Here is a 143,968-nt window from a genome sequence, read left to right as displayed (position 1 = left end):
AGACGACAGAAAAGAACATAAGATCCTGGACGTACAATCTCATAATGTGAAACTAAAAAACCCCCAGTAATTTAGGCACAGTGGATGTATACGGAGCTTCTCAACTGAGCTGAGAGTATTAGATATGTTGGCTGCCTTATTTTTAAAAATAATAAAGGTGGCATATAAATAAAAATAAATAAGAGGGATGTATAAGAGAAATGAAAGATGGCTGAACTTGCCAAACAAATACGCCATTTTGTAGCAAATGTTTGTAGAAAGAAATATCAAAGTACGAAAAGAAATTAAGTTCAAAACCAACTTAAAACTGCATTACATTATTAGTGAGAGAAGGCAAAAAAGGGAGCTTTGGGGAAGGATGGTATTAGGTGGCAGGGAGATGGGGATGCTTCTCAGTTTCAACTTCATTTCTATCTTCTATGATTAATTGGATGTAAACAGAACAAGAGATATAAAGAACAATAAAAAAAAAACAGCCAGTAAAATTAGGGAGCATCTGGTTACTACAGTATGAGTGAGTTTAAGCTTTCAGGACCACACCAGTTATACACCTGGCTAGGTGGCTCAGTGGCGAAGACACTGAGCTTGTCGATCAGAAAGGTCGGCAGTTTGGCGGTTTGAATCCCTAGTATAGGTCTCCTTCGTGAGCAGGGGGTTGGACTAGATAACCTCCAAGGTCCCTTCCAACTCAGTTACTGTTACTATACCTGAGTGTTTTGAAGAAGGTTACAGCTGAAATCCTGGAGCCCTTTTATTTATGTGATTTTTTTTTTTAATTGTGGGAGATGAGCATAATGTTAAAGGAATAGAAAAAGGCAACTTGTTTGGAACTTAAAGGAAAAAAGAGTGTCGTGCTTAAGAGCATTGGACCAGAAAGCAAGAGACCATGAGTTCTAGTCCCACCTTAGGCACAATGCCAGATAGTTAATTTGGGGCCAGTCATTCTCTTAGCCATAGGAAAGAGACAAGGGAAAACCACTTTAAAAACCTTACCAAGATAACTGCAGGGACAAGTTCAGGCAGCCACCAGGAACTGACTCAAAGGCACCAAAACAAAGCCAAAAAAAAAAAAAAGGTAATTATAGACCAATCAACTTGAAACTGATACCGGGCAATACTCTGGAACAGATTATTCAGCAATGGCTTATGAGGGTTTTGGGAGAAGAAAAATTATTGCTTGGCAGGAGCCAGCATGGCATTTCAAGATCATATCAAATCCACCTAATAATCTCTTGTTTTGTTTTTCGTTAGAATTATCAATTTAGCTCATCATGGGAAGTGGTGGAGAGGGAATAATTTTGACTTTGGCAAAAGTCTGACGAAGTCTCTCATGAGATTCTAGTATAGAAGCTGAAAAAATGTGGACTGGACTAAGCCATCAGGATCAGAAGAAACCATTGATTCTGGGCACTGATTGGGTCATGCCTAGAATACTGTGTTCAATTCTAGCCAATGCGTTTTAGGAGATTTAAAAAAAATAGCACGATCAATGGTGAGTGACCAAGCAAAGCCTGGAAAGAAATATTTATGAGGAACAGTAGGAAGCAGAAGTACATTTAGCTTAGAAAAGAGAGCAGGAAGACATGATGGCTGTCTTCAAGTATCAGAAGGACTATCATATAGAAAGAAGGTAAACTTGTAGCCCAAAGACAAACGAGTTAAATAACAAGGAAGCAGATTTTGATCAGAGATCAGAATTTCCTAATTATAAGAGCTACAGGTAGTCCTTGACTTGTGATCAGTCGCTTAGTGACCATTCAAAGTTATGACAGACCTCCCCAAGGCTACTAATGACCCAAATTCAAAGTTCTGACATCATCCCACATGACCGCAGTTTGTTTCTCACCAGAAACTGGCATTCAGTTCGTTTCTGGCAAAAAAAAAAAAAAAAGCCTATTGTGATACGATAGGTTTGCTTAATTACCTTAATTCATTTAATGACTGCGGTCTTCACTTATTGACCATGGTGCTCGCTTTGTAAAATGATGGTAAAATTGGGTGTCAGTCATGTGTAGTCTGGCACAATTTACAACCATAATTCCAGGCTCAATTATGGTGATAAGTCAAAGTGTCAGCCTCATGATGCTTGCTTGCTTTCGGCTGCCATTGTAATGGGAGGGGGGAGGTATTGTAGGTATTTGGGAGTGGGGGAAGTGAGCTGGTGGAGATGTCTTGGAAAAGGGAGGAAAATTCTCACCATCTTCTTAGCAGCTGCGGAGAGAGCTGATAACTGTCAAGGTCCCGGCATACCAGAAGGATGGGGCCACCTGAAGAAGTACCCCACATGACACCTTGGGGAGATGTGGATTCAACCTGGGCCCTTCGGGGGAGGGATTTGGGGATGCTTTTAATATGTAATTTTCGCACCTATTGCCTCAGACTTTTCTTTTCTTTTGCTGCATTCAGTTCATACTCAGTAAAAATACCCTTCTCTACAAACATGGAGTTGGGGTTTTCCTTTCTTGTGTTTTGAATGGAGGCGCACCTGACACAAGGACTACTTGTATTCAAGAATGCAATACTGAAGATTGTTTCCAGAGAGTGGATTTTCCTTTGGTGCAGGTGGATGTCTCTATCTTGGGCATGCTGCAATGATACATCTCAAAGGGATTTCTAAATCTCAAGGGATTTGACCAGATGACCCCCAAATTGCTTTTCATCTTTTATATTTTATGATTCTATGACTGTTAAACTGCTGAGACTTTGATTCTTCTTGCTTGCAAGGGATTTTTTTTTTTAAAAAAAAAGCATGCAACCTAACTACGAGACAGACATTGATAGTTTTGTGTTATTCAGACTTGGATCTATATGGAGTGATGCAACCACCTTCCTAAATTTCATCCCTTCCCTTTGTTCCTCTTTTTTCTCATCATGTTGAATCCCTTCTATTCAGAATGAGATGAAAATACACACAATTTTTTCTCTCCTGTATCTGCTCGGAAAGCACACTTGACAAAAATGTGACCTGTTCCTTCACAAATGACCTGAACATAGACATCACAGTATGTTAGATGACCGCTTAGCTGACTTTCTGCATTCTGGAGAACAAAGCCTGCCTTGATCTTTAGCCCTGGCTCATAAAAAGCTGAAGTAAGACTGCAAGAGTGGATTTTTTTTTTGTTAGATTCTATAAGGATATTGCATAGGCCTCCCCCACAGCAGCTGGTCTTTTGCAATCTACTAGACTTGTGGGAAATACCCAATGTTTTAGGGACAAGTTCCTATCTTCCCTCTAGAAAGCTGTACTTGGTCCTCTTGAAGTAGCTCTTGAACCAATAATAATACTATTGAGTAGCCCTATGACAAGACGGCAAATAAACTACAAATAAATAAATGCTTTACAGAGATAGCCTTTATTAAAACATTGATACTTCTTTACAATGAGTGATCGTTCAGAATTGTTCCCTTGGGTAAAAGAGCTATGTACGATTGGCTGTTCATCTGTAGCTGAGGTAGGACTCAGAAGGACTCCTTTGGGAAACTTTGAAGAACTGTCAGTGTTAAGGTAGATTAGCCAATGGTCTTATTGCATAGAAAAGATGGTTCCATATCAACCCTCCCTGTAGACGGCCTTTTGACTGCTAGATCAGCAAGTGGAGACAAAGCAACAGTTCCTAGTGTAGTTAGAGCTACTGTGCTGCATTTGCTCCATCAAGGTATTCTTCTAAACTCAAAAATATTGACCATGGTGGCTATGACAGCAGTTGGGCACCTTTCAAGAACAGGATCACACTGAATACCAAGTCAAAAACTATGATTTACAAACAAGAATGGCTGAGTTCACAGCTCTCTAAGTCAATGCCAAACTGTGTTAAGAGTTTAGAACAATATGCAAATCACTAACAATGATAACATTAGAAGTCTGGTCCAGTGGTTAAGGCACCAAGCTAGAAACCAGGAGACTGTGGAGTTATTAGTTATGTTTGTTGCCTTGAGTTATTTAGAAAAATAATAAAACATTAAGACTGTCCCTTATTCATCTCTTAGAGATATGTCTGTATAATTTTTTTTTTAATCTCAATGCTTTTTCATGTTTAAGATTCAGGGTATAGAGAAAAATTGAATGTTGGGTTTTTTTACTAGCAAGTCTGGGCTGGTAACTTTCCATAGCTTAGATCAACTAGATAATCAAAAGATGCATGTCCCAACTAAACCACAGTGTGGTGCTCCTGTAAATCCTTGTTTGAAGAAGGAACGTGGTAAACAATGTAATAAACTGAGCAGCCTAAAATGGGATAGTTATGAGTTAGCTTTATTGGAAAATTCTGGCAGATTATACTTCTTTGTGTGTGCAGGGCTGGGGGAGGGGTTACTTCCCTACTGCTTCCTCCTTGTTGCATTTATAGTTTATTTAGGCTAGCATTAGGGGGTTTAGTGACACTCTGTTGTTATACTATTAAATTACCATCTTTTTCACCTTGAATTCCTCAGATCCTATCTTGGAACAGTACACATTTGGATGATGGGCTGGGAATGTGTAGAGGATAGCAATAGCACTTAAGACTTATCTACCACTTCATACGAGGAGATCAACCCTGACTGCTCTTTAGAATGCCAATCCTGAAGATGAAACTCAAATACTTTGGTCACCTAATGAGAAGGAAGGACTCACTGGAGAAGAGCCTAATGCTGGGAAAGATTGAGGGCAAAAGAAGAAGGGGTCAACAGAGAATGCGGTGGCTGGATGGAATCACTGAGCTTAAATGGACTCCAGAGCATGGTAGAGGACAGGAAGCCCTGGAGGAACATTGTCCATGGGGTTGCGATGGGTTGGATACGACTTTGCAACTAACAACAACAAACCACTTCATAGTGTTTTACAGCCCTCTCTAAGCGGTTTAGAGACCACCCCCCAACAATCTGGGTTCTCATTTTACCAACTTCAGAAGGATGGAAGGCTGAGTCAACCTTGAGCCAGTTAGGATCGAGCTGCTGGGAGTGAGCAGTGAGTTAGCCTGCAATAGATATGCTAGATAGGTCATCCATTTGTACCACACAATGGGTGGCCCTTACTGGTAATAGAACATGAAGGAAGTGAAACTGAGTCATCTTATCCAGCTGACATCCCACCCACCCAGATGTTGCTTTCATCTTCCAGTTCATTTAGAAAATGCAGGAATATAGCAACGCTTAAGACTTATATACTACTTCATAGTGTTTTGGAGCATATTGCCCCCAATAATCTGGGTCCTCGTTTTACCATCTTATTATTTATTTATTTATTTATTTATTTATTTATTTATTTATTTATTATTTATTTATTATAAATTATATTATAATATAATATTTATAATATTTATAAATTAATATTTATAATATTATAAATATTATAAGGGCGGCTTACAAGGCGTTAAGCAATAGCCTTCATACTTTTGTATATTTTATACAAAGTCAGTTTATTGCCCCCACAAACCGGGTCCTAATTTTACCTATCTTAGAAAGGATGGAAGGCTGAGTCAACCTTGAGCCTGGTGAGAATTGAACTCGCAGTAATTGCAGGCAGCTGGAAGCTAAATACTACCTTTTAACAGTAGCATTAGTCTGCTGCACCACTCAGGCTCTTATCTGGAGGCAACACAACTGGAAGGGACCTGAATTGTCTGTGTAGAAGTGTTTACTTACATGAATAATAGAGATAGATTGCAGAACATCTGTTCTTCTTTATAATTGAAATAAAAGTACATCAGTTAAATTCCTCCAGATATTGTTTACCACAACTTATATCACCTCTTGGCCCTAATAGTTGTTGAGCCAATAATTTCTGGCAGAATGGCCTTCCCTCATGACAATTAAAATGACTGATAGCTCAAGTGATTGCTCAAGATCTCTTAAATGTTATCTTAATGGGTGAAAATACCCTAGATCAAAATAGGAGGTCTGTGCAAAAATAATACAAAATTATTTTTGTATTATGACTATTACTATTTTAAACTTTTAGTACTGTTTATATTTCACTTTAATTATTTATCTTGTGTATTTTATGGATTGTAACCTGCCCGGAGAATGTTAGGATAGTGTGTGTTATTAATATTTTAGTTATGTTTTGAAATAAAGTGCTCTGTCTCTCGCCCTTTCTTTCCTTCCCCCCCCCCCCCCCCGTGATACTTCCAACCTTAATAAATGAGAGATTATACTATAAACTGAAAAACAATTACCAAAGATCTTTTTAGTTGCTGTTGATTGATCAAGACTGCAGGCGAGTTAAGCAAAAGTAAGTCTGAAAATTATGACTAAATTTAAAAAGTTTTTTAAACTTTAAGGATTTCTTCACAAAGTGCACAGACATACAAATATTAATTTATAAAACACCATCTTCTCCCTTGTTTGAGCAAATTAAACTGATCTATAACATTAAAATTATGCCTGTTTCTCCATCAAAAATCACGATCAGTCTTTGCAAACCAGATCTTAGACTAAGGCCAGTGGTGGGATTCAAGTAATTTAACAACCGGTTCTCTGCCTTAATTATTTTTTCCAACAACCAGTTTGCCAAACTGCTCGGAAAGTTAACAACTGGTTCTCCAGAAGTGGTGCGAACTGGCTGAATCCCACCACTGACTAAGGCTACCCTATCCCCAGGGTAATAATGTCTCTGTATAACTTATCTTTCTGAGCTCCTACTTTCAGAAATACAATTAAACAAATGTTTTATGGAATGTTCTCTTTCAGGGATTGTCCTAATCATCCCCTGCCATGCCCCACTCCCTCTTCCTTTCAGGAAGGGAGTCAAACCTTCCTCTTCAGTTAGATCTTGTGAGTTGGTTTAATAATGACTTCAGTAGCTTTTCTGGGTTTAACTGTTTTACAGATAGGTGATTATAAATGTTGGCTGCCTTTCTATTATCGTCACTGCCATTGAGTTCATTCATTTTGCTGGGGTCATTTCTTGAGCAACAAAGATAACTAGGGGACTGGACTGGAGGCTAAAACATCTGAATAGTTGTACGAATTGCATATCTCTAGTTTAATGAAAAGAAGGAATAGGAGGTGACATGGTAGCAGTCTTCCAATATCTAAGGGGTTCCAATAAAGAAGAAGTGGGGGGGGGTTTCAACCTATTCTCCAAAGCACCTGAAGGCAGGACAAGAAGCAATGGATGGAAACAAATCAAGGAGAGAACCAACCCAGAATTAAGGAGAAATTTCTTGAGTGAAAACACCAAGAAATTTCACCAGTGGAAGAGCTTGCCTCCAGAAGTTGTGGGTGCTCCATTACTGGAGGATTTTAAGAAGAGATTAAACAGTTGTTTGTCCGACATAGTATTATAGTCTCCTGCTTGAGCAGGGGGTTGGGCTAGAAGACCTCTAAGGTCCCTTCCAACTCTGTTATTCCACCTTTTTCAAGGAAATTGGGTCTTCACATAATGTGTGTGAAGTAGGATAATTTGAGCCAGCTTGCTTTAAAAATACAGATTGTAGCAAACAATTCCCTTCCAAAGTGAACTCAACAGTCTTATGCAATACAAGGAGTCTGGTAGTCATTTTTACTTTGGAAGAAGATGCCTTCTTTGGTCCTTTCTATACAGCAATTCTAGGAGTAACAGGAAATAGAAATTATTTTAAAGGCACAGTAAAGTGACTTGCCAAACTAAGATTGAGCAATCATCCCTATCATTGCTGAGTCCTGATAAAATAATGGTGGATATAGCAAAAAGAGAATTATGTAAGCTTATTTGCCAGAGCTGTGAATTCTTCCCGAGTCTTTTCTGTTACCAGCAAAAAGATTAAGCCTGTCAATGAATCATCAACAATTCCTTGTAACCTCAAATTCAAAAAAAAGTCTGAAAAAATGTTCAAGGTTATCAACCTTTTGTTCAACCAGCAGGTAAACATTAACTGAACCCAGTCACCTGTCCCAACCTCCCCAATTTTTTTTGTTTTTATTTTGACAACCTCTTAGTCCCTCCTTTTTTTCAGGTGGGCCTAGGGGGACTATCTGGAATAGAAATAATTTTCCCTCAGGAAACTGCAGAGAAAGACAGTGAGCCTTCAGTTCCCCCACCCCATTTGCCAATGTTTTATTTATCTCAAATGCAATCTGGAATGGTCTTCCTGGATCCATGAACCAGGTTGGAAAATCCATCTGGCTTCACTTGATCAGCTGGATCCAGAATAAAACAAAGGCCCAATATACCGATGGTTTTCCTCCAAGAAGCCAAGTAGTTTCATTGAGCAGGCCAGACCAATAAGGACTGGCAATCAGCTCCTAACTAACTTCCTCTCCAATTGTTTGTTGGAAGATCTTTCTAACACAAGGTGGGCAACTAACTTGTGTTTATGACCTGTGGACTTCAACTTCCAGAATTCCTGAGCCAGCCAATTCTGGGAATTGAAGTCTACAGGTCGTAAAGGAGCTATAGTTCTAACATTAGCCTTTGAAGTCAGGAATTGTATACCGTACACTGAAGTTGGGAACTGTATACTGACACAACTCAACGCTGCAAAACAAAGGTGATCCTTTCCTCTTCTCCCTGCCTCTTTCCAATCCAGAAGCTATGTTCTCCGTTCCCAACCAAAGCAGTGCCAGTGCAAAAGATGCTCATTTTTCATAGAAGTGTTTGTAGGGAGGGCAATATAAATGTCTCTACTCTACTGTTCAAGAAGTTTTTAAAATGCTGGCTTTATTTGTAATGCCAGTTTCACTGTCTACCTTCTCTATCTATAGCTGACCGTATAATGTGATTCTTATTTAAAAAAAGGTTAACAAAATTTAAATATCCCCTACTTCCCCTGCTACTCTAAACGTCAACTTCACTTGCTCTCAATGAATTGAGTGTGTTAGTCTTTGCCTTCAGTATCTCTCATTTAATTGCATATTGAGCTAAATTTCCAAAATTGTTAACAGTTAGCCTCAAATACTCTTGATGTTAAATTGGGCATAGATTGTCAACTGCTTATTATTTGGTTGCTCTGCCTACATAGGTTTCAAATAGTATTTAAAGCCAGTTTGGTGTATTGATAAAGTGCTGGCCTAGAAATCAGGAGATAGGGAGGTCCAGTCCAGCCTTAGGCATGAAAACAGCTGGATGATTTTGGAACAGGCATTCACTCTCAGCCCAACTCACCTCACAGAGTTGTTGCTATGGGCAAACTAGAAGGAAGAAGGATTATTTAGCATATTTGCTGCTTTGAGTTACTTACAAAGGGATAAAGGTGAGACAAAAATTTCTAATAAAAATAAAATAGTGATTTATTAAGTATAAAACTGGACTTATTCACACCTTAGCAGCTAAAGTTTAATCTTTATCTTAAGGTGCTGACAGAACTAGCTCTTCAGGAGGCCCCAGTCTGTAAGCACTGGGGGTGGGGGTGGGGATTAAATTGTAGATCAAGCTTGAGCATTTTAATAAAAATGTATTTCCTTGTATCAAGGCACCTATTGTCCATAGCCAATCAAAAGCTTAAAGCAAGGCAGGCAATGTTCTGAATCATTTACTGAACTGTTGGCCATGTGTTTGTTTTAGTTTATTTTTTGTTTCTGCAGTTAAATTTATAGTTTTGAGATGGAACATTGCTTTCACTCTGAATCATGATTTCTCTTTAAATGCCTTCTACGTAACTAGAAGAAAAGGCCAATACTTTGCAATATGGAACCCAGAGAAACTTATTTTCAGTATATAAACATACTAGTGTAAAATAATCATATTGTATACATACATACATGGGTGTCGGTGTGTGGTATGGCCCTTTTATGATCTGGAGTTGAAGTCCAGAAGTCATTAAGGGGTCATAGTTCTATATACCATAAGCCATGTATGGATATTTCCCTGCATATATATAGAATTAAAAGGCTGTTTGCCTGCTTATAATTCTAGTGCAGATCTTTCTATTAAATTATTAATTTGTACTTACATCCACCAATATTCACTATTCCTTAAATAGAAAAATGACTGTAATTTATATCTATTTCATATAACTTTAATTTTTCTAATATCTTTAAAAAAAGTATTGAACTTAGCAAAAATGTTCAACTATTCTCAGTTAAGATTACAAAATAGGTTTGCAGTGAAATGTTCATTCTCTTTCCATTGCTGTTATGCAATACCTGCAGTCTATAGGGGGATGGTGCTGTTGTTGTCTACAGCAGGTTTCAACAAGTTGGCATTCCTCAAAAATTGCAGACATTCTTTTATGGTCTATCCTGTCAGAGATCTCATAGGGCACTTTACAGATATCTAAGCTGCAGACAAAAGGACAGTGTGGAACCAGTGGTGGCATTCACCACTTGTAACAACCAATTCACTTCGTGCGCCTTCCAGAGGCAGGAAATGGGCTTGTTTCCAGACTTCCGGTAGGCTCATTTTTTGCCCTCCCCAGGCTCCAGAGGCTTTTCTTGAGCCTCCAGAAGGGAGAAAACGGCTTCCCCTGGGCACTGGAGGTCTTCTGGAGGCCAGATACAGGCCTGTTTCCGGACTTATGGTAGGCCCATTTTTTACCCTCCCAGAGCCTCTGCGTGCGCTCTGCACTTACCTGGCATCCAAAACAGGCCGCTTGGAGACTCCTGGGAGGGGCGGGGCCAGCCAGTCCTTGGAACAACCAGTTTGGCGAACCAGATTGAAATTAACATTGCCCGAACCGGTGCAAACTGGCTGAATCCCACCCCTGTGTGGAACTGATCTTCTTCATCGTTTTAACATTTCTCTACTATTGATTCTTCATTTCTTCTCCTTAGTTTCTTTACACTAGTCTATCAAGTGCGAATTTACAAGATAAATTTAGGGGGAGAATTCATGATTCCGCAACAAAATTGGTATGCGGACCCTGAATGCTGGTAGCATTTCTACAGTCCTACAATAAAGTACTTAATTCTTTTCTATGTCGGAACATCTCACTATTCCAAGGTAAGAGATTTATACATCTGATTTTTTTATATAGCCTCAAGGCAACTCCTCTCTAAAATGTTTATGGAGAAACAACAAAAAGAGATGCACTTATTCCAATTACCTATATACAAAAGAATATGGATCTGTGGCTGGTTCAAAAACAGATTAGCTTTAAACTGAAATAGATTTTGAAATTTAGCCTGTGCTTCTTCTGTTAATGTTAGCCACAGGATTTTTTAATGGGAAATGGCAGCTGACCATAACTATTTAATTTATCACTGAACTTTGGGAAAATGGTTGTGAAGCAAAACATCACGTGGCTATGACAGGCTTATGACCTGCTACAGCCATCGCTGAGCAAGCTATCATGTGACTTGAAATTTTACTGTCTATTTCTCCAGGGAGTCTTTTTGTTGAAAGCTGATTCTGAAGCGCACAAATGGCAATTATGTCACACAGGATGCTGCAACAGCGAAAATGCCTGCCAGTTGTGAAGTGCCAGAATATCAATTGCATGAGTGTGGGGATGCTGTGGCAGTCACATATATGAGCACTAGTCATAAAGTTACTTTTTTGGAACTGTTGTAACTTCAAACAGTCGCTAAAAGGGGCATTTTATTTATCAAATTTAGGTACCACTCATCTCTCTCTCAGAGATCCACATAGTGGATAGTGAGGATCTCAGTAGAGGATATAAAGAATGAGCTTCATGCTGCCATAAAGTAATATACAAGTATCCTCGACTTACAACCATTTGTTTAGTGACTATTCAAAGTTACACCACCACTGAAAAAAGTGACTTATGATCATTGCAGCATCCTCACGGCCACATGTTCAAAATTTGGACATTTGGAAACTATCATTTATTTATGAGGGATGCAGTGTCCCAGGATTATGTGGTCACCTTTTGTGACGTTCTGACAAGCAAAGTCAACAGGGAAGCCAGATTCACTTAACAGCCGTGTCTTACTATCTTAAGAACTGCAGTGATTCACTTAACAACTGTGTCAAGAAAAGTCATAAAATGGGGCAAAACTCATTTAACAACTGTCTTGCGTAGCAACAGAAATTTTAGGCTTAATTGTGGTCATAAGTCAACAACTACCTGCAGTTAGTCTCCGTTGTTTGGGGATGCTTTGGCAACATTTATCTTACATAGTTTAAGGGAATAAAAATCACACCAAATCTTTTTTTAAGCCAGGAAGTAGTCTATTCACTTATCAAAATCACATCCATTAATGTCTGCAAAAAACCCCATCTGGTTTTAAGTGGAATTTCAAGGAAGACAAATAAACCTCACATACAGACATGGCATGGATACAGCAGATTGCTTCTCTGTAAGAGAGGATTAGCTAGGGAAGAGTTTACTACCTCTTAGCACTAAGGCTAGTCCCAATGGTATTTTTTTCCCAAAAGGCAACTGAGTTTTTCTTGGTTTTTGGAAAAAGCACCTTTGGCCCAACCATTACTGGGATGATTGAGAATCTCCATAGACACTAAAGCTTGTGGTTAAAACTCTTTTTCAGATATATTCTTGATTTGCTAAACCAATCAAGATGGAACATCCTGATTATTATCTAAGCCAGGGGTGTCAAACTCAAGGCCAGATCCGGCCCGTCGGGTGCTTAGATCTGACCCAGAGCCACCCTGGAAACAGCAAAGGACTGGCCCACGATGCCTCTGCCAGCAAAAATGGCGCTTGCGAGGGTTGTCCGTGGCCCTCCCGAGTTGTTTTTGCGAACAGAGGGTTGCAGGATGCCATCGCCACTGAAAACCGAGCTCAAGAGCCTGTTTTCGCTGGCAGAGTACTCGGGCCACCACAGGCGCCCTCCCCCATGAATGTCATGCTGGCCACGGCCCCTGCCTCCCCCCAAGTCAAACACAACCCTGATGTGGCCCTCAATGAAATTGAGTTTGACACCCCTGATCTAAGCCATTTCCTTACTTTCTACCAAAACTGTCCCATTAACTGCCCACTTTAGAGTAATAGTGTAGTTGCAAAGAAGAGTCAAGGCCTCTTTTCACTTCCCAATCCTGACTTATTTATGCTTCTTTGGGCTGTGGTATAAACATGTGGTAGAGTCAACTGTGGTGCTGACTCTTTCATTCTCTTTTTCTCCTCCCCAATCCTCCAATGATACCACACAAAGAACAACTTGAGTATCCAAACAATGGCAAAGAGCCACAGCAATAGGAAAGGCTCTGACCCAGAGATAGAAATGGAATCCGTAGCTTTCCAGATTCCAACTCTCATCTATTGAAAAACTTCAGGACTCCCTGGAGCTGGAGTGCAAAAAATATGTGCAAGACTATAGCAGATGGAAGCACTTGGCGGATTGTCTGGATTTAGAAACTAAGCAAAGTTAGGGCCAATTAATAGTTGAACAGAAAACAAGAAAACTACAGCACTCAGAGCTGATTTCCATTAGAGGAGACTTGACTTTGTTTTATGGGTGCTCCCTTCTAGGAGTTACTTCCAAAATGCTATTTCAAAATAATGGTGGCAAAGGTTTTAAAAAAGGCTTGGACTGCACAGCTTGAAAGGCAGTGGTTAGACTGGGGTTGCTTTAAAGCAGATAAAAGGGAAGTACAGATGTTGAATCCTTCCTCTGCCCCCCATTTTTACTCCTGAAACAGCTTCAACATTGCCAATTCCGAGCCATTTCTAGTTTTACCTCCATTAGGAGAAACAAGAATAGGGAGAGGGGGCAAATGAGACAGACGTAGAAAAGAATTTATTTGATGCCTATTTTGAGTTGCTGTTCCCTAGTTGAAATTCTTCCAACTCTTTAATAGCCTCTGTGTTTTAAACAGGATTGGTATTTGTATGTGGCTGAAAAAGGGCAAGGAAGAAGAGAGCAAGTGAACAAAGCTTTCTCACAATTTTTTTGGACTGCACACAAGGGAGTCACTTCCTGCGTCTGCTTAGGACATTAGGCCTTTCCTTACAGACTCCTCCCTTTCTGTCAGAACTGACTGATCAACTTTTTCCATTCTTGTTTCGTGTTCCACAAACCGCAGGAGAGGCCCCATAGCCAGCCAGTTTCCCTACCTCTGCCTCAAAGAAGCCATCAGGAGGGGAGGATTTCTCACCCCTCCCTCAAGTCTGCAGCATGAACTTGACATATCTTGAGTCACAGGCTGTGTTGCCTTTTATTACCTGACCACAATGACTGCCAAAGTTAATCAGGAAGCAAGTGTTCTGAACTTGAGTATTGCCAAAAAGAGATTTCTTCCTTGGAAGATTGCATAGCAACTGAAAAACAAATATTGTAAAAAAAAAAAAAAAAACAATAAAACCTGGGAGGAAAATCTTCTTGGGATCTTTTTTTGGTATATCACTGATTTTGAAGTCCCCAGAGGCCTCTCTAAAGTTTTGAGGAGCAACTGAGGTGGATCAGGGCCTTAAGGGTTCACATAGCGTGCTAAGCCAAGCTCTCATTTGACAGATAAGCTACAAATGGTTTTGTTCACAGAGCATGCTAAATTCAAATCACTCCCGCTTGCGTCATTTAGCACATTATCTGAAACTCCTCCTCATGAGGAAGGGGCAGTCTTGTAAACCAGCAAGTACTGAGTGGGCTTCCAGAATGGAGTCCAACTGCTGAGCTGGACTCCTGCCAGACCCAAGAGTAATGCAAACATCTCTTAAAGTGGGGAGCCCAAATTAATGAGAGTTAAGATGACACCTTTAAGCAAATCACTACAATAGTTGATTCAACTATGTGTGATTCAACAGCTGGCAACTGCTGTTGAACAAGCTAAGGAAACTCAAATTTTACTGAGAACAACAGTGAAAGATAAGATGTTGCAACCATGGAAAATGAGGAACAAGTGAGCAAACTTGGCATTTTTATACTCAGCATGCTTGTTAGACTAACTGGGTAGTAGGCCATTGCTAAAATGCTGACATAAAGTGAGTGAAAATTACATTTGCTTTCAACTACATATTTAGGTCTTTTGGGGAGCATACAATTTTTTACAGACAATGTACTATTGTGAAATTGTTGAGATTATAATATTTTTCTCATTAATTTATATTGAAAGAAGCAAACAACCTTACCTATACAGGTAATGGGAGAAAAGAGTATTTCTGTAGTATCAGCAAGCTGTAGTATTGTTTCAGTTGGTGCAAAACAGTGTTATATCTATACCTATTAGTTTTGAGGCTTGGACTGAAATCTAGACCCAAGTCTAATTCACTTCAAAGATCAAGGGGGTCTCAAGAAAATGGTGAATTGTTGAAGCAGCAACACTGCTTGTAACAGCATAAATGCTCTCTCCTAGTCTTTTAATAGTATTGATGTTTTTTTAGATTATGGAATATTTTTAATAGTTTATTTTATGGCTTTTTAAAATTGTAAGCTGCCCAGATTCACATTTGTGAGATGGCAGCTATATACATTTGATGGATAAAATAAACTCAATGAAAGTTACCTCAGTTTTAACTAAATCTGTTTTGGTGCTTTTATCACAAATTCACTCATCCGGCTTAAAACTTTTATTTCAAAATGGAAACTTCAGAATTTAAATTCAATCACGAGAACATCTATAGTACTTTCCACTAGGAAAATCTGTTTTTGTGTCTATATACATGTTGCATGCCTCTTTCTTTTAAGACTTGAAAAAAATACTCTAAGAAATAAAGTTTTTAAACATATGGCTAGGATCTCACATGATCCCATCAAGGCCATGGCAAACTATCAGTCCAGAAGAATTACTCCTCCCATAAATGTAAACTAGCTTACTTATCAAGCTATTAGCATTTTAAATGCTAAGATTTTTAAAGAAGACCTTTGTTACCTTTATTTTTTAAAATCTTAATAGAATTACATTAAGATTCAGCCTGCTCCTGAGAGTAATCAAGATGTTTTACTACTATTTTAACTATTTTTTTAATCCCTTCTACAATTTATTTATTCGGGAGGATGCTGGCCTGCATACAGGACATGCCCTATTGATCTGGGCTGCAAACTCCAGATAATCACTAGGAGACAGCAAAGTTTTAGAGATTTTTTAAAAATTTCTCTTGCATTCTCATCTAATGTTTGTATTTTTGCAGCTGGGGTTGAGGAAGAATTATATTTCCTTTTCTCAGAGTGATAAGAGAGAAAAGAATCCTTACTTTTATCTGGACAACAGTGCACTTAATTAAATAACTTAGACAAAGGAGTAAAAAGCCCCAAGGTCATTTAAGAGAGAAAGATTATCACTCAACTGTAGAGTACAAGTTTTACATAACAGAAGGTCCCACCTGAATCTTACTATCTCAAGATAAAATACCAAAAACCTCTGCAATTTGAAAAGCTGTTGTGCACACTTTTTCTTCTCTCCCCCCAGGCTTTCACAACATTTCAATTAAATCTAATTCTGAGTAGCTCAAAATTGTACTAGAAATATTCTTCTAGTAGTCTCTCATCCGCTTTGGCCCTCAACATTTGGGGGGAATCATGCAAACTCACCTAGGGTGCTACAATAACAACACGGGGTATATAAATGAACTAACTGGGAGAGCCTGGTAATACTTGGATTCAGAAATACATTAAAACAAAACTGAACAAACTGTTTTATGACCTAGGACTGTATGTTAAGTTATGGATAGTTTAACTATAATTTACTGAATAAAGCACAATTAGTTCTGATTATGAACTGAAATGGCTTAGGTCATAAAACCTGAAGCTATAAACCATAGCAATAACAATAGTACAAATCTACCAACTGTGATTTAAGAAACCATTTACCAGTTAAGCAAATAAACACATTTTTTTTTTACTTATTCAAATAAAACATCTGGCTAAGTAGCTGAACGATGGCAGCCAACAATCCCACTTAAATACTTTTTAGATTTTACTTCATACTTCTGCAACTTTTCCTACTAAAAATGGCTCTAGCCACTCTTGTAGAATTTAAAAGCACAGTTGACCCATAGCAAAAAGGAAAGTTTAAGGATCCGGTATTTCATTGGCTTTGAAATGAAATACAATTTGTACTTAGCATATGTGTCATAAAGCAATTTGCAAGTGAATGTGTCTTGAAGCCCACATTGAGATTCTTCAATTAACCTGCAGTTGCAAGAATTAAAAGAAAAAGAGTTTTTTTGAATGGGGGAAAAGGATTCCTATTGTAGCAACTGTAATGCATGGAAAACAGCAATATTCTGCAAATGACGCATTAATGTTTGGTATGTTTAGTTATTATTGCTTTCAAAGTCCACAGAAATCCACTAAGAAATACATTTCTGTTTAGTTGGGCTTTGCAGTTAATACTCAGCAGGATTGTGGTCTTAAGTAAGGCTGGGTTTTGCATTGTGCTGTTATTTTAGATTTAATATGTTGCCCAGCCCTTGTGAGCTACAGACTATGCTTTATGCATTGCGATGTATAAACTCAGCCAATTGGTTTACAAATAAATCCTTTTAAACCATGGATTACTACATGTGAAATCAAAATTAGAATCAGAGTGCACAGGTGCTTAAAATTAGATTGAGAAGAGGAATTAACTTTAGCAAATGAGCAACTTTCATTTAAAAAAATGTCCAACAATTAACTCGGTAAGGGCATGTAACTTTCAGGTATTCAATTATTCTCAGGGAGAATGAGCTTTGACTTGTTATTGTTACTTGCGGTTTTTAGGAGAACAGAATTCCTTCACAGTGGAACTCACATGTATAGAAATAAGAGTAAAATTCTATTATCCACCAACAAAGCTTACAGAAATAGGAGCAATCTATTTGATGATCTATTAATATTCAATATCTAACAGCATATGACATGTATAGACTGTGACACGTAAAACATTTTTTCTACATTCACATTGTGGTCTGTCTTATATTATTTTAAAGATAAAAGAAATAATTAAAACCTGCTCAGTACAGATGTTTACAACTGCTGTAACTCCTAAACTTAACTTTGAGCTTTGGGATTTTACCCACGGGTGTCAAACCCGATCGCATCACGTGACGTATCACAACTTTTTTGCCTTTGCGGAGCCAGGGTGGGCATGGGATGCACGTGAAGCATCCAGGCCACGGGCTGCCAGTTTGACACCCCTGATTTTACCCATGCATGTTTTAGGTAAGGTTTCTAAATTTTGTGGAATGTTCCATATGTGGACTAAGGAAAATGATCCATTATGCATCAATATACTTCTGTAATTTGGTTAAAAAAGAATCAAAAGAGCAAGCTCTACATTTTCCCAGCTTATTGTAATATGCTTTAGCTTGAAATTTTTACGTGGAGATGGATAATAGTTAGAATTCATACTTCTGCCAACAAAAATATATTTTAAATATTTATTTGCAAAGGGAGGAAAGGAGAAATAGAAGAGTAATACGTCAAAATAAATTTGATTTATAAGAGATATTGCATTTTTGCAAAATTTAGGCAGGGAGGGTAGCATACCTGTACAACACGGAACTCAAGTGTTATTTGCTCATCAGGGATCATAATAGGAAGGCTTTGCACATGTAATGCACAATTCCCTTTTCAGTTTCTCTGTGATTTTTCTGGCATGTCATTCTTTGAGTAAGGTAACTAAAACAATTAGATCTGAAAGCACATGAGCTTACAAGATGTCTATACAGTATTTCAGTGTCCTTGGTTTAAGACAGACTGATCATGGATGGGGCAGTACAGAACTTTTTCTAAGCCCACAAGGAACAAGAGAGTGACACACCCTGAATTCTATCTGAGTGTTCCTGGGCTTAAGAGGTTCAGCCAACCCTCCACTCTGTGGCTGTTTTGTCACTCCTAGCAGTTTTTTTTAATTTGATTTATATGCCGCCCTTCTCCGGAGACTCAGGGAGGCTTACAATGCGTTAAGCAATAGCCTTCATACTTTTGTCTATTTATACCGTCAACTTATTGCCCCCACAAACTGGGTCCTCAATTTACCTACCTTAGAAAGGATGGAAGGCTGAGTCAACCTTGAGCCTGGTGAGATTCAAACTTACAGTAATTGCAGACAGCTGGGTGTTAATCACAATGCTATCAGTCTGCTGAGCCACCAGGCCCTCCATACTTTTTCTGCCCACCAGTTACTTGAGAAGGCCCTCCATACTTTTTCCATATTCCATCCAGAGGATTCCATTTTCAATTCAGCATCTAACAACCCTCTCCTCTCCACCAATGCTTCTTTCCACAGAAAGGTTGAACACATCTGAGGAATCTGAATAAACCTCTCTGCAAATTTCTAAGGGAGGAGTGACCATTAAGGAACCAGTGATTGATTTAACAACCACAGATTCGGTTTTGGACTTTAAAGTCCAAAGACTTTAAAGACTCAGGAGCCTGAGTGGCGTAGGAGGCTAATGTCTCCTAAGGCAGCATTTAACATCCAGCTGCCTGCAATTACTGCGAGTTCAAATTTCACCAGGCTCAAGGTCGACTCAGCCTTCCATCCTTTCTAAGGTAGGTAAATTGAGGACCCAGTTTGTGGGGGCAATAAGCTGACTTGGTATAAATAGACAAAAGTATGAAGGCTATTGCTTAACGCATTGTAAGCCGCCCTGAGTCTCCGGAGAAGGGCGGCATTTAAATCAAATTTAAAAAAAAAAAGGGTTTGGATCTTTGTCACGCAATCGCAAGTCCGTTTCTGAAAATATTTGCATTGACTGCAGAATGGAAATGGTATTGATGTGTTCCTAAGTCCTCTTGCTTTCGAAAAGAATCCACGGTCTGACCGGTTCGTTATATCAGATCCTTTAACTAGCCTGCAGGTTTGGTTGTTTGCTCTTTCGGTTACTTTGCTCCTCTGCTAATGCGGCAGAGGTCCTAAGGAGTCGTCGTATCTATACTAGCTCAACCAGTCTTTCCGAACAAGGAACGCCATGAGCTGGAGAGGAGATCATGAGCTGCGTTCGGGATTACTACAGCTCCTGAAATCGACAGGGGAGTAAACTATCCGGCCTCTCTGCGGTGCAACTTTCTCTTGCACATCTATGGAGATTCTCAATCATCCAAGGTTAGAGTTGTCCCAAAGCGGCTTTTCCAAAAGGCAAAGTTTTTCCTCCCCCCCCCCAAAAGAAATTCCAATAGCCTTTTTGGAAAAGCACCTTCGGGATTTTCTCTTGCACGTGCTTTTCCCCCAGAGTTGTTGCTCATTTCCACAATCCTTGGGAGCGCGATCACTTTTATTCCCTCGTGGTTGCTACTGCCGTCCGCACCGTCATCCTTAACTGCTTTGCCCGACGGCACGCGTGACTCACTAAGGTTTTACCCCCCTCCAGTTCTGCAATGCCGCCTAACTGGTTGCAAGTATTGCAGAGTATTGAAGGAAAAGCGACTATTTTTCTCCTCCCTCCCCCCCCCAACCTTCTTCCCCACCGCCAAGAAAACCAGAGCGAGCCTCAGCTTTCGCTCCGCAGAGAACCGTCTCCTTCCCTTAAAGAGGAAAGTTTTGCTTTCTTCTCCTGCGCCGCTAGATCGCTAAAGAAAGGCGGGCCGCACTTTACTGGGGTGGGGAATATCTGTCGACGTGTATAACACACCCTTGGAGGCACGCGGGCTTTTTGCCCGCTCACCTCCAACTTCCCATCAGTTCGCCTTCGGATACTCTGGCGGAGGGAGGGAGGAGGGAGGAGGAGGAAAAAGGGGCGGGGGTCGTCCTGGAGGCGGAGCTGAAGAGGCGGGGGGCGGTGACCGTCTGTAAGCCCCTTTGTTCGGGCGGGCGGGAGAAGAGGAATTGCACAAGGGCGCGCGTCTTTGTGAGGTTCGCCGGGCGGATAGCCAGTAAGTGGGCTTCCAGGGTGCCGGGGGTGGGGTGGGGTGGGGGAACCCTGTCGGGATGGATTGGGTTGAGGGTAGTGGGGTGTCTTGTCTTCCCGAGCCACGCGGCTCCTCTGCAGGGAGCCCAGTCCCGATACTCGCGGAGTGAGGCTCTGATGCCAATACGGGATTCCCGGGGAGGGAAATAGAAGGGTGGGGGTCGCGTTTAGGTATTGCTTAGCAGTTAGAGCAAGCCCCCTTTCCCCAGTATTGGATTCCTGGCCTTTCCCTCCTTTTCGGTTTCTGGGTGGTTGCCCTTTCAGGAAAGGATTCTCCCGTTATGCATGGAAGGCTTTGGTTCCTTTGTGCGATACAGTAATGCTTGTTCTTTGAAAATGCATTGTTTCGGAGCCGTGAATCGTAGTGCCGTTCCTCTGCCCGGATCCTGATTTTGGACTGCCGATTAAGCGACTCTCCCCCCCTCCCCACCTTATTTTGTTCAGGATCCTGGTACCCTTCTCCCCTTGCCCCTAATTTCCTAAAAAGCACTAAGCTAGGCTTATTTTTAATCAATCCGAGTTTCCACTGGAAACAAAATCACTTTGGAGCGAGGTTTTTTTTTTTAAAGGCTTAATGAGAGAGGGGGGGCAGGATGATATATATACCTGGGGCTTCGGAGCAGTTAAGTGTTTAATGTATTGTGAAGTATTTATTTACCCCATTTTGATAGAAAGTGCCCTGTTAGCAGTCAATACTTTAAATTATGTATAAAGAATTGGGTATAATGACCAACCCTTTAGATGATACCCATGTGGATTTTGGTACCTCTGATGGAAGTATATTGCCTAAGAAAGTCCACTTCTCACTTACTTGGCAAGCTGTGTCTATTCTTTTGGGCAGCAGTCTAAGCCAGCTGGTTCTCTGATGTTGTTTCTTGGCTCCAGGCACATGGCGGATATTGACCATTTTTCATCCTGGGCAGTTTCCCCCCACCTCCCCATCCCTGCCTCTTGAACTTTAATACTACAGTATTATTATTTAGAATTCTTGTGTTCTGACAAAAGTGCCCTTCAATGCTGGCTAAGAACTGTAAATATTGGAGAAAGTTCATGGAGATCACCTGATTCTGGAAAGTTGCACAAATTAGTATTTCTAGAGGCGCTAAACTGACTGTGTAATTGGTATTTGTCAATGCTATTATCTGATCAAGTAAACAAGGTTTATCAGAATGATCTAAATTACTTTTGTCCAGGTAGCAAAACTGTGGTTTGGTGGATAAAGAAATTTCCTGGGGATCTTGTTGATGTTGCATCATTTTTTTTTAACCCAACACACTTGCTTCCTGAAAGAATGAAGGGAAGAGGAGACAAATTTTTCCACTCTGGTGATACGGAGTTGTAAATTGTTAAAGCAGCTACAAGAAAAATTCTTTATCTTCCACATTCCTCACCTTTTCTTTAGGGCCATCCTTATGTCATTTCCTTACATGCCTGAAAGATTGAGACTAGCAGGGAAATGTGACAATAATTTTTTGTGGACTTAAAAGATTTATTTGAATGGGTAGAGTTATGAACTTATTCCAGATTGTAAACTGCAATTATTCCTGTGCCTCGTAATTGTAGGCAATAAATGAAGCCTTGTGTTCATTTTAAGGTAGAAAACTTATGGGTTGACTCTGGACTCCATTTCACTTTGTATGATAGGTTTTTTAAAAGACTTTCCTTGGATCTTCAGATCCTGCATACTAGTCATTCTTCTTAGCCACAAGGAGCACGAACTAATTGCAAAACTGCCTAAGCCCAGAGTTCACTTGGAAGCTAAGTAGCTCCTGAGTGCTTTCATTGTGTGTTTAAAGAAAATAATGCTGGGACCATACAAAGTGCATTTGTTAAACTTGAAGTAATTGAGTTTTGAATGCTCTGGAACAGCTATTCACAGTGAGGGTACCTTCTCATATTACATTATTTTCTTTTTTGGACATAGTTGAGCACAAAATATTCCTTGCATAGAAATGTTTTAAGTGGAGTTTTGCTGTAGCATGGGGGTGGATCTCCTTTAATTTGTTTTATTTACTACAAGTTTTACCAGCCAGAGATGGAAGTGAGGTATTTAATCAGATGTACAATCTTGTGTCTTGGAAATAAAACAAAGCTCACAGCCATTCATACACACAAAATTCACTGTTTGCTGCCTGCAAACTTTCTCCATTTCAGATGTGTCACTTAAGGAAAGAGGGTGCTTGATGGTAAAGTTATTTTTGCTGGTGTTTAGCAATAGATTCAAATCAATCTTCTGCTATCTCTGGAATTAAATAGGAAAACAGTAAATGCCTACTAGCATGCTTTTGAGTGTTTTGTAGCTACACATACCTTGATAACCAGTGTATTTTGAATGTTTTTATTATCAGTAAATGCTATATAAAGGATGAGTTATGAAGTGAGGGAGGATATCCTTTCTCTTTAAAAGAGATATTTAAAATCTGAGTGTATAATACTGCTCACCTGCCTCAGTTAGTCCTTCTCAACTTCCACTCCCTTCCCACCTGACTCAGACACTCTGCTCTCTGTCCCACACATTTGAATTACCTTGTGTGTGCTTTAATTTATTTTCGTTCCGCTATACTTGTTTTCTGGCAGACATCCAAATTTCTGTTTCTTTTGGTCTTTAATGCTGATTAGGTAAATAAATGATAATATTCCTGTTGGATTAGTCAGATGGATTTAATTATATAGTAATGGTGATAAACTGATTGATTCAGGGTAGAACACTCATCTTAGTTTGGAAATAGGAAAGGCTGATGTTTCATGTCTTACTCATCATGTGTTATTCATTTATTATTTTAAAAAATCAAGTATTGGGGGAATCCAAATCCTGTAATATAGTGAATTTCTGTGAATTCAGAGGCTTGTTTTCCGAACAATTGATAACAATGTATTCTACAGGCATTGGTACCTCCAAATATATGACATTGATTAAACAAGTCCTGTCTGTGTGTGCCATCCCTAACCCCACTGAATTAAGTTAATTGGCCACATTCTGAGGAGTGTCACTTTAACGTTAGCAAAATGTTTCACTGTTTCTCCACTATATTGTTAGTTAACATGAACATTTTAGAAATAGTCCCCTTTCTTTTACCACTGAGGATCTTTTCTCATTTCAAGGATAAGAAAAAATGCAAATACAAAAATCAAAGCAAAAGACTATTTTAAGTCTTGCACTGATTGTGTCCTTGAGCATAATCTGGAGAGGGTGGGTAGACCTAAACCAGAAGTCTTCAAATTTGGCAGCGTGAAGACTTGTGGACTTCAACTTCCAGAATTCTCTGGAATTGAATTCTTGAAGACTTGAAGTCCACAAGTCTTCAAGTTGCCAAGTTTGGGGACCCCTGACCTAAGCAAATTTTTCTGTTATTAAGGAGAGTGCAGAATGAAAGCATTTGGTATTGCTTCTGCTTCATTACTTCCAGATGATCCTTTTTATCACCCAAGTTTCCTGATTGCAAATTAAATTTAAAGGGATTAAATTATTACATTTGACTGTTTCTAGCAGGGTGGATAAAAATCAATGATTTTTTTAAAAAAATCAAAAAAATCAGATTTTTTTATTTAAATCAGATTTTTTTGATTTTTATCAAATTTATTTTAATAAAAAACTTTTGGGGTAAAAATCTATGGTAAGGTAGTTTTCTATTTAAGACACATAAATAATTTAGTTTATTCAGCATGAAATGGAGCTTAGTTATGTAGCATGACGCTGTATATTCTGCAACACTGGGACTATCGGTGAGTCAACAGTGGGTCAAAGGAGTAGCAGAGATGACAGTTGCTCTTTAAAAATTATGATTTAAATTGAGTTGATTTAAATCAAGCCTTTTTACTAGTGATTTAAATCATGATTTAAATTGTGATTTAAATCAACTCGATTTAAATCAAATCTACCCTGGTTTCTAGATCTATAGAGTAGATCATACCTACAGAACTGACAGCCTATGAGCTCTCCTCCTTTAGTAAGATAAAATAAATTACATAGTTGGAGTTTTCATGCTTAATGCAGTGGAAAGCCTTGCTTTCTCAGACCCTTAAGCTACTCTGATAGCTACACTGTGGTCATCAAATCATTATGTCCAGTCACCAATATTGGGAGGTAGATGATTCGGATGTCTCTTGCAGTGACTGCACACATCAGTTGATTGAAAAGAGATTTCTTTGGGGAAGGGAAGGGTGGAAGTTGCAAGTGGAACTGAGATGATCTATTCTAGACCTTCTTGTGATTGGCAAAGTCAAGGGTTTTTATTTGCTTCTTGATCAGGTCTCTAGTCCCATCTGGAAACTTGGTTTCACTGCTTTGTGTTTGATTCTCAATTATATTAAGGTAGATTAAGGTGGTGAAAGCAATAAACAGAGCATTGGGAGCCTGCTACCTTTGACTTGGGCAAGCAAGCATCAATGAAGAACAGAACTATGCCCTAGGATTACAGTTTCTACTATATGGCATCCTTTTATGGGTACCTCCCTTACTTCAGGACACATTCATTGTGCATGAGCACTGGAGCGTCATGCCCATCCCAGTTTGCCAGGATGTGGCATCCATCCAACAACTAAGACATACTGACTCACAGAAAGAGCTTTCGCCAAACCTCTTTCATGGATTTTAGGGCTAAATGGACAGTGAAGGAACAGGAAAAAGAAAAGTCTATTAAAATTCACCCTTACAATTCATTGCTTCTATCCAGCTTGGTTGACATGCTTCACATCTCTTCAGCCTTGTGTATGAAGTGTTGTGATGACTACATATGAGTTTTTAGGGAGATGGTGTCCATGTGCTGGAATTGCACTTTGTCTTTGTTGCAAAAAAGCATTGATGGGGAGAAGGATTACAATTATCTAGAGAAGGAAGGGTTGAAATTTACAGTAAATTCAGCTTCAAGGAAACTTACAGACACCTGAATTGTGCATTTGTTTTTTCCTCTAGAGCAGGGGTGTCAAGCTCGTGTCATCACAGCGTCATCAGGTGACGTATCATAATGTTTCCCCCTTCGCTAAAATGGGCATGGGCGTGGCCAGCGCTTGATGCATTCGGCTCATGGGCTGCAAGTTTGACAGCCCTGCTTTAGAGATATTAATTTGGGAGATGAAGCTTAGATGAGGACTTGAGAAGAGGTGCCTTCTCCTCCTAGGCGCTATCTCCCAACCCAAGTTGGATTCCTTGAAGCTGCCAGTAATTATAAACGACTTTTCTGATACTTTATTTGACGACAAATTTGCTTTGAGCTGAATCTATGAACTGTGAGAAAAGAGGAAGGAAAGAACAGTTGCTTTCTTAGTCTGTTCTCTTGGGGTGATAAATTGCTACCTTTTAAACAATGTATGGAAGCCAATATATGTTAAACTGGTAAGAATCCATGGCCAATTTTGCATTTCTTGTCTCTTTGCCTCTGTAAATTCATGTGTTTTTATGTGAAATTGTGTGTGTGTGTTCATATGCATGTTACAGGTAGTACATATTTAAAAAGTAATGTATTCAATTGCTGTGGAGATTGACACAGCATTAGAGAGGTTTCCTAATAAGTTAATTTTTTTAAGGAAATGAAACTAAGCTTGATGTAATTTGGCTTCAGTGGTTTTTGAAAGCCTGGGGAAAGATACTGGGAAGATTGGGGAAAATCTATTTTCAAATCTGACAATTTCCTCATCTTTTAAATAGAAGTTGTGTTTGGATAAATATTGATTAAATTCTTTGTCTCTAAGGGGAAGTTTAAAGATTATTTTAGCTAGTAGATAATCTTTCTGTATGACTCCTTATAATAAAATTAGTCCTGTACTAAAATTACCGTGTTTTTTGGACTATAAGACACACTGGAGTATAAGATGCACCAAGATTTCGAAGAGGTAAACAAGAAAAAAAAAGTTTTTGCCCTCTCCAGCCCTCTTGAAAAATGGGCCCGTTTTTTGCAAAACCGGGATGCGCAGAGGGTTTGGGAGGCCTGCAGGGTGCTCCTGGGGGCCAGGGAGGGCAAAAACGTGACACGGGGGTTTGGGAGGCGGGCCCGTTTTTGGCCTCCTAAACCCCCCACTCATCACATTTTTGCCTTCCCCAGCCCCCAGGAGCACTCTGCAGGTCTCACAAACCCTCCGCGCACCCTGCTTTTGTGAAAAACGGGTCTGTTTTTGGCAAAAATGGGACGTAGGGCGGGGTTTCGGGAGGCCAAAAATGGCTGTATTCAGTATATAAGATGCACCAACATTTCCACCCTCTTTTAGGGGGGAAAAAGTGCATCTTATACTCCGAAAAGTATGGTAGTCCATGCTGGTGTATTGGAATTTTCTTCCAATATTGGAAGTTGTTTACTGTTAAGTCCTTCCTGGATGTGAAGTTCAATGAATTTAGTGGCTCTTGTCAAAAATCTCACATCAAGTGGTTTCACTGAGGTCTTGTAGTTGGTGATCTCCTGAAATCTTATCCATTAAAAAAAAATCAAATCTAAAGAAAAGGTTTGGGAAGCCCACTAGCATTTGAATGCAACTGATTTGCCTTTGGAAAATATGCACTTGAAATCAAGAAACAAGAGAGCAAGTATTATTAGTTCATGTCCATGTTCTGAACCCCATGAGGATTCAAAGGAAAAGTTCAGAATCTGAAACTCTTGAATTTCCTGGGAAAGTTTTCTTACTAGCATTTGAAGGAAAAAAAAAAGCAAACTTCTTGAAGTTATTGCTCACAATAATATATAAACAAACAAATACAGTTTTGGGTGACATGACGCTGATGTTACGTAGTTTTGTTAAAAGGAAGGAAGTTTTAAAGTAGTAGCAGAGGCTGGGTATTTATTTTCCTCCAGATGTTTACAGAAGGGGCTAGGCGTGTGGTAGAAAGTGCTGCTGACGAAGGCACCTTTGGGGTAGGATGGCACGTGTTCCTGGGGATCTCTGTCATGCAACATTAGAAAAGTGTTTTTGTTTCATCCCTATTAGGGATTAAAACTAAGTCTTCTGGAGTTGTGTTTTGTCAAAGAAGGTCATAGATCAAAGAGTCAGAAGTCCGTTTCTCTACTGACATCACCCCAAGCATTTCTCTGAGATTCATCAACTCTGACATTTCTGCAGTTAATTCTTATTATTGTGGGCAGTGAGAGATGAAAGGAAAAGAACGGAAAAATAACATCTTTGTCCTGTACAGGTCATAAGGCTGGCTCTCCCTACTGCTATCATTCCAGGATTGCTCTGTTTGTGTCCTTCAGTGTTTTCCTTTTATTTTCTTATCTCAACATTGTATTATTTTGGTTTTCCTAATGCTTTATCCTTTCAGGGGTGGATGGAGATGGGTGAGGAGGGGACCTTTTCTCTGACTTCTATAGTGGAATAATCCGACAAATTTTTCTCAGTTTAACCTTTTGCCTATTATGTATCTTGGCTGCAGGCCTACGCTGAGCCAAAATGAGCTGGAGCTTCCTGACTCGCCTCCTTGAGGAGATCAACCAGCATTCAACTTTTGTGGGGAAGGTGTGGCTGACAGTGTTGATTGTCTTCCGCATTGTCTTGACTGCTGTCGGTGGCGAGTCGATCTACTACGATGAACAGAGCAAGTTTGTCTGCAATACACAGCAGCCAGGTTGTGAAAATGTCTGCTATGATTCCTTTGCCCCCCTTTCGCATGTCCGTTTCTGGATTTTCCAGATCATTATGATAGCCACACCCTCGGTGATGTACCTGGGCTTCGCACTGCATCGGCTTTCACGCCAACCTCCTCGAAAAAGCCGGGCGCCTGTGGTGCGACATGGTGCTGCCCGTGATTATGAGGAGGCAGAGGACAATGGGGAGGAGGACCCCATGATCTTTGAGGAGATTGAGCCTGAGAAGGAGGTGAAGGAGCCTGAGAGCCAGAAGCATGACGGCCGCCGGCGCATCAAAAAAGATGGTTTGATGACAGCATATGTGCTGCAGTTGCTGGCCCGTTCAGCCTTTGAGGTGGCCTTTCTGATGGGGCAATATATGCTCTACCAGTTTGAGGTTAACCCCTCCTATATATGCAAAAGCAGCCCCTGCCCTCACACTGTGGATTGTTTTGTCTCTCGCCCTACTGAGAAAACCATCTTCCTCCTCATCATGTATGCTGTAAGTGGGCTCTGCCTGCTTCTCAATATCTGTGAGCTCTTCCACCTGGGCTGTGGGGGGATCCGGGATGCGCTCCGTGGCCTTAAGGATGATGCTCCGCCCCCAAAGCCCCAATATGCTCAGAAGGATCCCTCTGCACCTCCAACCTACCATTCTTTGAAGAAACATCCTTCCAAGGGCCAATTGGCCAAGGAGAAATTGGGTTACAGGGGAGAGAGCATGGCTGCCGAGCGTTACCCTGTGGCGTCAAGACTCCCCAGCCACGAATTGGAGCGACTGCGTAAGCACCTGAGGGTAGCCCAGGAGCATCTAGAAATGGCTTTCCAAATGCAGCCAGAGGGTATCGCCAGCCCTTTGCGAAGTAGCAGCCCCGAATCTAATGGACTGGCTGCGGAGCAGAATCGCTTCAATTTGGCCCACGAGAAGGAAGGGGCAGCTTGTGAACGACCTAGTGGTAAGTGGGGATGGGGAACAAGGTTTTGTTTGGAGGTCAGAGACAACGTGCTAGAAAAGTCAACCATCGATGAGCAAAAATGGGCTATCTTGGCAGGAGCCCTTATTCTGAGTCTGAATGTGATTATGCTTAAAAAGTAATTGGTGTGAATGGTTGGTTTCTTGGAGCTGTTAGCTGTTGGGTCCACTTATAAGTTCTCTGAACCAAGCGTGCCTCTAAACTCTCTTTGCAACATGCCTGGAGCAATGAACAGTTTTTCTCATTAAGTGGCTCTTCTCAAGATGGTGAGTTGCATGATGGAAGGTCAAATTTGATACTGAGGGAGAATGATTAGGGTGGTTTTGAATTGCATCAGTAATCTGTACCCTTCTCAGAATTTCTCCTCCTTTTCCAAGTAATGTTGTTAAAGGCTACCAATAAAGGGGAATATTTGTCACTCAGGGTTGAAATGGGGGGTCCTGGGTGTTCTCTGAGCTTGGTTGTTGTCTTGTAGACGTTTCGCTACATGTTACCCTACTTTGGGTGATGACACATCTGCAAGACAACAGCCAAACTCAGAGAGCATCAAGGACCCCTCATTGAAGACTATAATGACAATAGGACTTCTCATAATTTCTCCATGAGGTTTTGAATTGCCAGCTGTTTTGGGTTCAAATGTATCATTTGCTAGGAAAGGCATGTAAAGTCTGGCATAGAAAAAAAAACATGCATGGGTACTGATGGATAAATCTCAGCTGTGTGTATGGTATGAAGAGGCAGAATCATATATCCCCAGAAAAGCTGGGAACACCTAAGAATTAATGAAAGGATCAGAGATCGGAGTGAGAGACTAAAAACCCTTTTCCTCTTATTTCCAGGTCTCTGAAGCACTGGACAACTGCCCAGGTGACAAGAAGAAATGGAGGGAACTGAAAGCATGTACATAAATGCACATAAATAAGCCTGATGTTTGGAAGTACCCTGACCGAAAAGTTGGGGGGATGAGAATATGCTCCGAAAGCGAAAAGGAGATAATATGAATCCCCAGGTTCCAGATCTGGGTGGGTGGGGCAGCTGTAATGATTAATTTCATAAGTCTTTGTATGTGTGTCTTTTTATGGGTCTAAAAGGGAAACATTTTTTTTTTACTTTTATACATGTTGTAGAGGTACTGTTGTTCTACGTAGAGGACATTTTGTCTTTTTTCACCTCTCTTCCCAATGGTACTGAATTACTAGCTACATAGCAATTGTCTCCTCCTTTATACTTTATATTATTTCAGTTTACTGTATATAAGAGGATATCTCCAACTTTCCAGGATTTTGCTCAGGATTCGTCTGCGCGCACAAGTCAAACTCCCTCATCTTTTGTTTCCTCTTCCCTGACCACCAGATAATGGAAGAGATTGGTGGTTGGGCCAAAGATAATTCTGCTGCATTCCAAGATGCTGACTTATGAGCAGCGTCTGCCTTCCTTGCCCTCTGTGGGGGGCTGTGCTCTGTTCCTCCTGAATGGCAGGGGGACCAAAGTCACGTTTGAGTCATCTCAGAGACAGACATGAAATGTTTTTTACGTTTTAATTTTTTTTATATATAATTTACCGTAATAGTTCTGAATTTTTGTTCTTTTATATGGATGTATAATATATACAGTTTATATATATATATATTTGGTAAAAAAAAAAATCAAGATTTTTTTTATAGCAATCCTGATGTCTTGACTCTTTTTGCAGGGGGGAAAAGTAATTAGTAAGAAGGTTTGCACAATTATGGAAGATTAGGATGCCTTGGTTGTAATCATAAAACCTCACTAACTTCACAGCGGGAAAAACGTGGATCCCAGCAAATCAATAAATATTGTAAGGCAGGAGAAGGCATCATTATTTTGCAGCTGGGTTAAATCCGTAAAATATTTGGGACTTTCCAACACCATAGGAACGGTGTGTGTGTATATATGTGTATATTATTTGGAGGGTTAATAATTTGGGTTATTTTCCTAAAAAGAAGGAAGACAGGTTTAACACGTCGAAGCTTAATACACCCATTTCAATCTTATTTTTATAAAAAGTCATGAAGTGTGCTATGAATTTTAGGGTAGCTTTACTAAGAGCAGTTATTAAAATGGAGCTGGGGTGTCTTAAGAAGTGTCTTATCCTGGGTCAGAGTTGTGCCAATTTAACACAGAAGCATTTCTCAGGGAGTGTGTTGCCAAGAACTGGGAGGAGGCAAAATCCAATCACCTTATTGCCAGGCAACACTATATGAATATAAGCAATGTCCTGTCAGACAGGACCTTTGTCCCATCTACAAAGACGTCTCAACTTTGTCTCTGGTTGAGACGTCTTCTCACAGCGCTCAACCAACTGCACAAGGAAGCCCACAGGTCTCCCAGCAGGTGGCCTGCCATCAAAGCAAACAGTCAATAACCCCTTGATTTTCATAAACTGGTCCAACCCTTTTTGGAAACCAGCCAAGCTGGTAGCCATCTTCACATCTTGTGATAGCAAATCTTAAAATTGAATTATGTGTTGTATTTTAAAAAACAATCCTTTTGCTGGTCATGATTTCTTCCAGGATTCGGTGTCTGGTTGATTTCCCAAATAGTGCTTCCTAACAGGGAGGAAGTCCCAGAATGAAAAGCAGCATTTAAGCCATAAGGTGTCAGTCCAAGATCGTTTCCTTGCAAAGTTGTTTTGAAATTGGAACCTGTGAAACCTGTGGAAAATGATCACCTTCCCTGAAGCCAGAGTCTTCCTAAACTTGTCCCTAAAATATTGAAGGGTCTGTCCCACGCATGAATAAAAGGAATGATTCAGATGATCAGCTATTTTCCTTCTGTACAAGTTTAATTAGTACAGATGGATGGCAATTTACTATAAGAACTCCCAACAATTAAAAGGGCTCATGATAGAGATTAATTAAAACAACTAATAATTATTAAAAGTAAACATGAAAAATAATTTGTAACAAAAACAATAGCTTGATATAAGTAATTCAAAGTAAAATATAGATGGCAGTAGCAAACTATTCACCCAGATGTTCTTTGGAAAAATGTCCCTCTTGTGGCTTCCAGAATTTTACAAAGAATGGTGCAAGTCTTAATTCTACAGGGAGACCGTCTGTTCCACAGAAGGTAGATGAAACAACTTGACAAACTGCACTTCTTGATTTTTATTTTTCTCATTTCACAAAAGTGGGGTGCAATGAAGAGATTTTGAGATGAACTTTCGATGCACCAGTTCAGGTAGGGGAAGGCAATCTTGGAGGCACCTAAGCAACAAGTTATTGTTATTGTATTTAGGGCAGGGGTGGGCAACTATGGCCCTTTTATGACTTGTGGACTTCAACTCCCAGAATTTCTGAGCCAGCCATGTTAGCTCAGGAATTCTGGGAATTGAAGTCCACAAGTCATAAAAGGGCCATAGTTGCCCACCTCTGATTTAGGGTTTTATTTGAATTTGCACCAACAAACCTGGTAACTATTGTAGGGCCTGAAGAACAGGTACAATGTACTTCAACATGTGACACAATGGTCAGCCTATTGCAAGCATGGGCAGGAGGGTGAGGCCTCCTTGACTGCTGTTCACCCTTACATACCTTTCCTACAAGTTAGGCCACAAGTTAAACCTGACTGTTACCATCTGTGAATCTGTTCCTACTCATACAGGGAAGCCTTTCTCACAGCTTTCCCATCCTACCTTCCATGCTGTTTGGAGTATGATGACCTGTATTTTTCTGTGTGCTCTTCCATTCCGAGATCTATTACTTCCAGCAAAACCTAATTAGAGTTGGGGACAGGAATGAGACAGTGCTTTTACTTACCATGTAGTAAACGTGCCTCCTAAATCCCTTGTTCTTACACCTGCAAGAAATACTTTTTGGTCACCTTAAGATATTGGCGGTGTACACCTGGACGCATTTACTTATAAATAATGAATTATGGTTTATTCAAGTGAAGCTTCTAGAATCGCAGACCGAGTTTGCACTGCATGTTGGGCTAAAATATGAGGGTGCACATAGTAAACAGAATGACATAGTATCATTCTTCCCTGCCTATGAAATCTTGAAAGAGATTGCTCCTTTTGGCTCTTGTCAGCAAACACTGCTTTCACTGAACTTTGCAAAAGTCAGTATCTGCCAAGTAGGGGACTCAAGATGAAGGAACTCTGTATTTTCTGTTCATCTGCCTTGGGAGCCATCTATTGACAAAACTTGGTATTACCTGCAGAATATAACCAGGCTCCAGAGTAGAGTTAGGAGCTCAGCTAAACAGTATTTAACAGTAACAGAGTTGGAAGGGACCTTGGAGGTCATCTAGTCCAAACCCCTGCTCACGCAGGAGACCTGTACTAGGGATTCGAACCGCCGAACTGCCAACCTTTCTGATCGACAAGCTCAGTGTCTTAGCCACTGAGCCATCTAGTCAGAATAAAAGAGATCTCTATTTTTTAAAATGTAAGACTATGATTGATTTATTAATTGATTGATTGTCCAGGCGTCTAGGCCACTGGAATCAAGGCTGCCAGTTGGTAAAATTACTACCCATCGCTTAGTAATTTCTCCACTGTAAAGGTACAATTTATGGGTCAATTTTGAAAGCCTTTGGGGTCCTTCATCAAAGACTTGGGGCTTCTGATTGCATTCTTCACTGTTTAGCTGGTAATCTGAGGACCCAGATAGTGGGAAATATTGCCAGCAAGCTTCTTTTGTTTGAAGAGTGGAAAAATGCCCCTCCTCTACTTTTTATTAAATATATTTTAAGGTTCACCGAATGTTGCTTCATACTGTTGCATCTATTTTATAGCTGCTTTAATTATAAACCTCTTCGTGTTGCTTCATTCTAAGAAGCAGTAGACAGACATATTAAGTCATAAATTCAGTACATTATGCACATACATCTCAATGCATAAATAGTGTGTTCATCTACTATATTACACTATGATTTGTTTAACTGTATTTTAATAAATAAACTACTATTGTCTGGGTTCATGTAATACAGAAAGTCAAATCCAAACACACAGTTTGTTCCTCTGGAGCCTGGATGGTATGTAGCCTGAACCTGTTGTTTGATGGTCTTCAGGACATCCTTTGAACATGACTGCTGAAAAATAAAGTCATTGTTTCCTGTCTCTTTGCAGTAAGAAATATACAAAACCTTTCCCAAGCCCAGAAAAACAAAATCCTGACCTTGTCCATTTTGGGCCCTTTGTCCACATATCCCCACTCATCCACCACCCAAAACCAGTGGCTGGCTCTCATCCTGTTATGTCTCTATCCTAGTGCTATCTTGGAGTTTGAAGCCAAATTGATCCTTTCCTCGGCTGCTTCCTTCTCTTCAACGAATACCTTGAAACTTACCTGCAAGAATTTACACTAAAATACCTATATGAAATCAAGAATGAAAAGCATTTCCCCCCCTGACATTCATTATACTTTTTTTATTTAGTTAATTGAGCACAAACTGTCCCAGGAGTGGCATCTTTTAAAACAACAACAACAACAACAACAACTGAATAGCACTGAGAATTTTAGAGAATAAAAGTTTTTATTTTAACTGTCATTGTTTTGGAAACATTTTTAACCAGGCTTTTACAATGATTGCTGATTAGGATGCCAGCTTCACAAAGCAAGGGGACGCCTACACTGGCCACCTCACCATGTACCTGGTTAAGGATACTCTCCAGTTGCAAGCAGACAGTCACCCCATCCTCAGTGCGTGTTTAAACCAATTGACTTCTATTTCATCCATTTCAATAGTGAAATTGAAATTTTCCTCCTTGGGTGGAATATTTATCAAATGACAATAACTACTGCCAAAGGCAGACATCACCAATTCCTAAACCAAGCTAAACAGGTAGACCTCGATTTAACAACCACAACTGGGGTTAGAATTTCCACTCCTAAGCATGGCGGTTGTTAAGTGAGTCGTACCTGATTTTAGGACCTTTTTGCCCATGGTTGTTAAGTAAATCATTGTGGTTGTTAAGTGAATCATAGTCATTAAGCAAATCTGGCTTCCCCCATTGACTGCTTATCAGAAACCAACTAGGAAGGTGACAAATGGCAATCACATGACCCTGGGGTACTCCAACCACCTTAAATACGAGTGCCTGAATTTTGATTATGTGACCGGGGGAAGCTGTAACAGTTGTAAGTGCAAGAACTGGTCATAAGTCATTTTTCCCCATGCCATTGTAACTTCAAACAGTTGCTAGATGAATGTTTGTAAGTTGAGAACTCTCCGTACTTGCTGCATTCAACTGAACGTTTTTTAAAATTAGAGATTTCTAAATATTTCTAAAATAGGCCCACTTTCCTGCTTCCCCAATATTCTGATAAGAACTATATAGACTATATATACTGTATATATCTGTATGTGTATATCTGCATGTATGTATGTGCACACACACACAAACGTTATATAAGAGTCTATATAACTCTTATCAGAATAGATACATATATGTCCTATTCCCCAGCCTTTGGTTCATTTGGTAAATAAGAAAGGAGGTGGTCGAGAAGCTAAGCAATCTGCTGCAAGTTTCCTCTTTGTGTTTGTAGAACCTCAAGGGTAAATCTATCTGAAAGAGCATGAGGAAAGAAAGACACAGTGAAAATGTAGCATGTCAGGACTGAGGATGATTAATCATTCATCAAAAATGGGCAATTTTCCCCACAAAACAAAAGGGGAAGATTAAACAGCTTCTTCACTCCAGTCCTGGTTCTCCATCCTGATTTTAGCTTCTGTTAATAAAATCCAAGGGCAAATGAGATGATTTTTGAAAAGGAAGTATTCAGATCCCTAGAATTCAGAAAGTTAACTGAAAGAGTGTTATGGCTGTTCTATGATTAATAAGAATCCACACACACACACACACACACACACACACTATTCTTTTTCTCAGGTTGTGAGACTCCTTAAACTTTCCTTTCTAGTTTTGGAAAACAGGACTGCACTTCTTGTTCTGTTCAGAAATATAGGTTCAAGACAGTCAGGCAAAAACAGAATGCAAAATACATTCATTTGCTTTTCTTGTGGACTGTCATCAAGAAGGAACAAATGGAGGAGGAGGAGGAGGAAGACTATCGTATCCCTTCCAGTCTGCTCAATATCACCCTCTCCAACCTGAAATTATTCTGTGGGTGGGAGATCAGCTGAGCAGTGGCACTTTTGAGTGAACAAAACAAAAGGGGAAGATTAAACAGCTTCTCCACTCCAGTCCTGATTCTCCATTCTGATTTTAGCTTCTGTTAATAAAATCCAAGGGCAAATGAGATGTTGTGAGGCCTCCAAATCTGGCTGTGAAGGCCAGAGGTGTCAGTCTTCACATCGAAAAAAATAAGGCACTGGCACTATTAAGCCCGGAGTAAAAGTGCTTTAGTTCTGGGTTCATATGAAGAAGATATCTTGTTGCAGAGGGTTTAGAGTGAACAGATCTGAGCAAGACAATAGCTTTCCTTTAGGAGAGCATTATATTGCTAAAGTTGAGTTATTGCTATATGCAGACACAGTCCTGGGTGATGATGTTGGGCACTGTCTCATACTTGAAGGAGTAGCCACCATCTGAGGTGGTACGGACTCTCAGAGACTGCATGGTGCCTGGCAAGGCAGCACAGCAATCCTGGGAGTTGGGAATCAAAGTCTGGATGCCAGAACAGTTTCCATGACAGTAATAAAACATAAAGCTGCTAGGATGCACGATCCAATTGTCCCATCCTAGTTCTTCAAAAGTGATGTTGATGGAGGTGCGGTGGCAATTGTCATGGGGCATAGCATTATGCTGGAACAAAGTGAGATTAGCTAGAAAATTTTCTTTTAAGGAACGCCGGTCCCGGTCTGGTGTCTTGGGTTTGGTGGTTGCCACAAGGAAAGGCATCTTTTCAGCATCAGCCACACAGGGGCAGCCTAGGCAACGAATGAAGAGCACAAATACATTCTGGGAAAGGTAATGGAAGAAGGATCTTCTAAAATGAAAGACTGTCCAGCCCTCAGGAGCTGGCATTGCCATAGTAGCTAGAGGAACCTGGCCTTCTTCAGAGAGCGTGAGTATCTCTGGGAAGGAGTTGTTGCTGGAGGCAGCTTCTAAAGGGCTGTTCTGAACGATCACAGGGCCCGTGTAGAACCACAGCTGAGCTGATGTCACCTCACGACTCAGGATATGTATTGAGGGTTGAAAAATGTGGGTGAAAACTCCCTCATCCTCTGGAAGTGCATCTGGCTGAAGTGGCTCACAGGATATCTCTGCAAAAGAGGAGAAGGATTAATGGGACTTGGCATTACATACTGTAGGCCAGGGATCTCCAACCTTGGCAACTTTAAGATTTGTGAACTTCAACTCCCAGAATTCCTCACTGGCTGAGGAATTCTGGGAGTTGAAGTCCACAAGTCTTAAAGTTGCCAAGGTTGGAGACCCCTGCTGTAGGCTATCCTAGACTGGAAGAATGAGAAGTGAAAGAAGAAAGAACAAGTGTTGATGACTCTGAAGCCTCCTTTCCCTTTATTAGGGCAGGTTCAAAAAATGCAGCCAAGTTCTTTCTTTTATTAGATTAATAACTGGCTGGGGTTGCTATATGCTTACACTGTAGGAGAAGAGCAGGGTTAAGCTATGATAGCAAAACAAAAAAACAAAAGAAACAAACAAAAACACAGGAAGAAACTGATACCACCTGTTCTAACTTGCACATTTTTATCAAAAGGCATAAGCGCATGCCTTTTAATAACATTTGTTTTTCAGAAAAAGAATTTTTCTGATTATATGTTTACATGTGAGACGACAGCAAAATCTTGCAGTTGTGGAAACTGAATCCCATACAAATATTGCCTGGTTTACTGTTGAAGTTTTTCATCTGTACATTAATACATGTATTCATAATGCAGACCTGTGTATTTAATACTAAATAAATTCCAAAGAAAGTGCTGAGGAAGCTACAGCTGTCAAAACTGGGCTGCCAAAATCTGGACAGCCACAAGATGGCAGAAAAGAGATACATAATTCTTTCCAACCATAATTCTTTCTTCCTGTAAAATGGAAATCTGGACTTTTGCAGCTCAGATACAGCAATACTAGCAAACCTGTAAAAGAATATGTGTATGTGCAAGAGTGATAATATTCAAAGTTCACATGATTCTAGTGAGTCATTTCTCCCTTTATGGATTTTAAATTGTCTTCCTCTACCTCCCCTTTTTTTCTGCATACCATCATTACATCTCATTTCCTATTCAGACATAAACCCACGTCAGTAATCTGGATTGTGGAAAGTTGAGATCTCTTTGAAAGATATTTCCTAACGAGGCAATTCAACACACAAGCACCTGCAGAATCTAAAATAGCGGGTTTATGTTAGTGTAACAAAAAGCTTAAGGTTGCAAGTTCGTTATGAAGTCACAGAACAGTGTTACCTGCCTATTTTGAAGTAAGTCACACTGAGACTAACTCTCAAATAAAAGAATATAACATTACAAATTGTGGTTGAAATACTATATCTTGTTATCTGGAAATAATCCAGCTGAATCCAATTAGACCTATGTTTAAGGTCAGGTAAAGATCTCCTGTTAATTGCATTAAATTCAATGAGACTGAACAACTAGAAAGAAAACCGGAGTGCATATCTACAGGAAAAGTGAAATATTTCAAAGCCACCAAGATACCCGAGAACACCCACACTGGCAGCATCAGCTGAGTTTGAACTGCTGAATCTGGCTTAAATTTCTGCTATAGCTAGAATAAAATCAAAATATGTGTGTTTGTGTGTGCATGCACATCTCTGGAATGAAATTCACTGCTATATGATTTCATAGAATCATACAGTTGGACATGACCTAAAAGATCATCTAGTCCAACCCTCTGCTCTGTGCAGGATCCACAACATGAGCTTAACCTCAGTATTTGTTCCTGCATCTGTTGAAATGGGTTAGATGATAAAATAACGATTGCACTTTTTCTTTAAACCTCCCAGGACCCCTTGAATCATGGTTCTGCTTACCTTGGGTTGGGAAGGCAATCACTTGGGATAGGTCTTCTTCCTCCAAGCTGCGAGTCACTTCTGTGTCCAAGGTATGCCGCCTGTGGAGCCCCCTTTGTCCCCCTTGGATCTTTTCATTTTGGGGGACAGGACCAAGAAAGTCCAGGAAATGTTCCTTGATTTTAGCCAGGATGAATGGCCTGTCAGCATCCCTGTTGCAGCCAGCAACAGCAGCAGAACCCAGCAAAATCAGCTGCAGGATCAGCATGAAGTTCATCCTGGTCCAGATGTGCAGAAAGCTTTGATCCATCAGGTACGAGGGAACGAGATGCAGGCTGTGTGAAGTTCTTGCAAAGAAAAAAAAATGCTCTTGCCTGTGTGTAAGAGTTCCGGCTGAGGCACTGTTCCCAGATACTGCTTGGTGGCTCAGAATGTGTGTAGGGAAGTCTTGTCTCGTGGATGAGGTAGACTGACTCTTCTGTTGAATCTGCCCAGCTCCTTCTGCCTCCTGATTTCTTTATTGAGCCAAGCTGGGGCATGATGGCATTGAGACTATCTGTCACTGACGCAAATGTCTGGTAGCAATGAATATTATCTCATGGGCAGCAAAAACACAGGAGACGTCTGGAATGCAAGGACGGTGTTGCCTAGGGGACAGGACCTAGAGCAGAGTACTCTGGAGGAGAGATGGACGTAGTCCCCAAGTTGTCAACATTGGAGCAGTAACAGAGGGGCGATTCTCCTTAGTTTTTTTACTGGACTGTCTGAAATTCAGCTTCGTCGAAGTGTTATGTTCTGTAGGGCTTGATCATTCTCCTCCATCCCAAGCAGTTTTCAGCTTTAAGTCATTCACATCATATTAAATTCTACATCAAAGACTTAGTAGGCAGTTTACAAATGTTTCACATATGTACACAAGCTCACAATTTGCAATCCACACACTATCACTCCCTAGTTCAATATTCAAAAGGCTTTAAATGCATTGGAATGACCTTTACACATATATTTAAAAAGACATATAGGTTCTACCTTTGATCACACTGAGTAAGGGTTTAATATGGGTGTTACAAAGCAGTACAATTGCTTGTGAATATAATATTTGCATGATCCTAGAATTAAAATGATCCTCTATATTCATTAAATGCACACTACTTTTTTTTTTAGGTTTCTACCCAAATCAACGAGTCTTCTGTTATAAAAACTCCATCTGTCAAAGTTAACACAACTCTCAAAGTAGAATATCAGTAACTGTTTTAAGTCACCTTCATAAGTAGACACAATCCAAATACGACATTGACATTTTGGTACAACAACACACTGTATTTTGGTTAGAGAAGTGATTATTAAATCACCTTTATGAAGGTCCTGTTTATAGTCCTTTTTAAAATGTTGATAAATCAGATTACAGAACCTGGTTCCAGATGAGAAAAGATTATCATATAATTGTGGCTATTTTAGTAGCAGGATTACAATCAGGTTAGGCATAACCCCCCCCCCAAGCAAATATTCAAAATGACCGAGAATGGTTATATGTGGCCCAATGCACCAGTAACTGAAACTTCTCTAGATATCCAGCTAGTATAGGGATGTATAATAGACAGAAGGAGGGATGTTTGGAGAAGATCTGAATCAGTATGAATAATGTGTGAAAAGCAGGAGGAGCTTAAGGAACATTTCAGTAATTCAAAGAAAGCTATGCTTTTTAGTGGTTTTATTGATGATAATTCATAAAGAGGGTTCTTCCTTGACCTGGATTCCTTGGTTTCTCATCACAGAGCAGGCCCACAGCCTACAGCCCTGAAAATAAAATAGAGGAGATGGAAAGAGAGAAGATGGGATAGTTAGAGTGAAATGCAGCCATCTCTGCTTTCTTATGCTCAGGTTGAGATGGGGGAGCCTGACCAAGACCTTTTGAAAACACTTTGCAAAGAGGTTTATGCATTGGGTCATCCAGAACAAAATACATTGTCAGCATAGATGAGACAATTAAACTGACAAGAAGAAATTAAATAATTCAAAGCAAATGAAAGGGAACCTACACTGAAGCCTGAGATACACCGATGAAGACAAAGGTTGGGAGGTTGAACCATTCCATATAGCAGAAAAGAGCAGAGAAATGAGTAGACCTCATGAGTAGAATCATTGCACGAAGATAAACCTCAGGTGGAACATTAATAGTTAATTTATAAAGTTAATTGGTAGTTCAAGGTATCAGATGTAGCAGAGAGGTCTAATCAGAGCAGCATTGAAAACAGATGGTTTGCCTTGGCCACCAGCTGGTTGTTAACAAAAGAGTCAATGCTAGTTTGGTACAATATCCCATGCTGAAAATGTATTAAATTTGTTTGTGAAATTGCTGATGGTAAAGTGAAGAAGGACTTGAGAGAAAACTACTGTTTCAAGGGATTGAATAAGAATGGAAGGAGAGACAACAAATGAAAACTGAAGGACTGAAATAGAGGATGAAGGTAGGCATCTCTTACACAATATACAAACTAGTTGGAATCCCTGGAAGTTGTAGTTTAACAAACCATCTGGAAACCCACAACTTTCCCTCCCTATACTGTACTAAATGAAAAATAATTTTGAACTCATTTTTTTTCCCACTGGGTTCTCTTTATCTAGTTTTAGTACATGTGGAGAACAAATCATGTTTTAGGACATATTTATGTAGAACTGTGGAAAAATCAAAAGAGTTCACAAACTTTTAAGCACCATATGTGAGAAGCAACTTTGTTAATTGAATATTGCTATATATGGGAAAGCTAACATTACAGTATTGCTAGCGTTCTCCATTTCTTTTCTCTTTTTAAAGCTGCACTTCCTTGGTCTAGAGGTGCAGCATGGGGAACTAAGAAAAGGCAATCAGGTGGTAGAGTGATACAACACAGTGGAAGCAGAGATAATAACTCAAATTATTCTTGCAAAATAGAGTTTATCTACACTGGATTCTGACTGAACATGAGAGGGTAAAAGCAGCTTTGTGTTACATTTTACTGTACCCTACAATTATGCTACAATTCGGGCAGACCTGTCTTGTGATTCAGATAAGAGTGTATCATTAATCCTGGTTAGGTGAAAATCTCTGGGCCTTTCAGAAAAATAAAACAAGTGAGGATGAAGGGGGATGTAGATGATGGCAATGTTGGCTTGGGATTTTATTGCATCTATCCATCAGGAAGTAAGAGTGGAATGACTGATTTCCTGGACACTGGCCAACAGTAAAGTCAGTCAACACACAGGTCATATGGACACATTCCCACACTATTTTCTCACCTGTTGAACTTCCCCGAATTCAACAGAACCACAGCAAACTGCAGAATCAATGAGAATACTTTTTCCTCAATATGTACAAGAAAGTATTAACATTTCAAAGCCACAAAATCTGAAGTGGTCTTAAAGAGGATCAAGTTCACAGAATCTGAGAATTGGAGGAGCGGAATTAAGCCATTAAATTCAATCTTCTGATCATTGTAGGAATTCAGACAGAAGTATTCCACAGAGGTGTCTGTCTCTCTCATTTCCACATGAAGACATGAAGTGAAAGGGAGCGAGTTTGGTGCCTCTCTGGGCACTTGATTCCACTGTCACATTGTTCTTACTGACAGCTTCTCAAGTTGGTATCGGATGTTCTGTAATATAAATCCAATATTTCACATCCTACCTTCTGGAGAACTTTATTACATGTGGCATCCTTTTAAGTCTTAAGCAATTTGATATTATTATATTCCCCTCTATTTTTTCTTAAGACTAATCTTTATTTCTTTCAGTCTCTCTTCACAGGATTTTCTAGTCCCTTAATCCTCATTATTATATAAACCTTTCCAATTTGACTGCTGTTTATGAACAATGCAGATTATAGTAGACTTTTTCTTTCTGAAATTTGGGAAGTATATGTCTATAACTAATGTGGCTGAACGTAGAATAAGCAGGTCTGCAGCCAAATCACACTACTGACATGCTCAGTTTGTAGTCAATGACTATTCATAATCACTTATGTGTGATTTCCAAGCCAGCTATGTATCCAGTTTGTTGTCATGCCCTCTAACCTAAATTAATGCTAATTAGAATACCATGGGATACTTCAAGTACTTTACTGAAACCAATATATAATAGGTTTACAGAATTCACACCATTTATTATGGAAGCTTTTATTTAATAAATCAGATAAGGTTAGTTTTGCAAATCCATGTTATAATAATCTTGGTGATAACTGCATTCTTTATCCAACTTTTTATCATTTGCTCTAGATTTTCCCAGGAATTTATGTCAAATGGACTGGTTTACAGTTTCCTGTATCTTCTTTTCCCCCTCTTTTTGATGATGTAGGTAACATTTGTCCTCTTACATTTGTCTGATATATACAAGCAAAAATTTTTTGCTGTGCCATCTCAGGATACTTGGAGATGAGAGGTTTTTATGAAAGAAAGATAATACTGGTATAAGCCTGTTGCAAATCTGCATTCACCTCTAACACTTTGCCTGTCAGAAATGGTATGTTGCAGAAGAATCATTTTTGAAATATCCTGACGTTTTAAATTTGCTTGGTATGTAGGATTTTTTATTCAAATGTGTAAATTTTCAACTGCAGTCAGAGGTGACCCACTTTAAGGAAAAAAATTATTCTATTGTGCAAAATCTTTCCTCATTTATCTTTCCTTGCAAAATCCATCTATTTTTTTCTGGCTACTCTTTTCTAGAGAAATTACCTCTATGAAGGGTTGAAAAATGTTTATAAATAAATATCCTGTCCTAATTCCATACTTTGCTCCTGAACTGAACATTAACAGAATGCTGCTGGAAATAGGTTCCTTTTGGGAAAAATGAAAAAAAATCATATCTCAAGGAACAGAGAAAGTAAGTTACAAATAATCCTGGGAAGAAAAATATGTTAGGGCAGCAGAATATTTGTTGATAAAGTTTGTAACATGAAAAGAAAGCGAAGGCTGCAAGTTACTGAATCTGTGAAAAAAAAATTATTATCTTTACACAATTCAATCTTGCTGAAGTAGCGGTAGTAAGGGTTGTGTGGCGTGTGCCTTTGTATGTTTGAGTGGGTGTGATTTCCATTTCTGTTTTTGCTGACACTACCATCTCCTTGGCCACCTCTTCATTCCAGTCTTTGGTAATGAAATACTTCCAGCCACTAGTGCAGCTGTGTGAAGTTATAATTGATCCACTTTTCTAATTATACAGGGACAGGGATAATCAGGAGGCTGAGATCTGATGACAAAGAATCTTCTAGAACTTTGCTTCTTTTGTTGAGGAACCATGCTTGGTAGCAGCATTCCAAGCCTTGGGGTTTGCTGCCAATTTTTATTACCACTCAATGCATCATGACAGGGCATCTGGGGAAGGAGATGGAAGCTCATAGACTCAGCAGTCTGATGTGGAGGATTCAGGGTACATATTGTTATTGGTAGTCGTTAGGAGCCGCTTTGGATGGTCAGGTGTAGATATTAGTCTGTCATATTGTGGTATGACATTGGGATCAAAATTTCAGGCCATTGTTGGCATACTACAAACTACAAACCTAGTTTGGGTAATGAAACATCTGCAACAAAACAACCAAACTCGGAGAACATCAAGGACCCTTCATACTACAAGCTGCTTTGAGATGGGGCGGGGTGACTCGGTTCTCCCCCTACTCCCTTCTCTTGAGGTGGGCTAAGCCTGAGGCAACTTCAGGGCTGAGGGATGCCTGTGTGTGCCTCCCTGCTGGGCTCTATACTTAGCCAAGTCCCAGCCCCCTCTTATCAGCCCGGCCATGTCATCAGAGAGTATTTTTGGGGACAGCAGCTGCAGGCATTTGTAACACTTCAGCTTTGCTCCACTCACAAACGCCTGGGGAGCAGGGCAGAAGGAGACCAGGGTGCTACAGTGTAAGAGGGGCAGACAGCAATTGGGGTGTATGAGGAAGAGTGGGCAGGCAGACAACAGAGATGCCCAGACTGATCATGGAACAGGAAAGGACAGATAAGTATTGAGGAGAGCAATAGGAGTTTACACCCATGAATGACCGAACAGCTGGACATCATCTGACAGGACCAAGAAAAGCAAGAACCGGTTGCCTGAGAAAGCTGATACACAAGGTTAGTGAACCCAGAGAGAGAAGCAGGGGGTTCTGTTGGGAGACCCTTCTTACGCCCCCCCTTTTAGCTTGTGTCCCTGTGCAAATAATGGGATTAAGGAGAACCAAAGTTGCCTATGAGGATATTCTGGATGCTTCTGAGTGATGAGGGCCATACAATCAGTAACCAATCCTCGTTGCTGAGTAACGGAACCAAAGGAAAACAGGTTTTGGGGTACCAAAGGAAACAGACTACAGGCCTTGGTGATCTGGAGCTTTATGGAGTGAGACAGACCAAGAGTTTCTCCCGTATCAGAAGCCCAACCTTCCTCTCCGTGAAGTGGCTGCCATCCTGAGCAGCTTCTCCTTGCTGTTTCCTATCCTTGTGTACCAACAGCTTACAGGGAATACTAGAGTCATCTCAGTGAGAACTGGGGGAAAAGAAAATGGTGTTCCATCCATCCTACTGGAATTCTCCCCCTCACTTTCTCCTGGGGGTGGGTGGACTCGGTGGCAGTGAATGGCAGCCGATTATCAGCAAAACACTATTTAGAGCCTGATAGGGGAGGAATGCATGATAGAGCAAGTATGCCTGGCAGGCTGTGGTGACAGTTGGGCAACTGGATCCTCTCAGCACTGGGGTAGCATTTCAGCAGGGAAGACGAATTGGGAAGCCGCTAGTTCAAATCTTGCATTACACTGTCTCTCATTAAGGGGTTCCTGTGTGCAACTGTCTTCATTCCCACTTGCCATATTATACATAATCATACAATATTGGTAATCCAGTTCATGCAAATGCTTGAAATATGCTGGTGATGGCTGAGTTATAGGTCACGGTTGTGCTTTACTTCAAATATGGTTGGCTATACACATAATCTTTTTCGTTAGACCTCCTTCAGGTCTACTTTGTAAATCAGAAATTTAGTTTGCATTCTTCTTTCTGGTGGATTGAACAGGTGCTGTATTGAGAAGGGCTAGAGCATGGGGTGGACAACCCAAGACCAAAGTAGTAAATTGGTTAAAGAGTTTGGACTAGGACTCTGGCAATTCCTCCTCGTAAACATCTGTTTCAAGCCATAGTGATGTCAAAATGGTGTCCTGAACAGTTTTGTAACTTCATCATTCAAGTTACTCATGGCATTTACACAATATGCCACAAATAATTTGAGTGAAGATGTCACTATACCTCATTATGGAACTACTTGCCAACTTTGGGTCTGTTACTTTCAGTTTAACATATTTCTCAGGGTTGAGGTGGTTTGCAGCCTTTTTAAAAAAGGAAGCCAAATTCCCATGTAAGCTGCCTTGAACTTCCGGAAATACGGTGGAACATAATTCTCAAAAGCAAGCAAACAAACAAATATTGTGGTCTCTCAGCCTCTCTCTCTCTCTTTTTTTTTTGTTTGCAGCTGCTGAAATCCATCTGAACACAACTGCTGAAAATCGACTGTATCATCTGACATTCTGAGGTAAGAGATACCTAAAAATGTAGTGTAACCTCTAAAAAGTTTTAAAATGAAATAGGTTGGCTGGCTCCCTCAAAACCTGGCAAAGCAAAAGTGACTCTAAAAAATGGCTTTGTGTTGACATGATAACTCACTGATTCTGTCCTCATGGGAGCCCTCATCCTTCTGAAAACCAGGAAGTGTAGTTCTTGGGTGGCTTCCAGAATTAGGCTACCCTGTTTTCCCCAAAATAAGACATTCCCTGATAATAAGCCCAATCGGGCTTTTGAGCGCATGGCAATAAGGCCAAGCGCTTATTTCAGGGTTCAAAAAAATATAAGACAGGGTCTTATTTTCGGGGAAACATGGTATTAATGATACGGGAATGTTGATGAAGATAAAGAGTACCTTGACATGGCTGAAGATGCATATATTACACAAAAGAGACATCCACTTTTATGCAAACAGAATTGAAGGTGATAGTTCTGGCATGACCTTGCCTCATGCTACTGGGAAGAGCTGCAAAGATTAAAGCAAGGAGACTTAATTTCTCCCTATCTGTTATCTTACTTTCACAAAAGTATCTATTCACTACAGTCCAGTTCTTAGTTTTAAGATATAATTGTCTATTAGTGCCATGCAGAATCGCCTAGCTCAGCTGAGATCAACACAATGCACCAAAATGTTAGACTCACAAAAGGATTGTGTAAAATAAGAATACAGTATGTGGCGGGGTTATCCTGGAGATACCATTTGTTGCAGGGGGGTGGAGAGTAGTAGGCTGGAATGGCTCTGGACTCCCCTTGCTAATAGTTGTGGAATAGCTTCACTAGGTGCCTGGCTTCCCATTCAGTCCAAATTTTACAACATCGAGGACTGAGTAGCAGTGTGATTAAAGCCAGAGTTAGAACTTTATCCAGAAATGCAGGAGAGAATGAGAGTGAAATGTGAAGTGATCATGCGTGCTGAACTATGCTCTGAACTGTTTTCTCCATGTAGTTTACTGTTCTCATTTCATCTTAAGTGAAGATACTGACCTTTCAACCCTTCCTCCTTCTCCAACTATAACTCTGCCTTGATCTGATTCTTTATAGGTCCCCGACCTGAGCTGAATCCTCACTAGGCTGGCAATGGATGCTTTTCGTGGAGCTCCCCGGTTCCTTGCCTCTCCTCGTACTTTCTCAGTCCAAAGTGGCACAAATGCCATCCTGAAATGGCAGGTGGCCGGGGAGCCACGTCCCAGCATTGTCTGGGAGAAAGACGGCTCTGTGCTGGAACTGCCCTCCGGTCGGATGTTTCTTGAAGTGAACGGGGATGCATACAGCCTGCTGGTCTCTCAGGCTGGCCCAGCAGACAGTGGACGCTATGTGTGCAAAGCGAAGAACAGTGTGGGTGAAACCTATGCAGCTGCTCTGCTGAAAGTGGAGACAGGGTCTGAACTGAAACCTAACGGAGATCTTGACTGTCAGCCGCCCATCTTCCTGAATAGACCTGTCTCAGCATGTGTGACCCGGGGTGAAGATGTGACTTTTGCATGTAGGGTCTCAGGGCAGCTTGAATGGGAAAAAGATGGACGCAGATTATCAGACATCTTTGAGAGCAGCCATTACAAAATGGATGTAGAGCCTGGGGACTGGCATTCTCTGCACATCTATAACACCCGATTGCCAGATGCAGGGGTCTATGTGTGCCGAGCACAGAACAGCTTTGGGGAGAGCATGGCTGCCGCTGTGCTCCTGGTAGATCCTGTGGCATGCCTTCCTCATAATGATCCATCTCCAGGGGCTCCCCCAAACTGCCATTTCAAGAAGCCACCCAAGTCACAAGAGGAGAAGAGGCATCCACACCACCCTGCACAGATTGTATTGTCCGAAGGCAGGCAGAATGGAGAAATGCTTCCCAGTTTCCTCCCTACAAAATCTTTTACTGTGAATGAAGGGAAGCATGCCAAGTTCCGCTGCTACGTCATTGGCAAGCCCAAGCCAGAGATCGTCTGGCAGAAGGATGGGAAGGTGGTGTCCTCTGGAAGAAGACACCTGCTCTATGAGGACAGAGAGGGCTACTTCATCCTTAAGGTGTTGTACTGCACAGCACGAGATTGTGGACTCTACGTGTGCACAGCCTGCAACGCTGCCGGTCAGACGCTCAGCGCGGTGAGACTCCATGTCAGAGGTATCCATCCAAGGGGGAGGAAAAAGAGTGGGGTGGAGATGTGGGGACACCACTGAATCTGCATGAGAACACATTGATTGGGTTCACACATATGAACTTTAATTGACCTGGATAAATGGTTTCTGCAAACCCAGCCATGTGGATGAAATTAGTGGATGAAAATGGATGGGCAATCCAAAGGAAAGAATTGTTTATTTAGTGCTTGACAAATCAAAGGAGGATATATCTGCCAACTACAAGAATGAAAAAAAAAATATGTAGGCATTGCTTGAAAGGCATGACAAAGCATAAATGTTAAGCTTGAGCTAGTCTATAAACCAATCCAGCCCATGATAGATTAGATAAACCCAAGAGGAATGGCCAAACCACTTGTGAGAATAGGAATAGGTCTAGAGCAAAAATTTCTCAGATGGATTACAAGATGAGTTTCAGAAGCAGCAGGGAGTCTCTAGACCTTTATGAAAGTGGCAGGATGACAAGCAGACTTGGTTGGGGCCTATTACCTATTTGCTGAGAGACCCAAATGATCCTTGGGCTCCATTCCTGGGATATGTACACTCTTTGCCAATAACAGTACCTATGAACTGCAGAGTGGTTTGGTCCATGCCAGAGGAGATGGACAGCAAAGTTTTATTTTCTCTCAAGGGAAGGAACATGGCATGTGAGATAGCAACCATTGATAAAAACTTGGCTGGACATGGTTCCTTCTACCTTGGGTTAGGAATATGTCTTGATTCTTTCATACAATGGATATATGTAGAATACATGTGAATTAGGAGATCAGCATGCAGGTCGGCTCCACCTGGACCTATTCTGTTGACTGCTATGGTTTAGGAAGGAAAGTTTGCTGGCCAGCCAGGTAGCGGATGAGTTAGTGAATGTTCCTGGATTATACAGTCTGGAGATGGAGCCCAGCACAACTGAATGATCTTCTATATTTAATATATGGCCCAGTTTTCTCTTAACTGTTAGTTCAGTATATGCAATGGAAATACTATCACTGTGTGATGTACCAACAGCAATCAGAACAGAAACATTTAATACTGCATCTGCTCTTTAGTTTGATAGGGATGGGCTACTTCCCTTCATGCAGTGTTAATTTAATTTAATTTAATTTAATTTAATTTAATTTAATTTAATTTAATTTAATTTAATTTAATTTAATTTAATTTAATTTAATTTAATTTAATTTAATTTAATTTAATTATTTAATTTAATTTAATTTAATTTTTTAATTTAATTTAATTTAATTTAATTATTAATTTAATTTAATTTAATTTAATTTTTTAATTTAATTTAATTTAATTTAATTTAATTATTAATTAAATTTATATAGCCTTCCATCTCACAAAATGCAACTCTGGGTGATGTACAAAAATTATGAAAACAAATATACCAGCAATATATCCAGCTCCTTGGGAACCCTGGACTTGATTATATAACTAGGTCTTGAGGGACTTCTGGAATATTGAAAGTGGAATTAATAATCTAATTGTTGGGGGCAGAATGTTCCATAAGGCAAACACCATGTCAGAAAAGGCAAGTCTCCTGGGCCTCACCAAATATAGACCCCTAGCTGATGGCACCTGCAGCATGCCTTCTTTGCCAGAACCTATGGGGAAGGCTAATGTAACCAGGGAGAGGAAGTTCCACAGATAGTCTGGTTCCATTCCATGCAGGTCTTTAAACATCAATGCCAGTACCTTGAATTGGAAGCAGACTGGCAACCAATGCAGCTTGTGGAGTAGACATGTAACATGTGCGGTTCTAGAAGTGCACATTACGGCCTTTGCTGCTACATTTTGTACCAGCTGAAGCTTCTGGATACTCTTCAAGGGAAGCGCCATGTAGAACCAATGCAATAGTCAATCTGGCGGTGGCTAAGGCATGCGTGTCTGCCAATCCAGAAAAGGATGCAACTGGTGCACAAGCAGCTGTGCAAAGGCCCTTCTCACCATGATGCCACCTGCCCTTTGAGCAGGAGTCATGTGGCTAGGAGGACCATGAGACTGCACACAGGGTCTTTCTGGGATAGCGCACCAGAGATGGCAAAGTCCTAGAATCAGTGGGCCCCACAATTCAAAACCATTCAATCTTGCGAGGGTTCAGCTGAAGCCTGTCATTCCTCATCTAGACCCTCATAGGCTCCAGACATCGAGATATGACATTCATGGTTTATTTAATTTTATTAAATAAATAATTTAAATTTTATTTAAAATTCAATTTATTTTTATGAGAGCCAATGAGACAAAACAGCAGAACTATTCAATTTGCTAGGGTGGGATTTGGAATAATTTTTTCCCCTCAAAACGGTTTATTAAATATTTGGTACTGGGTTTTAGATGCAATGCAAAATTGCATTTAGTGTCAGATCTCAGTCTGATGAGAGAGTGTTGTTTAAGACATGGCTGCTATTCATCCTCTGACATGCTCCTGGGATTGCTCCTTGCCTTCAGGATGGCCTCAATAGAAGGAAGGATTCCAACTTTAGCTGCTCTGACCCTCAGCTTTAGAACAGACTTTCAGAATGGCAAAGATCATAGCATTAAAAAGATGGGGAAAGACAAGAGATGGGATATTAATGGAACTGAGGCAAGGCAACTGATAAAGGGAAAGAAAATTGGGTTATAGAAACACTTTTGACTGTGTAAGTCATGATAGATGGATTTCAGGCCCTTTGCTTTTCCAAGAGAGATGCTTGGGATTCATGAATTTTGCAGAATTTTCTGAGGAGAGCAAGAGAGCTGATAAAGCGGACGAAATGCCACGTGAGGCTCTGAAGGAGCAGCAACATTTGTTTAGCCTGGAAAGGAGAATCAGAGGGGCGGATGTGAGATAACAGGATTCGGTTATATGTCAAAGGCTGCTCTTGGTCAGGAAATCAACTGTTATCTAAACCTCTTGAGGGTCAGACAAGAGACGAGATGGGCTTGAGTGGAAAAAGAATTAAACATCAGGAAGGTTTTTCTGCCTATAAGAATAGCTATGCAGTAGAACACTTTACCCAGAGAGCTTGTAGCATCTGCACTCAGTGGATTTTTTTTTTTTAAAAATAAGCAAAATGTATTTCATGATGGAACCCTGTGTAGAAAAAGGGAGGAAAAAAATAGAGAGAGAAAGAGGAAGAGGGAGGGAGGGAAGGAGAGATGGTAGACTGTTAACAGAATTGGAAGGGACCTTGGAGGTCTTCTAGTCCAACCCCCTGCTCAAGCAGAAATCCTACACCATTTCAGACAAATGGCGGTCCAGTCTCTTCTTAAAAACCTCCAGTATTGGAGCGCCCCCAACGTCTGAAACCAAGTGGTTCCACTGATTATTTTGTCAGGAAATTTCTCCTTAGTTCTAGATTGGTTCTGTCCTTGATTAGTTTCCATCCATTGCTTCTTCTTCTTCTTCTTCTTCTTATTATTATTATTATTATTAATTTTATTTCTATACCACCCTTCTCCCGAAGGACTCAAGGCGGTGTACAGCCTGATTAAAAGCACAAAGACAGACAAAAGTTTTAAAATAATTAAAATTATTAAATAATAGGCCCAATTTATAAAACCCCAAATTTAAAATCCCATTTAAAACCAGTTAAAAATCTTTACATTGATAGCCCAGCCTGGCGGAACAACAAGGTTTTGAGGGCACAGCGAAATACACTTCTTGTCCTGCCTTCAAGTGCTTTGGAGAATAGGTTGACTCTCCCTTCTTTGTGACAGCCCCTGAGATATTGGCACACTGCTAGTATGTCACTCCCAGTACTTCTTTTCATTAAATTAGACATACCCAATTCTTGCAACTGTTTTTCATGTTTTAGCTTTCAGTCCCCTAATCATCTTTGTTGCTCTTCTCTTCACAATTTCTAGCACCTCAATATATTTATTTATTTAAATTTAAAATAAATTACATATCTATTTAACTATAATTTATTTATATTGATTTAAAAGATTTGTGTGGCCGCCCATCCAAAAATGCAGCTCTGTGTGACTCATATCAACTTTGGGTGGCTCACAACAACACTGATGGGGCTGTACGCATAACAGCAGAAATAACTGGCCCCCAAAGCCCCATTCAATGACTGAATGAAGAAATATTTCCCAACCTTGGCATGCTGGCTGGAGAATTCTGAGAATTGAAATCCACACACGTTAAAGCTGACAAGGTTCAGAAACATCTGAATACACTTAAACATTAGCCAACAGAGCCTTTATTTATAGCACAGGCATTGCAACCAGTACATCAGTAAATAAATATAGGAAATTAAGCTTTAGCTTGGCCTTCTCCAAGAAATGCTAATTTCCTGTAGGGTAATATTATCCAGTATCAGATGAAGTGGTGCAGACAGGTAAATCTCTACCTTATCTCATCTGCACACTCAAAATGGTATTTCCAAGGTGATTCTGCTCTTCCAAACATGGCAGACCTCTTGATGAATTCTAATTGCCACACCCTGAGGATAAGAAAAGCGGTTCATTTGGATCTCAACACTAACATCTACTTAACCCTTGAATTTCTTGACCCTGGAAATTGGAAGGAAAAAAATAGAAATGATTTTCAGTTCAATATAAAGTATGCTGTTCCCCACTCTGTAAAGAGACTACACATTGTTGATTAAGGGAGGGGTGTCCAGGATGGGGGGGGGAGGGGAAGTGTGGGGGGGGGGAGAGACATTTTTCAGAAAGGCTTAAGCCTGGCGCCACTTTTCTAGAAACAAAACCACTGGGCTCAGTTGTGCCATCTAAACAACTCCCACCTGTCTTCTCAAAGATATTTGACATTGCTCTTTCCTGCAATTTCATCTCTGTACTCTGATCCTTGGCTTGCTGAAGGGGTAGACAGGTGTCCTTAGCAGTGGGCTCCAAAGAGCTGATGATATGGCCCCTGAGTGCTATAGATACCACATGCCACCCACTTAGCACTCTGTTCTTGTTCAGAATAATCCTTTGGAGAAAGGCCACCAACCAAAGTAGAGTAGGCATCTTCTCAATAATCTGTAAATCTTAAATGTTAAAAAATAATGGCATTAAATGTTTGTCTTCATATTCCTTTTGTCAGTTTACAGTTTACAGTTTACAGTTTACAGTAAAGCATTCTAAAAGAAAGAGAAGGGCCCCACCATTCATTTAAGCAATTAAGATTACCCTTGCACCCATCATCAAAATTTTCTTGTTTGATAGCAAATTATTCGGTAAAGACTATGGGAGATTGTTACAGCATTTGTTAGAAAGCGAAGGTATATTTTTAAGCAGGGCCGGATTTAGATGAAAAGAGGCCCTAGGCTATTCCACTTATGAGGCCCTTTCACCTATAGTGAAAGTGTAATTTTAATTTTGCTAACAATTTGAATGTAGGCCCCTCTTGATCTTGAGGCCCTAGGCTGAAGCCTAGTTAGCCTATAGGAAAATCCGGCCCTGTTTTTAAGAAAGATTCAGTATTAATTAAGCCTGCGCCCATTACTGATTACTCCTTGTGGGCAAATCCTACAGAGTTTAGCTGGGTTCATCACAGTTTCTCAGGAGGAATTAAACTCTGGATAGCAAATACATGCCAGAAAAACCCATAGGAATGGAGGACATGGATTTCTGGAGGCACAAGGAACAGCAGCAGCATTTTAAATATGCTAAGAGTTTTTTCTAATTTATTTATGTTTATTAAGAATAATAAAAGATAAATCAAAGGAAAGGAAAAACTGCATGAAACAGGAAAAAAGGGAAAGTTAAGAAATATAATGACCTCTAACCTGCTTTTCAACAGATAGATACAATTTTATAATCCCTCTTCCCTCTTAAATATTACAGTTCCTTCAGCCACTCATTTAATCCAAGTCTATCTTAATCTTCAAACCCATAAGCCATCATTTCATTTCTGTCTTTTTTTCAGCAAAAATCCTTATAAGGCTTCCAGTCTTTCAAAAAAGTGTTTGTTTGTTTTTTCCTCTGATCAAACAGCTCGGTTTTGCCATTTTTGCAAGTTCTGACATTTCACAACCCATTCCTGACATTTTCACAATCCATAGTGGGATTCATTATTCTTCCATTATTGTGTATATAATAGCATAGCTGTTAAATATTCTAAAAGGTTTCAGACTTCAGACCCTGACGAAGTCGACAGTGAGAGGAGAATTATGAAATAAAATATGGGAAAGCTTAAAGAGTTGAAGGAGGAGGGTTGGGCTGGCAGTTTAGGGAGTCTAGGGATATAGGACTGTCTGTATACAGGTAGTCCTTAAAACAATTCCTTTAGCAAAGAAAAAAGTGACTTACACATTTAAGATCATGGTAGCATCCCGATAGTCACGTGATCAAAATTCAGATGCTTGGCAACTGGCAGGTATTTATGACAGTTGCACTGTCTGGGGTCATGTGATCACCATTTCTTCTGACGAGCAGAGTCAACGGGGAAGATTTGATTAATGACCACATGATTGACTTAACAACTGCAGTGATTTGCTTAATGACTATGGCAAAAAGGTTATAAAGCATGGCAAAACAATTGCCTTGCTTAGCAATGGAAATGTCGGGCTCAGTTGTGGTTGTAAGTTGAAGACTACCCGTAGGTCTCCATGTGGAGTCTTTCTGTGTCTGTCTTCCAGAACCCCAGCTACAGTTCCAGGCACCTTTGATGGATGTAGAAGTGTTGGAACACCAAGATGCAGTCTTAGAGTGCCAGGTGCCTCTAGAGACAATGCCTACCGCATGGTATCTTGAAGACAAGCGCCTGCAACCCAGCCCCAAGTACCTGATGGAGGAGCAGGGCCTACTGAGGCGGCTGACCGTGCGTGATGCTCGGGCCGATGATGACGGTATCTACTTGTGTGAGATGGAAGGCAAGGGCCGCAGCATTGGGGAGCTCTCTGTGCAAGGTGAGGCGTTTTGATGTAATTTATTTGAATCAATTCAAATAAATTATTAGAATACATTATGATATTTTTACATACTAAAGTCCTTCAGGTATTTCACTTGACACCTGGGCTCAGCAGTTCATCACACGTTTAACCTTAGTTCAGCTCTCGGCTCGAATTGGCAACATATTCACAGACATGGCATGGCTGGAGTAAAAAAAAAAATTATTGCAGATCGGAATAAAATCTCAAAAACAACAGCTAATTGCCCCCAAGAGCGAGAGATGTCAATATCTCTGCTCATGAAGTCTAGGCTTTATCCCCCTGCCCTTCAGGAGTATTGGATATTGAGTGGGTAACTTGGTGGCTTCAGAAGAGAGATTTTTTTTTATTTAATGGATTGCCAGCCTCAGCGTTTGCACATTGTATAATAGGATAATCCTTTGTTTAAAGAATCGGCAGAGGACAGGGCTCTGTTTGAAGCTGTCCTTGGATATGAAGGCCTGTGCAGTCTAAACTCAATGCAATGATAAAGAACCCTATCAAAGCAGGAGCTTTGACGTTAGCAACTGCGCAGAAGATTCAGCAGGCTCACTAAACAAATTATGTTATTAACATGATACAGTTTTGAATTGCCTGTGGTAGACCAAAACTAGAGCTTTGATTACCTTGTGGAAAAAGACTGGTCTTTTTCCACAAACACAATTGTGTTTCAGGCTTCTGTAGTACCTCATAATGTACTGTATTAAATATATATATATATATTGCATGAGGGTGGTATAGGAGTTTTGTACTGTGGAATTTTAATGTTGTAAGCCTCCTGGAGTCACCATCATGTGTAAGTTAGGCATCCATATACATGTTGGTTATCACCTTTAAAGCGCTCCATGGCATAGGGCCTAGCTATCTTCGAGACCGCCTGCTGCTACCAACGACCTCCCATCGACCCGTGCGCTCCCACAGAGAGGGCCTCCTCAGGGTACCATCAGCCAAACAATGTAGGCTGGTGACCCCCAGGGGGAGAGCCTTCTCTGTGGGGGCACCTACCCTCTGGAATCAGTTGCCCCCAGAGATAAGGAGAATCCAAGACCTCAGTGCCTTCCGCTGTGCCCTTAAAACCCACTTTTTCCAGCAAGCCGGGCTGGCTTAAGAAGAAATTTTTAAATTTTTTAAATGTTTTAATTGGTTTGTGATTTTTAAATTTTTGGGCCAAATTTATATATATTTTAATTGTTCTTAATATTTGTAGTTAATGTTCTTAATTCTGGCTGTGCACTGCCCTGAGTCCTTAGGGAGAAGGGCAGTATATAAATTGAAAAATAAAATAAAATAAAATAAATTTGTTTAATAAATAAAAATTTAAACTGTTATCAAGTAGATACAGGTAATCCTCAATTTAAAACAGTCCATTTAGTGACCGTTCAAAGTTACAGTGGCACTGAAAAAAGTGACTTTTGACCGTTTTTCACATTTACGACCTTAGTAGCAGCCCCATGAACATGTGATCAGAATTCAGATGCTTAGCAACTGGTTCATATTTATGACCAATGCAGTGTCCCAGGGTCATGTGAACTCCTTTTGTGACTTTCTGACAAGCAAAGTCAATGGGGAAATCAGATTCACTTAACAACCATGTTACTAAGTTATCCACTGCAGTGATTCACTTAACAATTGTGGCAAGAAAGGTCATAAAATGGGGCAAAACTCACTTAACAAATGTTTCACTTGACAACAGAAATTTTGGACTCAATTGTTGTCGTAAATCAAGGACTGCCTGTATTCTCTCTATGTTGTTGTTAGTTGCGAAGTCGTGTCCAACCCATTGCGACCCCATGGACAATGTTCCTCCATGCTTTCCTGTCCTCTACCATCCTCTGGAGTCCATTTAAGCTCATGGCTACTGCTTCAGTGACTCCATCTAGCCACCGTGTTCTCTGGCGTCCCCTTCTTCTTTTGCCCTCAATCTTTCCCAGCATTAGGCTCTTCTCCAGTGAGTCCTTACATCTCATTGGGTGGCCAAAGTATTTGAGTTTCATCTTCAGGACCTGGCCTTCTAAAGAGCAGTCAGGGTTGATTTCCTCTAGAACTGACCGGTTTGATTGCCTTGCAGTCCAAGGGACTCGCAGGAGTCTTCTCCAGCATCATTGTTCAAAGGCCTCAATTCTTTGGTGTTCAGCCTTCCTTATGGTCCAACTTCACAGCCATACATTGCAACTGGGAAAACTATAACCTTGACTATACACACTTTTATTGGCAGGGTGATGTCTCTGCTTTTTAGTATGCTGTATAGTCTAGATTTACCATAGCTTTCCTCCCCAGGAGCAAGTGTCTTTTAATTTCTTGGCTGCAGTCCCCATCTATGGTGATCTTGGAGCCCAGGAAAATAAAATCTGTCACTACCTCCATTTCTTCCCCATCTATTTGCCAGATTCTCTCTATAAGAAGACCCAATAGAGTGATATTACATATCCGTAATATTAATAATGTAAGTCCTTCTTTCTGGCTGTTAGTAAACGGCCACCCAAACGTAGTAGTGACTGCAACATGTAATCTTGCTGACGCCTAAGTGTCATTTGGGTTTCCATTCTGATAGTAATTGAGCAAACTCCCTCCTTTAGGTCTCATTGTAAAGCGCTTGCCACGAAAATTGGATGTGATGGAAGGAGAAAATGCAGCCTTCTATGTGGAGACCCGGGAACCTGTGGAAGCACCAAGTTGGGGCCGAAATGGGCAAGAACTGGTTGAGGCACCACATACACTCATCAGGAGCTTTGGGAAAACACATATTTTGGTACTGGTACATGTGTCACGGCATGATGCTGGAGTCATCACTTTCATGGTGGGCGACTCACAAACTTCAGCACAGCTTCGTGTGAAATGTGAGTAGAGAGTGGAAATGGGACTATTGAGGAAGGGAAGGAGGAATGATTATTCAGTTTATATCATGCTTTTCTGCCTCGGGGTCATTCAATGCTTCAATTTGCTTTTGACATAAACATTATTCACTGAATGAACCTCTTACTGGGCCCCCCGCAATTATTTATCTTATCCCTTATCTTAGATTTAATGGTGCCTGTATTTGGGACAAAGGGGGCTTGCCATATTATATTACAGAGATCTACAACAAATTTAGATTCATATTATGCTCAGACTTGGCAATCGTCTAGTTTGATCAAAGCTGTTTTAGAACGGATGTCAAATCAGGACAGAAGAATGAAATTACAGTACTGTACTGTAACACTGCACTGTTCCAGATTGTTAAATCAATGTTTTATCTTTAGCAAACATATTTCCAAAGCAATCTAGTGCTCATGGATGCTGCTGCTTTTGCTACTTCCTAAACTGGCATGGACAAGTGTAAATTATGTCTGGCTGTACATCAGATGCTTTCCCCCCAGCTATCTTATTTATCAGGCAGTCTCTCATAGGCCTCCACTTGTGATCAGATTCCTGCTGATGACTTGTAGCATCAGCTGCTGCCATAGCATAGAAGATATGTAGTGGTTGTCCTAATCCATGCTTGGAAAGAAACCACTGAAAGGCCCATATAAACTGAGACATCAGTCTATGGAACATCTAAGCAATGAATGGAAGTATAGTAATAGGGCTCAGTTTTAAGATTACTAAAACATGTTTGAATATTCTAGTAATTATTATCCACCACAATTGTTTTTTCTTATTCAGACACACATTGTTTAGAACAGGGGTGTCAAACTCGTGGCCTGTGGGCTAGATGTGTCACGCACTGGCCACACCCACGCCCAGTTTAGCGAAGGGGAAAAAAGTCCCACTACATCACGTGATGTTGCCATGACAATGCAAGTTTGATACCCCTGGTTTAGAACAATTCATTCATTCATTTATTCATTGCCTAAGTCTCAGATTCTTATTTTGTACTTCCATCCATCCATCCATCCATCCATCCATCCATCCTCCTGTGAGAACTGTTCATCGGTTCTAGGCTCCTGTGTTTTAGATTATCTATCTCAAAAGAGAATTAAATAACTTTTGAACAGCTTCCTCCAATGTAGTGTCCTCCATTTATGTAAAACTATAACTCCCTCACACCCAGCCATGATTGCTGGTTGGGGATAATAGAGGAGGATTTCAGCCTAACACAGCCTGAGGCATTGAACTGAAGGAATGCAGTTCTAGAATCTTAACTGGGGGAGGGGGGGGGCAGGAGGGAAACTCTTAGCTAGTCAAGTAGACTTCTCCGGCACTGCAAGTCAGAGAGCTTATGAATCTGTTGTTCCAGGACAGTTACATAGATGTTCCATTTATATTTCTGCAAATGTAATGTTCTGGCTGGGGTGGGGTTGGGGCACTCAAACAGCAAAGCACAGAACAGGAAGTTGGATCAACCAATCAACATGCAGGACACGCACCTCTGCACAACACATAGTTGTGATTTGGGAGGTGTTTGTGTTGGCCCATCTGCAGCCATCTGCATCCTATGCTTATCTGACAACCCCTTTGCAGTGTAGGTATGCAGCATTGGCTGTAGGTAGTTGCAGGCAACCCTAAATCAGCCTTTAAGAGATCTGTATCTGAGTTCAGTATGAATAACTCTTGATCAAGTGTTCTTGTACTTGAAATGTCTTGGGAACAGGTTCATCATGGATAGAAAAGTTTTCTAACTCCAGTTGTCTTTTGTTATCTTTTTTGTTGTTGTTGTTGCAGTCCAACAATCTTTTGATTTCCTGCTTCCTCAGGAGCACTTGGGAAGTTTCCTTCCTGCTAAAAGTAAAATATATTCTGAGAAGCTGTATTCTAAAGGAAGCTGTGTAGCATTTGCATTTCTCTCAATAATTCTCCATCCATTTCCCATACTCAATAAATATTCTGTTAAAAATGATCTGCATAGTTTAGTTTTCCTCCACTTACATATAATTTGCAGTCATTCTATTTTACATGCAAAATCAACTAACTCTGACATATTAATTTTGGAATTCATATGCCTCACTGCAGGATGCAATGTACCTAACATTCATCACAAACTGTTCAGTTTCTCAGCCAACAATATGGCAATGACTGCATATAGAATGAAATATACTTTCGTGTCCTGATGAACATATTTATAATGTCACCCCAAGCATTTTTTATACATTTAATACATAAGGCAACCTATGGGACATCTCACTTCCTTCTGTTATTTCCTGCTCAGTCTTGAAGCATTTGCTAAGTCTTCAGTTTATTATCACATAAGCTTTACTTCCATCCTACACTGCTATTATCCCTTTGAGAAATCAACCTTCATATATACGCAAATCAGCCCACACATTAAACCTTGAGGGTACCCAGAAAGAAGTTTGGACCCAAATTCATAGGTCCCTTCCCTATAGTGAAAGTTATTAACCCAGTGACTGTTCAACTTAGACTCCCTCGCATCTTAGGGAAAGTACACTCTGTTTTCCATAGCAGCTTATTGAGACCGGTCAGAGAATCTAACCTAAGACCCTTGCCAGCTGCTCCACCCCCTCCTTTGGTGGTGCAAGGGGAGACTCATTATGAGGTGAAGAAAATCCTGGACTCTAGTCTCTACAGGGGTTGCTTACAATATTTGGTACATTGGAAAGGCTACCCTTTGGCTGAAGCTACTTGGGTTAAGAGTTGGGATGTGCATGCTGATGCGCTTGTGAAACAGTTTCACGACAAATTTCCTGACAAACCGAAAGGTCCTCTGGGGGAGGGGGGAGGGGATTAAGGGGATTGGTGCTAGGTGTTAACCCCTTCTTTTGTGTTTTGTCTGGAGGAGGTGGTTCTTTTTGCAGGGGGGATGCCTGTCAGCTTTGGAAGCTCCCATGCTGCCACCTTCTCATGTGTGGGAAAGTAGGAAAGGGGGTTAGTAGACATAATAGCATTCTTCCTGTCGGTCAAGGTCAGGGCGATCCAGCATCTGGAGAAGAAGTGGTCAGGAGGCTGGATTGGGATGGAATGGAGGTTGATTGGAGCATGTGACCGACTGGGTGGAAAAGGGGATGGTTTTGGGAGCTTTGACTTACTGAAGGAAAACCCGGGCTTTTCAGATTCAGGTTTCCCCAGATGTGCCAGGTTGCCTATTCTAGTAAAGAGAACTTTGGAAAAAGCTGGTTTCTGCGTCTTTACGTGGAGTTGGGGTTTTTCTGGAACGCTGAAAGTCATTTTATCTCACAATTCTTTAAATCAACAAACTATAATTAAATTTATTTTTTTATTTTCATAACAATTAACAATTGAAATTAGCCCTTTAATTAAATGAATTCTACTCAATATTAATTATATTTTGTTTTCTTAATGTTGTTGTCACTATAACTTGGGAGTTTGCCACTAAAAATTTTGCTAGTGAGAACTTGTCTAAAAATGGGGCTATGCCTCACTTGTAGTTTGCATACTGCGGCACAGAAAGATTATTTTCTGCTTTGAGTCAAGCTCAGCTCCAGGTGACGTCATTCTCATGTCCCTGTAGTTTTCTTGACAACCGTAAGGATATGGTACAGTTAGCTGCAAAGATTTAGTTCTGACACATTGCCTAGAATTAGGAATGGGCTGGAAGAAAGCCATTAATCTGAAAGAGATTCCTGTGAACGTGGAAATTCAATGGGAAGATGGCTCATTTTCAGAGAGACTGTGTCCAGCCTGTGGATGGGATTCTACTCACTTACAGAAACATATTCATAATTTGTGGATCTTCCTAAAGCCAACATTATCTCTAGATGCCAAGCTTAGGTTAACAAGTTATGGTTATTTACCTCTTTGGGACAGAAATAGTCCAGTCACAGATATATTTCATAGAACAAATATACATTTGATTGGCTATTGTAATATGCTGCACTAATTTCAGACGTTTTAATTACTCCACAAGGTTCATGGGGATTAGATGGTTATTGCGGGAAGAAGATAATATAAAGGATTTATTTTCTTTAGGTGCCAAAAGGATTCCACCAAGTGCACCTGTGGAAGTAAAGATGTGCACTACACGTAGCAATGCCGCCCTCCTGACGTGGTGCCCACCACCAGATCTACATCGTAGCCCACTAAGCAGCTACATCCTTGAGAGGCAGACTGTAGGAGAGGCTGAGTGGCTGCCTTGTCTAACCACTGATGTCGCTAGCATGGTTGAAGTTCCGGGGGATGGTGTGCCCCAGGAGGCTGACTACCGCTTCCGTGTATGCTCTGCCAATCAGTTTGGGTGCAGTGCGCATGTGGAATTCCCAGGGTCCGTGCATCTTGGTAAGCTTCACTGCTCCCAAGAGGTGGGGCTTCATCTTTGCATAAGAACGGGCATTTCAAGCATTTCTCTCTTCTGATTTTGGTTGCTTTGTGACTGGCAAGTTCTCAGGCACTGACTAGTCAATTGCTTCTTCCTCCTCCCATTGCACTAGTGCACTAGTTTGCTTTCCCCTAGTGGCTGTGCTTCATTTGCACCCTTCTTACACATTCAGGTTGCTGAATACCTTCCTTTCTTTTTCTTTTTCTTTTGGAGTTTGAGCTCTACTGGAATAATTTATCCTGTATGCTTGGCTTTGCAAATTGTGCTAGCCATGTGTATGCACCCGCTATTGAGTCTACAATCAGCGGGGTCTGTACAGATGCTAACTTTTAAAGCCTAGATGTGCAAATCCAAATGACTAGAGTCATCATAACGCATTTGTCTCAAACTATACATTTAAGACTAAGAGACTAAGAAATATGACCTTGATGGAGATATATTAGGTCTGTTTAAGCCCCACTACAGGATAGCTTAGTTATGTTGAGAGCAGCTGTAATCACAAAATCTTCGCAAATTTCAGGATTTGGTAATAGATCTTGCATATCATTAAAACTGCCCAGAATATCATTGGGCTCCAGCTACCAGCCCTGGGCGACATCTTTGAATCTCGCTGTTTCAGGAAGTTGCATAACATTCTCAGAGAGTCTTCCCATCCTGCTTACAATCTTTTTGGACTGTTGGTTTCTGGCAGAAGATACAGAACAATTAAAACTCGGACCACACGTTTTCTGAATAGTTTTTATCCCAGAGCTATAATTGCACTCAACAATGAACTAAAGGGCCATCATCAGTGAGCTGTTGGACAGCATTACTTGATCTGTTGTGTGGATGTTTGGGTGGTTTAGGGGTGGGGAATTTGTGGTGGGTGGGGGTGTGTTTGAGGATTGTTATGTGTGTTGGACCTGGTCTTTGGGTGTTAAGTGAATTTCGTTATATGGGTATACTGTGTATACACGTACAATGACAATAAAGTTATTATTATTATGTCTCCATCAAGATCCTTCTCTCTACATAACTATATAGGGTTGTAGGGCTGATACTAGTCTCCCAACCTTTGATTGTTTTTACAGTGCCCAGAGCCCATATAAAGGAGGGACTGCAAGATGTGACGGTTTGTATCAATGAGGATGCCACTTTTTCAGTGATGCTTTCAGCTCCCATGTCTGGTTGCTGGTACCTGAGGGGGAAGAGGCTGGCAAAGGAAGAGGAAGACCAGCAGTACCACATCATACACAGTGGAGTGAGCCATACGTTGCAGGTCAAAAATGTGCAGTTAGCTGCCAATGGGTCCGAGGTGCGATTTGAAGCCAATGGTGTGAAAGAATCAGCAGTGTTACATGTACAAGGTGAGTTCTTAGCTGGTCCCAAGAACAGATCAGTAATTAGAAACTCAGAAACAATTACATTTATTTATTTACAATTATTATTTAATAATTATTATATGTTGCCCATCTCACTGTTGAAGCTACATGCTAGTACTTACGTTCTAGGAACAGAAAAAGGACAGGGTTATGCAGTGGTGAAATCCAAATTTTTTTACTACCAGTTCTGTAGGTGTGGCTTGTGGGCGCGGTGTGGCTTGGTGGGCATGGCAGGGGAAGGATACTGCAAAAACTCCATTCCCACCCCACTCCTGGGGGAAGGATATTGCAAAATCTCCATTTCCACCGCCCTCTGGAGCCAGCCAAAGGTGGTATTTGCCGGTTCTCCAAACTGCTCAAAATTTCTGCTACCGGTTCTCCAGAACCTGTCAGAACCTGCTGGATTTTATCCCTGGGGTTATGGCTGTAATATAAGAAACAGGTCGGCAAATCCCTCTGTTTTCCTGCTTTGCAGGAAGAGTAAAAATTTAATCCAGACAGGATGCTTGGATATAAAAGGCACTTTCCTTTAGTAGCAATAGCACTTGGACTTACCGTGTTTCCCTGAAAATAAGACCCTGCCTTATATTTTTTTGAACCCTGAAATAAGCACTTGGCCTTATTGCCATGTGCTCAAAAGCCCGATTGGGCTTATTATCAGGGGATGTCTTATTTTGGGGGAAACAAGGGTATATACCATTCTATAGCGCTTTACAGCTCTCTCTAAGCGGTTTACAGAGTCAGTATATTGCCCCCAGCAATCTGGGTCCTCACTTTACCAACCTTGGAAGGATGGAAGGCTGAGTCACCTTGAGCCGTTCAGGATCAAACTTCTGGCTGCGGGCAGAGTTAGCTTGCAATACTGCATTCTAACCACTGTACCACCACTGCTCATTTTATGGCTACTCTAATTAGAAGTAGAAGCCATCACTGTGGTTTTCAAACTAAACAAAAAAATCATGAAATCCAATAGTGTAGTTCTATGTGAAGTTTGATTTGCCGTGCTGCCCCATGTTTTTCCCATGACTTTTTTTTTTTTTTTAATTTGATTTATATGCCGCCCTTCTCCGGAGACTCAGGGCGGCTTACAATGCGTTAAACAATAGCCTTCATACTTTTGTATATTTATACAAAGTCAGCTTATTGCCCCCACAAACTGGGTCCTCAATTTACCTACCTTAGAAAGGATGGAAGGCTAAGTCAACCTTGAGCCTGGTGAGATTCGAACTTACAGTAATTGCAGACAGCTGGTGTTAATCACAATGCTATCAGTCTGCTGAGCCGCCAGGACTTGCTTGCAACTATGATGCATTCACCCCCAAAGGCTATGTGAGAAACTCAGTGTTCACATTTACTGTATGCTTGCTTTCTTTGAATGACAACCAGTGCAAAATTTCAGCTATATCCCAGCATATATGTTTCCTAGATGGCTTGGAATGTATACAAAATGGTCTAATGCTGTTATGATCACAAGAATAGCTCAAGATGAAACAAATGCTGTTATGCATAGAGTTTACTTGCAAAAGTACTGTTTTCAGCTCCACAGGTACATATTACTCCAGTGCCTGAGGCCAGGCGACTCCGAACCCTTCTTCTTGGGATGCCTCTGCTTCTGGAATGCGAGCTTTCCATGCCTGATGCCCCTGTCTGCTGGCTCAAAGATGGGAATCCTATAGCTTTGGATAATGGTGCTTGTGTTGAGTCAGAAGGCTACATTCATAAGCTGTTGATTCCCTCTGTCTGCTCTTTGGATTCTGGGACATATATATGTGATGCCAAAGATGATACCATCAGCTTCACTGTGACTGTGGAAGGTAAGTGGAAAGAAAAAAAAAATCTTGATTAAAGCAGGGAGATTGATAGTATAAAGCTGAATGTCCTTTTATAGGGTTTGGTGCCAAAGATATACTACTTGAAGGTCCATAAGCTTTTGAATATAGCTGACTTCAAAGAAAAAACAGGGGCTTAGAAGAGTTTAGCCTGTAATCGTATCCTTTCTTTCCAAATCTGGAAATTCAGTAATGATTCCGAGCTGGTAGCATTTGGTCCCTTCACAATATTTTTCCCTTCCACAGAACCTCCTGTGAAAGTTGTTCGCTCCAATTCCAAAGAGGCTCACAACTACAAAGTTGCAGATCGTGTGGTGCTGTCTTGTGAGTTATCCCACCCTGATGTCACTGTGTGTTGGTATAAGGATGGAGAAACTGTGAAAGAAAGCAAGGACCTCCTGATGGAGAATGTGGGACCTCACCATCACTTGATCATTCCCTCAGCCATAGTGCAGGATACCGGGGAATTTGTATGTGACATTCGTGGAGAATCTGTCTTTTTCAACATTACTGTTGCAGGTCAGTAGCCTCTCCAGATGACACAGATCACTGTCTAATTTTATCCCAATTGCACAATTGCTTAAAAGTTATACAAAGGAATTCTACAAAAGTGGTTACTGCTCGGTCCAAATTCTGTTATTTGTAAGTTTGTGATACTTCAAAACTAAGTATTTCTAGGGTAGAGTGCATTTTAACAAAGGCATGGAAACGGAAAATATTTGCTGTATGTTTTGACTTGCCAGCTACAGCAGAAGAAATGGGCCAAGGTGTGTGAGTTTCTGATGAAAAACTTGCCTACAAAATCTATGGAAAAATGAAATAACTTGCTTTTGCAATGCCATAAGCAAGGAGTGATTTCTAAAGTCAGAAGAATTTTGTGCCTCTAGATCTTAGCAACCTGGAACCTGGTGCCCACTTTAAGATTTTTACAAATCTGAAATGTTGAGCTGTTTTTGAAATGGCTTAATGCGATTTCATTGCAAATGTGAGATTTGAAAGAATCTTTTTCTACCTCTTCTTTCTAATGGAAATGGTGAGTCTTTACCTGTGAAGGGAAAAAAAATAGAAACCTCATCATCCAAATGTTTAGCATGAAGCTCAGGTGAAGCAGCCACTGCAAATACCTAAAAGTCTTCCTATAAAGACTGGTTACTTTGTTCCCTTCAGGTGGAAGCAGGTACTGTACCACCTCTTAATCAAAGACAAAAGCTCCTGCAGGCAAAAGCAAGGGCAAGTCGGGACCGAGTGCTCTCTCGGTGTATGTTTTTTTTTAATAAAGAATTTGACCAACTTCATCAAGGGATCAGAAAGCCTTTCCTATGCTTTTTGATTAAATTTTTTTCTATGATGTGATAAAAGAGCCAGGGGATATACTTTTGAACCCAGTAGATATAAAAGCCTGAGGTTAATTTACCGCAAAAGTGTTCTCTTGCTTCAGGAAAGTTTTTCTTTGGTCTTTCTCTGCTTTCTTCACCATAGCCATACTCTTAAGAGCACTCTTTTTACTACCCTATTCTGATGAGGCGGCCTTCGACTTGTCCCCAGCCTTTGAGTGAGGACACTCACTCCCCGCCCTTAGAAATGTTAGTGTTTGAAATGAATGTTTCCCCTCTTGTTTTGAAATAGTCTGATAGAACAGAAGCAGCTAAAGGCTGCAATGCAAGTAGGCCCTTAGCAAAGAGCTGAGGTGGCGCAGTGGTTAGAGTGCTGTACTGCAGCTACTTCAGCTGACTGCTAGTTCAGCAGATCAGCAGATCAAATCTCACAGCTCAAGGTTGACTCAGCCTTCCATCCTTCCGAGGTGGGTAAAATGAGGACCCAGATTGTTGGGGGCAATATGCTATTTAGTATACTGTCGATTGTGGGCGGCATAGAAATATGATTAATAAATAAATAAATAAATAAATTTCCATGTGCACAGATAAAGTGGTGTGGTAACAAGGTACCGTAATCTTCCCAGCACATTTCTTTGCTCCACAGAAACTCCTGTCCACATTATCCACTCCAGCCCTGAGGAAGCCCACACCTACCTGGTCTCAGAGCGTGTGGTGCTGGCCTGTGAGCTATCCCGTCCTAATGCCCCCGTGCGCTGGTACAAGGATGGGGAAAAAGTGGAAGAAAGCCAGGATCTCCTGCTGGAGAACGAGGGTCCACACTGCCGGCTGATCCTTGTCTCTGCCCAAGTCCAGGATACAGGAGAGTTTGTGTGTGATGCAAATGGTGACTCTGCCTTCTTCAACATCACTGTCACAGGTTAGAAATGGCCTTTCTAAACATGCCTTATTTATGTAGAATTACTTTTTATTTTTCAACTTTCTTCAGTTGGACTCAAGATGCAGTATATGACGCTCCTAAACCAGCCTTTCCCAACCTGCAGATGAATTAGGCCTGCAGTTCCCAGAAAACTCAGCATTTCTCACATTGGGAAAAGCTGGGAAATCTGTCCTAAGAAATTGTCCTACCAACTACTGGGCATGCAGCCCAGTTCTGTTTTGCTTTGGTAAAAGAGAAAATTTTGGTTGTTTATTTGCCTCTCACGGGAGAGGTGGGATATACCTTTATCTATTTTATGTTATTTTTAATTTTATGTTACCACTATTTCTGGGTTTCTGATACTTGGAGGCACTTGTGATTTGTTATACCTCAAAAAGTTGGTTTTTACTCAATAGAATTGTGGTGACCTTAAGCATATGATAAGTTCATTTCTGTGCTTGAATCCCCATAATTCTGGGTGTTTATCCTCATTGGAAGGAAGTTCAAGAAGGAATCATACAATCAGTCCCAGGAAATCTCTGGAAGTGGCTCTTTCACACTGTGCTATAAAGATGGTTTGGTCCAGCCTAGAGAACTCTTCTAATGAATGACCCTCCTATTACGAAAAAAAAAATGGTTTAGTGTTTAAGGCATCAGGGTAGAAACCAGGAGACTGTGAGTTCTAATCTTGCCGTAGGTATGAAAGCAGGTTGGGTCACTCTTTCTCAGCCTAACCCACCTTACAGGGTTGTTGTTGTAGGGAAAACAGGAGGAGGAAGGCGTATTATATATGTTCACTGCTTTGAGCTATTTAAAAAGAACAATAATGGTGGGATGAAAATAAATAAAACATTGGAAGCTACATTATGCTGAGATATATTTTTGTTTTAGTCTATCAAGTGCAGTGATAGGCTTGATATGTGAAAAATTCAGAAAATGTCTGCATTGACTCTCCTGGTGTGTCTTACGCATACACATACACATCACAGACAGACAGTCAAATGAGGCTTCTCCAGACCTTCTCTTCTCTGTTCTCCTCTGATTCTTGTCTCCAAGACCCTCTGAACAGACTCTCTGGAAATCATGGAAGAAGGCCCTGATCCAGTGGTGGGTTGCTACCAGTTCGCTCCGGATCAGGCAAACTGGTAGCGGCGATGGGAGGCTCTGCCCATCTGCCCCGATGCTTCTGTGTATGCGCGCGCACACCCACAAGCAAACTGATAGCAACGGGTTTTGAAATCCACCCCTGCCCTGATCTCATGGGAGCTCTGGTGCCTGTGAATATCAAGCGAGAATGCTCACCTGATTTTGGAGGTCTCAGAAGCTGTGTGTGACTTTTCTCCTGTTACTTTCAGTAGGGCTGGAGGCCTGGCGTGTCACCAAAAATGACATGGTGTACCATAGGTTTGTCATCACCTCTCTAATGCAATGTATCTTAACCAAATTTGAACTCTTCATAGACCTTCATACAACTAAAAACATCAGGGTTTAAAATCGAAGTCCGCCAGACAAAATAGGTTTACTGCTACTGAATTATGATCTTTTCCTCACATTTGGTGTCCTTCCTGTTCCAGAGCCACCTGTACAGGTGGTGTGCTCCAATGCAGATGAGACTCATACCTACTGGGCTTTAGAACAAGTAACTTTGGCCTGTGAATTGTCCCGCCCTAATGCTCTCGTGCACTGGTACAAGGATGGGAAAGAAGTAGAAGAAACGGAGGGTCTGCGGCTGGAAAGTGAAGGACCTCATCATCGCCTGATCATTGCCTCAGCCCAGGTGCAAGACACAGGAGAATTTGTATGCGATGCAGGAGGCAATTCTGGCTTTTTCACTGTAACTGTTTCAGGTCAGTGTGATTTGTCTTCCCCCCCACCTCACTTAAGGATTAAATTGTATTTTTCTTGACAAAGCCACAGCAGGTGATTACGCCCGGATAAGCCTGACTGACTCAGGTTGGGTTAGACATAGTTCAGATTTGGATGGGAAACCACAGGGAAATCCTGGAGTTTACTGAGGAGCTGCATAAATAACCCAGGATTAACAAACCATTTCCACTCAGTTGCTAAGAAAGGAATGTAGGTGTGTCATGTGATTCACAAGATTTAAGTTTGATTTAAGGGAGCCTTTGTCTTTAAAAAAAAAAGAATCTGTGATGCATGCCACTTTAGAGAGCTATTGTGTTCTGGAATTCAGACAGGGCTGGGCATTTTTGTGATTATCATAGCTGCATGTTTGATTTAATTCACCAGTCTCGAGGGAGCTGATGCTGCAGGAGGTTTCAGCCATCTTCCTCTTTGTCCCTTTTCTCGGGCATTTACTGGACATGGCTGAGCAGATTACAGCAGGGGTCATCTTCTTTACATTTCTCCTTTGAAATTGCTCTCTGTTCTTTCCTACACCCAGCTTACTTGTGGCTGAATCATGACTGATACTTTTCTGCACATTTTAGAACGATGTGTCGGGTTTTTGGTGCTCCCTGAGCTTGGTTGTTTTCCAGCAGATCTTTCATTACCAGGTTCAGTAACAAAATGGTCAAATCAGCTGTCATTGGACAGAGAGAGATAAACCTCATCTACATGCCATTGATTGATACAACCAAAAGTCTTGGAAAGAAACAACCAGCTTGGAACGCATCCTCCCCAGCAAGGGACATCCAGATAAGCAGGAAACAGCACTAGATAAGCAATCAGGAACAACGAACATCCTAATCAAGGAACAATCAAACAAGAAACCATCCCCCAACAGCCAAGACTGGCAGGGCAAGGAATATATAAACAGCATGCAAATCTCACTCTCCCTCACACCGATGATGCTACCTAGCCTGATTATAAGATATCTTTATTTATTTATTTATTTATTTGTTTAAATTTCTATACCGCCCTTCTCCAAATAGGACTCAGGGCGGTGCACAGCCTAAGTAAAAACAAAGCATACAAAATTTAAAAAACAGTATTAAAATAATTAGATATTCTGGCCGTAAATTAAAACAACCCAATTTAAAACCAATTTAAAATTTAGCTCAAGCCAGCCCAGCTAGTTGAAATAAATAAGTTTTCAGGGCCCGACGAAAAATCCGGAGGTCTGTTATTATACGTAACTCCGGGGGAAGGTTATTCCAGAGGGTGGGCGCCGTCACAGAGAAGGCTCTCCCCCTGGGGGTCGCCAGCCGACATTGTCTGGCGGACGGCACCCTGAGGAGGCCCACTCTGTGTGAGCGTACTGGCCGGTGGGAGGCTATTGGTGGCAGTAGGCGGTCCCGTAAGTACCCCGGCCCTAAGCCATGGAGCGCTTTAAAGGTGGTCACCAACACCTTGAAGCGCACCCGGAAGACCACCGGGAGCCAGTGCAGCTCGCGCAGGAGAGGTGTCACATGGGAGCGCCTCGTCGCCCCCATAATCCCCCGCGCGGCCGCATTCTGGACCAGCTGGAGCCTCCGGGTGCACCCCAGGGGGAGCCCCATGTAGAGAGCGTTGCAGTAGTCCAGGCGGGAAGTGACTAGTGCCTGAGTGACTGTGCGTAGAGAGTCCCGATCTAGAAAGGGGCGCAACTGGCGTATCAGGCGAACCTGATAAAAAGCCCCCCTGGCCACAGCCGTCAAATGGTCTTCTAGAGACAGCCGTGCGTCCAGGAGGACGCCCAAGTTGCGAGCCCTCTCCGTGGGGGCGAGTGATTCGCCCCCAATAGCCAGCGATGGCGTCAGCTGGCTATATCGGGACACTGGAAGCCACAGCCACTCGGTCTTGGAGGGGTTGAGTCGGAGCCTGTTTCTCCCCATCCAGGCCCGCACGGCCTCCAGGCACTGGGACATCACTTCAAGGGCATCGTTGGGGTGGCCTGGGGTGGAGATGTACAGCTGGGTGTCATCAGCGTACTGATGGAACTCCACCCCGAAGCCACGGATGATCTCACCCAGCGGCTTTATCTGCAGGAAAAGAGCCAAGTTCAGAGTCTATCAAGAATCCAGCAGTTCAACCATGAGCTGCATAGATTTTCTATTATAGCCTTGGGACTTTGATTTGTTGAAAGAGTTGGCCTGACTGTTATCTCATGAGCGATTGTTTTGTAGTGATAATTCTGCAGTTTCCCTGGATTCATGGCTACGGTTTAGGATAATCTTTGCTTTGTCAAATGGGACATTTGGGACATTAGTTGTGGACATACAGTACCTGGAGCAGTACCATTATGTTGGTAACTCTTATCCTCATCATTATGGGTCAGAACTACTGTAAAGTGCTCTTCATACAGCTGTTTCTGAAAACCGCACTGAAGATATACAGCAAGTGGTCCAGAATGCAGCAACCTGTTTTTAGCTTGTGGATATCAATCAGAGGTAAAATCTACTTACCTTCCCAACTGGTTTGGAAGTGCACGCGCCCTGCACTCTGGCACCCTCTGCGCATGCGCAAACCCTTCTCCACATGCGCAGAGGGTAAAAAATAGGTTACTTCCTGGTTAAAACCAGGAAGTAACGATGACTGGGCGGGTGGGCGGAGCCTCATGCCACTATCGCTACCAGTTCTCCAAACCACCAGCTGCCATTGCTACCGGTTTGGTTGAACCGGTCCGAACCAGGAGCATTTCACCCCTGATCTGAATACTAGCATAGTCTGAGACCTTTCCTGGCTTCCTGTTGCCTTCTGAGTGCAACTCCAAGGGCTTATGTTGGCCTTAAAACCTTTTATGGCTTAATACCAAGGTACCTGAACAACTGACCTCTCTAGCCTATTTCAATCCACCCCAAAAACAAACTAAATACAAGCAGTTTGTTGGCAATTTTGCATAATTGACAAAGAGCTAAACTGCCTGACACATAAAAATTACATTGTCATAGGGCTCAGCTACAATGAGATACTCTGCTTGCTGCATTTATTCCCCATTTGTGTGATAGTTTTGTCATACTAAAAACAATCATTCATCGGTAACTTTTGGAGGGATCCAGATTTGTTGTTAACTTTTTAAAGTTCTAATCAGACCTGTGGAAAAATGTCAGTTCAACTTTTTATCCAATTGGGCTTGATTATAATAATATTGTTATTGTATGGGTATACACAGTATACCCATACAACGAAATTCACTTAAAACCCAAAGACAAGGTCCAACACACATAACAATCCCCAAACACACCCCCACCCACCACAAATTCCCCACCCCTAAATCACCCAAACATTCACACAACAGACCAAGTAATGTTGTCCAACAGCTCACTGCTGGTGGCCCTTTAGTTCATTGTTGAGTGTAATTATAGCTCTGGGATAAAAACTATTCAGAAAACGTGTGGTCCGAGTTTTAATTGTTCTGTATCTTCTGCCAGAAGGCAAAAGTCCAAAAAGATTGTAAGCAGGATGGGAAGAATCTCTGAGAATGTTATGCAACTTCCTCAAACAGCGAGATTCAAAGATGTCGTCCAGGGCTGGTAGCTGGAGCCCAATGATATTCTGGGCAGTTTTAATGATTCTCTGTAGAGCTTTTTTGTCCGCTATAGGACTACAAGATCTCAAAATGTTAAAATAAAGGTCAGATTTGCTTATTAATTTGCATATTTCATTTAGCTCCAAATATCTTCAGTGCCCTACATTCATTGTTAGTCCATTTCTCAATTTTATGCCTACTTTTCTACTCTTTTCTAGTTACTCTGAACCATAAGGACAAGGTGTGCATGACACTTAGGCCAGGTGAAATGAAGATAGTAGTTTTTGATTCAGCATGTTGTAAGAACTCGGCTCTTATCTTAATATGTTGTGTAAATCGGATTTTTTTATTTGTATGTAATGTATTGTGACAGTGTGCTGCAGTTGTAATTTAAAAGTCCTTGTTAAGGGTTAAGCATACTATGGGAACCCATTAAATGTAGTTTTTCTATTTTTATTCAGAATGTATGCCTAATTGTGTATAAACTAATTATAGTTTATTCAACAAATTGTAAATCATGATTTACCTCAATACAGGAACCAGACCAACATGTCCTATATTGGATTTCAAATGCATTGTGATTTCAAATGCAGGCACCTCTTCCCTTATACAGTACTCTATAAAAAGCCAAACATACCCTGTTTCCCCAAAAATAAGACATCTCCTGATAATAAGGCCAATTGGGCTTTTGAGCGCATGTGCTAAAATAAGCTTCCCCAAAAAATAAGGCCTCCCCAAAAATATTTAAACACAGAGCTGGAAATCAGGTAAGGCAACAAGAGGAGCCCCATCTTACTCCATGCACCCCAAAGTAATAAGACTTCCCTGAAAATAAGGCCAAGTGCTTATTTTGGGATTCAAAAAAATATAAGACAGGGTCTTATTTTTGGGGAAACATGGTAGATAGATAAATAAGCTTAATTTTCAGCAAAACACTTCCATTTCAGTTCCAGTTGTGTGTGTGTGCTTATAAGTAAGTTTCGGGGAAGGGGAAAACATGTTTCATAATCCTATTTCTACCAACCCTCATTCATAGAATGTATTATCTTGCCACAGACCATCCTGTAAGGATCATACACTCCAATGATGAAGAGAGCCGTGTCTACCAGGTTGCAGAACGCATAGAGCTGTCCTGCGAGCTTTCTCGTCCTGATGCCCCCGTACATTGGTACAAGGATGGAGAAGAGGTGGAAGAAGGTGAAGGACTCCTACTGGAGAGTGAGGGCCCTCACCGTCGGCTGGTCATTCCTTCAGCTCAAGTAGAAGATTCTGGGGAATTTGTGTGTGATGCAGGTGGCGATTCGGCATTCTTCAACATCACTGTCACAGGCAAGAGAATTATTTTATTTTACTAGGCAAAGGCCAATTCATGTACTTTTATTTCTTCCCCTGCCAAGTGTCTTCTGGGGGGACTGGATTGCAGCTCTTAGAATTTTCAAATCACAGAGACAAAGTTTGTGGCTGGTTGGGACTTATGGAAATTAAAGTCTAGTACATTTAGAGTGCTCTGGGTGATGTGAGCTGCTGCACACTGAGTTGTTTCAAAGGCTCCATGAGTATATTTTGGTCTGAAGGAGAGCTGAATTGGTCCCTGGCCCACTTATACTGTGCTGTTTTTCTGATGAATGATTAAACAGAAGCACATAGGGACTTTGTGAATGAGCACAGAGCAATTGTGCTTTCCATGTTCAGTTCTTAGCTTCAGATAATTGGTGGTCACTCAGAGATATAATGACTACGAATGTAGGACTTGCACAGTAAGCTATTCTGCGTCATAAGGCAGCCTATCTTCCACTGGTTATCTAATCCTTCCACAAGACTGTTTATGTTAAGTGCCCTGCCGTCACAACATCCCTTGTCAATGAATATCACAAACTGATTATGCCTTGTGAAAGGCAATTCTTCCCTTTGTTTTCTCAAGCCTCCTGGTTTCAGAGGACAATCTTCAATTTTTATGTTATGAGAAGGGGTGAATATTTTCTCTATAATTTTCTCTTCCTTTTTGCTTCACACAAAACAACTTTCAGAACACAAAAGTTGCCCTGGTGCACCAATTCCTCTTTCCTCCTGGGTTTTTGGTCAGCTATAAAGGATTGCAAGCAGGTTCCCTCCAGATGTTTTGGACTACTATTCCCATGAACTTTTATCAATATGGCCACAGGGGTCAGGAATTGTGGAAACTGCTTTGAAAAAAAAAACATCTGGAGGGCCCTGGCTAGTCTACCACCAGTGCGAGCCATTTTCTCTAGACCAGGGGTCTGCAACCTTAAACACTCAAAGAGCCATTTGGACCCATTTCCCACAGAAAAGAAAACACCGGGAGCCACAAAACCTTCCCGTGCCTGACTATTTCTTGAGCGGCCACAAAACTAGCATATGTAGTTGAATTAAACATTCTGTTTTCTTCTGAAACTTTTCTTTTCTTGGATTTATACATGGTTGAAAAGCTCAATAAATTGTGTGCTGGCAGGTGTCGCACATTTTGAGTGACAGGAAGCCACAGCAGAGGGATGAAAGAGCCACATGTGGCTCCAGAGCCGCAGGTTGCTGACCCCTGCTCTAGACCTTGAGTCTATAGGCCCACAACTGTTCTAAAATGCCTTCTGGTTTCTCTGTCTCCCTTGCTACTGCAGAACCACTTGTGCAAATTGTACAGTCGAATGCAGAGGCCGTTCATGCTTATCAGACCTCCGACCGTGTGGTGCTGACCTGTGAGCTTTCTTGCCCCAACGCCCCTGTCCAATGGTACAAAGATGGGGAGGAATTAGAAGAAGGTGAAGGATTGCTGTTTGAGAGCGAAGGGCCCCACCGACGACTTGTCCTTCCCTCAGCGCAGGTGCAAGACACTGGCGAGTTTGTGTGTGATGCAGGCGATGACTCTGCCTTCTTCAGTGTTACAGTTGCAGGTCAGTAATATGCCACGAGTCGTCCTTTAGGCCAGGGGTCTCCAACCTTGTCACCTTTAAGACTTGTGGACTTCAACTCCCAGAATTCCTCAGCCAGCTGGCTGAGGAATTCTGGGAGTTGAAGTCCACAAGTCTTAAAGGTGACAAGGTTGGAGACCCCTGCTTTAGGCTCATTACAATACATTAAATATATCTGCTTTGAGTTACACCGGACGCTTGGCTTTAATTTGCCGTTCAGAGGAAACAACTCCAAGCTAAATATAGCTAGTCCTCAACTTATGACCACAATTGACACCAGAATTTCCATTGTTAAGTAAGGCAGTTCTTAACTGAGTCACACCAATTTACTACGTTTCTTCCTTCGTGGTTGTTAGGCGAATCACTTACGGTTGTTAAGTTAGCAGCACAGTTGTTAAGTGAATCTGGTTTTCCCCCATTGATTTTGCTTGTTGGAAGCTGGGTGAGAAGATTACAAATGATCACATTACCCAGGGACAATGCAACTGTCATAAATATGTGCCAGTTGCCAAGTGCCCAAATATGGATCATGTAATTATAAGGATGCTGCAATGGTCATAAATATGAAAAAAAGATCATGTCACTTTTTTCAGTGCCTTTGTAACTTCAAACCACCAGTAAATGAATGGTTGTAAATCGAGGATTACCTGTATCTGTATTTATCCACACAGGTTTCTTTTTTTTGAGGGGATGGGAGGAGAGGCAGAATACAGGTAGTCCTCAACTTACAGTCACAATCAAGGCCAAATTTTCTGTTGTTAAGTGAGACATTTGTTAAGTGAGTTTTGCCTCATTTTACGACCTTTCTGGCCACAGTTGTTAAGTGAATCACTGCAGTTGATAAATTAGCAACCTGGTTGTTAAGTGAATCTGCCTTCCCCCTTAACTGCTTCTCAGAAGGTTGCAAAAGGTGATCACATGCCATCTTCCGGACACCGCAACTGTCATAAATATGAACCAGTTCTCAAGCATCTGAATTTTGATCACATGATCATAGGGAAGTTTGCAAAGGTTGTAACTTTGAAAAATAGTCATAAGCCTCATTTTTCAGTGCCCCTGTAACTTTAAACAATCACTAAATGAACTGTTGTAAGTTGAGGACTACCTGTAATCAACCATTCTCATCTGCTAAAGATACTGTATGTATGAAAAGTGCTGTGGCAAGGGATAAAAGTGATAGATTCATATTTCTATTACCGTATTTTTCGGAGTATAAGACACACCAGAGTATAAGATGCACCAAGATTTCAAAGAGGTAAACAAGGAAAAAAACGTTTTTGCCCTCCCCAGGCCCCAGGAGCACTCTGCAGGCCTCCCAAACCCTCTGCGTGTCCCATTTTTGTGAAAAACGCGCCTGTTTTTGGTGAAAACGGGACGCACGGGGTGGGGTTTCGGGAAGCCAAAAATGGCTGTATTCGGTGTGTAAGATGCACCAACATTTCCACCCTCTTTTAGGGTGGAAAAAAGTGCATCTTATACTCCAAAAAGTATGGTAATTATGCCTCAAAAGGAGGGGAGAGCAACAGGAACAGAAAAGGCCTGGGGTATTAACAAGAGGAATTAAATAGTCCAAAGAGAGGTTCTGAGGCTAGAGAGACAGTTGCTTACACAACCCCACTAAAAATCCTGAAGTGATGTTTTGAGGTTTGCACTTCACGGTGCCAAATAACAGCTTCCCTCACCTCACTTCCCTCTCCCATTTCTCCCTTACCTCATACTGCCTGACACGATACCATTTCCTTCTGCTATGAAATCTTGTTCTCGGGAATACATATTTAAAAAGCAACTATTTTTAAATGCAGAACCTGTTAGCTGTAATTGAATAGTCTTAGTAAGGATGGCAATTCTATCTTGGGAAGCCATGCATGAAAAATTGCTATATTCTCTGTTCCCTGTAAAGAATGACTCACTATCTTTGAACAGTGCTGAAAGGTAGGAATTCAACGGGAGAAGCTGTTCCAGAAAGGCAGAAAGCTATGTCTGCCTGCCGTAAGTAGGAACGTGTTACAGCACTGCCAACAACAACAAAAAAAGATTAGTCTGTTGGTGCCCCAGCTAGTGCAGTGAATAAGGAAGATGACCTTGGTGGAGATACAATATGCAGGAATTGTTACGTAGGCAAAAGAGGCTGAAATATTTCCTCAAATCCGGAGTAACCGTATCATATTTGGTAGTATCTCAAATAAAGAGCTCCCTAATTCACTGAACTACAAGAAGAAGGAGGAAATACAGCACAATCAGATTTGCAAGATTCTGTTATTATAGCCAATTGCAATGAAAGCACTTTTAGCCTTTCTGGGGAGTTAATTTTCTGGCCTGGTTCTCCTTGGTGGGGCTGACACCTGGGTAGATTGCATAGTCCCAGCTTCCACTGAGATTGATGGTCACATTTATAACTTCCTGTATTTTGCCATGTTCATACATGAGGGTTTCCCCTAATGTTTTCTCTGTAGTAACAACCTAGTGAGGTAGGTTGAAGTGAAAGAAACAGACTAACCCAAAGCCATCCAGGGAATTCAGTGGCTGAGTGGAAATCTGAATCGGCATTCCCTCCATTCAGACCTTAAAAACAGCATGATGCTATCAAGAAAAGAAACTTTATAATAATTATCAGAGTAGCATTGGCACTCTTTGTTCCCCTCCTGGGGCTCCTAGTTCCCTTGAAACTTGTTTAGATCAGGAGTCCCCAACCCCCGGGCCATGGCCCACTACTAGCCGGTGGCCTTTTCAGAACTGAGCTGCATGAATGGTGGGCTAGTGCGCGTGCATGCTCGCATACACACACAGAGCTCAACTTGCATGAGTGGCGGGCAAGTGCAAGTGTACATGTGCGCACAACTCAACTTGTGCAAGTTGAGCTGCATGCATGCCGGCCCATTGCTTGCCTAAATTGAGCTGTGTGCACGTGTGTGACAGCCTGCTGCTTGTGCGGCCTGGTTACCCTCTCACCCCCGCTGGGCCACCAAACCACAAAGGTTGGAGACTGCTGGTTTAGATGGTCTCTGCTTTTTACCTATTCTGAACCCATTCTTTGGAGTAAAGGGTAAAGGTAAAGGAGCCCCTGTGCATTTTACTCCCCTAGTTGTTGCCAACTTTAGGGGGCAGTGCTCATCTCTGTTTCAAGGCCATTGAGCCAGTGCTGTCCGAAGACATTTCCATGCTCATGTGGCCAGCATGACATCATAGATGCTGTTATTTTCCCACCAAAGTAGTACCTATTTATCTACTAGCATTTGCATGTTTTCAAACTGCTAGGTAGCAGCTGGTGTGAGGACAAGACCTCACCCCATCACATCGCACTTAGGTCTTGAACCCAGGCTGCTGACTTTCCTGCTGACAAGCCCAGAGTCTTAACCAATGAGCCACAGTGTCACCCCAATTTTGGAATGCAAAGTATATATTACTTTGCATGTGCATAGGCAGTTCTTGTAAAATAAGAATAACTTTAAAGAATGGCTGCAATGCCTAAACATGTTTCTTTCCTGTTCCATCCACGTCGTTTTTCCTCTGTCACGACTTCCGAATTATAAGCAGGGCTCTAGCACAGTCCCGAGCTTTAAATTGCTTTAGAGCAGAATCAAAATGCTTTCAATAAAATAATAGTTAATTGTGATCCTCTCATGAGTCATCCAAGAATCTGAGGCAGAGAGTTGGAAATATTTAGATATATTTACTGAGAAATTTAAATGAAAGAACAATGGGTCATTGGATATATATTAGAAGACAAAGTGGTGTTCATGAGAAAAGAAAATTAAGAAACATGAAAACAGTTGAAAGGAATACAATTTGTACATATTGTACTTCTTGCCATATCTTTGTGCTCTCACAGAGAGACTGCAAACTTTTTTAATCAAGAGCCTGTCCTTCCAATGTCTCACTGTAGCATCAGGTTTAAGCACAACAGGTGCCTAGTGCCATTCTCTATATTTAGGTCACATGGAAGAGCACAACTAAGGCTTTCTGGTGTCGATGGGGGTGGTGTGGTAATGCAACTTCTTCATCAGACTCACGCTGTGGACTTGAGAGACCTGCACCAGCTTCCCATTTCCACAACTTCACTCCCAAGCCTGTTATCAAGGAAGAACTCGGTTCCAAATGTGTGGATTTCCTTAATTCTCTGAGGCTCAAAGCAACAGAGACATTTCTCTCTCTTCATTCCACACCCCACCCAATCATTACAAAGGTGCCTTTTTCTCTCAAATCTTCCCTCCATCTCCCAATTGTGTGTGGAACATTGGCCTTTCAGGCTTAGTGGGTTGAATAGAAAAAAGGAAATGGATGGGAAGATTCGGCTAAAGGTCATATCCTTGAATGTGCACATCCTCCGGCACTGAATAAAAACAACGTTCTCTTAATCTGTGGTCTCTAGTTTCTATGTCTGAGTGATTGTGCCTTGATTCAGCTTTCTATGCTGCAGTAGCACTAAAGAAGCCAAGTCTCAGTTGCAGGAATTGGAAGATGTTTTATTTTCCCTCAGCAAACCAAATTTTTGCTGCTTGCTTTCCAGGGCTTTCCATCCGTCTGCTCTTTTGTGGTCTAGCATATCTAAGCACAATTTACAGGCAGGGTCATCTCTGAATGAACTTTCCTAGTTTTGTGACTGTGCAGTGTTAAGGTATTTACTGAGCTGGGTCAAATCTAAATAAAAATACTCAGACTGAAGTTTTATATAGAAAATTAAGTGTTGGTGACCTCAGCAGGCATTCTTCATAATAAACAAATTATTAGTACAACTAGGGCCTTAGTTTATTGCAAAGAAGAAGGGTAAATTCTGAATATGTTTAAAGGTAAAGGTTCCCCTTGCACATATGTGCTAGTTGTTCCTGACTCTAGGGGGCGGTGCTCATCTCCGTTTCAAAGCCAAAGAGCCAGCGCTGACTGAAGATGTCTCCATGGTCATGTGGCCGGCATGACTAAACGCCAAAGGCGCACGGAACTCTGTTACCTTCCCACCAAAGGTGGTCCCTACTTTTCTAGTTGCATTTTTTACGTGCTTTCGAACTGCTAAGTTGGCAGAAGCTGGGACAAGTAATTATGCGGCAGGGACCCTATTAGGGACCCTATTATGGGACCCCCTATTAGGGACCCTATTATGGGACCCCTATTATGGGACCCCATAATAGGGACCCTATTATGCGGCACTAGGGATTCGAAACGCTGAACTGCCGACCTTTCGATTGACAAGCTCAGCATCTTAGCCACTGAGCCACCGCATCCCTTATGTTTATATATGTTTAGGCAAATGCAAAGAAGGATCTCATAGAAGTAGTTGGTTTCCAGCAAGGATTCACTGAAAGGAAAATCCTCAGGGAAAAAGAGTTTAGATCTTTAGATATTCTGGGAAGGTAAAATGTCTGGTCAGCCAGCTAATCTCTGGGAGGTACTTGCCTGGTTGCCTATTTAAAAAATTGGAGAGGGACATAGAAAGGAGATTTAAAATCTTGGAAACTAATCAAGACATTATATTTACTTCCTATGGGACTCCATTTCTTCCAAAGCTCTCAATTGGGACTGGGGATGTTCTGGAAACATTAATAGGAGCCGTGGGAATTGCTGATGGATGATGACTTTATCTTCCAACACAAACTTTGTGCAGCCTGCAGTTTTTAACAGTTGTCAAGCTCATAGATGTACTGTGAGCTCTCTCTCTCTCTCTCTTGCTCTCAAATTTGTAAAGAGCATACCTTGAAAAATGTGTAGCTGTAATAAAGGTTGAAAGGAAAATAAAAACTAATGATAAAATAAGTCCTTTCCTAGTGGGTATTCATCAGAGAGGAGAATTACTGCATACGTAAGAGTGATTGTAGCCAGGTCTAAATTAAATTACTTTTTGCATATTGCTCTGTATAGCAATTCTTTATTTAATATCCGTTTGATTACATGTTATGTTTTCATTTTAACTTCTCAGTAAAGTTAATTTATACTTCTTTGGTTTTCTGTCAGATTCATGAGTTCTCCAATAAGCTCCTCATGGAGGAATTGAGATTAGTTTTGGATCTTTTCCAAGAGAGAATTCACAGAAAACTTTTGGTTTGACATTATAAATGGCTGTAATATGAGCTACATCCCACTCAACTGTTCTTCTTGTATAAACTGTACTCATTGAGAAGGAGAAAGGGAGGAGGAAGATGGAAGTAACAGGCATTTGGAGCAAGTTAAATTTGCCTGTTATATATATATATTATATTAGTATTCAATTGACAACCAAAGATATCAAGCAATCTGCATGTAGGCCACAACACCTTGGAGAGAGCATAATTCACTGTGTGTTCACTGCTAGTACTTTGTTCTCAAATCTGAGAATTAGAAGGATACTGCATTCATAAATATGGGCAAAGAATGTTATATGAATGCTTTAAACTCACTGATGCAAATTCAGATTCTCAGATCAGATATGGCATGGCTGATGATCAGATGTGGCATGGGAGTTATAGTTTAGCAATAAGTGGAAATCACAGATTCCCCATTCTTGCTATATATTTATAATGTTGGAGTATCTTTTAACAATGGAGGGAAGGTCCATTAGCACATTTTTGCTAAAAAACAACAACCCCAACACCTTAAGCAAATCTGTTTGATTCACTCAGCCATCAGAGAATACAGATTCTTCACCCATTCACAGTGTATCTCTTCAGCTCCCAAGGTACATATTTCTCCAGTGCCAGAAGCTCAGTGCTTCCAGACTATCCTGGCTGGGATGCCACTCCTTCTAGAGTGCCAAGTCTCTACATCTGATGCCTCTGTCCAGTGGCTCAAGGATGGAGAACCTGTGGTGATGGATGAAAATAGTCTCATTGTCAAATCAGAGGGCTGCCTTAGAAGGCTTTTGATTAATTCAGCCTGCCCCTTGGACTCAGGAACCTACACATGTTGCACAGCTGATGAGACAGTTGACTTCACTGTGACTGTGGAAGGTGAGTAGAAACAAAGATATGAAATAATGTGTATGAATAAACTGATAGCCTTGATAGGTTACTCCCAAGTGAAGAGACAGCATCTTGGATTGCTGCTGAGTCTCTTCTGTCCATCACCAACTTAGGTCCTGGACTAAGTTTTTCTCTTTAGTATTGGTCTTGCGTCTGCCTGTTCTGTTATTACCCTCTCACCATTTTCTTGCAATTGATCTCTAAAGATGATTTCTGTTCATTAACAGACTGCATTATACCAAACTCTGTCAAGCAATCATCGGAATCTCTGCTTCTCATTTTTGCCTAGCATATGAAATGTAGAGAGACTGATTCACCTTCTCATTATATCAGAATGAGTTAATTTCTTTGCATGGTAACATTTCCTCCCAAACTCCACTAACCTAGCTCATTTGGGAAATATGATATTCTATGCTTATCATGGACTTTCCTTTTGCAGAGGTGCCTGTTCGTGTTGTTCAATCCACTGCAGATGCAAGTCACATCTACCAGACTTCAGAGCAGGTGGTGCTATCTTGTGAGCTGTCTTGCCCAGATGTTGCAGTTTGCTGGTATAAAGATGGGAAGGAGGTGGTGGAAAACACTGGTTTCTTGCTGGAAAATGAGGGATTCCATTATCGTCTGGTCATCCCTGCTGCCCAGAAACATGATACAGGACAGTACATGTGTGATGCTGCTGGAAATTCCATATTTTTCAATGTCACCATCACCGGTGAGGAATTCTCTGGGAATTTACCCTACTACATATATTTTGTATTCTAATAAATAGCACCAACTTTTTTTGACTTTGCAGATCTGGGCTGTTTCCTCTTTATAATTCCGGAAGATGCCCATATCTTGATGAGAGGAAGCCAGATCTGAAAATTTTGATTCCAGCATTTTGGGGTTGTTCTTTTGTTTTCCAGCATAATGTTAATTGGATTTCCTTCGACTAGGAAATGGGAAAGGATAGTCAATGCTTGGGATCTTGCTGGCACAGTTTGGACTGAAATTGGAAGGGATTAAATGCCAGAATCATCATTATACACTATGACATATATTTAAATAATGTAGGAACTATTTCTTTTAAAGAAAAGTGCAGCGAGGGAAGACAATTATTAGTGGAGAAGGAGTGGTTGGAATGTTCTTAGTGTTTTCTCTATCTTTCATTTTTCTGCTGACATTCTCCAGTCCAGCAACATATTCCTTTGCACTGTACCTAATATCTAGCAAGAGGGGAAGTATACATTGCTAGATAGGTGACAATATAAATTCAGTTTAACTAAAAATAATAAATCAGGAGGGGCATTTCACTAGGTTCATCCCTCCTAAATGTTGCCCCTCCTGATTTATTACTGGTATTTTTAGTTAAACTAAATTTATATTGCCACCCACCTTGCAAAAGGAACTCCGATATGAATTGCTTAAATGAATGTACGTATGGTTTGCTCTTCAGCACAGCCGTGTGACCTCCTATACTCATGCAGTATATTTGTCTACCAGAGCCTCTGGTGCAGATTTTGCGGCCAGCGGAACGTTCGCTAGAGAAGCAAGTGCAGGAATTTGACCGCCTAGAGTTGAGCTGCACAGTGTCCGTTCCTGATGCCCAGGTGCGCTGGTTCAAAGATGGCCTAGAGGTGGATGAGACACACAACCTTGTGCTTCATACAGAAGGTGCAGAACGTTGCCTGGTGCTCTTGAGGACAAGCATTGAAGATGCTGGGGAATATATCTGTGAGACCAAGGATGAATCTGTCTCCTTTGATGTCATGGTTTCAGGTGAGCTCTCCGGCCCTGGCTCTGCACTTCTCAAATTCATAAATAATCAAAAACCTAACCTGATCCAGGACTATAAATTATAAAACCATCAAATCTGCAAAAGCCTATCTTAATTTAACTAATCTATAAACACGCTCTTTTTGTTCTTCCACTCCTGAATCTGGGTCTATACTTATGCTTCTACTTTTATCCCAATATGGAATGTCTTTTCACAGCTATAGCAATGCCCATAGACTACAAAATATATTAACAACAGGATTGAACTTAGTGTTATGAAAATTAGGGCATTTCCCTTGCTCTTTTTTAAAAAACTTTCTTTCTGGTTGCATGCAATTCAATATAGAATAAATATTATGCCATTTGTTCCCAAACCTTGCCTTTTATCAGTTATGACGGGGAGGTGGGGAAGAATAAGGAAAATTGAATGCAAGGAAAGATTAACTGAGATCAGACACAAACAACAACTGTGAGAGCCAAGTATGGAAATAACATGTACAGTATATCACTGGCCTTTATGGATATTTAGGCCTTATTGGATTTTGCCAAGAATGTATCTCTCTCCAAGTAATAATATGTTTTGGGGTAAATGCTGCAAGAATAACACTGACTACATCTGGGTCAAATGATGGCAATTAATTTTCTAGAGTGGTCAATCAGATATCCCAAGAAAGCCACACAGCAAGACATGAAAGCAGCAGTAACTAGTTGCTGCCCAGATTCTTTAGTTTCTGGGCTTGGAAATGGGGTAAAATGAACAACTTCCTTCTCGAATTGATTAGTTAAGCCTTCTGAATTAGGACAGTTCCCTACATTTCATAGAAAATAATTCAATAGCATAACTAGGCAGGTGTAAAGGAATATCTCATTTTGTCATTCTGAATAGTTTGTCTTCAGCTTCATTAGATGATTCAGGGATCGAACAGTGACAGAGACTTATGTACGTTCCCCACACCATGCATAAATTTTACACATTTTATTATGCTTTCCTTCCTTGCCTTTTTGCCTAAAATAATAAAAATAATGAAGATATCAAAGACAGAATCTTTTCTGCCTAAACAGATAAGCAAAATTGCTGTGAAAATAAATCCTGCTACTATAAAAAGGAAATGGAGAAAAGATTGCTATTAAATGTATGCATGCATTGCATATATTTATAGTGTAATTGATTTGTTCTGAAATTGGCCACCTGTACAGCCAGCTATTCTTGGAAAATCCCTATTGGCTAAAATTTCTTTAAATTTTAAAATAGTACTGACTCACCGGGGTTTGCTATGTAATATATGAGATTTTGCTTGTCAAGACTCTGCATTTAGTATTATTTTGGGGCAAACATTCAGCGAAGCATTCCAGCCCTATGCTTTAGTCAAAGCTTTGAATGGAATGCTTTGCTGAATGTTTGCCCAAAAATAATACTAAATGCAGAGTCTTGAAGATGCTTGGTGAAACAGCAACATTTTGCATACTGTAGTATTTATCTTGACTGTTATATAGAATGGGCAACATATATAGAATTAGTATGTGGATCAGAGAAAATAGCTTGGGTATAAACTGCTAGTGTGAAGATCCAGCATAAGCACCTAATATCATACCTGGTTTTATGAAAGGAGCTTCAGGGAAAGGATTGCAAAATATTGCTTTAAGTTAAGATATAGCAACTCTTTATAAAATGGGATTTTAATTATTACTCTCAGGTCAGGATGACTTAATTTTGGGAAATTGAGCCAAACTACACATATAGAATTATTGGCTAGAGTGGGGAATAAAACAAAATACCTTGGAAGATGAGATATTTCAGTTTGAGGGCATTTTTATTTTTACATAGGATACATAAGATATTTCACATATTATACACAAAAAGCACACAAAAAGAGCAGCTGCAATTAATCATAGCAGAAAGAAGGAACCTTTAAAAATTTCCTTCCCCTTCTTCTGAAATTCTTGTCTTGCTAAATTCCTCTCCATAGAGAAAAATACCAAGAAAAGAATCCTTGAAGCACTGAGGTCAAAACCACTTTAGGTGGAAGGGAGGATCAATTTTTGGAGTGTTTTTCTGAAAGAAAAGAAAGGGCATTTGTTACCTTTGAAGCTGAGAGCAAAATGGAAAAGGGAATTGTCAAATTTTACCTATAGAAAAGATGAATCCCAAGTATCTCCAAGGCTTCCCCTGTCTCTTCCCAAAATACAAGATTTTCTTGTTGCAAAGGTATTCTCTCACTCATAAACGTTTGTGGTTTTGCCCAGCCACAGCAGTTGTGTTGCCTGTGGCCTCTTCAAACCTGGGCTACCTGCCCTCTCCTTCCAGAGCCCCCTGTGAAGATCGTGCAGCCGCGCAGGACTCCCTCTGTCCTGAAGGCCTCAACGGGGGATACAGTGACCCTGGCTTGTGTGCTCTCCCATGGGAATGCGCCTGTCCACTGGGTTAAGGATGGTGTCAGAGTAGAGGCCAACAGCGGCCTCATCCTGGAGGAAGAGGGTGCCCGGCGGTGTTTGGCCATCCCTGCAGCTGGCCCAGAGCATTCTGGGAAATACATCTGCCACACTCTTGATGATACCATGACCTTCACCCTCCAGGTGTCTGGTGAGTGCAGTATTCAGGGAAGCTGATAGTGCTAGGAAAAGGAGGTGAGAACATACCACTGGGGTGGGTGGGTGGTTGTTGGGAGAATTTGACCCAGTTTGTGGGGGCAATAAGCTGACTTTGTATAAATATACAAAAGTATGAAGGCTATTGCTTAACGCATTGTAAGCCGCCCTGAGTCTCCGGAGAAGGGTGGCATATAAATCAAATTAAAAAAAAAAAAAACATTCATTGAATCATTTAGATATACTATTCTGTGTTGGTTCTTAGCTTATTTTCTCAATGAGTAGATACTCCAAAGCATCACTATACACTAGGGGTCCCCAAACTTGGCAACTTTAAGACTTGTGGACTTCAACTCCCAGAATTCTCCGGCCAGCATAGCGGGCTGAAGAATTCTGGGAGCTGAAGTCCACAAGTCTTAAAGCTGCCAAGTTTGAAGACCTCTGCTATACACAGATCTTGAGCAAAATTGCCCCAGAGCTCTTGAAAAGCAAGGGTCTATCCAATCTCTAGAGTTGACACATTGGACATAAGTATAATTTATCTGCTGATTCAAAGAAAGTATTCTTTGATATGCAGGAGAGGCAGAAATTATCAGATATATATTGATGGTTGTGCTCATTTGGTTCTATGAGGAAGTTATTTGGTCAATACAGCTTCAGGTTCAAAAGGTTTTTTTTATTATTTACAAATATATACATGCATACGATAATGAACAGGGTGTCCTGTTACATTTTTACCCTAACTGTATGACTCAGATGTTGAGAGGAGAGAGAAGTTCACGTGTTGTCTCGCTGAGAGATAGATGAGAGAGAGAGAGAAAAAAAAAGGGGAAGATGTCCAAGTGGTTTCTAGGTAAGAGTCCAATAATAGAGTTCATTGGCTGATATAGTCACATGTGATGTCTGTAAAGACTTAACCCCTTCTAGTCTCTGGTGCATCATATGCAGGCAATATCTGACAGAAAGCATGACCTCTTGCCCCCCCCCCCCCCAATTATCCAACAAGCTAATATTTCTAGGACTGTAATTGTTTGGTGACAGACTGTATATGAGGATTGGTATGAACACCATTCACAAAACCATCTTGCTACAGGCATTTCAGTTGCCCTTAATATTGACTTCTGTTAGCCAGGAGAGTATTATTGGCTATTCTGTTTGCATTCTCTTTGAGTTTTCTGTGTGCGTTATTACAGTGTTCCTGCCTCATGAATTAACAAGTAACCTTTGCCTTTTTTGTGCACACCATAGCACCAGGCTAATGTGGCATATGTAAGAGTCTAGCAAACTGAGAGCGTATATGGCAGCAAAGTCTGTCAGGAGTGTGACAGCCCAGCAAAATTACATTAAGGGCTTTTCCCTTAGCTAGGCTGAATGAAATATTGACTAGGAGCTGGGAAATGTTAAAGGCAGCTTCTTTTAATGGCCATAAACATAGGGTGAACTTGCTGGAAAATAAATTTTATCTGTCTCTGAAGTGAGGAAGAAAGAGAATGCAAATGGATTTTCCAAAACTGGTGAGGGTGGAGATTTTAGAAATTTGCTTTGCATCAATGCTGGTTTGTGGAGAATGTAGTGATACTAATGGGGGAGGTTGAGGCCCAAGGAGCAAGGAAAAAGCAGCATCTGGAAATGTTTTATGTTTTCAAAAATACACAGTTTATAAAAATATGGTTGGACCAGATCAAAACTTTCCAAGGTCCTTAGCCAAGAGTGTGGCAGATGGAAGGAATCTGAACTTTCCCATGGCCAGACATCATTATATTGAGAATAGGAGGAAATTTAACCCATTTTCTAATCTTCACATCAGATCTGTTGGTATTCCTGAAAAGTGCATCTTGTTCACATGCAAGTTCTGGTTTTAGGAATCTTGTAGGCTTTTTATGGTACATATGGCTCTCTGTGTTTAATGCTTAGTTCAGCTTTGTCTGGTAGATGCAAGCAATGAGAGTTGGCTTTATCGGTAAAGGAGAGAGCTTTATTGTACATTCCTTTGAAATTAAATTTTTAGTTTGATAAACTTTCTAGAAATTCTGAGCATAGTTCTAGCGTAGTTACATGTGGTCTAGTCTCCCTTCTGATTAAAATTTATCTTTACGATGTAGTATTGTATATTTATTTAATGCCACTATTGGTACTTTGACAACTGGCATCAGATTGCTATTTTCCTACACAATGTCACACAACTGACGTTTTCCTGCCTCTTGGCCATCTGATCATTGGCTGCTTCTGATGAATCTTTGGCTAAAGCATCATTCTTTCTAAAGCAACAGCTGGGATACCCAAGGAGTTGGCTGAGTGGAATGATTTTCATTTTCAGGCGATTTCTTTTACATGAGAGCGCCTATGCTTTCTTGAGAGAGAAAATTGGATTTCCTCCCCTGTGTACTGTTTTACTTAGAAAAGGTACTATTAGTAGAACGGGTGCTCTGTTTTTTTAAAAAAATTGAGATCTTGGATAAATGCTGTATTTTTAAACTGGGGTACGTACAGCATTGATTCAGAGTTTCCACAGAATGTAGCTTTTGGTGTCAAAAATCTTTTGTAGGTCAGGGCCCGGCCTACAATTAGGCTAAGTAAGAAGGTTGTCTTGAGCAGTGCATTTTAATTGTCATGAAAGCACAACTGGTCTACTTGCTGTTGTATTAGTTTGATTCTTTAGACACCGTGTCAGAGTAATTTGAGCAGCTTTGGTTTTTACACACCTTGATTTGAGAGGCTGGCATGAGCAATATTCTTCTTCAGATAGCAAGCTATCTGGGATCAATCTGTTACATTTCCGCACATCACTTTGAAGAGCAGCAGTTGCTAGCATATAAGAAGTGCAATGGAAAGTGCTTTAAGAAAGTGATCCTTGCTGAGAGTAGCCTCTGTTGCTTTGGCTGAGTTGGAATTTTATCCAGCAGAGAGCTGTATGTAAGAATATCCTAGCTGGGTAGTTAAGAGAGGAGAAAAAAACCCTACAATATATTTTCCAAGTATGCTTTGAGCAAAAACATGGAGAGGTGACTCAGTTTCCTATTGGAAGAAAGAGGTTAGCTCCTTCAGGAGCTGAATGAGTTTAATCCCCGTGGGTGCTCTATGAAAGCCATCAGTGAGTTGTTGTAAGGGTTTTTTTGTCCACTAGTTGGAGCTGGCTTTGTTGACAGCCTTGGCAGATGATGTATTCAGTGCGTAAGCGATGAGGAAGGCCAGGAGATAGGATATTGTTTGGTTCTGCTTTTGTTTTTCGTTGTTTGAGAGGAGGCAGTACAGTACAAAATACAAAAAGCTTTCTTCCTCAATACGCCATATATACAAAGATTGTACAACTTGGGTGATCTTGGTGTTGCTTTAGGGAAAGGCTTGCTTTCATAAACATTTGCTATGGACATTTGGGGATTAAAGACCTTTTCTCTACTTGAAGAGATGTTTGTAGAAAAGGCAGGGAAACAAAGGAAATCTGCAAACTTGGGGATGAAGTATCATTCTGCACTTTGTTCTCATGGGGCCAGTGAATGTTCTGGGATGCTTACTGTTGCAGACCTGTTGAAAGTCTATGAGGACCTTTGAATGGGAAAGCATACTAGAGAGCATCTAGTAAAATGTGCAATTTAAAGAGCTCTTTAGTTGGATTTACAGGTAGTCCTTGACTTACAACCATTTGTTTAGCATTTATTCAAAGTTACTACAGTACTGAAAAAAAGTGTCTTGCAACTGGTTTTCGCACTTACTCTACAGCAGGGGCGGGCAATTAATTTTCCCAAAAGGCCACATAAGAAACTGGGAGTGTTGTGGAGGGACAAATCAATAGGGCTTTGAAAGTGAAAGTGTGTGGGCACATGCACACACATACATAAATTGGGGGGGGGGAATAGCAGTTGCCTTCTAAATATAATGCCTGCAGTTGTATGTATTGTGTGCTTGGCATACACTTATTTACATTTGGTTCCTAATTTCTGATTGCCCTCATACGGGCCGGACAGGCAAAGCCAAAGGGCTGGATGTAGTCCGGGGGCTGTAAAATGCCCAGGTCTGCTCTATGATCATGTGATCAAAATTTGGATGTTTGGCAACCAATTTAGGACAGTTGCAGTGTTCTGGGAGCATGTGATCATCATTTGCAACTTCCCCAGCTGGCTTCTGATAAGCAAAGTCAATGGAGAAGCTGGATTCACTTTATAACCATTTAACAACTACATTGATTCACTTAACAACTATAGCAGAAAGGTCATAAAATTAGGTGCAATTACGATAATTAACTTGCTTAGCAGCAGAGAATCTGGCCCACTTGTAGCCATAAGCCAAGGGCTACCTGTATAATGGAAAAGTAAAAGTCATATGGGTTTCTCTGATATCAGAGATGTCTCTGATATCTGATATCTCAGATATCTTTTCTGTATGAACAACAATGTGATGTTGGAAAAATAGAGGGAGAGGGGTCCCAAATCATTGAAGCTTTACAAATGAAAATGTCCATTGTTTCATTTATGTCTGGGGTATCAGTGTCCAATTGACTTCACAATGGCTATCTGCAGGCCTCTTGATTCCAGAGGCCAACCTTATGACATACTCTTGTTAGAGAACATTGACTAATCCTTGTTATATTTCTTCCCAAACTCAAGAAGCCTTTAGTGCTTCTCTGGAAAATGAAGGCTGGTTCTAAAACTGGCTGACAATGGTGAGAAGTGATATCTTAACAACTGAAGGGTAATAATAGGAGAAATCTGATCTAGGTTCTCCAAGCAACATATTCTCCTGGGTCAAGGTCAAGTCTACCTTCAGCTATGTGTGGTTTTGTTTTTAGAGTTGATGTCTTAAATTAGACATCCCTTGGTGATTAGATCCTCAGGATAAGCTCATCACACCATTCCAATTTCTCTTAAATTGTGCACCACTTAGGAAACTTTTTTTTATGTAAAACAAGAGAAGACTAAAATAGGAAAAATACCACTATGTTAATCACAACAGCGTCCCCCTCGTTAAGACAGCAATTCAAATTAGAACAGGTAGAGAAATTTAACTAACATTGTTTGTACTGGCAGATCCTCCAGTTCAAATAGTGGGGCGAGATGAGCTGCAAACTCACCACCGTTGCTTGATTTCTGAAGATCTGGTGCTCTCGGTAACACTGTCTTGCCCCAAAGGAGAGGTGAAGTGGTACAAAGATGGGGAAAAACTGCAGGACACAGAGCATGTGTGGTTGGAACAAGATGGAACACGACATTCATTGGTGATTTCAGCAGTGAAAATGTCTGATGCTGGGGAATATCTGTGTGACAGTGGTGATGATAGTCTCATCTTCTACGTCATGGTAGAAGGTAATGTCTGAGGGTGGGTGGTGGGTAGAAGGAAAGGCCACTTATGAACAAGTTCCTTTTATGAAAAAATTACGTTATTTATGAAGCAAGAATGTCAAGTGTAACATGGAAAGAGCATTATGTTCCAGCTTCCAGTTTAATTCAATACTATTTCAGTAATCCATATTCAGTACAGGAAATAAAGGATTCAATACAAATTTGTTCTTCCACTTACATTTGAAGAAGGTCAGCTTATTCACAGTCACTAGCTTTGTCTCTTCTTTTTGGCAACAATAGTTGTGGCTGCTATTTTGTGAATGGAGTCTTAGAGGGTTCCTCATTATTCATAAAGAGGAAAGTGCATGTTTTGGCTACTTAAAGTCAGTATGATTTAACATCTTTTCAGAACCATGACTGCACATTTGATTTATTTCTTTATAAATTGTTTATACTGCTTCAATTGAAGAAGACTTTTAAGAGGTAATTAGTCTTCACAGAGTTGCATTTCCAGCACCTTCTGAAATCCCACTAATAAAACACAGTGTTATCATTCAATGCAGAGCTTATGATGGGCTTTGTTTCTGCTGATATTTGTAGTAATTACTAGACTATCGGGGTTGTTTATAAAAGAAAGTCAAAATTTACCATCAAAAAATGCTGGGTATTACTCAAGAACAGTAGCTACACATCACCTTCCTTATTTAATATAAAGTCTTCCATTTTTATTTGTTGTGGGGAAAAGTTACACAGTTTATATAGGACATGGCTGTGGATGTTGGCTTGCCACGAGGGCAATATGGATGAAGGCTATTGCTGAGCACATTGTAAGCCGCTCTGAGTCTCTGGAGAAGGGCGGCATATAAATTGCCTCCAGCATTAAAGATGGTTGTGACCTCTGCACAACAATTCCCCTTTGCTCTGAAGTGGTACCTAGGGGCATGTCTTCCTGCCGTGCAGCTTTTTTTGAGGGTGTGTGTGGGAGGCTGTCCATTTAAAAGACTCTAATGCTAAATCTTGAGTTTAGCATTCCTGGGTGGGGAAGTAAGGCAAGCAAGCTACATATTTTTTACAGCCTGAAATAAATGACTTTCAAGATCAGGTCCATTTGTCTGGGCAGCTACAGGACACTGACATTTTGCTTGTGCCATTCAGCTGGCTGCCAAAAGTTGTCTGGGCCCTGTTTTATGACAGTGTTTTCTTTTTCTTGGTTTCCAAGAGCCTCCCATCTCCATCGTGGGAAATGCAGGGATGCCAGAGCATCGCTCCTTGCCAACTGGAGAAGATTTAATCTTGGCTTGCGAGACGTCTTCACCTACGGCTGCTGTGCGATGGCTCCGGAATGGCAAGGAGCTAGGAGCGGCCAAGCGTATTCGCATAGAGGCCACTGGAAAGCACCAGCAACTCACCATCCGTAGTGTCACCCAAGAGGATTCAGGCTCTTATGTGTGTGATGTAGGCACAGACCAGAGGGTGACTGCCGTAGAAGTAGCAGGTGAGAGTGGTTCAAGGGGGGGAAAAAATGAAACACCAGGGAAAGGGTTGAAAGCACAGGAAGGCACAACAATGTAGTGTATGGGGGAACTGGTGTAGAGTAATGGCTGAATCTGAGATATTGAGCAAGAAGTTATTGGTTCAGTATTGAATAGTATTCAATATTCTCCTCATTTCAGAATTTATAACATAGAAAAGCCATGTTACACTGCTGTTCCGCGAACTGCACTGGCTGCCAGTTTGCTTCCGGATGCAATTCAATGTGTTGATTGTTATTTATAAAGCCCTGCCTGGCATGGTTCCAGGTTTATTTTATTTTTATTTTTTATTTTGAATTTGTATACCGCCCTTCTCCCTGAGGACTCAGGGCGGTGAACAGCCAAGTAAAAACATCAAGTACAAATATTAAAATACAGTTAAAATATACATATATAAATTTGGCCCCATTAATTAAAAACAATAAACAAAACACTTAAAAACACTTAAAAAATTAGGCCAGCCCGGCTTGCTGAAAAAGGAAGGTTTTAAGGGCACGGCGGAAGGCACCGAGGTCTTGGATTCTCCTTATCTCTGGAGGCAATTGATTCCAGAGGGTAGGTGCCCCCACAGAGAAGGCCCTCCCCCTGGGGGTCACCAGCCTGCACTGTTTGGCTGATGGCACCCCGAGGAGGCCCTCTCTGTGGGAGCGCACGGGTCGATGGGAGATTGTCGGTGGCAGCAGGCGGTCTCGAAGATAGCTAGGCCCTATGCCATGGAGCGCTTTAAAGGTGATAACCAACACCTTGAAGCGCACCCGGAAGACCACCGGGAGCCAGTGCAGCTCGCGCAGGAGCGGTGTTACATGGGAGCGCCAGGCTGCTCCCGTCACTACCCGCGCTGCTGCATTCTGGACCAGTTGGAGCCTCCGGTTACTTGAGAAACAGTCTTAGCCAAATGGGAAAGGACCAGAGGTGGTATTCAGCAGGTTCTGACCAGTTCTGGAGAACCGGTAGCGGAAATTTTGAGTAGTTCGGAGAACCAGTAGTAAAAATTCTGACTGCCCCCCCCCCCGTCTATTCTCTGCCTCCCAAATCCCAGCTGATTGGGAGGAAATGGGGATTTTGCAGTAACCTTCCCCTGGAGTGGGGAGGGAATGGAGATTTTACAGTATCCTTCCCCTGCCACGCCCATCAAGCCACACCCACAGAACTGTAGTAAAAAATTTTGAAACCCACCACAGGTTCTGCCCCATCATCCTGACCTTCCATAAGGGCCTGAAGACCTGGCTATGTCAGTTGGCCTAATAGGGGAAACATCACGCTGGATGTGGTTGATGGACCAACAGAAGAGCCCACATCCCTCCCACACCTTCTGCTCCCTCCCATCCCACCTTTGCAGTTATGATGATGCTGAAAAGTGACTAACAACTGGTCCTCACCATCACAGCGTCTCCACGGTCCCAGGATCAACATTTGAGTGCTTAGCCACCAGCATCTATTTGTGATGATTGTAGTGTCCCAGGGTCATGTGATCCCCATTTGCAACCTTCCCGGGGTGCTTCTAACAAACAAAGTCAATAGGAGAAGCTGAATTCAACCATGGCAAAAAAAATAAAATAAATCATAAAATCAGACACAATTCACTTAAGGGCTGCATCTCCTGCAGATGGAATATTTGTTCCCCCATTGTGGTTGTAAATCAAGGATTACCTGTATGTAACCATACTGTATGTCCTCTAAACTATGGTTCAAATATAACTTGGTAATTTTTCTTTATGTCCTCATGATACTGTCTTTGCCTCTTCTCTATATCCCATAGCTAAGATGTCTAACACCATTTTTAGTTGATCTGATTTAGTTTTCCATCATCTCCTGTCAAGAGACTTGCTATATGTCGACTCCGTAAATCACTTAGAGAGGTCTGTAAAGCACTACGAAACAGTATATAAGTCTAACTGCTTTTGCTGTCAGCATGATTTCAGTTGCTCCAGCAGCAGTGGCCTTGGTGAAGCTGCCAGAAGAGGGCTTGGGACCACTCCTCCGCAGTAGTATACTTAAGTAGGATTAACATTTGATTGATTATGTCATCACACACACATAATCATTTGGGGGGGCCCTTACCTGCCCCCCATCGCAGACAGCCATGTTCTGATGAAAGAATGGTTCTGCCTCAGAATCTGCTGAAATCCCTTTGTTCAGAATGTTTCTGAATTCCTTTGGAGATCGGGTCTTGGAGGAGGATTTCCCATCTTCACACCCAGAAAAAAATGAACAATTGGATTAGGGCACACAACAAATGAAGGGAACAAGCTGGTCCTTTGCCTGCACTCAGTTGACTGTAACTTGGTCAGATTCTTAGGTTACTAAGACTTATGTGCTTTTGGCCTGTAATTCATCTTCTGACTGAAAGCAAGATATATACAGTACAGACTTTGAAAGAAATTGTGGGGGAAGCACCAAGACAGATGTTATGAGGAGAAGCAGAAAATAACTCATCAGTTCTTGCCAAAATATGAAGTGGCGGCAGAGACAAGCAGCATCTTTTTGCATCTGGTCTCAGATCCTTAATTAAAAGCTGTTTGTTTCTGGAGATTATGCAGAGGAAAAAGAGTAGCAGTGGTGGCCTGCCACTGATAATGGAGATTTACTAAGTTTCCCCAGAGTAATATGAAGAAATATTAAGAAGAGACTGAAAATCCTTGTATTCCGCATTTCCAGTCTTCCTCCTCCTACATAGTATAAAAATAAATAATATTACTTATTTTTAGCATATGGCAATAATTAACAGAAGGAACTGCCATTGATGCTGATGCCATCTGAATATGTTGAATTAATATTAAGATGATTTCAATTCTCTTCCAGAATGGTAAAATAAATGTCCAAAAAGAAAAGATGTAGCTGTAATTCATATAATCCTTTTTTTACAGTTTCAGAAAGTGTTTATAAGATATTGTACTTCAATGGTAGCCCAATTTTTTTAAAAAAACAATTCTTTTAGGACAGGGAACATATCCAGTTTTGTTTAACAGGGAACTCTTTTTTTTTCTCTTAGCACCCCCTGTGTGCATCGTGAATAAGGATGATGCCCGGGAGCCTATTGAAGTCCAGGAAGGAGAGAATGTGACATTGGTTGCCCAACTGTCTCAAGAGAAGACTTGTGTCCAGTGGCTCAAGAATAGGCAGCCACTGTGTCCTGGGCCACGGATGATTATGAGCAGTGAGGGGCTGGTCCACAGCCTAACCATCCAACAATCTGAGCCATGTGATTGTGGCACATTTAGCTGCAATACTGGAGATGATGAAGTGCATTACACAATAAATGTACAAGGTAAGAATATCCATCTTAATTTCAAGACAGATGCTCTAGTGTCAGGGCTTTTTCTATCCTTCTTCCATCCTTGGAAGACTAAGGTATGACAGCCTTGTTCTAGGTCAGAGTTCTTCAAACTTAGCAGCTTTAAGACTTGTGGACTTCAACTCCCAGAATTCTCCAGCCAACTATGCTTAAAGTTTGAAGACCTCTGTTCTAGGTCATGTATGTTACAAGGGGTTGTGGAGTTCATAGGATGGAATGACAGGCTTTAGAAAAGGGGAAGAATACATGAGGTAATGTGATGGGAGGAGCATGATTCTGAGTGTGCGATGAAGTATAGGATGGCCCTTGTGGGTGGAGAGGGAGGAAAATGCTGGGCTAAAATAGACTTGGTAAAGGTAAAGGTTCCCCTTGCACATATATGTTAGTCGTTCCCGACTCTAAGGGGTGGTGCTTATCTCCATTTCAAAGCCGAAGAGCCAGTGCTATCCGAAGACGTCTCCGTGGTCATGTGGCCGGCATGACTAAATGCCAAAGGCGCATGGAACGCTGTTACCTTCCCACCAAAGGTGGTCCCTATTTTTCTATTTGCATTTTTTACTTGCTTTTGAACTGCTAGGTTGGCAGAAGCTGGGACAAGTAACGGGAGCTCACCCCATTATGCGGCACTAGGGATTCGAACCCCTGAACTGCTGACCTTTCAATCGACAAGCTCAGTATTTTAGCCACTGAGCTACCCTACTAAAATAGACTTGACCATTCCTTAAATATTGTCATTTCTGAAATTCACATGTATGAGGTTCTTTGCCTGTCTGGAACATGGAGGCTTTTTCTTGAAGGTTCATTCTTCTCTACCAATTAGATATGTTCATAGACTGAGCTCCTGCTACTATCCTCAAGTTTGTAGTACCAATTGGTTTGGCATCCCTGGGATATTTCCCTTTCCCTTTAAATGTGTTTCTATTCTTACTAAATTTACTTATGTTTACTTTGTCTGGTGCTCATCTGCTTACGGTATCTTGTTTCACTGAAGCCTGTTATACTGATGATTTATGGAGATGAGAGATTCTTGGGTATCCTTAGCCTGCTAGCCCCAAAGCCCTCCTTCTATAATTGCCAACATTGTCAAGCTTACTTTCTCCCATTGATATGAACTCTGCCTATTGTGCCAGGAGAGGAACATGTTGTAGATGCCTGCTAATGTTTCCAGAGCTTTATATGATAGATTTGTAAAAGCTACTCTCCTCACAGAAGATCAGCTCTTCAGGAGCAGGTATTGAAGGCTCCTGATTCAGGACCAGCTGATGCATTTACCTCGAAGACACTGTGTCCATCCCTCAGGCTAATTATATCTTAGGCAACAGCCAACATGCCCAAGGCAGCCTCAGAAAAAAATCATTCACAATGGACTTGGAGCATGAAATTCTTGTCTCTGATGCTGGGGAAGTCTCTGGACTTCTGCAGTTGTTTAAGAGATCTATTCCATACAGAATCTGCATGATTATTGTTCCTCCGTCTTTCCTGATTTTGGCTTAGTTTAGCAGTTCTTCTTTCTCCATCCTAACAGCCATGGCTTCCCATTTTTTTTCCAATGTCATTTTTGTCCAATTCCATGTCATGGTGACAAATTTTCACTTGCAGGGTATTGCCTGTCCACACGTGGACAATTGACTCATTGTTGGAGCATCCTACCATGATTCCCTGAAAATAAGACCCTGTCTTATATTTTTTTGAACCCTAAAATAAGTGCTTGGCCTTATTGCCATATGCTCAAAAGCCCAATTGGGCTTATTATCAGGGGATGTCTTATTTTGGGGGAAACAGGGTATTTGAAATGGGCAATATATTCCTGATTAGCTACAGACTTCAGAGCAACATCATTTAATCTCTTCCTAGGTAATACACTTCATTGGATATGAGGAAGGACAGAACTTTTCTCTCATTGATAAGCAGACATTTCTGTCAGTGTCTCATAGATGCTGTCACACATGCTAGATGCCTACTTGGACAATCCTTCAATTGCTTGGACATATAGCAACAGCAGCTACTTTTGTCACCTTATTCACCCTCTTGCATCCATTATAACTGTGATACTTGCACTCTATCCTGGAAGGGCAGACATGCAGAGAATATAGCTGTATTGTCTTATCAAATTATTCGGTATAAAACACTTGTGATCCTCACTAGCTTTCCATGTAGTGGATTAACTTTAATATAGTTACGGATATACCTTATGGCTAGCTAACTTCTTTTTTCTGGTTTAGATCCATTTGTTATATAAATATTTCATGAAATACTTGCTTTAGTTTTACTTGCTTATATTTCTGCTCGTACCAATATGGAACATGTCATTGTTCCTGTTTGTGCTAATGCAGAAGCCATTTGAACTGATGGCTACTTTTGCCATTTGTGGTGAAACCCAGCATTTTTAGTACTTAGTAAAAAGTAAGACCCTGTCTTATATTTTTTTGAACCTTGAAATAAGTGCCTGGCCTTATTTTTGGGGAGGTCTTATTATTTTGCGGCACATGGGGCTCCTCTTGCCATCTTACCTGATTTCCAGCTCTGCACTTAAATATTTTCGGGGAGGGCTTATTTTCAGGGGGAGGCTTATTTTAGCGCATGCGCTCAAAAGCCTGATTGGGCTTATTATCAGGAGATGTCTTATTTTGGGGGAAACAGGGTAGCTGTAATTTCAGGCAGATAAAGTAGCTGTGCATCCTACGTACAATATGCATGGAAGCAGAGAACAAACTTAGATTTGCATTTTGATATTTCTTTCCTGCTGAAGTCCTCCTGCTTGAATCAAAATACCTTGCTAGTTCCACCTTCACACCGGCTGATTGCTTTCTGGGGAAACCAACACTCTTTTGTGTGCTTTCAGGGGCTCAGAAAAGTTTAAATTTACTCACTCAGAAACTTTCCAGATGAATTACGACTGTCATAGGGCTCAGTTATGGTTTAGTTAAGCAACAGTGCCTTCTTGCTGAGGTTACTCTAGGAGAGCAACAGCAGCCACTGAAGCTTTTCTTAATCACATTTCCTTGCCCACCCTTGGGAACAACTGTCTGTCTTTATCCAACCTAGTCTGCTTGATCTTCCGTCCTGGAGATACGGGAGGGCTTTTCTGCTACCTTCTCTAGATAATAAAGCTGCTATTATGTCTGGCCCATGTGTTAGTCACGGAGACCATGATAAAGAGCTAATTCTTTATCATTCTGAACTGTGGTTTCTTTAGGGGTCATATGTGAATTTATGTTACCCATTCCCATTTAGTGCTGATGGCATGTATGATGCCTATCTGTTTTGAGGATTGCTTTGTTGATCTCAGAAACAAGAGATTAGCAGGAGTCACTTCTATGAGTACGTGTGGTATGCTGAGTGGGGTGAACACCCCCCACCAGAATCTTTAACTTCTGAAATATTCCCATGAACCATGAATAAGTAATCTCCAACTACAAGGTAGAGTTTTGATAATGCTCAAATGACATCTGTTAATAGAGAGAGGGGAAAGGGATAGGGAGGGAGGGAGAGAGAGGGAGAGTGGGGAGGAGAGAGAGCAAGTAGCAGCTTCAGTGTTCACAATGGTGTGTGTGGATCAGAGGCCTAGCTTTCTAGTGTTCTTTGCTTTCTTCAAGTCTCTCTGCTCCTTTTCTCTTAATTCTAGAGGCCCCCGTGCTGTTTGTGTCAAAATCACAGCATCCAGAGAAGGTGCTGGTCCTGGAGGGGAGCAGTGCAGTGCTGTCAGCCATTGTCTCCAAGGAGTCATCTGTGGTCAGCTGGGAAGGACCCCGAGGGAACCTTGTGGCAGGGGAGCACTGCCAGCTACGCAGAGAAGGACGGGTCCACAGCCTCTTGCTGAGTAATGTAGGCAAAGCAGATGCCGGAGATTACATCTGCCATTCTTCTCATGATCAGCTGCATTTTGAGCTTAGTGTGAAAGGTAAGGGATTTGTGCAGAGGCTGTTCACTGTCCTGACAGTTCAAGAGGCAATCAGACATGGGCCCACAGCAATGGCCTTGGGTAGTGTGCCATATTTGGTCTTTGGTAGTGTACCAAAGGCTGTGCTCCACAAAGCAGGAGATGGGATTCATACTCAATTTAATTTTTCTTCTTGGTTGTCAGTTTGGGAGACTTTCAGAGGCCATGGCCAATGATTTAGGAACCACATGTGACTCTAGAGTAAGGTGACCAGACGTCCCGCTTTTGGCGGGACAGTCCCGCTTTTGAGCAATTTGTCCTGCGTCCCGCGGCGGTTTAAAAAAGTCCCGATTTTTCATTCTGCCTCCTGGTTCCCGGCTGCTTCCTGAATCCCCGCTGATGGCTGGAGGGAAAAAACCTGTTTAAACTCTTGCCGCGGGGCTTCAAAGGGCCGCCCTATGTTAATTAGCTCGGCTTCCCCCTCTCAGCTGATTTGCACAGGGCTCTGCTCTTGCTAAATTGCTCAGTTTTTTTTCCTCTTTGTGCAAACCAAGCTCAAAACGAAAGTGAAAGTAAAACAGGCTGTTGGCTTTGCGGTTTGCTTGCAACGTTGGAAAATTAGGCAGCAGATTTATTTTCCTTTTCCTCACCAAAAAAGGTAAGTTCAAACAATGGAAAATTATTTAGGGCAAAAGAGGAGAGTTCAAGATTTTAAAACACAAAAGAAAAAAAAGCTCTTTTTAACTAGGGAATTGTAATAATTGAGATATTATTAATTGTATACTATGTTGAAAGCAGAAATGGTTAAGTTGTGGTTTGGAGGAATATATGGGGGAAATTATTTGGTTTATTATTATTGGTAAGTATAATTAATTGATTTGTAAGAAATTGGATTGCATGGAAATAATTGGAATATTCATGTTCATATTGATTAATATACAAAAAAGATAGTTAGATAACTAATTGATTTATATTAAAATGTTGAATTTGTATTAAACAACTGTATTACATAATTACATAATTAACCAATGTGAGGATGGATATAAAAATAGATGACAATGGGAAGGGGTATAAAATAGAATAGAAGGGAAAAATTGAATTTGATTAAGATTAGAGATGAGGATGAAGGGTAATATTGTTTTTTTAAAAAAATAGATGAGGAATAAATATGGAAAAAGGAAATATAGAAATTGTAAATTTAATTGAAATGACTAAACACTGTTTAAATTTGTGAACCAGCCAAATATTCTGTTCAAAGAAAATACATTGTATGTTTGTATGTGTGTTTCTAATTATTGCTATTTATTCATATTTGTTCTCTTTTATTCTTTAAAGTTTAACAATTCATTCTTTATCTTAATATCTTTATATTTGTTTGGGGTTGGCTTTCTTCCCTTTCATCTTTTTTATTGTACAGCAATCTTTCTCCTCAAACCTACCACCTCTCTTTTCTTTCCTTCTTACTTTCTCTTCCCCCCCTCTTCTTCTCCTCCCTACTTCCTCTTCCTTTCTCCTTCTCCTCCTCTCTTCCTCCCTCTCTTAACCGTCACTCCTACTCTAATTTCCCTTCCCTTCCTTCATCCCTCTCAATTACTGTATCCTTTTATGCATATGGACTACTCAGAGGGCTGAAAAAGTTATTTTTGACTGGTCCTCGCACTTTTGACCAGTCCTCGAACTTACGACTGTCCTCACATTTTACATTTTTGCCCTATCTTGTCATCATGGTGAAGAGAAGCAGTTGTGAAATGAGTGACGTGGTTGTTAAGAATGCTGCACGGGCATAAATGTGAGGATGGTCATAAGTGTGAGGACCAGTCAAAAGTGCGAGGACCTGTCAGAAATGACTTTTTTCAGCCCTCTGGTTAGTCCTTTTGTGCATATGGACTACTCAGAGGGCTGAAAAGGTTATTTTTGACTGGTCCTCGCACTTTTGACCAGTCCTCGAACTTACGACTGTCCTCACATTTTACATTTTTGCCCTATCTTGTCATCATGGTGAAGAGAAGCAGTTGTGAAATGAGTGACATGGTTGTTAAGAATGCTGCACGGGCATAAATGTGAGGATGGTCATAAGTGTGAGGACCAGTCAAAAGTGTGAGGACCTGTCAGAAATGACTTTTTTCAGCCCTCTGGTTAGTCCTTTTGTGCATATGGACTACTCAGAGGGCTGAAAAAGTTATTTTTGACTGGTCCTCGCACTTTTGACCAGTCCTCGAACTTACGACTGTCCTCACATTTTACATTTTTGCCCTATCTTGTCATCATGGTGAAGAGAAGCAGTTGTGAAATGAGTGACATGGTTGTTAAGAATGCTGCACGGGTATAAATGTGAGGATGGTCATAAGTGTGAGGACCAGTCAAAAGTGTGAGGACCTGTCAGAAATGACTTTTTTCAGCCCTCTGGTTAGTCCTTTTGTGCATATGGACTACTCAGAGGGCTGAAAAAGTTATTTTTGACTGGTCCTCGCACTTTTGACCAGTCCTCGAACTTACGACTGTCCTCACATTTTACATTTTTGCCCTATCTTGTCATCATGGTGAAGAGAAGCAGTTGTGAAATGAGTGACATGGTTGTTAAGAATGCTGCATGGGCATAAATGTGAGGATGGTCATAAGTGTGAGGACCAGTCAAAAGTGTGAGGACCTGTCAGAAATGACTTTCCAGCCCTCTGAGTAGTCCCTATACACATAGCCATGGCCACCCGGTCACATGACCAGCTAGCCACGCCCACCCAGTCACATGGCCTCCAAGCCACGCCCACACAATAAGCCACGCCCACAATGGTGTCCCTCTTACCAATGTTAAAATCTGTTCACCTTACCCTATACACATAGCCATGGCCACCCGGTCACATGACCAGCTAGCCACGCCCACCCGGTCACATGACCAGCTAGCCACGCCCACAAAATAAGCCACGCCCACAATGTCCCTCTTTACCAATGTTAAAATCTGGTCACCTTACTCTAGAGCAGGGGTGTCAAATTGGTGGCCCACGAGCCGGATGCGTTATATGCAGGCCATGCCCACCCCAGCTCCACGAAGGGGAAAAACATCGCAATATGTCACGTGTTGGCAACGTGACACCACGAGTTTGACACCCGTGATCTAGAGCATCAAGTCGGCATCTTTGTCTTATGGAATACCTTAATAAATAAAATACAGTCTGTTCAAGATGGATGACCACAGTAAAAAAAGGAATGAGTTTTTCTGTTATATTAAAACAAGGGTTTTGATAGGCGGGGAACATTTGGTTACATTCAGGCATGGGATGAGCTATACTGGTGAAAATTTTCCCGGCAATACAATCACAAAAGGAGCCTATCAAACTAAGGATCCTGTTATGTCCATGCTGGACCTTCTGTCTATTTAGCTTGATTGACTATGGAGACCGTAGATCTTCTACCAGGCTGACTGGTTTTGTTTGCAAGAGGGGGGCTTACAATCATGCACCAAACAAACTTTGTCTGCAGCATAGAAGCTTAAAGGCTAATTTCTCAACCTCTGATGTGTTGCTCAAGCAGTTGGGAAGAGGGGACGGTTTCCTATTATTTCCTCAGTAGTTCTTTCCATAAAAATGTGTGACTGTTTTTTTTTTTAATAGCCTGTTATTTGCAGTAAGGGAACTATTGGTGGTTATTAGCCATGAGAGCTAAATAGACCATTTGTGTGTAGAGGCAATATATTCCTGATTGGCATATGCTTGTGGTCAAGCAGTGGGACAGCTGTTATATTCTATGAGAGACTTTAGATCAGAGGTGGGTTTCAGCAGGTTCTGACCAGTTCTGGAGAACTGGTAGCAGAAATTTTGAGTAGTTCGGAGAACTGGTAGTAAAAATTCTGACTGGCCCTGCCCCCATCTATTCTCTGCCTCCCAAGTCCCAGCTGATCGGGAGGAAATGGAGATTTTTCAGTATCCTTCCCCTGGAGTCGGGACAGAATGGAGATTTTACAGTATCCTTCCCCTGCCACGCCCACCAAGCCATGCCCATCAAGACATGCCACGCCCACCAAGTCACACCCACAGAACCGGTAGTAAAAAAATTTGAAACCCACCACTGCTTTAGATGTGTCTGTCTGGTCACTGCTCTGTTGAAAATATAATACAGGGCAAAACAAACCCCTGTCTGATTCAGTAAGATAGTTTCAGTTCTCTGGTACACAATAATGTTCTCTTCTAGGTGCACATATCTTGACCAATAATTCTGGATTTTCATCTATGTTTGATGCAGTTAACCTTTCCAGTGACTTCAACTTAGTAGTCAAATATATACTTTGAGTCTCAAAGTCTCAGGTGTATTTGTTGTCATCTTCAGTTAAAAACATCCCAGGTTGCCAAAGCAGGAAAATACTCTTTCCTGAAACTTCATTGTGTGAGGCAAAATAAATAGGTCTAAGCCTGAGAAGAATATAGCCATGGCCCTTGGAGTAATTGACCTTGCGAAGAGGCAGCAGGGACTGTCCTCCTTTTTGTGGATCCCTTTCCTAGCCATGTTTGAGCCAGAGTGAACTGTAGTCATGGGGTCTAGAAGTTTAGAAAAAGAACGAACTAGGAATGTGAAAATCTGCAAAAGTGGTGAGTTGTGGAATATTTGGGATGCACTGAAAATTTCCAGGCTACTCTAAACCCCCAAAAATTTGATTGGGTCCTGCCAGTTGCCAAGATCTGATCCTCCTAACCAAACTATTATTTACCCAACTCAGAATTGCTGGTGAAGTTTGTTCGGGGTCTCTCAGATGTGACAGCGCTGCAAGGCGATACAGTGTTGTTCTGGTGTGAATTGTGCAAAACCAAGGGTGATGTAACATGGCTGAAAGACGGGCAGGAGCTGGAACCCAATGAACACGTGGAGATCAGAGCAGAGGGTCGAGAGCGTTCCTTGACACTCAGCAATGTGAGGACTGAAGATGCCGGCGAATATTCATGTGAAAGCAAAGATGACCGTACTTTGGCTATTCTCACAGTCCAAAGTAAGTTCTTTTTGGAGAAGTTGGAAAGCAGATGCCTTGCATGGAAGAGGTCTAGTTTCAACTTCTAGTATCTTTAGGTACAACGTCACGTTAATATAAAGCACCCTTTGGCCCCGCTGATTAAAAAAAGGCAGAAGTTGTATGAACACATCCAGATCACATCAAATGGAGGAAGAACACAGTCTTCCTTAATTAGGAAATTGTTCAAGTAATTCTTGTTTCTTGTGTCATAATAACACGTACATGCTTCCCAGACTGCAGTGTAATTCTATTATCCTCTGTGCATTGCTATGCAGTTGGTCCTTGACTTATGACCATAATTAGCCCAACGTTTTTGTTGCTATGTGAGACATTTGTTAAGTGAGTTTTACCTCATTTTATGGCCTTTCTTGCCAGAGTTGTTAAGTGAATCACTGCAGGTGTTAGGTTAGTCACACGGTTAAGTGAATCTGGCTTCCCCCTTGAGTTTGCTTGACAGAAGTTCACAAAAGTTGATCACATGACCCCGGGAACTGCAACAATCATAAATATGAGTCAATTACCAATTTGATCACATGACCATAGGGATGCTACAATGATCATAAGTATGAAAAGTGGTCTTAAGCCCCCCCCAGAGCCCGTTTTCAGCCTCCATGGCCTCCTGCAGCACTCTGCTGGCCAAAAATGGGCTGCATGGGGGCCTCTGCACAGCTCTCCCAGGCCTGGTTTGGTCAGTGAAGTGCTGCAGGAGGCCGTTCAGGCTGAAAATGGGCCTACGCCCTGTTTTGGCCAGCAGGAGGCATCCATCCTGTCTCCCACCCCCCCACCTGGCCCTTGGAGGAGAACGACAATGCTGATCTGGGCCTTGGAGAAATCCACTTTGACACCCCTGATATAGAAGGTGTGAAGGGTAATGAAGCTAAGCTTCAGTACAAAGAGGCAAACCTGGATGTCCCAAGACAGGGATGGCTAACCTTTTTGCCGTCGCGTGCCAAAAGCGGGCGGAGTGGGGGGGATTGCGCACACATGTGCCCACAATCATAATTCAATGAGCCCCGTCCCCCCCCACGCATGCACATGTGAACCCCCCCCCGCTCTCCCCCCGCTTTTGGCACATGATGGCACAGTGGGCCCGGTAGGCCCATTTTTTGCCCTCCCCAGGCTCCAGAGGTTTCTAGGAACCTGGGGAGGGCGAAAACGGCCTTCCCCACCCCCCTGGAGACCCTGCAGAGGCCCGGAAATAGCCCATTTCCCGACTTCCGGTGGGCCCGGAAGGCCTGAAAATCAGCTGGCCAGCGCACACATGCGTGCTGGACAGGTAGGGCAATGCTTGTGTGCCCTCAGATATGGCTCTGTGTGCCACAGGTTTGCCATCATGGTCCTAAGAGATGAATCACATGGTGATACCATGTTGGGTGGACTCTGGCAGTCTCCTATCGGATTGGTTATATGCTAGCAAACATCATGTAAACTGAGATGGCATCTTTTTCTCAGTCCCTAGGTTGGTGGAGATAATTTCTGAGCTGCACAATTTAACAGTGCTGGAAGGGGATGATGCCACCTTCAAAGTGGTGATATGCCCAGATGATGTCAGGCTGACCTGGCAGCTGAATGGACAAGATGTGGTGAACAGTGAGCGGTTGACCATAACCAAGAATGGGCTATGCCATACCCTCACCATACGACAATGCCGCTTGAGTGACACTGGCATAGTCACCGTCCGTGCGGAAGGTCTGTCGAGTTCAGGCAGACTCAGTGTGCAAGGTAAGAGAAACGGCAGCACCATGTACCATATGTTGCTTTTTGATAAATGCCGATACTTGGACAGAAGTACTGTGCATCAGTGATAGTAATTAGTAATTCTAATTAGTCAGAGTTTCAAGGGGGTTATCAGCTAATGTCACGGCTGTGTCCTTTCTTGTCTTCCCAATTCCATGCTAAGAAAATATAAATTCTTTACTCAAAATGATATCTCTGCTTACTTAGTTTGCATAATTTATGCTGCTGCTTTAGTCATGTAGGGAAGATAATAGAATCCCTTTGGGAAAATCTACTTTGACTTTCCTTTCGTCTTTGAAGATTTATCTAGGCACAGCATGTCGAATGTTCAAAACTTTTATCTCTAAAGCCCTGCAGGTTCTGAACTTGTATTTTTGAAAAATAAAAGCTGGGGTTCTGAGTCTTCTGAAATCTATGTTTATAAACATGGCAAATTGACCTGGGCCTGTAAAGAGGGAGGGATCATGGCCTGGGAATGCATTCGGGTTAGAGATGTATCAGCTACTATTCAACCTCTGAGCATTATTTTTGCAGAGGCTCAGGTGCTGTTTGTGAGGACGTTGCGTGATTTGGCGGCTGAGGAGGGGCAGGATGTCCGCTTGGAAGTGGAGCTGAGCGTGGAGAGTGCGGAGGTGCAGTGGATGAAGCAAGGCATCTTACTGCAGCAGAACCCAAGATACTCCATGGAGGTACAAGGGCCAAAAAGGGCTCTTACCATCCATCACATTGAGCTTGCTGACCGAGGCACCTATCGCTGTGAGAGCCTGCATGATCGCACCCAAGCCAGACTGAGTGTGGAACGTAGGTCTCATTTCTATCCTGATTTTTTTTTTCTCTCACAGTTATATGTTGCAAATCCTTGAGAGAGGGTCATCTTAGGGTTTTTCCCCTCCTCCACTGACATCTCTGCTGAATGTGAGAATTCCTTTAACAATGATTATCTGAATATTATCAGTTGCTTAGGAAGCTCTGCTTGCTTACCGAATTTAACCCTTTCTGTAACCCTAAACATTCATGCATTCCATATTCAGTTCCTCTGATTCTTGTTTCGTTTTCATCCATTTTTTCCTTTCCTTCCCAGTACAGCTAGACTTTCCCTTCCCTTCCCTTCCCTGTTTATGCTGGAAAAAAAGGTAACTGTATCTGAATACTGTGTACTTACATATTTCTGGGTGTAAGAGTGATTTATGCATGAGTAAAATAACTTGGCCTATGCAGAGAAGAAAACAATTATTTTAATAAAGTGCATCATTTTACAGATACTTATTTTTAACTAGTAATTTTTAATTCAGTTACTGCAATCTCACTTTTGTCCTATCCTTGTCTTTTTGGAATCTGAACTTTAGCAGTCATATAGTGGCCAAGTGCAGTAGAAGGTACTGCATAAGACTGTTGCCTTTGTTTATCATTTATTTTTTTATACACTGCTCACTTGAGTTAAACATGATTCATGGTGACAGGTCCACATTGCTTGCTTGGCAATAGTATGGAAATGGGCTGCTGGGATTTTTTTTAAGAAAATATCCTAGTTTACCCCAGAGTCCTGGGATTTCCTTTTGGCCTCCCATTAAATATTAGCCAGGTCCAACCCTGCTTAGCTTTTGTGAGATTCATTAAGATTACCGTAGTGAGGAAAAATTATCCCAAATTCTAGTTCAGCTAGTTCATTCTGATAAATGTGCTGAATCCATTCAAAACCTTCCACTCTATTAGCAATAAATGTATGAGGAAGAAGTGAGTGTGGAGTCTACCCAAGTAGGTCAGAGAAACGTACAACTTTCTTGCTAATGGGAGTCACATGAAAAGTATCCTATGATTCTGTATCTGCAGAATTAGAGTCTTAATACTATATATACCAGTGGTGCTATTCATCTGGTTCTATCCGGTTCGAGTGAACCGGTAGCGGCAGCTGCGGGAGGCTCCGCCCACCCGCCTGGACGTCATCACATCCCATTTTTGATGCTCTGTGCATGTGCAGAGGTGGCATGTGCACTCCCATTTGTGAACCGGTAGTGAAGGTAAGTGAATATCACCCCTGATATATACCCTTCCTAGTAACTTGCTTTGATTTGTAAGGAGCAAATAAGTTCCTTCCATGACAAAACTGGATCTATCACAGACTTTCTTCCTCTCCAGCCCGGAAGGTGACAGTGAAGAAACCGCTATTGGATGTGGAGACATTGGAAAAGGAGACAGTGACATTTGAACTTGAGCTATCTCACCCCAATGTCTTGGGGGTCTGGACGCGTGACGGCATCCGTGTGAAGCCTAGTTCCACCTGCCAAATGAGTGCCACTGGTTGTGCGCACAGCCTGACTCTGCAAAGGCTCACGCTAGATGACACAGGGACTGTGGCCTTCACTGCTGACACTGTGCGGAGCTGTGCCCGTCTTACGGTCCGAGGTACTGGACCAGTGGAGGGAGGACTATGGAAAGACAAACTTGGTGCTGGAAATAAAGTAGGAAAAAGCACTGCCATCACGCCCAGATTGTAACATCCTGAAGTGCATCTAACTGGCCACTGCAGGAAACAGGATGCTAGATTAAATGCTCTTTGGGTTAGTCCTATTTTCTAACAGATGTAATGTCCAAAACTCAATGTACCTGCAGAGCAGAGCAGTTTTGATAGCAACAGCAGCATGAGAAAACTGGGCATGGAAAGTAGGATAGGTACTGTAGATAAATTGGTGTCTTTCAAACTGAGGATAAGGGATGCAAACTGGTGTGATTTGGCTAAGTACCACCTCTTGAAGACGTTTAACCTTTTTAGTCTCCAAAATAGCGCATCTTCTAGCTACTTGCAACTGTATTTAGAGCTGCGTTGGCACAGTGGTTAGAATACAGTATTGCAGGCTAATTTTGCCAAATGCCAGCAATTCGAGTCTCATCTGCTCAAGGTTGACTCAGCCTTCCATCCTTCCGAGTTGAGTAAAATGAGGACCTAGATTGTTGGGGCCAATTATGCTGACTCTGTAAACCGCTTAGAGAAAGCTGTAAAGCACTGTGAAGCGGTATAGAAGTCTAAGTGCTATTGCTGTTGCTATCTCTGTCCTTGCAGAGCCACCAATTACAATGCTGCGCTTGCCCCAGGACTTGGGAATTCCCGAGACAGGCTCAGCTACCTTTGAGTGTGAGCTGTCCCGACCCCTGGCTGAGGTGAAGTGGTACAAGGTGAGGATATTACCTCTTATCAATGTCCCCACTTCCTTGCTCTTCTCTATAACTGCAAGAACGGGCTGTCCTGAAAACTCCTCCTGATCTATTCAACGGAACATTCTTGGTTAATATGATCTCCATGTTCCCTCACTCCAGTGGTGGGTTCCTTCCGGTTCGGTCCGGTTCGGCTGAGCCGGTAGCGGTGACGATATGACGTCACCGAACCAGTTCTCCCCCTGCCCTCCCCCCCATCCCTCCACCCACGTTATTCTTACCTTTTATTTGGTCCCACCCCCAATCTATTGCTGCCTCCGGAGTCTCAGCTGATGACTAGAGGGAAAAAAACTGTTTAAACTCTTGCCGCGGGGCTTCAAAGGGCCGTCCTACAGCTGATCAGTGTTAAAAGCAAACAAATGAGTCGGGTCGTAAGTGCGAGGACTGGTCGTAAGTGCGAGGACCTTCCAGAAATGACTCTGACCAGCTAGCCACGCCCACCTAGTCACATGACCACACCCACAAAATAAGCCACGCCACAGAACCGGTAGTAAAAAAATTTAGAACCCACCCCTGCCTCACTCCCCTCTGTGTCCTCAGAACCACCTGAGAGCTGCCCTTTCTCCACCTTTCCTTTCTCAGATCTAAAACAGACCCTGTTCTCTATGTTTTTAATTCTCATAGGATGGCAAGGAGATCCAGGTGAGCCCCAACTGCCGCATTTATTCAGTGGGGCGTCGGCGTCTCCTGCAGCTCAACCATTGCAGCCTTGAAGATGCTGGCGAATATATGTGTGATGCCGGGGACTGCCGTGCTTCTGCCAAACTGAGAGTCTTTGGTATGGATGACTTGGGCTATGGATGAGAGCAGAAATGGAAGGGGTGGGGAGGCTTGGAATGGAGCTCCCCATACAAAGCATCCTCACTTGTCACATTCTGGATGAGGGCAAGGCCCCTTTTGCTTTTCCACTTCCCTGACTTTTGCCTCTGGTGGCCTGGAGCAGACTGGTGAACAGCCAATGCACAGTGCACTGTAGTGAGTCAGAATTTTCTTTAGACTTTCAAGGCTTATACAGAAAGCTAGATGGGAAATGAGAGCCAATGAATATTTAAGTGGGTTTTTAGAAGAGACACGTAATGCATGGTTACTAGCCCACTCACTAGGTAGCATTTCCATGTATATGTCTGAAATGGCAACTTCATGGCCAATAAAAAAGAACACGGTTTCCTGGAAACATCTGCCTGGCCATTCTTGGAAACAAGAATGAAATAAGGATTATTTCGGACATTTACTCTCAGAGCAATCTAACTGAATACTTGTTGCTGAACTTCAGTGTTGCTAGAGAGCTGTTTTTTTCTCTTATCCTGCTTGGGGCTTCTTAAAAGTAGCTGGTTGGCCATTAGGAAAAGCAGAATGGGGCAGTAGCAGAGGTGGATTTCAGCAGGTTCTGACCAGTTCTGGAGAACCGGTAGCGGAAATTTTGAGTTGTTCGGAGAACCGGTAGTAAAAATTCTGACTGGCCCCACCCCCATCTATTCTTTGCCTCCCAAGTCCCAGCTGATAAGGGAGGAAATGGGGATTTTGCAGGAAGCTTCCCCTGGATTGGGGAGGGAATTGAGATTTTACAATATCCTTCCCTTGCCATGCCCACCAAGCCATGCCACACCCACAGAACTGGTAGTAAAAATTTGTGAAACCCACCACTGGGCAGTAGGTGAACGTTTCTCTTGATCCAGCAGGAATGACAGAAGAACTATGTTAGACTATACTAGTCCAAAATCAGGAGGAGTTTGACAGCACTTTTTCCCATCAACATATTTTAATAAAAAGCATCATTTTTGTGTACTGCTGCTCACTTCATCAGGGCATGATGTCTCAGTGGTTAAAGTTATTGAGTTTATCAGCTGGAGAGCTGACCGCCCAAGTGACTCAAGCTCCGTGCAATGGGGTTAGGTCCCATTACTTGCCCCAGTTCCTGCCTACCTAGCAGTTTGAACGCATGCAAATGCAAGTAAGTTAATAGATACCACCTCTGTGGGAAGGTAGCAGCATTCCATGTACCTTTGGTATATAGTCATGTAAGTTTTTGGACAATGACAGCTCCCTTGACCAAGAAATGGAGATGAGCACAGTGCCCTAGAATTGGACACGACTGACAGGGAAACCTTTAGCTTGCTCACTTCATCAGATGCATGGTCTGATTGTTAAACTGATGGAGGATTTAAACTTTCTTGTAGGATTTTGATGACGTAAGAATGAAGAAAGCATGGGTATGCCAATGTAGGTTACATGAGACAGACTACAAGTACCTCATCAATTAGCAATTGTGATAGGTTAAAAACTCATTGTCCTTGATAAGACCTTCTGAGATAGACTGTAAACTTTTGATGAACGTGAATTTTTCAGCCTCTCACCCAATAACACTTGGAAATAGTGTACTGTAGTTTATCATAAAACAGCCATTTTGAACTCTATATTCTGGTGTCCTTGGTGGGTATAATGCTCTGCTATTACTTTCTCCTTGATCCAGCAGAATTCTTGCTATGTTCTTGTGATTAGATTACAGCTGTAGCTCTTACAATCTTAGATAATGATTGTGTCATTTCTCATCATGACTTGTGATATATTTTTCATAGTTGGCATCTATTTGTTCTAGTGGCAACTGGGGGAGTACCACAATCAAGAGTAGAGTTTTAATTGAATAGTTTCAGGGGATCCACATGCATCCAAATAATCACTTTTGTAAAAACTTTTCAATTCTAACTGTGTGGGCTTTTCTCGCCCCCCTCCCCCCCTCCCCCATAGAACGTCAGGTCCAGATTGTGCGAGAGCTGGAGGATGTCCGTGTGCAGGAGAATGAAAATGCTGTTTTCATATGTGAGGTGTCCCTAGGGGAGGTGAAAGGTGAATGGTATCATAATGGAGAGAGACTCAAAGTCACCAGCACTGTGAAAATACGGCATGAAGGTAAGTGTACCTTTTCATTCTTACCATGACAATAGATATTTTTATTTATTTATTTATATTTATTTTATTTTGTCGAGTACATATTAGATAATATATATAACTATAACCATGAATTGAATACATAAAATGAATACAATTAAAGGGAACATTAGGACAGGGACGGTAGGCACGCTGGTGCTCTTATGCACGCCCCTTACAGACCTCTTAGGAATGGGGTGAGGTCTACGGTAGACAGTTTTAGGTTAAAGTTTTGGGGGTTTTGGGATGAAACCACAGAGTCTGGTAGTGCATTCCAGACATTAACAACTCTGTTACTGAAGCCATATTTTCTGCAATAGAGTCTGGAGTGGTTCACTTTAATTTTGTATCTATTGTGTGCTCGTGTATTGTTGTAGTTGAAGCTGAAGTAGTCATTGACAGGTAGGACATTGTAGCAGATGATTTTATGAGCTATGCTTAGGTCATACCGAAGGCGGCGTAGTTCTAAATTTTCTAAACTGAGAATTTCAAGTCTGGTGGCATAAGGTATTTTGTTACGAGCAGAGGAGTGGAAGACTCTTCTTATGAAATATTTCTGGATGCGCTCAATTGTATTAATGTCCGATATGCAGTGCGGGTTCCAAACAGATGAGCTGTATTCAAGAATTGGTCTAGCAAATGTTTTGTATGCTCTAGTTAGAATACAAGGGGGAAAGTAGATAAGAAAAAAACCCCAGTTTTATATTGGACAGTAAATAACAAGCGAAATGAGGCAACAGTCCCATCAGAGACCTAAGCTTGCACCGAGTAGCATAAACTGGAGTTAAACTAGGTTTGGATTGTACTTGTGGCACGTTGACCCAAACATTCTTATCATTAGTAGGAAATACTGTATGTGGCATGGGTGCAACTAAGGCTGATAACATCTTCTCTGTTGTACCAGAATCTGTATGTAAAAACTGTAATAAAATCAACACTGTGCAGTGAAGGTTATGCGAGGCCCATGTAGTGAAGATCAAGGTAGTTGCAATTTGGAATATAAAAGAGATAAATTGTAAAGAACATGAATTGATGAAAGAGAGAAGGTTAACAATTAACACAGGAGTTTTGTGTTTTGATTTTAATTTAACATAACTTAAGTGCACCACGGGTGTTTCATGGCTGTTTCATAACTGCTACGAACTGCTAAGAATTTTGAGCTGTGGCCTATCCTTAAATAAAATAAATAAACGAATACTTCTCTTTCCAGTTTCCTGGAAAAATGGCATTTGCTTGGTGTGGCAGAGACTCTTGTAGACCGAAAGGTGTAGAACTGATCGGTGAATAATTGAAAACAATGTGCTGGTCTTCCAAGAAATATATATTTCCTTGCCAGAAACAACAGCTAAATGGCTGTGTGAGTCAGGTGTCTGGTCTGTTTCACATCTCTAATCAAAATACCCATGGAAAGCAGTATCCAATAATGACTGAATGGGGAGGTAGTGGACAGATCCTGGCGTGACTGTATCATTATCAGACTCATCACAGGTTGGACAGCAACTTTTGTATGGGGCAAAAATAGAAAATACTGCTATGACAGTGAATCAACTAAAGGGGATGCTTTCAACAGGCTGTGGTTGACACAGAAACAATGTGATGAGGATATGTCCAGGGGTGAACTCCAGCAGGTTCTGACAGGTTCTGGAGAACTGGTAGCAGAAATTTTGAGTAGTTCGGAGAACCAGCAAATACCACCTCTGGCTGGCCCCAGGAGTGGGGAGGGAATAGGGATTTTGCAGTATCCTTCCCCTGAAGTGGGGTGGGAATGAAGATTTTGCAGTATCCTTAACCAGGTGTAAAGAAGGAATGGGAATTTTGCAGTATCCTTCCCCTGGAGTGAAGAGGGAATGGGGATTTTGCAGTATCCTTCCCCTGGAGGGGGTGGGAATGGAGATTTTGCAGTATCCTTCCCCTGCCATGCCCACCAAGCAACACCACGCCCACCAAGCAACACCACGCCCACCAAGCCAAGCCCACAGAATCAGTGGTAAAAAAATTTGGATTTCACCACTGGATATGTCCCTTAAAAATGGTTAGCAAAGTGTACTCCTGCTATGATATGTAGCAGATGACAATTTGCCCATAGATTAAAAACAAATTGGGGAAAATGTCATCTGAGCAAATAACACATCCTCCTATTTCAGATTGAAACAATGGTAGAAATTATTCTTAAAAGTCTGAACAACCGAGTACTCTTAAGTACTACTGTCAGTTAAAAAAAAAAAAAAACAGCTTAGCTCCGAACCCTTATTATTACAAAAACAAGATTTCCAAATATCTGGGGCAATACCTGGAGAGAAAGCAAACTGCAGGACAGTGAATATTCCTGAGAAAATATTTGAATAGCTTTTCTTAAGCATTCATCGTTTGGAGAGTACTTTGGCTGCTTAAGGAATGAAGATAAAGAAATAAAAAAGATAGATCAAAGAGCCAACTTGAAATTAGTCTCACTGCATTAAATACAAAGTTATTATTTTCGGTCCTCAGGGTAAGCTCCGAAAAATTAATTCTGCACATTTTCACTGAATGTGAAAATTTCAAAATGAAGAAAAACAAGTTTTGGAGGAGGCCATGTTTGCACACTACTTAGAGCACAACAAATCAGGGTATGAATGAGCAACTTGCAACCACACGTAATTTTGCTTGCTGCTATGTCTGCAAGCTTGCTTGCTCCTTTTGCTTGGTTCCTGCCTCTTCAAGGCAGGTGATCAAATATATTACATCAATATACAGCTTATTCACATAACTTCAAACCTCATATGAATGGGGTGCAAACTTCCCTGCTTCCAGTTTTCTATTTAATTATTGGAAGAGGAATAAATGAAAGACATAGTTAAATAACAAGACATGGTTAAAACAAGTCAGGATGCATAGGACAGCCCGATTTTATGTGGTGGCTTCTTATAAAGCATAATTTCTCCCTGAGGATGGGTTCACATCTTATTCTAAAAAAAATAAATAAAAAATCTGCATTGTAATTGTTATATGCACAGCAGGCTTGTGATTAAAGAACCCACTGCAATTGCTCTGAAAATCATCATGTTGGCCACTTCTTAGCTTGTGATGCCTTCTGTAATGGTATTTGGGAATGATCTTGAGAGAAAGGAGGAAAAGTCACAGACTAGAGAGCAGGTAAGAAGCAGCCTAGCCTAGTGGTGGGTTGCTCCCAGTTCGCACCGGTTTGCAAGAACCGGAAATAAAAATTTGTAGTAGTTCGGAGAACCGGTAATAACATTGGCTGGCCACGCCCCCAAACCGGTCCCCGGTCTGGTCGCCACTTGCTTACCCTGCCCACCTCATCAGAGGCTTTTTTTTTTTTACATTTAAAAGCAATTTTTCTACAACCTCTTCGGCCGAAAAAATGCTTTTAAAAGTTAAAAAAAAAAGCCTCTGATGATCGCGTGGTTCAGCTGGGATCATCAGAGGGTTTTAAAAGCAATTTTTCTACAACCTCTTCGGCCGAAAAAATGCTTTTAAAAGTTAAAAAAAAAAGCCTCTGATGATCGCGTGGTTCAGCTGGGATCATCAGAGGGTTTTAAAAGCATTTTTTCGGCCGAAGAGGTTGTAGGAAAAAAAAATGCCTTTAAAAGCCTCTGGCGATCCCAGCTGAGTTACCTGATCATTAGAGGCTTCTAAAGCATTTTTTTCTGCAACCTCTTAAGGTTGTAGAAAAAATGCTTTTAAAAGTTAAAAAAAAAAATTGGCCATGCCCACCCAGTCACATTACCCCCCACCAAGCCACGCCCACAAAATAAGCCATGCCCACAGAACCGGTAGTAAGAAATTTTAGAACCCACCCCTGGCCTAGCCACAGAAGCAATGGGGACATGGCAACATCTCAGTAGAGACCCTCCCTGATTTCTTGGGTTGTACAGTAAATGATGCAGAAGGAAGTCCTGTTTCAAATTCACCAAGAGAGTGATAATCTAACACTGAAGAAAGGGGACAGAGATGGAGAGGATAGGAAAATGGTTACTGAATGGCAGAGAATCTCTACTTTCAAAAACACTTTTATTCCCCATTAGGCCTATCAATGATCATAATGGCTACCCCCCACCCCCCAATTCATGGGAAGAGCTATCCGAAGGAAGCCAAGCCTTGCTTTCTATCCAGGAAACTCTCTTTTCAGTCTCTGCTTGAAGTGTTGCCCTTGGACTGGCAATGAGTGTGGAAGCATCTGCCCTTCAGCCAAAAAACCCTACAAGGATGGTGAAAGATGTCTGCTCTTGTTTAGAGAATAACCTTGATTGCGGGTGGGGGTGGGAGTGAAAGCAGCATCTGCTAATCTTCAGCCTTGGCTTGGAACACGTCTCCCAATGTAAAACACTTCTCTTTTCTTTCTGATGAAGCTTACACCACTCTCTCCCTTGAGTGGCTTCCCACCAGTTCTTACTCCTTGCCTTGATTTCAAAACAGCAATGTTGTGAGGGGGACAGGATCCCACCACAGGCAATCACTACTGACCTATACAATTGTAGCCTACATTTATTTTATTGCAATAGGAGGGGAATTCCTCCCCCCCCACCTCAGGATTTGAAAAATGTGGTTTAACAGCTGGGGAAGAAAGCAGCAAAGGCTGTGTTTTCATCCTTTAAAACAACTGTTATTTACTAATATAAATGTATCAGCGTTTGTAAACCCAGACAAACCTTTCATTACTTCTGTGAGCAAAATAGAGCCCTTGCTTTCAGCCACCAGTATCCTGACACCTTCTATCTTTCTAGGCCTCCTCATAAACCCTCACTGTCTCTCCTTAAACAACAAAGAAAACCCTCTTTTTCCTTTTCCCTCCCCATCACTCCCAAGGAACCCGCCACTTCTTGCTTCTGAGCTCTGCCCGCCCTGAGGACACAGGCCAGGTTCGTTTTGTGGCCAAGACAGCTGCTTCGGAAGCCAAGCTGGAAGTGGAAGGTAAGGAAGTTACTTCTTTGTTGGGTCTGATGTTAGCTCTCAGGTGAACTGGGTTGGGCTGAATAGATAAAGGAGGAGTTTGTATTTGTGCTGGGAGAGCAGGGTTAGGATTAGGGTTAGGTGGCTCAGTGGCTAAGATGCTGAGCTTGTCGATCAAAAGGTCGGCAGTTCAGCGGTTCGAATCCCTAGAGCCGCGTAACGGGGTGAGCTCCCGTTACTTGTCCCAGCTTCTGCCAACCTAGCAGTTCGAAAGCACGTAAAAAATGCAAGTAGAAAAATAGGGACCACCTTTGGTGAGAAAGTAATAGCGTTCCGTGCACCTTTGGTGTTTAGTCATGCCAACCACATGATCACGGAGACGTCTTCGGACAGCGCTGGCTCTTCGGTTTTGAAACGGAGATGAACACCCCCCCCCCTAGAGTTGGGAACGACCAGCACATATGTGCAAGGGGAGCCTTTACCTTTAACCTAACCCTAACTCTGTCTCTTTGCAGGGAGGGGAGCACTACTAACTATACTTGCCCCAATCTGCTTTGAGACCTTTCCAGGGGATGCCACAAAGCACGCTTCAAAAAACAGTGAGCCAGGAGTAGGACGGAAACAGAATTTTGCTTCCTTCGTTCCTGTGTTCAGAACTAAATGTGGTTTAAGTGATGGCTCCTTGATATCAAATTTAATAATATCTCCTTTCTGATACATTAAAAATGAAGGTCTCTGGGAAGGAAGATTGTGCATTTCCAAATGCTACATAATGACAAGGATTGTATGTTTATAGGCAACTGGACCAGGCCCTGTGCATCTGTGTGCATGAGAGTACATGCAGGGAAACTATAAAGATTGGGAAAGACTGCTTGGGAAACACTATATGTGAACACAGAGGAAAAAAACTGAAAACATATTCTGAAACTGCCCTCTCCAGTAATCTGCTTTGCTTTGTTAAGTCTATAAATTATATTTATATGCACAGCAATGTTTTCAAGTCAGGGCAGAATTACTCATATTTGTTGCATTTCTATCCCACCCCAATATAATAACTCTCAGTGGTTTACTAAGGGATAGAGAATTATTCAGAATTAAGAGGGTTGGACTAGAAGGCCTCCAAGGTCCCTTCCAACTTTGTTATTCTGTTAATTATATTTATGTAGCCAAATGAGAAGAATAGTGTCTTGTTGCTATGATGCATCATGATGAAAGGGTTGGAGCTTATGGCATGATTCACTTTCCTCCTTTTTACAAAAGTCTCACGATTCCGAGGATGTCTCTGTGTGTGCAGGTTATTCAGAATTTATTATAAGGAACCAGATCTCCTTTATTAATTTGCAAAAGTGAGCCAGGGGAGGGGTCAGGAGGTGAGAAGCCAACTTCTCAGAGCCTTTGGGTCTGCTCTTTCCTACAGCATTGCCGATTCGCATTGTGAAGCCACTGCGGGATAAAACTGTACTGGTGCATCACAAAGCCACGCTGGAATGTACAGTGTCTCAGGCTCGAGGACGTGTGCGCTGGTTTCGGGGTGACACAGAGATCTTTGCCGGGCCAAAGTATGAGATCTGCAATTTGGATTGTTACCGAACTCTGGTTATTCACTGTGTGGAGCCTGCAGATGAAGGCCTGTATACCTGTGATGCCCTGGATGATCATTCCACAGCCTGCCTGCTAGTGGAGGGTAAGGGTGTGAGTGCAGTGAAGAACCAACAGGCAGGGGAGATGGCATACTCCAAAGACAATGCAATGGAGAAAGGATTAGCAGGTGTTGCTGGCTGGCAACAGACTGAGAATGCCAAAGAGGAAGAAGTGGCATGGCAGAAAGTCCCTTTTGACAGCTTCTGGTGCCCTATTGACTTCACCATCACATTTTAGTGACACTGCCCTAAACCAGATGTGACTTCTCAACGTTTGATAGAGCAAATAGATTACAATTGTAGCAGAAGCCCTCAAACAGGATTGACAACTTTAAATAAATAAATATGTGAAGATCCACGCCCCCGAGCATGTAAAAAAAAATCCTCTCCCTCCTGTTTTGCATGATGTAGTTTACTTTCTGCCATTATTCTTTCCGTTTCAGTCCTCCAAAATAAAAACCTGTGCAGTGCAGCCATCAAAAAGCGTTCCTCGTTTAGAATTTCACCCCAGGGTGCTTCTTTTGTTATATGCTCAGCTGAGTTTGCTTTTAATACCTAGACTGAGCTGTCTTGTTCATACAAGAGCAGTAATCATCCTTTCTTCAGTTTTTCACCTTTGCCTTGTTACTCTAGTTTTAACACAGTGGAGGGAACCACATTGTTGTTGTTATTCTCTGATACTTAAAACTGGACACTTGCTCATCCATGGCAAATCACCCAGCAATCCGTTAGTCTACTTCAGCCGCATTCTTTAGAGAGTGGTTGCCGTGCAGTTTGGCAGTTCGAATCCCTAGTACAGGTCTCCTGTGTGAGCAGGGGGTTGGATTAGATGACCTCCAAGGTCCCTTCCAACTCTGTTACTGTGCAAAATGTTATTATTGTATCTATAAATTTTTGTTGTTCTCTTCCGTTGCAGCTGAGGGAATCCAGGTGGTCCAGCCTCTGAAGAACGTGGAAGTGATGGCTCCCTCCGAGGCTCGGTTTGAGTGTGAAATATCTGCCCCTCCAGACTTCACTCCCCAGTGGAGCCTCAATGGGGAGGAGCTGCAGCCTGGTTTGCAGGTGCAGATGGAGAGTGTGGGACACGTCCATAAACTGAGGTTCTGCAGGACTAGCCCTAACATGAGTGGGATGGTGAAGATTACCATTGGTAATGCCCGTTCCAAAGCCCATCTCACAGTGCGAGGTAAATATGTCTGATGGGTTGTTTGGATGGGCACAGGGCAGGGGTGGGTTCTACTTACCTTTACCACCGGTTCACAACAGGGCTGCACGCGCGTGCTTCTGAGCATGCGCAAAAGCTTCCTAATGATGTTGGGGTCGGTGGGCGGAGCCTCCCACTGATTTTACTACCGGTTCTATAGAACTGGTCCGAACCAGGGCAACCCACCACTGGCGCAGGGAATATGTGAAATTCATTAAACTCTCTTTTTTATGACCCTGTGATAAATCTGGTTGTTAAAATTAGTCTGAGCCTTGGGAAATAATGTGATATATGGAGCACATCTTCCATAGCTTGCACATTACCATAGATCTACTTGAGATACTGATCAAAGATGAAAGGGGTTGTGTACTTGGCCCAACAAAATACTGAATTCAGAGTGATAATCTCTAAATCTGACACTGAACTACTGTTCCTAGGATTCCTCAACACTGGCCATGCTAGCTAGGGTTGCTGGGAATTATAGTTCAGCAACACCGGGGTAACTATAGATCCCTATCCCTGGGAATGTACATTTGAGGGAAGGGGAAGTGGTCGAATGGTTCTTCAGTCATGATAGATTTGTCTAAACCATTGCTTTTTTTTTTTTTGACAGAGTGCTAGCGTCAGGAAAGTGCTGAAATCAGTGGAGCAAAGTTTAAGCTTCGAAAGGTTAAGAAGCAAGTTGGACAATTGTATGAATAATCACATACAAAAAGACAAGTCATCTTGTCTTCTTCCTCTTCTGCATGACATGGGAAACACGTTCTGCTTTGTTAAATGTTCTTAAGTTCTACTTTTTAAAAAAATGTTGTGTTTGGTTGATGTGATGATCTGCTGGTCCTGGATCAATGGGGAAAAGACAAAGCACTGGAACTGTATTACCTCTAACTTTATATATTCTTCAATGGGTCTAATTTAGACCAACTGAATGGCCAACTACTTTACTTTCTTCTCCCCACCCAATAAAACTCACTTCCCTTCATAGATGCATTGAACTCATGGTATGTACCGTATTCTCTTCTCCCACGTTCTTCATATAAAGCTGCAACAGGCTCAACAGAAGGGTTAGGGTATGTCTAGATATGTGCAGAATATATATGTGTGCAGTATACTTTTATGTGTATTATCTCTATTTCTAAACCCCATTCCTTAAAGAAGATCTGAAATCAAAAAGAGAAAGATATTCCTTTGGAGGAAAAACACAAATGGATAATTTAAAGCAATTGTCTGGAGTGTGTCATGCCTTTACCAATAAAGTAGGAAAACTTCAAAGGAAAACTTCAGAACTTTAGGATTGCTCTTTAGATATATCTGCTACAAATGTTGTTTTAAGACGTGGGTTGACCTCATTCTCCTTCCAAATTAAGCCTTAACTTGTCTCCAGTCCTATCTGCATAGATAAGTAACATGGCTTGGTTTGAGTTTGATGCTTGTAGCACATTCATTGAGGGAAGCACTACTCCTAAAAGGCTTTTTTTTTTTACTTGCGCAGCCACAGCCCGGCAGCGTTTGGCACATATACAAAAAAGAGAAAGACAAAACAAACAAGAGTGCAAAGTTTCTGGGGTGACAACAGTGATGATCGGTGACAGACACATGCAGTTTCTCAATGGAGAGAAGCCTTGCTGGATCCTTATCTGCCTCCCCTTTAAAAAAATGGCTGATGAATCCTCCCCATCCCCTTCCAGTTTCCTTAAAGTTGGAGATATTGAGCAAGCCCTAGCCCCAGAGACAACAGTGGAAGTTCAAACTGAAAATGTGGTACCTGTTAAAGTTTGTCCAACAGTGCAGGGGAAACACTTCTGTCTCTGTTCTCCCCCGGTTTTGTGAGATTAGATAGGAAAACATGGTTTGGACCTAAGGTCCTATTCCCTTTTCCTTATCCAACTTCTGGATCTGGCAAAACTCTCCAGCCCAACTCTTGGTCAATAATAAATTAATACAAATAACTCTCACAAGACTATGTACATGGGTTCCCCCTCTCCAGCTCCATTACTACCTCACATTCTTGCCAGCATCAGAAGTGAAGGGGGGTGGGGGTATCCAGAAAGGTTTGTTGCCTGGATACCAGTCGCATTTCCATATCTTCTCCAGTGCCACCACATGCACACAGACTCACACTCACGCTTGCATACTTCAACAGTGACAAAGCCCAGCCCAGGTTGCCAATCCCCACCCTCCTCCCCTTCCTTCCTTGAGTCACGCATTTAAACAGAATGCCAGGCACTGGTATGGGCAAGGGGCCCAGGGCCAGAGGGCCCCATTTCCCTGAGCTGGCTAGTTCCCACCAGACTGGAGTGAACTGAGTCATAAGCTTCCACTAACAGTACACCATGGCACCTGCGCCCTGAAACAGTCCTTCAGGTCAGTGCATGCAAAGACAGTCTGTAGGGCAAGGAAGTTGTGGCAAGGGAGCACACAACCATCCAACAGTCCTTCCTTTTGAGGCCCGCTCCAGAAGTGATGGATAGGAAAACGTTGTCATTGCTTATTGGGGTTGTTCCAGATGAGTAATTCTTTCTATAGTTGCCTCCCCCACCCACCCACCCCCGCAAGTCCTGCATTTCACATTTCTGACCAGGCGTGGATTACAGCCAGATCACGCTTCAGCCCTTTGTCTTGAGCAGCTGCTCAAACTCCTTCCTCACCCCTTGTTGCATGATGGCTTAGAAGCACTAGGAAGAATTCCACTTATGTTTAGCGGTTTGAGAGGTGTTGAAATATGTCTGCGCATAGGCTGCAAATACCAGTGAAGAATGTTCTCAGATCCTGGTGGTAACCAAGATGCTAGTTCTAGCCACATGGCTTGGCCCAGGTGACCACAGGAGATAGCACTTGTATTCTGGAGGAAGTGCTGGTCTATACTCTCATGGCAGGACCCGAGCCAGTGGTCAGGGGCACAGTGGAGCCACAGTCATAGTCTATGTCAATGGCGGCATGAGCGTTGGCCAGGAGGCTGTTGAGAGAGGAACCTGTCTGCCGTTCTCGGAAGCTCTGTATGTAGCTCTGGGAAAAGAAAAATTAAGAAATATTTTTAAATGATTAAAAAATAAAATTTTATACCCCTATTTCTCGCTGAAATTTTACTATATGGAAGAACTGGCTTTGCTGTCTTGCTCCAAAGTGCTTTGGTTAAGCCAAGCTTCACCTCCTAATCTTCTTGGGAGAAGGCATGCATAATCTCTGAGCTAACACTAATTATTACAGTACTGCTATTGCCTATAACTGCTAGAGGTTTCACTCATTTTACCACTTTAAACAACTTTGCAATTTGCTGTATTTAGGTACTGTACCCCAGTAACAGAAGGGACATAGTGGCTTGTCATTAAGAGAATAACATTTTTTTCCCAGTTAGCAGAGATTACAAAAGTGTCAGCTAACATTGGCTGGCATAATTATGTCTATCGTCATTAGATGGAAAACTCACTACATGTTCTTTAATTTGGGGGAGGGAGGGATTCCTTAGAACAACAATATTGGTAAAAAGCAGACATTCCTCTTTGGTTAAAAATAAATTTTGAAGAGTTAGAAAGATGCTTTTCCATTCCTGTCTTCCAAATGCAACCACCAAAGCCACAACTGGAATGTATTTTCTCTGAACATCATTTCTTTACATACGCAACTCCTCAATTAGTGTGAAGGTATTAATTCATAGGCAGCCAATGGTACTGCAGGAAAGCAGTAGATGCAGAAACACATCCATGCTGCAAAAAAAGGGTATCGAAAAAGTGAAGAATTAAGACCACACTGTGAAAATACTTCACAAATAGTAAGCAGGATGATGGAAATACAAGAGGCCTGGAAGGAAAAGAATGAGAGACAAGCTCATTTCCTCCAGAAGCTCTTTCCACCCTATTAATGACAATTTTCAGCTGAGATTCCTCTGGCCCTACCACTGTGTAGGAAGTCCCTGGCATTTACTCACTGGGGAGAGCACATCCCCATCAAATCGACGCACAGGATTAGGCTTGCGGCGGTAGGCCGGCTCAGGTGGATGGGCCTTATGTTGCAGGTGGGGGTGAGGATGTGGCCGCTTTTTCTTCTTTTCTTTCCGCTCTTCCCGCTGCTTGATCCGCATCAACTGCACACGACGCTGCTGCCGACTGATAATAACTATGGGGGAAGAAGAGCGTGGTGTGAGACCCCACAGGATAAAGGGTTGGCCTGGCCCCCAGTGAGGGAGAGCGGCCATTTTGGAACTTCTTTATTGTAGATTTCTTTTTTAAATGAAAAAAGAGTTGACATCCAACAAAAATTAGGTAAATTGATGATTGACATAGGTCCCGAGGCATTAGTTGACATGACTGAGGAAAGGGCTTTTGTTCCCATAGGTTGGAGACCAGGTACTTGGCTTGGCGGGTCTCTTTCCAGGATCAGCCACTAACTGAGACAGCCCCACTAGCAAAGGCTCATCCTGGTTAGGTCTTCTACATTCACATCATAATCTTTAACCAATCTTAAACTCTGCTGGGATTATATGGGGAATCTTTAATGAATAAGTACTGTTTGTATGCATTTAAAGTTCAGGGAGAAAAGGTATTAGGGATTTACATGGAGGAAATGGATAGAAAAAGAATTAAGCATATTCCGCTGTCACCAGCATCAGCTGCATTCCCCTAAAGTGGGTTTATAAAAAAAGGATGACAAGTCGCAATTATAGCTACTTGCACGTAATAATGTAGTTTAGTTATAAAAGGCAAATATATGTTCCTGAATAAAGTCTGAATAAAAGTTTTAAAATAGTAATTGATTAATTACTGTAATTAATCAGTTAAGCTTTAATCATATATTAAAGTTTGTTCCAAATTAATTGGTGGGTACTTATGTGAGGAGGACTCATGGATTTTTCAGAGAAATGGAAAGTAAAAATGGCATTTCTTCCATTTGATGCTGATAGAAAGCACACATATTACTTTTCAGGATGAAATCAGTGTGACTTTCTTCTAACAATAACAACCCTAGGCCACTGACACTGAGAGCATTCAATTGACATTCATGTCAATATGCTTTTAAAGTTAGATTCTACATAAATCTTATGGTCACAAATGTATTTTTCAAACTATATTGGTACAGACATGTTACCATATCAGTGAACATGCCATAGTTCCAATCTTATTTTGATCTTCAATTTATATTCCTGCCTTTATTTCAACGCTCAAGGTAGCTGGAAACAATTAAATTTAACATTACAAATGAAGGCAAAAATTTAAATTTAACATTGTAAAAGAATACAATCAACGGCATTAAAATCATTTCTCAAATAGCAATAACAATTAAAACTTAGTGAAAGATGCATTTGTATCCACACCCTAAATACTGAGAGACTGAGAGTCATTTAACTTTTTGAGGAACACATTGTTTAGCTCAAGAGCCACACAATAAAAGACCCTTTTATGCATGCCCAACAGTACAGTTCCAAGCACTAGGGTCATCTTCAGAAGAGTCTCAGGAGATCTAAGAAAGTGTGTAGGTTCATATCAGGAAAAGCAGATATTCAAGTCCTAAGTCATTTTAGGACTTCAAAGGGCTACAGTAATATTTTAACTCATACCCATCAGTAACCGATAGCACACAAATACACACACACACACACACACACACACACACATACACACACACGTGAAGTGCAGATCTTTCCTTACAGGCATATACAATATGACCCCTGTTCCTTGCACAGGTGAGCAGTACTTGCTGTGCTATGTACCACCTGTTGCTATTTATGGACACTTTCCAATGGCAATCCCAATAAAATGCATTGCATAGCTAAGTTAGGTTGAAACCAAGTCATGAATAATGAGGTTCAACTATCTCCAGAAGGGCTGCAATTGCTGTGCTCATATGCAAGCATACCTTCACTACAATCACATTCAGTGGCACATGAGGGATAAAAATCCACCCAGCTGTAAACCTGCTCTTTCTGGGGAAGTGCAATACTATCCAGAATAAACTTTGCCTCAATCCTAAAATCCTCTTTGTGGAACGCCACAGGTCAATACGATAACCTTAATGTCAAGTAAAAATCCTCAACACCACCTTCTGGGCACATCCCAACAGTAAATATTGGAACTACAAAACAGCACCCAACTCTTTCAGTTGCTCTGCAAGAATGGTGTTGTTTATGGTGTCAAAAGCTAAAAGGTCGAAGAGAACTGGCAGGATCACGTTCCCCCAAATACTTTCTGGCACCGTTCCTGTAACAACACAGTATTTTATTTCACCTTTCGCCTATAGAATCATATGTTCTCACTCCCTCTTAAAGTATTTGTTTCATTTGGACAGCTTTAGCTGGATTCTGATTTTGCTATATAAAATATAATTCACTGGTTAATTTCATTTAATCTACATCAGACAATTCAGTGTTCTCTAGATGATTACAATCTCCATAATGTGATCCCTGATTAGGGTTGCTTTTGTTTTTAAAAGAAGGAACAGATCAAGTACTGATAGTAAACCAACACAACAATATTACACTTTTATGGACCAATAGCAGGTTTGGGCAGGCTGTGAATCACATGAGACATCTCCTCTTTGCAATTTACCAGTAGCCTTAAATCATACTATCAGTATTCAGTAGCAGTGTCACATGATTTTTTTTTATATAAAAGTAAAGCTGGAAATGAGAGCATGGGTCTAATTTTGGACAATGTTGGCATTTGCAGAATTAAGGATGTGAACGGGAGCAAAATATCTCTGAAAAGCAAAGCACTCTCATACGTGTAATTTTATCTTCTTATCCTTGAGATATGGCTGAAATCAGTTCCAAAATGGTGATCTGCTAACTATCTAAATGAACCAGGAAGGCTTTAGCATTAGGATGGGAACAATTTGCTTTCCTGAGGTGTTTCACTATTATTCCCACCCTTTATCAGTCAGGGGTGCATATTGTAACTACATGGTTGAAAATCTGTAAAATACATGTAAAAAAGATGGAGCTCTCATCATATGGTTGCAGCTACTATTTTGACATTTTTTTTGCTGCCCCTTCATAGTTGCCCTGTCATCATAACATCAGATGCCCTCCAGAAGATCAGGAAGTTGTCTTGTGCCCTCCTAAACACTCAAACTCTATTCACACCTGACCGAGTGGGAAAGCTTTCCACATTCAGGAACTTGACATGATTTAACTCCCCAGAAAGCAATGGGGGACAGGAAAATCTGTAAAAGACAAAAACTGGAATAAGGAAAAATTGCTATATAATTTCCCAGCAACTTCATTATGCTGTAATGAAGAACACAGCGGCAAAGAGAAAAACTTGATGTATTTGAGAAGAATCACAGGAAGCACAAATGGAGAGATGGCCCTCCAAACACTAAGTAAAAATACAAGAGAATCCTCTGGTTCTCTTCTATTCTTTTGCAATCTTGGAACAAGCCCTTTGGGTATGAAACGCAATGGGCCACACCTGAAAGAAGCAATGCTTGAGCTCTATCAGTGCCACTTCTTCCTTGCTTTTGACAAAAAAGTATGACAAGCAATTCTTTTTTGCCTTGGGCAAAGGATATCTTTAATAAAAACAGTGCCAGCCGCTGTTATCAGGAAGTCTAGGCCCAACCACCAGCTGCCGTATTAAATCCAGTCCTACTGTTTATAATATACAGGAATCCGACAGAGAGCAGAACCCCACCAGTCAGAAAGCTTTGACCTTTTACAGAAACTTTGGTATGATGCCAGAATGACCCAAGAATAATTGCCCAAATTAGCTGCTCTAATGTTCACACTTTAAAATTCAAAGAAAGTGGCCTCCATGAATCATACCATCAAAAGTTAGGCAGGGCTACTTGTTTCTATCCTGCTGCTTTTGATAGATGATAGATAGATAGATAGATAGATAGATAGATAGATAGATAGATAGATAGATAGATAGATAGATAAATTTATTTATTTTATTTCTATACCGCCCTTCTCCCGAAGGACTCAGGGCGATGTACAACCTATTAAAAACACAAAGACAGACATCAGTTAAAATTAATTAAAATTATTACATAATTTCGGCTCAGATTTAAAACCCCCAAAATTTAAAACACCCAATTTAAAAATCATTACGTTGATAGCCTGGCTTGGTGGAACAGCAGGGTCTTGAGGGCACAGCGAAATACACGGAGGTCAGAGATCTTATGCATTTCCGGGGGCAGTTCATTCCACTGCCCCCGGAAATGCGTAAGATGATGCCAACTGTGATCCTAGCAATGGTTGGAGGAGTAGGATGTGGCCTTAAAACTGGAAGAGTAATCCATTCTAAATGTAGGTCTTACTGTATGAGGAGAACCCAATAAATTGTTGTTGTTAAATAAACCATGGTTAATGAAGTATGATATGCAAGACCAGTCAATACAAGGCCTCATTTAATCTGAACCTCATTTAATCTGAATGCTGATTTGCTTGCTTTCAGCCATTTGGCTCTCCACCCCATGAGACCACACTCACCTTCAGTGTGTGAGTATCCTTCAGCTGTGACTTTCCACTGCACCAAGACACCCAAAAATGCCAGGACAGGCCAAGTACCCAGGATGACCCAGCTGTACCAGCAGATGGGCCGGGCAGGTGCCACCTTGACACGCTCATAAACATACTGCAGCAGCAAAAAGAGCTCAACAAAGTAGTCAGCAGTGGCAGTCATGACAGCACTACCGAAGACAGCAGTCGACAATGTGGTGAAGAGGCGCTGCCATTGTAGGGTCAGGACAGCACACAGCATGCCCACCCCCAGCAATAAGCCAATGGGAATCCAGACAGTAGGTGGGTGGTAGAACTGCTCCATCACTACCAGTGTAGCTACAGCCAGTAGTAGCCCCAGCAGCAGCCCAACCATGAACAGCCCGACACTGCGTACCAGCATGGTGACTAGCCCGCAGAGCACGCCAATGCCCAGGCCAATGCCCACAGAGGCCTCCACGCTTAGCTGAGTGTCCAGCACCCGCTCTTTGTAACACAACATGAAGATGATTACTGAGCCAAACATCAGCCCAGTCAGGAACATCACTGCTTTGAAGCATCGGTATCCTAAGGAAAGAATGAAAGAAGAATGATAAGGGGGATAGGATAGGTTGCCCAATTGTTTGCTCTAGCAAAGCAGAATGATTCTCATTCCATTTGGAGACCTGTGTTTGTGAGCATTTGTGCATGTGTATGACAGTTTGCATGCTCTCTTTTTACACATGCATACCTTTTATTATACATTACTAAGGGATATTTGGGGTTTTAAAAAGAGGACTTTATATCCTTTCCTTGAACATTTCAGATCCTCTGTAATGTGTAATTGGAAGCACAGAGCTGTCACTCTGAATGTTTCCTTCTAGGGCTTTTTACATTTATCCAGGGACTCAGTCATAGAGTTTGCTATAGCCACATAATGTAGCCACAGGAGGATATTGGCCAGAACAGTTCAGAAACCTGAGTTTCATTAGGTAACGGTAAAGGTTCCCCTTGCACATATGTGCTAGTCGTTCCCGACTCTAGGGGGCGGTGCTCATCGCCGTTTCAAAGCTGAAGAGCCAGCGCTGTCTGAAGACATCTCCGTGGTCATGTGGCCGGCATGACTAAATGCCAAAGGCGCACGGAACGCTGTTACCTTCCCACCAAAGGTGGTCCCTATTTTTCTACTTGCATTTTTTTACGTGCTTTTGAATTGCTAGGTTGGCAGAAGCTGGGATACCCCTTCACGCGGCACTAGGCATTCAAACCCCTGAACTGCCGACTTTTCGATCGACAAGCTCAGCGTCTTAACATTAGTACTAAACATACATTGGTTATGTTCATGCAACAGGGCTGAACCAGATGCCCCCATCAGCCTCAGTCAAGAGACTATTTTATATTTCATTTTATTCCATTTACATGGCCACCTATCTCAAACAAATGACATTCTCATTGGCATCCTTCAGTCTCAAAAGACTATAGTATCGTGCTCTGGAAAGAGGTCCTAAAACAGCATCTAGTGTGACTAAAAACGACACTGGGTGACTAACAATTAAAATGAGCAAAAAAATACAAGGGACACAAAATGAATGCATAATCGACAGCCAAGATAAAAACAATAGCAATTCTCAATACAACCACCTCATCAGCTCTGACCACACTTGTGAACACAGTCATTTATTTGGGTGTTCAGGTAGCCACAACTCAAAAATGGCTCAATATGTCATGCCCCAGTTTTTTTGCTGTTGTTTGTTAAGCTCTACCAGATGTATCAAAGGAGGCTGACCCTTTCTTCCTCACTTCCTGTGTTTCAGGTGTGTGGGGACTTTCCTACCCCTTCATACTTTATAGCGACAGAGCATGTAAAAAGTTTCAATGAAAGAGAAACTAGGATTAATTGTGAATTAGAGAGCTGACACAACACATTTGCTCCTTTCCCTATGATCAGTTAAGTTTGTCATGCTACATAGTTAATAAAACTTGTGACTGGCTGTAAGTGGGATTGCCCATTAAAATGTCCCAATAAGACAATGAAATAATACATTCGTCTTGAATCCACATGCTTTACCTTTAATTGTCCTCTATAGATCTGGAGTAATCTACAAGCCATCTCCCCCCACCAACAACACACTCACCAAAGAAGCAATAGATGATCCCAAAGAGGCAGCACATGGCACATACAACGGAGGGCACTACTTGATAGTGCCTCTCAATCTCCTGATCACAACTATGTGTCCGGTCTTGGTCTGGTTCATGTGGAAGCAGTGGGAAACGCAGAGACTGTACCGTTGACGTCATGGCTCTTCAAGGCTTCTGTGGCGATGTCAGGCTCCCTTCTCCCTCCCAGTCACTTGTAGAAGATACTGCCTCATGACTTAATTTCCACCTGTTGAGAAAGAATAGGAAAGGAATGGTGGACCTCAGCTTCTTGGAAGTCCAGCGTGGTACAATTGATAGTACAACCTACCATCGGCTACAACATCTTCACAGGCTACAACATCTCTGAAGGAAGAACCAGCAACTCCCTACAGACAGGGCTATTCTGCTAGAATTTCATAGGAACTTAAGGAACTCCCCCTCAGTCATCAGATCATCACTCCCACATAACTCCTGATTCTCTCTTTGGGCAGGAGATTTTCACAGCTCTGCTAGAAGCTGGGATCTTCCTTATGCAATGCATGCATGTTCTGCCACTGAGCTAAAACAACCCCTTTTGTAATGGCTGCAAGAAGCAACTAAGAATCAGAATTAAATAAATGACACCAAAGTTAGGAACGCCCACCAGCTCCTGGAACTTGAGCCCAGTCCAGCAAATGTTACAGTCAAGCAGAAGCAGCTCTTTAGAATGTTGGCAAGACGTTAAAGGGGCCAAACAGGCCAGATAACTAACTCCAACTCTATTTCTATTCTTGTGGTTATTCAGAAACTGGCAGATACTCCTCCCTTATAAGAACCTTGCAAAGCCTGCTGGAAACTGTTTTATATCATATTCCATGACAGAACAGCTCAGAGCAATTCTGGAAGAAGGGAGAGCTGAATAGGAATGGGACAACAAGTTTCCAAAATCAGGGAGGGGGGGGGAAGTGGCTATAAAGAGAATCACCACCGTATGGTCTCTATAGCAACAAAGCTAAGAACAGATGATACTTTTAACAACATTCCCCCCACACACACTTCCAACCCCCAGTCTCTGGCTTAAAGAACTGAGGGGGTAAGGGAGTGAGTCATCCAAGGGGGGGGTGTAGCAGTTCAGAAAAAGCATCTGTCAAAGGCCAACTTGCATTAACCCTATCTTGGTGTGCATGGGCTGCTTGAGCCCAAAGCTAAGAACAAGCTAAGTATCTCGGGCAGTCTCTTCTCGTATTTGTCTTTACTGTTTGCCACAAGAAAAGAACAATAAAGATAGGTGGCACAAGGGGCAAGAAAAATAAAAGATAAGTGGCTCGGGTTTAAAATCAGACCATGCAACAGCCCATTTCCTGCCCTGTCTGATGGGTTATAGTTTGCAAAGCATGGCTTTGTTAACCGTTTCCTACTCATGAAGAATTTGCTAATCAACTAGAATATAAGCTGAAGCAGCACACAAGCCCTCCCCACTCTAGCCTTCGGCAACTGAAAGGACCAAATCCTGAAACCACAATGCATCTCAACCTGGATGCTTGTTTTTGCAACCCAATTCCAGACAGCCTCCATCCACATCCACCCACCGCCAACATGGACACATAGGAATCCTTCTGCAGCAATGCAATCAGTTGTTAGTATGGAGAGGGAGGAGCATTGAAGGTGGTATATAGCTCACATGCACACAAAGAGGTCAGCAGCCTAGGAAAGCAGAGGCTCCTTCCTATCTTTTTCCTAACCCCCACCTCCATCCGCTGCTTTTATTCATTCCCTCCCTCCCCACAGCCAATGAAAACCAAGACTAAAAGCATACCCTCTTCTGATTGGTGTGCTCTTTGTTGCTAAGGCAGGCAAGGCATTTTCTGATTGGCTGCTCTGAAATGACCAACTGACTGCTTTTTTCTTTCTTTCCCAGGGTTGCGCTTTTTTTGTTTTTGCTTTGTTTCAAAAGCTCATCATCACCTGGCAAGAATTTGCAGATAATGGCTTAAGAAATTATGAAATCAACCTTCTCTAATAGAATATTTGCTGGATAAATGGCTAGGAATTCTGGGAGTTGTAGCCCAACACATTGTACCTGGTACCTGGAAAGCACCACATTGGGCACAACTGGATGAAACAGTTATCCTTATTCTTCCTAGCTTTCAGGGTGAACAATACATGTATGTCCCTCTGCAGTTTTGGGGAGATTGAAACTCCCAATATCTTAATACACTGGCTAGCATGGGACTTGAAGTCCAGCATCATCTGGTGGGCTATGCAATGCCATTCCTGCTGTATATAATTGCTACCTGAGCTACCTGCCCTTATGATCAGCAGCCCAGTGAATCATGTCCAACAATGACCTGGTTACAGTGGCAGCATTTATTTTTTTTTTACTGGGAAGGTAACATCAAAGCTACTGGAAAGAAAAAAATTCTTTGAATATCATATTTTATTTTTATTTAGAGATAGAAATGGGAAACTGTCCGATAGTCAGCTACCTATCACATAATTAAGGATAATGAAGGTGATCTAGGAATTCTGGGTGAAGATCATGCCATGTCTACTTAATTCAAAGATAATACTACTGATTGCCTAATTCTGCTTAATTTAAGGAACGTCTTCCTTGATATGTTATCAACTGAAAGCTCTATCTGTCCACTAACATTTGCTACGGGCACTGCTTATAAAGGAATCTGTCTACAAATAAACCAGGTTTTTCAATTGTGACCCCTACTTAATGGAATATCCTCCCATCAAGACGCAAACTTTATCTTCAGAGAAATCTGAAAATTGTAATGTAGATATACAGTGGAAAAACTCCCTTATATTTCTGGAAGCTTCTGCTGTGAAAATACATGTGAGAAGTGAATAAAAAATGGAAGGGCAGAAAAAGGTCAGCTGGATTAGATCAACAGTCTATTGAATCCTGCAATCTGTTCTTACAGCGGCCAACCAAATGCCACTAAATCAAAGCAGGACAAGCAGGACATAAAAGGAATAGCTCAGACCTGTGCTTCAACCTTAATATTTCTTATTCATAAATACACTATGTCTGAAAATTGCAAGCTGGCTTGAGAATAGCATAATCAGAAGATCTAGTGCACATACAAAGTTTATGCCAGGATCCCATGTTGAACTTCTTAACAAAAGAAGGGGCTTGTGTCCTGTTCTTATGAATATACAGCGGTGGGATTCAAGTAATTTAACAACCGGTTCTCTGCCCTAATGATTTCTTCCAACAACCAGTTCACCAAACTGCTCAGAAAGTTAACAACCGGTTCTCCCGAAGTGGTGCAAACTGGCTGAATCCCACCACTGTTTATATACAAAACACACTGGATTCAGCAAGGCCTAATTCCAAAGAAGCGTGCACACAATACAGAATGAATAAGTGCATTTGCTACATAAAGGTTCCACGAGGAAGCCTGACTAAAATACGTTGGGTGTTAGATTACACAAAATTTCACAATCTGAGAATTTTCATCATTCAGTCGTGGTGGAACTTATCTTACTTTTTACATTAACAAGATGTGGGTCCAATGAAAACAAATCACTGCCTCTTGTTGATATAACTGAAAACTACACCAGTTCACTGACATAAATAATCACACTCTTGTTCTACAAATAATCACACTCTTGTTCCATAATCTACATTTGGAATCCTGCCTGCATTGGTCTAACCCAAAATGCGTGGAATTGAGTCCCAAATAGAATGCTGTGTTTTCTAGTCAACTACTAATCTGTTTTTCCTCCCATAGCACAGCTTTTCTAATTCTTCCAATACCCTGGTAGCTAAATTTCCTTTTTCTACAGGGTACTGTTGCCAAGGGAAGAACCTACCTCACAAGCATGTTATGGGGAAAATGGGAAGAGGAAGGAATATTAGGAATATGTTTGCTGTCTTGAATTACCGGTATTTATAAAATATGAGTAGGATATAAATAAATAAATCCATAAATAAATAAAGTAGCTCACAACAAAATGCTGGTCCTAACACTAGCTTTTGTCAGTTTATAATATCTGGGCTGCAAAGCTGCAAAAATAATAATAATAATAATAAAAAAAAATCCAGGCAACCACTAGATGGGAGCAAAGCAGCAAATAAAACTGCATGACTTTGCTGCCATCTAGTTTTTGATGGCAGAAAAGTCATGCAGTGTTATGTGTTGCTTTGCTCCCATCTAGTGGTTGCCTGGATTTTGAAACTGAGGTTGTGATTAGATAGTTTCTAATATGACCACAGACACTTGCTGTAACGAAGAACTCTTGATCCATACCATTTCATATGTATATGTTAAGGATACAGGATTCTGCTCCTGATTAATAGCCCACATCCCATCCTTTACTGGGAACAAGAAAATTCACACCTTAACACTTGTTAGTATTTAATGTATTTTAATGCTCTACCCAGGCAACGGAGAGGGGTTGCATGACTGACTGGCTAACTTTGCTATGTGTTCCAGGCCAGCCAGTTCGGTTTCTTTCCTGGAATTGATTGAGTCCCGACTAATCCTCCTCCACAGCGATTGAAGGTTCAAGTTTCCATTTTTCCCACAGGCTTCTTCATAAACAATATTCATCCCAGGAAACATTGCAGTTACAAACAGCGGTGATCCTTCCTTCCAATATATATGAAGCCAGAAAGGAAGGAGCAGAAAGGGAGACTTCTGTCTCCATACTAATTTCTGGGAATCTATCTCAGCAAGGTTTGAGTAGCTCTGCAAACCAGTCTTTTCAAAATAGGTACGGCAGTCAACACTGCAATCCCAAAGTACATGCTGGGCTGCCATAATGCAATTCAAGTACTTCAGATGAGGTTTTAGGTATGGGACATGGTAGGAATTGGACAAGAGACTGATGCTGTGGAAGTGTCATTTGCACAACCTAGTCCTGATGGAAGTAGTTTCTTCAAGGCACAAACCTATGGCCCCAAGCTATTTGTGTTTTAGGAAACAGTGCCTGAGCATACCTTGTTATGCTCTGAAAATGTTTCCTGCAATTTGTAAGATCTGTCTATGAGGAAGCAAATCGTCTTCTTTTTCTTCCCTCTGGCATTATTCTGGCAGCTTGCTGAAAAGCTCCTCCTGAAATAATCCTATTAACCTGGGAGCAACCTAGGGTATTGGTACTATGAGGAGCAGCTGCAGCATGTGGGCCTATGTGCCAAATGCTCTGAAAGCAAGGAGACCCCATAGTTCTGCTTTATGCTATAACAAACCCCCCCCCAAAAAAAACCACTGCTGTGTTGCTAGAGAGGCAGCAAAGAACATATGTTTGTTTGAAAAGGAAAACAGAAGCTTGAATGTTTTAGCACTAATTTTGTCCCTGGCATTAGACTCAATCCCTCCTTGCATGAAAGGTAAGCAAGCTATAAGTATTTATGGTAGCATATCCGTATAAACCCACACACATTACACAAGGCAGAGAGTATGGCCACAGGCTACAGCAGTCCCTGTCACTTAGAGGCTTTTTTTGTCCCCAAATGATTAGTTCAGGATTACCTCATTAAGCAGTTCTCTGTGGCTAATTTCTCATTATCCTATAGCTAATGAGTCTAGTGGCTGGGGGGTAGCATCAAAGATAGAAGTAACTTTATCAAAGTATAAAATGATTACTTTGGAAGACAGGATCTTTCATAACTGAATCCATATTGCTCTATTCCATGCAAACCTTCCAAATGGCAGGACTCCTTCCACTGCCCTGTTCCACGCATCATCCAGCTTCAAAAGCAACCTGGTAAATCCCATTTCATAGCAAAATAATATACCCCCTTCCATCCCAAACATAAAACTCGCAGATATTTTTAGAAAGAATGTTTACAGTTGTTAAATATAACAAACCCGTCTAGCTGAACATTCAGAAGTCATACCTCTGCCAGCCCCTATGCTGACTGCTATGCATCCAAATGAACTACTTGGATTAAAACAGCAGGCACAGTAATGCAAATCTTCTTTCCCTTCTGTGGGAAATAGCATTTCATTGAAACAACAGAGAGCCTGGTGGCAGCTTTAAAAGTAACATTTCTATTATAACACAATCTTGTAGATCAGAGTCCACTGTATCAGATGCACAACATTTTATCATAATTGGAGGTTTATATAAATACACACATAGTACTAGTTTTGAAAATTATAAAGTTGTCATTGGGAACTAAATATGTCTGTCTGTCTGTCTGTCTGTCTGTCTATCTATCTATCTATCTACCTATCTATCTATCATCTATCAATGGTATCTCTATCAGAAGTAGGCAATGGCAAATTATGGCCATACTGTTACCAAGATCACTGCATCATTTATCAACAGGAGTTGAGCTTGACTTTAACTTTTCTTTTCTTTCAAAAGGAAGGGAAATACAGAAAGTGCAAATACTACCAAGCATTTTCTGGTTTGGTAGTAGAGTAAATGGGGTCAGTTAGCTTTATAAGGCACCCCTTTTGCCATGTCTTCCTAAGAAATCCTGTTTGGCTAATGGTAATGGCCTCGTGTCTCCTGTTTCTTCTCACTCTGCATTCTTCCCTTCCTTCTGTTTATCACCATACCTGGCTGTGTCCATCCATTTATACCCCAGGCTGCTGCTGCTCTATCAGCTTATCAATATAATGCTGTCATTAGCACAAAGCCCAGATCAAGATGCATCCTTGTTTGGGGCTGGCAGACCACATAAGGGAAGCTGGAGGGTTGCTAGGATACTGAGCTGCAAAGACTTCTGGGGGACCCAGCAGACTCCCTTTGTTTGGGATGAGAGGTCCACCGGGAATCATGGGCTTCAGAACCCTATAAAAACTGGAGTAGACCAAGGGTTTTCTTTTGGTGCATTGTTTCTGTGTGTCCCCCCCCCCAACAAAGGGCTGTGGGCTTTGTGGCTGTTCTTTTAAAGCTTTGTCCCGGGTAGCCTTTGTTTACCCAGGGCAATGCCAATTCAAAGAGGGAAGAAGAGAGTGGGTGGGCTGGGCTTTTACGACTTGCTCCCTCCACCGCTGGGTGCTATGTCTAAGCAATAATACAAGGCCGGGAGAATAAGGGCTTAGGAGCACACACGGACTCCCCATTAGCTGGCAATGGGGATCAGCTTGGGGGGGGTGGATTTGAGCGGGATGATGGTGAGTGAGCCTTGCCCACGATCCGAGAAGGGCCAGTTGTGTGCATGGATGTTCGGGACAATACGGAACAGCAACTCCCCACCGTCCCCTCCCCACCCACCCACCCTCCGCCGTTCTCTCCCTTCCAGCTTGCTTAGTCCCGTCGGTGGCTTCCCGCGAACCGACACCGGGTTGACGGGCATGCAAACCAACTTCACCCCCCCCACACCCCCCGCCTTTCCAAACTTCTTACCTTTGCCCGAAGCTGTCCCGGCGCAGGAGGGAAAGAGATGCACGGCTACCAACCGGCGGTTCTCTTTCCATTCCTGCGTTCACCGGCGCTCCCGGAGAGCAGACGCCGCTTTGTGTTTCCTCCCTCCCTTCCACCCCCCCTCCCGTGCTCCTCCATCACGGGGAGCGTTTTCCGCCTAGCCCTCGGGGGAGGGGAGCGGCGGGGGACGTTTCCTTCCCCTCCTACACCGAGGGGTGCTGCTGCAAGAGAGCAGGCCCTAGCAATCTCCCCACCCCCACCCCACCCCACACTACTACTACTTCTCCTACCTGCACGACCCAGGCTCGAACCCGGAGCGCCGGAGCCCGCCTGGCTCGGCCCGGTGCTGAGGGACAGCTCCGCGTGACGTCACGGCGCAGGATGGTTGGGGTTTTTTTTTCCTCTCCTCCCCCCCCCTTTCCCTCCCCCCCTTTCCCCTCCCGCCTGCTTCCCTTCGCGCGCCCTCGCGAGACCCGGCTCGAGCCAGGCGCGCTGGTCGCTGTTTCTCTTTGCCTGCCTTCCTGTGTTTGAGGTCGTCGCCCGCCCCACAAGGCTCATCCTTCCCCCCCCTCACCTCCACCCCGCTTATCGCCTGGAGCGCGCGGGGGTGAAGGAAGCGAACATGTCACGCTCGAGTTCCCCCACAGGATCCCTCCCGTCGCCCCTCTCTGTATGGGAGAGAGAGGGCAGCTCCCTTCTCGCTGCTTTAGTGTCCCGGCTATTTCCGGTTGGAAGTCTCTTTGTTTTAAGGCATTTGCCGGTACCCCCGCCTGCTTCCAGAGCTCTAGGTTGGCTGGTCCATGGGGCTGCCTCGTTGTAATTGACTCGCACTAGTAGCCGCCGGTTGGACCTTCTATTTGCAACCCCGTCGTATTTGCAGAGAAGTCCTAGTGCGAAATGGAAACAAAGCGTCGTGTGGCGCCTCGTACCTTATTTCGGGTTAAATCTTACTCTGCGATCCTTTCCATCAGATTGCATTAGAAACAGGTCATTCCCTCCTTGTTCCAAACGCAATTCCTGGCATTATCTATTTCTGCTGTGATGGTTCAGTATTGAGTATTCAGTATTAAGCTACTGGCAATTAGGTTAATCCTTCTATAACAATTCCCACTGGAATTGTTGCAGAATCCTTATGGTCTACCAACATATTTGAAATCTTTTATGGATGAATTGCTTTTATCCAAAGTAGAAAGCCCCCTTTCAATCCAGTTTGCCATTGCCTACGAAACTACCATCAAATATTATGACACTAAAAGAAGAAAGATGAATTTATTGTTCAGTCACAAAATTGTGTCCAACTCTTCACAACCCCATGGACCATAGCCTATCCTCCACTGTCTCCTGGAGTTTGCCCAAATTCATGTCCATTGGGTCAATGATACTATTTAACCATCTCATCCTTTGCTGTGCCATTCTTTTGCTTTCAACCTTTCCCAACATCATGGTCTTTTCCCATAAGTCCTCTCTTCTCATTTGGTTGTCAAATTATTTGAGCTTCAAGAAAGATGAATAGTCACCACTTGACATTTACAGATATATGACGTTATATATGAGACTGGAGGAGTAGCATTTGTATAGATCATTTAAGGATCCTTAAAACAGTTGGACACAAAACTGTAACAAGAGAATGTATTCCTGAACCCTGGAATGGTACAGAACCTGGTACGGTATCTTAACATTTTCCAGCATAGCAATGGCAAAACTGTGCTATTCAATTTAAATTAGTCTAGATATATTGGGGGGTTTTTTTTTAACCATAATAGGCTATGGAATGGTTAATTCCACAAGAAATGGCAAGGCATTTGAATCAGTTTATTTGGTTACGATAAGAAAGGGGAAAAAATAACAATTCTATGTGCTAGTCTTTTTACTAGGCATTTCATTCTAAAAGAGCAATGGATGAGAATACCGGTATATCCACTGACTTGGCCATATGCAGGAACCTTTCCTAATCCCATTTGGTAGACATTATAGCAATTGCTTCCTCCATAGCCATTTGACTGGTTCTTTGAAGTTGTTCCTTTACATATAGATATAAAAGCATAATTGCAAAATACCAATTTTGTAGCATTCAGATTACAGAAAATATGTGAATTGGAAAGCAAAGCCAAATATCCTTAACACACCTACCCACCCACCCAGAGGTTAGCTACTTTACTAGTTGAGACACGTCACTGAATCTGCTCAAGTCTGAATCCCACTTGCCATCTGCTGAGCTCTCAGCATCATGAAGAGGATGATGCGTAGGAATGATGGGCTGTTGCTGTTCTTGCTGCCTTCTCCCCTCCCACATTTGGTATTCAGCAGCTCAATTTAGATTCTCCTTTGCTATACTAGATGATTAATTCTGCCCCGTGGAATGGAAAGCCTTTCTTTGTCTTAGTGCTACACTCTAGCCAAATTTGAGTAAATATAAAATCTTCCCCTAAAATGTAAATAATTATACAAAGATACTATGACCCTCTCTACCGGCACTCAAAATTGTTTATGTCCCCTATTTTGGGGCACATATCAGATAATATTTTAAATTGTTCAGCTCTGAGTATGACATCCCTTATGCCACAGTTTCATCTATTAGGCTATCAGTCATTTATTTGTTAGGAAGGGCTAAAAACTTGACATACTGTACGGGTAGTCCTCGACTTACAAGTATTTATTTAGCAACCATTCAAAGTTACAACACTGAAAAAGTGATTTACGACCAATCCTTCCACTTACAACCATCACAATATCTCCATGGTCACGGGATCAAAATTTGGCTGCTTGGCAACTGGCATACGTTTACAACAGTTGCAGCATCTCAGGGTTATGTGATTGCCATTTTATGTACATTGAGAGCTTTTGCACCAAAGACAAATTCCTTGTGTGTCCAATCACACTTGGCCAATAAAGAATTCTATTCTATTTGCAACCTTCTCAGCCGGTGTCTCACAAGCAAAGTCCATGGGGGAAGTTGGATTTGCCTAACTACCATTTGATTCACTTAACAATTATAGTAATTCACTTAAGAATCATGGAAAAAAAATCATAAAATTGGGAATTATTCATTTAAGAACTGCTTTGCCTAGCAACAGAAATTCTGATCCCAATTGTGGTTGTAAGTTGAGGACTACTTGTATTCCTGCATTAGAACCAAAAGCACATTGTGCCCACTTTTCACTCAAATCAGGATATTTCTGAAAATATGTAAACTTTGAGAATACTATATGAAAGACTTTTGGAATCAAAGGTAGGTGAGATGACAGTAAGCAAAGTAAGAAATATTAAGTGGCCTTTTAGAATGCTTTAATTGCAAATTACCCCAATACAAAATGGAATATTTGCTTTTAAACTTTTTATCAGTTTTACAGGATTCATTACAACAATATGACTTAACACATGCTACTATTTTAAAAATGAAATGAAAAAGTTTTATATTGTTACACATAGTTCAGTGAAAATTTATGTTTGAAAGAGTAAAGAAAGTCTGAAGTTTTCAGCCTCTGTGTTCCTGTCCTCTTGCTCAAATAATTAAGGATCTATAATTTTTGTTTTGAAAATGTTTCTAGTTTTTGAATAGCCCTTTGAGGTGGACTTGAATGTAATATTGGATGATTCAACAAGGATTCAGCAAAACAAACATAAGTAGGTATTTGGCAAAACATAAAATGTAATAATCAGAGTGCTCACAGAACTATAT

General features: G+C 41.6%; 4 protein-coding genes across 8 annotated transcripts; 2 read left to right on the top strand and 2 right to left on the bottom strand.

The window, feature by feature from the left end:
* Window positions 1-27,959: 27,959 nt before the first annotated feature.
* On the top strand, window positions 27,960-30,714 carry LOC139327357 (gap junction gamma-1 protein-like). Its single transcript, XM_070957170.1, has 2 exons — window positions 27,960-29,091; window positions 29,949-30,714. Exons 1-2 carry the CDS (start codon window positions 27,960-27,962, stop codon window positions 29,954-29,956), a joined length of 1,140 nt encoding a protein of 379 aa, XP_070813271.1. The 3' UTR covers window positions 29,957-30,714.
* A 3,828-nt stretch (window positions 30,715-34,542) lies between these two features.
* INHA (inhibin subunit alpha) lies at window positions 34,543-39,493 on the bottom strand. Its single transcript, XM_070957168.1, has 2 exons — window positions 39,051-39,493; window positions 34,543-37,308 (listed from the first exon to the last, which is right to left on the bottom strand). Exons 1-2 carry the CDS (start codon window positions 39,337-39,339, stop codon window positions 36,563-36,565), a joined length of 1,035 nt encoding a protein of 344 aa, XP_070813269.1. The 5' UTR covers window positions 39,340-39,493; the 3' UTR covers window positions 34,543-36,562.
* Window positions 39,494-44,884: 5,391 nt separating this feature from the next.
* OBSL1 (obscurin like cytoskeletal adaptor 1) lies at window positions 44,885-123,617 on the top strand. Of its 2 annotated transcripts, XM_070956781.1 has the most exons (31): window positions 44,885-45,121; window positions 46,509-46,568; window positions 47,639-48,716; window positions 55,297-55,566; window positions 58,164-58,424; window positions 62,452-62,757; window positions 63,868-64,143; window positions 65,697-65,972; window positions 66,234-66,506; window positions 67,968-68,240; window positions 69,815-70,087; window positions 74,707-74,979; window positions 76,284-76,556; window positions 83,210-83,488; window positions 83,940-84,212; window positions 84,983-85,258; window positions 92,863-93,138; window positions 94,334-94,609; window positions 97,639-97,914; window positions 101,567-101,842; window positions 106,527-106,793; window positions 108,267-108,536; window positions 109,086-109,352; window positions 110,688-110,954; window positions 111,610-111,722; window positions 112,386-112,539; window positions 114,507-114,668; window positions 119,493-119,597; window positions 120,994-121,260; window positions 122,133-122,402; window positions 123,034-123,617. In XM_070956781.1, exons 3-31 carry the CDS (start codon window positions 47,675-47,677, stop codon window positions 123,039-123,041), a joined length of 7,878 nt encoding a protein of 2,625 aa, XP_070812882.1. In that variant the 5' UTR covers window positions 44,885-45,121; window positions 46,509-46,568; window positions 47,639-47,674; the 3' UTR covers window positions 123,042-123,617. The 2 variants fall into 2 exon arrangements, with proteins under 2 accessions (XP_070812882.1, XP_070812890.1); XM_070956789.1 differs by lacking the exon at window positions 92,863-93,138.
* A 1,366-nt stretch (window positions 123,618-124,983) lies between these two features.
* Window positions 124,984-140,657, bottom strand: TMEM198 (transmembrane protein 198). Of its 4 annotated transcripts, none has more exons than XM_070957165.1 (5): window positions 140,580-140,657; window positions 132,969-133,219; window positions 130,846-131,421; window positions 126,346-126,533; window positions 124,984-125,426 (listed from the first exon to the last, which is right to left on the bottom strand). In XM_070957165.1, exons 2-5 carry the CDS (start codon window positions 133,129-133,131, stop codon window positions 125,280-125,282), a joined length of 1,074 nt encoding a protein of 357 aa, XP_070813266.1. In that variant the 5' UTR covers window positions 133,132-133,219; window positions 140,580-140,657; the 3' UTR covers window positions 124,984-125,279. The 4 variants fall into 4 exon arrangements, with proteins under 4 accessions (XP_070813266.1, XP_070813267.1, XP_070813268.1 ...); XM_070957166.1 differs by lacking the exon at window positions 140,580-140,657 and adding an exon at window positions 140,272-140,283; XM_070957167.1 differs by lacking the exon at window positions 140,580-140,657 and adding an exon at window positions 134,633-134,675.
* Window positions 140,658-143,968: the final 3,311 nt, after the last annotated feature.

The sequence above is a fragment of the Pituophis catenifer genome, unplaced genomic scaffold (genome assembly GCF_029215685.1).
Source record: "Pituophis catenifer annectens isolate HBS135680 unplaced genomic scaffold, rPitCat1.0.hap2 SCAF_1, whole genome shotgun sequence".
In the NCBI taxonomy this organism is placed as follows: domain Eukaryota; kingdom Metazoa; phylum Chordata; class Lepidosauria; order Squamata; family Colubridae; genus Pituophis; species Pituophis catenifer.
This window is presented reverse-complemented; position numbering and strand designations above follow the sequence as displayed.

Coding starts and splice junctions, on each gene's coding strand:
- LOC139327357 (XM_070957170.1), top strand. CDS start 27,960: ATGAGCTGGAGCTTCCTGACTCGCCTCCTTGAGGAGATCAACCAGCAT.
- INHA (XM_070957168.1), bottom strand. CDS start 39,339: ATGGATCAAAGCTTTCTGCACATCTGGACCAGGATGAACTTCATGCTG. Junction 37,309..39,050: donor GATTGCCTTCCCAACCCAAG/GTAAGCAGAACC, acceptor CCTCTTTTGCAG/AGATATCCTGTGAGCCACTT.
- OBSL1 (XM_070956781.1), top strand. CDS start 47,675: ATGGATGCTTTTCGTGGAGCTCCCCGGTTCCTTGCCTCTCCTCGTACT. Junction 76,557..83,209: donor CTTCAGTGTTACAGTTGCAG/GTCAGTAATATG, acceptor GTATCTCTTCAG/CTCCCAAGGTACATATTTCT. Junction 114,669..119,492: donor TGTGAAAATACGGCATGAAG/GTAAGTGTACCT, acceptor ATCACTCCCAAG/GAACCCGCCACTTCTTGCTT.
- TMEM198 (XM_070957165.1), bottom strand. CDS start 133,131: ATGACGTCAACGGTACAGTCTCTGCGTTTCCCACTGCTTCCACATGAA. Junction 131,422..132,968: donor GATCATCTATTGCTTCTTTG/GTGAGTGTGTTG, acceptor TTCTTTCCTTAG/GATACCGATGCTTCAAAGCA. Junction 125,427..126,345: donor ATGGGGATGTGCTCTCCCCA/GTGAGTAAATGC, acceptor TTCTTTTCCCAG/AGCTACATACAGAGCTTCCG.